The sequence below is a fragment of the Oxyura jamaicensis genome, chromosome 11 (assembly GCF_011077185.1).
Source record: "Oxyura jamaicensis isolate SHBP4307 breed ruddy duck chromosome 11, BPBGC_Ojam_1.0, whole genome shotgun sequence".
Classification (NCBI taxonomy): Eukaryota; Metazoa; Chordata; class Aves; order Anseriformes; family Anatidae; genus Oxyura; species Oxyura jamaicensis.
In genome coordinates, this window is record NC_048903.1 from 16,152,676 (window position 1) to 16,272,343 (window position 119,668).

Sequence of the window (119,668 nt, forward strand, 5' to 3'; positions counted from 1 at the left end):
CAGCTTTTTTTTTTTTTTTTTTTTTTTTTTTTCAAAATAAAAGTTCCACTGTGTTAAATTTTGAGGATCAATTATGCCCAATTTTGCATATTGCCTGCTAGCTGCTACTTGCCCTGATAGCTGTCAGCACAGAGCCCTGCCGGAAAAGCATCCCCAGACTGATAAAAATAGCTGCAAAAGACTCAAGTGGGGCAGGTATGAGAAAAAGAGTGATGAGGGCTAATGGAGGAGAGATGTTTCATTGAACTGAAAGGGGCCAGGTACTAGCTGAAATTTCAGCAATATAAATAGGACATTATGTAGCTGAACTAAAAATAGGAGTTTTATTTTTACTTAATGTTCTTCACTGCTGGCTGCTGACCTAGGGAAAGAGGACTCAGAATGGAGAATTAAACAATTTCCCACAACCATGCAAATTAAAACTACTAGCCAGGCTCCACTGTCTATTTGTAAGCCAAAAAGAACAAAACCGCCTTTTTTAAAACAATTTCAAAAGTTATCTAATGGAAAGAACTCTCAAATGGTGCTGTGAAAATAATGTAATAGAATACAACATTTTCTGCAGAAAATCTGCTGCAATTTCAAATTCCATCTACATACTTGCTTATAACAGAAAATCTCTAGTGTGTCTAATCTGATTCCTTCACGCACTTTCTTTGTAACTGTTGTCCTGTGCTGTAAGCGGTCTCTGCCCAACAGGAATAATTTATTATCATTCCAGTACGAGGCTTCAAGTCAAGATCAAGGAGTGTGAGTTTTCAGGAAAATGCTACGTGAACCTGCCACCTGCCAACTGTCTCAGGGCAGCGTCTTGTGTTCTTCCCCTTCCTAAGTACCAATTTTACATTTAAATTGAGAATCCTAATTTTGGTATGGTAAAACACTAAATAGACAGCTGCTAAGGTGGCTTTCATATTTTGTTCCATTTAAAAAATATGTTATAAAAATAAGACTAGCAAATGCGTAAAACACCAAATTTGGGTTCCATTTCAAGCCCATAAATCTCATCCTCAGGAGGAGAAAGACTTGAAACCATGGTTTTGGTTCTGCTTACAGAGATAAGGGGAAGCTGTAAAATAAAAACAGATCTGAATCTGAACTTAAGTTCACAGATGTTTAAGTCCGTGTCTTTGTTTTAGACCCATCACTCACTAAAATTTAGGAGTCTTGATAGACTTGAGGTTTCCCCAGGCTATTTTTATCTGTATCTGCTAGATGCTGTCTCTCTGTAATATACCACAGGCCCCAAGGGGCTATGTAGAAGCATTTATTCATCACCACTTTGATAGGAAGCTGAAAAGAAGATGATAACAACGTGATTTAACTTTGGACAGTGAGCTATAATTACTTACAAAAGTTTATGGCAACATCGAAAGTAAGTTGCATTACTTGTCATTGCTGGTCAGGTCAAAATACTGGTATTTTTTATAATAAATTATTATTGTTTAAGGAAAAATACTGAAATGGTTAAATTTGCCGTTCCCTTTCTTTCACTGTTGTACTTATTTTTATATATTTACACATACATATATACATAAATATGCTTGCACACACAACAACTTCAGATGTAGCTTTGGACCACTACTACTAATTACAACAATCCTACACTACTGCCTTTAATTTCTCCTCTTCTCCCTTCCTAATAACTCAGATAAAACAAGAACTGCTGTGCAGTCTCTGGAACCCTCTTGTCTACAAACAGACAGCAACACAACAACCAAGGAAAGGACACAGCAGGGACCAAGGTTTATATGGCCTATGCTTGCCAGGCACGACTTACATCACTAAGCACCATTTTTGGTGTTAGGGCTTAAGGAAACTTCAGCTGAACAGCACAGCAATATGATAAAACTGCCCCCTGTTGATCCCACAAACAATACCAGCCCCACTAAGCCATAAATAAAAGTCCCTATAAAGACCCTCCCCAAGTTCTTCCCCAGATACTCAACCCACTACAACTGAGATATTTTCATAGCCGAGGCTCCCTGACTGCTGTTCTGATTAAAGTGAGAATTCTCACTTCACTTGCAGGTATGGCCTCTCTTGTTTCCCAGTATAATGTGCCATGCACAACTCCTGTGTACAGTACCTTTTAACACGTGCTAAGACCTAAAAAGCAGACGCAGCATTAGAACACCTCCAGTGAGTACTGGCCATCTAAGTGTTTCCACTTGAATGCTTTGCTCTTGGTAGAGCTAGAAGATGATTGAAGAGTTTCCATTTTGAATACCAAGAAGCTCCAGAGGAGAGTTTGAGGTTTCTATCTGTTCTTGGCCATCCTGCAAAACAGAACCCACAGCAACACAGCAGCATCACAGTAAGGGCAAAGTTAAAATATGAGAACCCTCTTATCATGAAAATGTCTTGGATCTGAAAACCCATTCTCCACAGGCGCTTTCTGCTAGCTGTGTGATAGTGAACAGCAACCAGGTTCAGGCCCGTTTGCAACAGCATACCATACACCTCTATACTCCCCTAAATGAAGACACTACGGACCCATTACAAAAAATCTGTTATTCCATTTGGAATTCCTCATTTGGGTGTTTGATTTTTGATTTGTTTTCCACTGAGGTGTTTTGGAAGCACTAATGGGGTGCAGTTTAAATTAAATTGGGACCATCAGCATCCCAAAGACAACTATTCAGTAGCATGCATTTAACACTGATCGAATATGATTGCATGGGCTGCTTGGAACCACAGCTGCCTAACACCTCTTACACCTGAAGTACTATAGATGTTCATTACTAGCAATTAGAGAATATGGAACAAACCAAAATACAGCAGAATAACCTCCACAAATATTTAGCTGTGAAAGCTGCAGAAAAATTAAAGAATTAAAAGGTCGAATTTTCAATTCACACAGACAGCTCCATTGGATTACTTCATGAATCACACTTAAAGTCTTCGGTGCTATTCGATAAAACATTGTAGTATTTATAGTACACAAAGCAAGTGACAAACTAACAGCTAACAGCTAGGCCACAATTAATCACTAAATCACTAATGTCCCATTGTCCCATTGGTTGACATGACAGATACGTATCACAGTTCCCAGCCTCTGAAATGTCACCAATGGACCAAAAGAATAAAGCATGAGAGTTCCCAAGAACCATTTTTAGGATAAAAATATTGTGATTTTAGTAATCACTTAAAAGTTTTTCATAGTAGACTTTCAACAAAGCAGACTAGCATGGCTACCATGGAGTGCCGTTAGACCAAATACTTGTTAACCCTGAGTGACACAAACACCTCCAGCAAAGATGTTTCCTCCTACTTGTATTAGGCAAAGTAGAACTCACATTAGCAAATTAAGTGCAAGTTTCTATAAAATAAGCAAAAGTTGTCATGGGACAATTAAGATTTGCCATGATATTTCACTCCGGTGAATGTTAATAACACTGAATGTGTAACGTAAATCTACAGGCCTAAAATCCATGAGTTTGTCCAAGCAGAGAATCCCTTTGCTTAAGCACAAGTGTTAATAATTAATTTTCAATTAAATTGTCAGATTCTGAAATACTTTTCATGTTGTGTACATCATTTTAGGTATTCCATGGAAACATGTTTTCATTTATATTAGATAGATTTTATATTAGATGTCATGCATTCTTTTAAAACACAGGCAGTGCCAGCACTAAGAAACCCCTGGCTGTTTAAGTCACTATTCATGTGTAAAGCTTTAGCAAAGTGCATAAATAACATTGGAAATACTCATTACAATGATTCAGAATATGCATAATTCCAGCTTTTCAGCTGCATACTTCAGTTTTATAGTTACTCATATTAATCATTCCTGTGCAGTGTGTATCAAGACTACATTTCCTACAGGATTCTGAGTACACCCTCATCTTCAGGAAGTTATGCATGGCTATAAAATTCACTACCAACCTATCACTATTTGTGACCCTAACTGCTTGAATAGCCAGTGTAATCAGCTGAGAAAAAGAACACTCGCAGGACTACAGTCCTTACCCAAACCATAAAAATGGTCAGCTCAACTCAGCTTAGGTTCTCCTGCAACATCTAGAAACTACAGATAGTCTTTATCTGCAACAAATGGCTCTGCCATAATTACCTGAGGGTGTTACCAACCAGAGTGAAACAGGGAAAAGACAAACACTAAATTCATAATATATTAACACTCAGATAATGCTGCAGCTTAACATTAAACGAGGTTCAAATCCTGTTGTATATACAGGATATTTGAATCCTGTCCTTTATACAAGAACCATGCAGATATGGCACATTTTGGCCCTTCAATTCAAACATCTGATAGTCCAAAAACTAGGCAAAAAGGATGGAGGTCATCCATGGGATGAGGTTTAAAACAGTATAAATAATCATATACATGAAAGCCAATATTACAGCTTACCAATTACTGAATTGACTACAGGAAAGCACAGATCAAAATTAGATTGGATAAACAGTGATGTACCGAATTCTTATCTCCATATCAGCATGGAGCTCATGAACACACATGCAATAGGTGCTGCTTATGCTCCGGTATTGGCTGTGGGGCAAAGCAAGCTATGGTGCACCAGGGCACTCGCTGCAGATGGTGTCCTAAGTTAATTTACAGCAAGCTGGCCGCTGAGCACTCACTGGAATATAACTCCCATTAATTTCCCCTGACAGACAACTAATGTTTTACACTATTCCCTGTAGAATTGGTCACCTTAGTGCTCTTTGCAGGCAGAGTTTAACACCAGAGCAGGAGCTAGCCCTGCTGTACGTACATTGTGCTGGTGCTGGTCACCACACTTTCCTTCTACTGAAAGAAAAGGAAAGGATATTTATCAGCATTTGATTTCCCAGCAAGACAGAGTTCACCCAGTTTGAGGAAGAGACACTCCAATGAAATAGCATACTCTAAGAACTTCTTTACCACCCTGCTGCTAGCGTCCCCTTTTATAGCTTCACACTAGCTTCTTTTCTGGAGGAGTTGGAAACAAACGATGTGAGCAATAGAGCAGCAGATTTTTACCGCTGATAGCAGTTACCAGGTGTCTCTGGTAGAGCTGAAAGGATTTTACTAGGTAGTGCTATCACTCTCTTGTTCAGTACTCCCCTCCCATCCCTGAATTCTGCAGACTTGTGTTGGCTCTTGGATCTGAAAACCTCCTTGTTCTGGCCCGGTCTGTATCACAGCTGCTGTTTACCTTTTCTGCTTTTATTTCCCCCTTCTTCATTCTCCTACATCAAGTGCCTAAGAACTTCTCACATGATGCTACAGAAAGCTCCATCAAATTTTTCCTCTTCTCTCTTAAAGTTACTCTTTCAGAAAGAACAACGTGTAGAAAACAACTCTATGGCACAACAGACATCACAACAAGTTGGCTTCAAAGTCCTTATAAATAAGGTTTATTTCACCCGACGTGTCTCCTAATCACTACTCAGTTCACTTCAGGAAGCAAATAAAAACAATCACATTTACCATGTAACCCTTACCCTCTTTCTCCAGCAGATAAATTGTAAATATTATTAAACTAGTACTTCACAGTCTCATGTTCAACTTCGCAATGTAACCCTGCTCCAAGAAAAAGGCAGAAAACCACAGGAGTGTGGGCTTGTCTCAAATCACACTATTTGTACAGAATTAGCAAAGAAAACCAGAAAGATGAATGTGATCACTTTCATTAGACAAAGCTTATCTGTAAAATGTATTTATTGTTAAGTGTAGTTTAAAGTATTGATATAAATTGAGCAAGAAACTTGGGCTTCCATTTGCTAAGCACACTGATCTTTGGCAATATGATTGTGACTAATGAGCTATGTTACGTGGTTTAGATTATTTTATTGCTATTTAGTGAAAGATCTGGACTCACAGAATCCGATGAAAGAATAAAGAAGAAAGCTTCAGTGCTTTTGCACTCAGATACCAGCTTCTCAACCTAATCTTTAGGACAATTCTCTAATTATAGATTACAGGCAACACCAGATCCTATTTAAGAGCTTGCCTGAAGCAGATTTTTGTCATCACAAATGGAAGAAGGATCAAAGATTCAGTGTTCCCAGTTTGGGAGCTTCACAATAAAGTCTTCAGGAGTATTCTTAGAAAACCAACAGAAAGACTACACCACTTCCAACCACTCAGGTATTTAATTCACATAATGCATCGTTTACTTGTTCTAAGAACACAGAGAGCACATCAAAACATGCAGCAAGAGTTATTTCAGTTTTTCTTGGAACTCTCTCTTACTTTCCACAAGGATACAGTTGTGGTCAAGTTTTCACCAATTTAACCAGATCGATCTAGGCATTGAAAGATAAGTAAAATTCTTCTAATTAATTTTTCAAAATAGAAGAAAATACAGCTTTGTTCAAAAAAAACAGATGCATGAATAACTGTGTATCAACAATGATTCTGATAACAAACTGTGGAATTGATTGGAGAATAGGCACTCTTTCTTCAAAAGGGTTCAAGACACTTATATTTAGCTCAATAAATCCAACTTTTTAATAGTTTTTTTTTCTTGGCTAGGCCAAACAGAAGTCATTTAAAAATAAGCAGATACACAGAAAAGCAGCTCCACAACTGCAATGGCTGAGGTTGGAAGAGACCTCTGAAGATCATCTAATCCAACGCTCCTGCCAAGCAGTATCACCTAGAACATGCTGCACATTACTTGACTTCCCCTTTAGTACCAGCTTATGTGGAAGAACAATGTAGCTTGTATTTTTGGCAGTGTTCCTCTTCAGAATTACTCAGCATACACTGATTACACTCAGTATAAAATCAAGGCAATGCTCTGTAAACCCCTGAAAAATGTTCATTCAGAGTTTCTAAAGACATTTTAGTGTTCTCAACAGAAGATGGTCACTTCATGATTTGGGTTCCAATAAAAATACCAGAACTCCACTTATTGCTTGATAGGCCACTGCCAATTTCAAGCCATGTTGCTTTAAAAATCTACTTTTAATAATTCATTTAAGCAGTGTTATCACAACATTACAAGGAGTGAATGAAAAGTCATTCAATGTTTTGCAGGAAAAAAAGGAAAAACTGCTAAACATGAAGGAATAAATGCAACTCAACACAAGGTTGGGAATACATGCAGCTCTGAATACATAATACTCTACACACACTGATTCATCATTACTTCACAGTCGTAACAAAACCATGCCAGAACGAAGAATTGCCACAATATTTTCCTTTTCGAGGTCAAAAATTAACTTACGGGTGATCATTTATTATTTCCATTTTTTTTTCCACATTCAGTTTGACTTTGTAGAAATAAGTATGGTTTAAGTACATTTATTTTTCCATCATGTCACAAACAATAGGTTCAACAGTGGTGATCTGAAAGAAATATTCTGTCGACTTTCACATGAGTGTCACTATCAAGATGCAGCTGTCCAGCTACAGTGCAGCTCACTTCTCAGCATTTTTATGAGCATTAATTATTCTCCGTCGTGTCTCCTGGTTCTTGACCCTGTTTGCTTCATACTGGAAGAAAGATAAGGTAAATAATAGATCAGCTATTATCATTAAATAGCTAAGTCAAATTTAGAAGTGTAGACTTATTACTCAGGAACAGAAAGAGTATATTTGATATATTAGAAATGCAATTCATGTTAATATCTGTATATTCGTTCATTTTTACTTAGAAATTAACATTTATTTGATTAAGATGCTTGTTTCTAAGTTAGAGTTTATTAAGCTAAATAGTATTAGAACATTCAAATAAAGAAGATTCAGTTAATCTTATGAGTTAATCTTATGGAGGAAGTTAATTACATATCCATCTTAAGTATGACAGCTACACTTCCCATATGAAGTAGGCAAAAAGTTGCATTGGTGCTATTCTAAAGCACTGGTCAGGCTCTTTTGCTTTTAAAAGATATGAACTAATGCAAGTTTCTGCCTTCTGAAAAATGAATTTGTTCTCAGACTATTTTTTTAGTCTATTTTTTCACTAGCCCTTTTTTTTTTTAAACTAGAATGAGAACAATGAATCTTCAGAAATTTCATTTGTACCTATTCTATGCTTGTGAACAACCTTTCAGGTTCTTTATAGTAATACCACACTGATGTGTATTTTAAGAAGGCAGACAAACATAGCCTTCAAGAAGTCTTTTTAATATAACTGCTTCAATGGAAGAAAAAAAACAGTCACAATGAAAGAAACTTTGCTTTCCAAATCCATGCTACAGTTTTTACACGGTGAAAAATGGTATTTGACACAAGTATAGATGAAATTAATTCCCACAGACCGATCGAGGGAGGAGCAGTTAGAGAGGGACCCAAACTGTTCTGGCTAGAAGGAACCTGTGAAGTGTCAGTTTCTATTTGTAGTATTTGCTTGGTTAAAATTGCGTATTTGGTTATTTTTGTATCTCCAAAAATAGTCCATGCCATTTGTTAAAGCCAGATACCCACCCAAACTGCACAACATATAATGATGCATCTGAGACCCACCCAAACTGCACTACGTGTTAATGATGTATCTGAGACTTCCACCCAGTTTCATGAAATAAAAAGTGATTATTGCACAAAGTTTTGTGCAAGAAGCAATCATTCTCAACTATACTCTGCAATTATTCCAAGATTTTTAATCTGACAAGAAAAACACTGAAATAGTAAAACCTGTAAGAAAATCACATTGGCACACAGATTTACATCTTCATAGGAAAATACGGACTGTAACAGCATCCTCTGTGATCCCAATTGTTACTTCCACTGTCAAATCTTGCCAAAAGGAGCAAGCAAAGGCAGAGTTGCATGTTCCTAACTTGCATTGATCTCAACACCATTTTGTCATGCATTTTTTAGATAAATTTGTCAAGTAGAAGTATAATTGAGGTTTCAAGAGCTCACTCCAGGATGTGCCTATATTGAGGCCTATTTATTGCTTTGTGCTACTTAGTAAAACACAAATTTCTATTGCTTGGACTTTACATTTTCTTGTATTAAATATTTAACTTTTATTAACTTATTTCTTACCTCTTTCTTTAGGCACTTCCGCATCTCACGGTCAATATCATTGCAATATCCAAAAAATTTCAAAATGTTGTGCTAGTAAGTTAGGGAGAAGGAAAAAAAAAAATACAGTTCAAATGTTTCTTCCTCTGAAGCTCTAAACTTCTTAAAATTCACTTGGATTTTGCAACATATCCTGGCTGTCTTTTCCACTTCTCTTTTCCTGAAAGACGATGCTTTGTAACTTTTTTTACTGAGTAGCTAGACGTTAGTTACTTCTACACATCATTTGAAGCATCTCTATCTTGCTGAAAGTTTAAGGTATTCACCATGTTGTATCATCAGACTGAAATATGATACCTACACTGAAGCCATTAAGTCTAAATGTAGAACATACATTTTATTGATCTAGGAATCAGTCTTACAATTAGCACTTGCTTCATTAACATACAAAAACTTTGCGTTCTGAACTCATTTGTGATTTAGAAAGACATAGGAAGATCTCCAGGCATCCTGGAGGCAAAGAACTCAGTGTTTCATTATCCCTACTATGTGAAGAACGTGTTGTGGGTCCAAAAGATGCAGCCACTAGACTTAAGTGACTGAAACATTAAAAGTCATATAAAAACAGGATGGTTAAAGTTTCTCCAAATATCAAATTGAAGAGTATGCATTTATCATCTTTATGACACAGCTCAACTGTAGGCTTTGAGCATAATTAAGCATTACCTAGTTTTCATTAGGGAAACTGATGCACGTTTCTGTAGCTGATGAGAGGCTAGATGGATTTATAGAAACACGCTGAACACTATTAAGAGTTCAAATAGTGGGCAAAGATAGATGTCAGCCCATAGAACATGACTGAATTTAGGAGTGGGTTAATAAAGTTTATGACAGACACTTAACTATGGCAGTGCTATAATTAGCTTGTTTATACCTCGCTGCTTTATAAAGGGCATCAGATGACACTGAAGCAGTTGCATGTGATAAATGGTCACTTTAATTCAAGCTGATCTTGCTTTTAAAACATTTATATTTTAGCCAATGCAGATTTTATATTTTATTATATTCTCACACTAGTATGTTCAATTTCAAGGTGAGTACTCCACACTTGAAGCTAACTCCACTCTTACTAGTACATACAGCGAGTTGAATCTCCATTTATTTAGGCAGACTCCTAAACTGTCAACTCGTTTTGGCTCAGATTATGAGGGGGGGAAATTGTTTTTCCAAAAATAGTTATTACTCCCATTACAGTGATATGAGTGCAAGACAATATGCATTTCTTTCAGCTGCCATCTATAAAAATAAGTCTTTTTAAGGCATGCACTTGGCATAAGAGCAGAGTTGTTAAAAAAATAATCAAAATAATGACAAAGAGGAATGCCATTAACCTCCCCCCACTAGATCTAAGACTTGATATAATGGGCAGGTCCTCGATTAGGAATAAAATAAATCAAACTGACTTTTGTGAAAATGCAAATACAGGACATACAATTCAAGATAAGGCTTTTCACCCCTCAGGAACATTAATTTAAATTATATATGAAGGATCTTCATATATAATGAATGCCAAAGGCCATTTCAGCATTTTGACAAAACAGCAGGTAGTCACTGATAACTATAATTAAGATCACAGACTCTTCAGATTTCAGTGACTTCAATTTCAAAACACTATTTCAGTACATTTCCTTTCAATTTTGAAGAAAAACTTATTGCTTCCTTTTAAATGGATGTGAAAGAAGCCATCTTCACTCTTTCTGTTCTGAGAGCACTAGCACAAGTATGTTCTCATAGGCAAGAACAAGACTGACAAAAGCAATTCCTCTTCACGTAAAAAGACGAGCTTCAAACCAAAACAAGAGAATATAATCGTGTGCATGACTGTATTATTGCTGTTCCTAATACCTTCCAAAGTCAGATTGGCCACAGAATCCTTTGAATCACTTGCTGCCATTGAATTAAGTACAACTTTCAGTTCCAGCTCTGTTAAACTCAAGGTAGTCTAATAAGCTACATTACTAAAATACATGTATATTAACATTCATTTAAAAAAATAGTCAGCCATTACTTTCAAATAGCAAATGATTATTTGCAAATTCAGGTCAATGCATAGAAAGCCCAGCTATGTATGTACCAAAAAGCAAGACAAATCTGAGTGTAGTTTCTTTCCTGATTGGCTGTGCTTTCACAATGACGAAAATTCAAGACAACATTTTAATTATATATTGCCTATCAGTTTTATTGTCCTCTTAATTGAGAGTGGCAGTCATTCAAATTGGCAATACTTTTGATACTGTAGTTAATGTACAAAGTCTTCTAGCTTAATTCTAGCTACTAAGCACCTGTACAACATGAATGTTGTTTTAAAAAAATATCAAGTAAGAAAAGATTAATAAAAAGGAAGTCACCACAATCTTTCAAGCTGCCTAAAGCAACATTTTTAGGAAGACTAAAACTATAGAACTCAAGAAAAACAAACCTTACACTTAATACACCTTTTGATTTTAAGGTCTGGAGATGTTCTACCCAAGAACTCTGTATCTTAAGTTTAAAATAACTGCACAGAGCATAGGAACAGAAAGACAATTGTGTAAGAAATGTCATGTATGAGATGTCATTAACAGATTCAAGGTTGCTTACATTTCAAAATATTGCAGTAACAATAAAAATCAAAATAAAATTGCTGAATAAACCCAGTACAGTATGTTCACTAAAACTGAATTTTGCAATTAAAAACCTGTTCTCTGTACTGTCATCATGTAGAGATCATAAAAAGAACCAGGTATTACTAAAGTTTTTTCTACATTAGTTTAGCTACTTTAAAATCAGATCTTCAAAAATGTTGTTATCCCTCTTTTACCCAAACTTCTTCACTCATATTTCATGTATTGTCAGCCTTGTTTTTCTTTCTATAATGACTTTTGGTTAAGATAAATTTAGAATTCTGATCAAAACAGATAACCACATTATCAAAAAATCATAAATATATCTGAACATGGAGGTTGATTGTTGATCTCATTGTTGATTGAATGGAGGTTGATTGTTGATCTCATACTGTTGATTGAATGTGATCTCATAAGCCATTGTATATTGTCTTTGTATCCAACATTTAAATATACTTTTGTACACATGGAAACTAAAATGAAACTAACTTTTCATGTATGAATACATAAATATATCTGCACATAACACCTAATTAGAGTAACATGGAGAACTGGGTATTACAAATAATAATGCAACAATACTGCAGATAGCTTTCATTGCAGGGGCTGGCTGAAGTTTACTACTGATCAAGTTTTTAGAAAGGCTGCTAAATGAGGGAGAGGAAGTTTCCATCTTGAACCAGTGAAGAAGCTGCATTTGCCTCAAGACAATTTGGTATTTTACATCCCAGTAGGTGCCCACTAAGAAGTACCCATTCACGTTTAGCTCCCCAAGCATTGAACGTAAGGCATGCTGCACACCCTGATCCCTGTCAACACATCTGCTTATAAATAGACTAACGCATCTGGCCTGCAGACAGCTGGGACACAGAAATGCTGCAAGCATACAAAAAGACAGCATTTGAAGTTGCCTTTTTTGAGAGAGAAGCACCCACACACAGAGTACTAAAAGGCACAGAAGTTATTTACATTTTTTAGATAGGTCCATAGTTGTCAAGCACTAGCACAGAAAATTTAAAGTCTTATTTCCTAATGACATCACAGGCAAAGTTTTACATGCAATTGTCAGATACCTCTCCAGTTTAAGTATACTAGTTATGTTTCTTGGCTGATCTGCCTAAAGGAGGTTTTTCTCCCTATGATCATATAATACTCCCACTAATTTATCTGACACTTGTTTCCCATCCCACCCACTTCTTTCTCTGCTCAGAACTCCTTACCTCCTTGTGACATTTCTTGAGCAGACTGATAACTAGGTTACATTCTTCAGTGTGCAGATGAGGAGACAGATCTGGATGCATCTTAGGTAGCAATGATGTTAGTAGTTCAAGGCCAAGAATCTGAGAAGATTAAACAATATTAAAATATGTATATTATAAGTATAAAAAAAGTATAAATAAGAGTTCAAGTTGACTACTTAAGAAATTATCTCATTATTATGCAAAAAAAAATGCTGCTTAACATGCAAAGTTCTTATTACCCAGGTAAGGTAAGTAAAACCAGCATATGCCTTCTGTTTATCTGCAGAGCCCAAATATTAAAGTTTAACTGACAGTTTATATTCTTTGTGATCAAAAAAGGTGAACACAGTATTTCAGATGCGGCCTCAAGAACGTCAAGAAGAGGGGAATAGCAACTACCCTTGATCTGCAAGGTATACTTCTAATGCAGCCCAATATGCTGTTAGCTTTTATTGCCGCAAGGGTGCACTGCTAAATCATGTTTAACTTCGTGTCAGCCAGGGCCCCCAGGACCTCTTCTGCAGGGCTCTGTGAGGCAGGAGCAAATTTGAGATTTTTAAAAATATTATATAATTTTTTGAAATTTTAAAATTATATATATTCAATTTAAAATATATATATGTCCCCAGAAGTAATTTTCAAGATCTTTAGTTGCAAGGGATGATAATGTGATATAACACTGACTGAAATAATATGACAACTTTGTTGCAGAAGATCACTGTACCAGGGAGGGAAGTAAAAATGTCCAGTTTGCACTAGGACGAGTGGACATCTTGACAAAGTTCTCCTTGTATTAGCCATACTGCCACTGAGTTAAATAGATAGCTGCAATGCATCAGGCAAATACCACTACACCTTGTACTAAAGCAGTCACCGTTCTTTTAACATTTCAGCTAAACAATCTAAACATGAGTAGTCAGAGGTCAGATTTTACAATTGCAAACTTCCAACCTTCAGCTGCAGTGCTGGCAGCTATGATCTACTCTTCTTTTCCTAGAATACTCAAGTAATATATTTGGCTTGAGGAGCTATCTACACTAATGTACACAGTATTTCCCATCATGTGTTCTGCTTAACAAGAATTATATCCCCACAAGCAAACAAAATTTTAAAAATCCAAACAAGTTTACAAGCCTCTGGAGACCCACGAGAATACATTCAGCATCGTGTCACACAGACTTCCAGTCATTTATTTCAAGACTCTCCCCCACGCTATCGGGAAGTCTAACATTACACTACGCACACTCCTAGCGCAGAAGCTGGAAGCCACGCGAGTTGCTTAAGCATTCAATTCAATAAATTAACAATCGAGCCTTTAGAAATATGACAGCAGGAGCATGACTGTAACAGCAAAGTGATTAAGAACCCTGCTGTGTTATTGCCACCAGCTTTTGATTGCACACCACACAAAGTCAGTATGTTTTAAATTCATCAGTATATTTTTTGAGAGCACCAAAGTTAGCATTCCCTTGAGAGGGTGACCTGCTCGATGACTGCACATTATTTTAACACGCACAAATGCGGTTGATTATTAAACCTCTTTATCATTCAGCCTCTGACCGCTCTTCCTAAAACTGTCATCTGAGCGGGCTGTCTCAAAAGAAGAAAGCAAGGGTAATGCTCTAGAGAAACAGGCTGCATGCACATCACTACGTGCCAGAAAGTCAAAGGGAATGTTTGAAGGAAAGAATCATTCTTTCTAAACTAACATTAGTAATCACTGCCATGTGCATGAAATTTTCTCAGAAAAGCTATCAATGCCATGAATAGGTTATGATTACCACAACTGTATTTCATCAATTAAAAGCCTTCTGATGACACCTGACTCAAATGAATCCGCAATGGCACGTCTTGCAGGTCACACGACCAAAAAGCCACACCAGCTCACACATAGGTCAGTGCTCCTTACATTAATTTTCATATAACACTCAAGTATTAAAATCTTTCCAGTTGTTACCGAATACAGCATGCAGTTCATGTAGGCTACAAGGGATTAAAATAACAAGACATCTTACAGAGGTCATGGAAGGCTTACCTGGAGCCTTCAAGTACTTCTGAAGTTCACGACTGAACAGTGTTATCAGTGCTAAATATTATATTTATGTTTAGCAGTGTCAGGTGAGCCAGTGATCTACAAACAATCGCATAAGGCTAAAACATTTTTGCCAGAGGGGAATGCCTTCCCCTCTTCCAAGGGGAATGTTTCAAGGGTAACAAAAATACGTGTAATAAAGGAGAGTATGAGCTGCTGGTTTCCTTAGTTGCTTTTTAATGATTCTGTAACATAAAATGAAGATAGTAAGTTGCCATCTTACTAAAATTTAAGTCCACATGGACAGAATTTTATATAGGTGATAGCTCGTAAAGATGCTAAGTATGAAAAGTACTAAAAAAATAAGCAGAAAGATTAGGAAAAAGCCATATAAATCACTCTGAGGAAACTATTAACTGAAATGCTGGATAATGAAAGTCAGCATAAACATGAAATTGCTGTAGAAGAAATATTAGCAGTAAAGTAGAGGAAAAATATTAGGAAAATACAGTAATTAATTTAAGAGGAAAATGGACTGTAGAATGCTAAGCAAACAGTAATATCTGAAGCAAATATTTGGAGAGAAGTATTTAGATGAACTTTCTACACAAACACATGGGCATATTTCATTGGGTCACAAAAGTGTTCTGCCCTTCAATATGTTTTATATGAGACTCTGAATTCCGTAGTTTGTCCTTCCTTGTTAAAAATCACAGTATAAGCTACATGATTTGGTTGAAGTGCCACAAGAACTAAGAACTAACTGCAAACTCCTATAAACTATTAACTTCTGAAAGTGGAAGAGATGGATAAAGATGATTGCTTTTGTCAACTTCCTTAACCAGTTTCTAAATCTACACTATCCTTAAGGGAAAAAAATTTAAAGTGCAGTTCATCTTAAAGCGAGGAAAATAAAGAATGTTCTAGCTTTATGGTTTCCAATATAAAACAGATTTTTAAAGAGTCAAAAGCCTTAACATCTCTGACACCAATACTTAATCTCCAGTGATGACTTTTTTGCTTATAAAAATAATACTTGAAAGATAATCCACATGTAAGCAATCTTAGGCACTACTGTGTATCAAATGGCTAAAGACTTCCTAACGGGAACCAACATATAAATTATTGAAAATTGATACCCATCCCTAATCTTAAAAGATATCTACACAATTGTGCAATACATCAAATATTTGTTTTTAATACACAGAAGGAACCCACAAGCATTATGGAATTGCAGATACCTAACCCATAGTCGGGAACCAAAAGGCTGTCCCAAAAGAGGAGGCCAAGAACACTGCATGCACTTCACTCACACTCCTGTTAAGACACCAAGAACTGGGATGAAGTGCTTGTTTCTCTCCAGTCACTAGCTTCTCCTCCTGACCTCCTTACAGGAAATATCTAGAGCTGGGGAGAAGAAAGGGGCTTTGAACATTCCCTCTTCTTTCCCAAATGAAGCGTCAGACCAGCACATCAGGAATCCAGGGAAGAAAGGAATACAGCTCCTTTCTCTTTTTCCCAGAATCTCCCATAAAGAAGAACCAATCAGTTCCCTGAAGCAGAAGGAAAAGTAGATGAGGTTGCCTTTTTTAGGATCACCGATTAGCTTAATGCTTAATATTTCCATGTTTGGGAGAAAATTATTTAAGTTTCAATTTAGGTAAATTTTTTCCTCAGATTTTTTCCATATTTCATTAGAATGCGTTAAAAGGCTACGTTTTTCAAACCAAATTTTGCATTTTTTTCCATTTAAAAAGTTGCACACCAGTAATTTATTTATTTTTTTCCAAGTTTCCAAAGACAATAGTAAAGAAAAAAAAAGCAGGAATTTACAGTGATCAGAAAAAAGACTAGAGTAAAACACAAATCCTTGTTTGTCAACACTGAAGATGAAAAATTGCCGCTAACTGCATCCTCATTGTTACTCAACAAGATCCTTAACCCGAAGCACTGAGCTTTCTACAGCACCACAAAACGCTTACATTTGCCGCACACACTCAAATAGCACCCACAGTGCAGCAGCGCAACCAAGTATACACTAACAGGAGGGAAAGGCAAACAGACCTACAAACTCCTAGAAAACCGCTGTATCCCATGGGTAACATTCATTTTGCGCTTTATTTCACTGACCAAGTCGAGTAAGCCCTCACATTTTGGTCCCAAGTTCTCAGTTACACAACATTGTCCGGTTTTACTGGATCATTTGATCACAATTTCTGCATTCCTAGAATTATCAGTCATAGACATTAACTTATGAATGTTTCTGATGATAGCTCAGAGTACTCAGAAGATTCAATGAAGTGAGAAATCACAGCTGATTAACAGGAATTGAGAAACCCGGGGGACTCTGATCTAAGGACCTTGTTTTCCGCTTTCAGTAACAGTTAACATCTTCCAGATCAGGGTATTCTAGTGTCATTCTATGCTGCTATTCTTACATTGCCAGTAGGCACACTGAGAATGACCCTTAGCTTGCCCACATTTCCAATAAATTATTTGGTGAATAAACACCTTCACTTTAATAAATAACTTTTGGCTAAATCTCATGAAAAGTAGTCACAATCTCTTAAACTTCAATCTTCAAAACCATGCACTGGTTTTCCAGTATCACATATTAGAATGGAGGGGGGTTAATAATTTAGATACATGTTTTTTTGAAGACTTGTAAGCAGCAAGGAAACACAGAAAGGGGTGTGGGGGAATGATGCCACTTTAAGATTTTCTTTATAGGTTCTATTTACTTTCTCTGAACCTAAATAATAAGCAAATAGTCTGACAAATAAGACTGAAATTCATTCTAACTTTTTCATGATCACCTTCTGCCCACAATTAAACATCCTTCCCATTAGGATAAATGCTTACCTGCTACTCTTAGCAGTAAAGACCTGTTAAAGTGAGATCGTACCCAATTTCACACTTAGCAAAGCAAGTAAAGAAGGCATTAGTCCTAATGAACGAAGCAAGCTGAATGCCAATTTGAATACTAAGTAATTTCCAGTTTCATTTCTTACTAAAATAATAGATCAGCTAAAGCACAATAGGGCATTCTTATCTCTTATCCATTACCTAAAGATTTATTCATACAACAAGCATCAGTGTAGTAAAAGGACAACTAATGGCATATTTTTATTACAATATGCAGTAAGTTACACTGTACAATATATCACAAGAGATTATTGCTGTAATCTTCTATTCCTGCTGCCTTCCTACTCTGAAGGATCACATTTTATTCTTAGATACTCAAAAGCTACTGATCACGATCAGCTTGGCTGTCCTGTATACATAAACCCCCCGTTCTCCCTACCCAAATCCAAGAGTCCTTACAAAAAGAGACCAAAGGGAGAGCTACAGATCACGCTCCTTGGCAGACTAATTGCAGCACTACCTTGGTACCACAGCTCCAACTGTGCAAATGCATATTTTCTCGCAAGATGCGCATTCATCCATAGCTTTCAGGCATTTAGGTAAACTGGATTGCAAGACTGTACTACTAACAGACCTATTATATTAGAACTCAGAAGGAAAATAAGACTATTCAGTCAGGAATAACAAGACCCAGTGAGTATAAAATCAAGTATGCCAAAGATGAGGTGCTGTTGACAAATTCTTGTTTTGTGCAAGCTGCTCTTGTACTTCAGTTGCATCCACCAGACCAGACTTCACTTCATTGCTATTTAATTTCCCCATCAAGCAGGTAAGAAGAGAAAAATTTAATAACTAGCAGAATTTCCTTGCCTGCCATACAAATATTTTCTCATTTGTGAGAGAAACAGATGAAGAGGACCACGGTCCCACCAGAGCATCTCATCCCCTGAGCACCAGGAGCTGCTCAAGGAAGCTGCACAGCATTTGGCAGCAGGCAAACACTGCTAACATTAAACAGCTATAGGGAGAAAGGCGCTGCTGCCCCTAATTATCAGCACTTACGCAGAAGAGGCCCAGAGACACCCCACACTGCTTTCAGCCCGTAGCTCTCAACACTCCCAGGAGTCCTTAAAGTACTGCGCAAACACGGGAGGAAAAGCTCAGGGAGCTGAAACGGGCAGCCCCTTGTCCCTGCCAGAACTACGGGGAGCCCTCCTCCAGACAGGACTGAGGGCGCGAGGCGAGCAGGGGCACCCAGGGGCCAGCCCCAGCACAGGCCAGGACCAAGATAAGGACAGGGCTCCTTAGGCCAGGCTGCGCAAAGAGAGCTCCCCACCTGCCCCTCGTTCCTATAAAGGAGCCTCCCCTCAGAGCTCCCCTCAGGGCCACCCCCGCACTTACTCCGCTCCCCAAGGCCGAGCCCCCCAGCACCGCCCCACAGCGCCGCCCCCGCCTCAGTCCCGGCCGGAAGCCGCCTCAGTGCGCCCGGCGGGAAGGGGCCGCGCGGAGCGGAGCCTCCTGCCATTGGCCCTCCCGAGCACGGCGCGGCGGCTGATTGGGCGCTTCGAAAGGCGGGCGGCGGTTGGCGGGGCGCGAGGCGGGCGCGCTGCTGCTGCTGCTGCTGGAGGTGATGCGGGGTGCGGCACTGCGCGCCCCCCTTGCGCCCGCCGCCTGAGGGTGAGCCGTGGCGCGGGGCTCCTGCCCCCTGCCCTCTGCCCTGACAGGAGCGGGGCCGGCCGGCGCTGCTCAGAGCCCTCAGCACCCCCCCACGTCTCCCTCACGGGCGAAACATGTAATAATTCTTTAAATCTTTCAATTTTTCAGGTGTTTTTCGTCATGGATGAGGTCGTCGCTGAGTACATCCGCAGGACCGTGCTGAAAATCCCCCGCGATGAAATCCTGGGCGTGCTGCGGAAATGGGGCTTTCTGTCCGAGACCCAGCTGGGCGCTATAAACTTCCGTCAGACCAAGGAGAGCATTTCTCAGGAGGTTGTGCAGCTCTGTGAGGTAATTCTGCTCCTCGGGGCTGCCCGTCAGCGACCGGCAGGGCACGTGGTGAAATGCCAGTGAATAAAATTGATTTTGTTTGGCCATAATCTAGCATTAAGTAATAGGTTGTAGGCTGGGAAATGTAAAGGCAAGCTAGTAACAGTTTTAGTTTTGCACGGTTGGTAGGAGTGCAGGGTTGGCCCTTACTGAACGTGGAAGTACGTGTTTGGAGCCCTGAGGTGTATGAGGTAGTTAAAGCTCAGGGTGTCAGCTCATAAATAAATGAGGATGTTTCTAATCTATAAAATGAAGGCATTAATTGAGATGTCTACTCTTTATATAATGTCAGTGAAAATCTCTTTAATAGAGTTAATGACAGCACTAGCTTCTGTCTGCTGGAGCCTCCTGTATAGCATATTTAGTTCTGTAAGGGTGATCAAACATGCTCTAATCACATTCTTATTTTGCTGTGTAAGCATATTACTAATTTTTGGTTCATATAAATATAAAATTTGGAGGATTTCTGCAATTTTGTATATTCAGTGGTTCTGTTTAGAGCTCTCTGGGGCTACATATACCTGGGCTTGAGTGTTGTAAATTTCCGTGCTGCTCCTTGTGAATTAAACATAGACAGATTTGTGGGGTTTCTTGTGTTCCTTGGTTGGTTGGTTTTCTTTTGTTTTCCCTCCCATTTTAATATCGCTTGTTTTTTGGGGAGGATTTTCATAAGTTCAATTTTTTGAAAAATTTCCTTGTCTTGAACTACTTTCCTTCTGTGCGCTGCAAGCAGAAAAGTTTTCTGATCTGCTACTTCTGTTGGACTCTGGTTCTGGTGTATCAGGACGATGTATCATAACCCAGATGTGACAGATACAGTTAGTATTGATACATCTTAAATTCTGTAGCTTTTGTATAGTTCTCTTTGAATTTCATATTCAGAGATTATTTGCCACAAAAAGATTAATTACTAAGTTATTCTTAGGATCAGAATTTTAAAATTGTATGTTATTGAAATACTTGTCTATAACAAGAAGTGTTACAGTTTCTTGTATCTTTTTATGCTGTAAACATTAAATAAAGAACCAAGCATGTTAAAATTCCCAATAGTGAAATACTAGCCAACATTGCATACCATCATTAATACCCCTCATTTTTACTTGCTAACTGCTTGTACATCAGACTAGAAGGACGATGTTCTTGCTATTGCTGCAGAAGAAACACTTAACCCTGCCAAAATAGCTTTCATTACTGATATCTCAGAACCATATTGTATGTATTGGGACCATCTTTGGTGTCTTAGAGGGGAGCGTGGATCCTGTGGACCTGAGTGCAATGTGATTTAAACTACCTGTCCTAAGATTTTTCATGTCAAATAGGGCAATAGAGCATTCTGGAAATGCAGGTCGGTCACCATGCTCTGTCATTTTTCATTCCAGGAAAATTCTGCAGACATAAAGCAAGCAGCCATTCTGGACATAATTTGTAAGTAAAAGTGAATAAAAATAACTTCCTTGGGCAAAAACTGTCAGCAAATGCTCCATGTGGAAACTTCACTCCAATACTAATTGCTCTCTCGATTAAAAGAATCATCGGGTTATATAACACTCTGCGCTTCTCAGTTTTAGTTTAGACTGACACTTGGTTGAAAAGGTCAAGTGCTTCTTTAAAACATTAAATATCCTTTATTAGGAAGATCTCTTGTAATTTAGTTAAGCAACTATCTCTTTTAATTAAAAAAGTATTTGGCTTTTAGGTTTGCTATTGATGGTAGTTAAGAATGCTGAATAAATTATATTGACTTATCAGAAGTCATAAAAGGTCATAAAAGTATAAAACGATTTGTTCTTTTAATTACTTTTTGATGATAGATGATGTTATTGAGCAATTCCTGTTTTTCCTAGACAACAACAGCTATCCAAACAAAAGAGTGTGGAGTGTTTACCAGATGAAAAAAACAGGTAAAGTACCTTTCCTTGCTGTTACAGTCCTTAGCAGCATACTACTGTGCTGCCTCATACCATATCTTTTAAATACTAATATAGTCTATTATGGATTTATCTTTAATGTTTTTAAGTACTTTTAATTTTAACCTTTCTAACAATTATTGGAAAGTAATTACTAATCAAATAGTAACATATATATATATATATATATAACTATATATATCTCAGTAATGAGGCTCATTTAATATACATCTCTTCTTAAAAGGCTATGCAACGTCAGCATTTTTCTCATTAATATTGTTTCAGCAAAACTGAAAATAAGTCTTAACTAGTTTTTATGAACAGAATTCTCTGATATATCTTTTCTTTTTTTATAAACGGAATTTATTTTCTTCTTTAACAGGGGAAGAAACAGACTTGTTTGACTTTACAGATTTCAAAAAGAAGTTTAAAAGACGACTTCAGTCAGCTTTGAAAAATGTAAGAAAAAATCCATTCTAAATTTGTTGCACAGGTTGGGTGTCAGTGGATTGTTTCCATACGACTAGCAAGATACTTTTTTTTTCTTACAATCTGCATCAAAATGAATTATTCATTTGGGAATGGTAAGAATGAAAAGAAGTGTATGAGAAATAGGAAAAAATTATTGCATATTTGTTCTATTAACATTACAGTTATGCTGGAGTGAAATAAAATATGAGCTTGCCTTAAAATATGGCATTAAAAAATAGTTTCTGGTTTTATAGTGACATTTTGTGATGGTTGTGAGAACTTAGCTGTGACATTTTATATTATAATGACTGAAAGATCTCTGTCAATAGCAAGAAGCAGTTTCTAGACTACAAAACCGAGCATGCTAAGAAAAATCTTGAAAGGAGGTGCTATCATGCTGTTTTTACTGAGCAATTTGTAGAAGTCTTTCCTTTAGCTTAATCACTCTGTTAAAGCCAGGGAGCAGAAGAATGCCTCTGAATAATTAGTTATCGCTTCTTGACAAAGTATTCCCGCTGACAAACAGTAGAGGGCAACAAATACAAATCAGACTAACAAGTAATCATATTTAGTCCATAAAGCTCGAATAAGATTTGCAGTATCTTCATATAAAGAAAGGGAAAAAAGAAAGCTTACTTTACAAAAACTTTGAGAGGTGATATTGGTCCACATATTCAGTTTCCAACCTACTTGTACAAAGAACTGGACTGTGTGCCTCCGTCAAAGCAATTTTTTGTAAAGGAAGTCTTCCCACTGTTTCCCAGACTGAGTCAACATAGAAAGCAGCTGAACATAACAGTAACTGAGCTGCAGTTCTACAAGAACAGGAAAGGGAATATTCTGCAAAATTCTGACTGTGTATTCGTGAACAGTGGTAAATAATATATTCAGGTCTAAAATAGCTAAGTTGATCAAAGGTCTAGTTTCTCAAAAATCAGACATTTGAAATATTGCTACTTGTCCTCCATTTAAATAGACGCGTTTTTGTTGTGTTGCTCTTTTCCCAAAAGAGAGAATCAGGATTTTTGTAATAAGTTATTACTGTTCCCATTAATGTATGTGTTTTTCTGAAGAGGGAAGATAAAGGTTATGCTACAGTTTGAAAGGTGACTTTTTTTCTCTTTGTGAGATTATCATTTTCCTGTGGAAATTTGATTTAAATACAATCCTTACCAAACTAGTGGGATTTGTTTCTTATTCAAACAGTGGTATAGTATATTGTGTTGGGTCTTGTGATTGCAGGCTTAATGATTTAATTTTTCTGGACACCTGAATGTGCATTTTGCATTTCAAGCAAAACTTTTCTTTTTCTATTCAGGTCACCATCACTTTTCGAGAATATGAGGATAATGCAATCTGGATTAGAATTGCCTGGGGAACACCATATACAAAACCAAACCAGTATAAAACCAGCTATGTTGTATACCATTCACAGACTCCCTACGTCTTCATTTCTGTCTCTGTGCTTAAGAGCAACTTACCTCTGCTATGTCAGGTAGAGAATAAAACTGTGTAGACCCTGACTCCACCACAGTCTTGTGGATCTATAATTCTGTTAGCTTCTAAGAGGAAGGGTAAAGATTAGTCACTTAATGAAATCTTCTAATTTGCATGAGATTTTTTTCCCTTTAGGTTTTGATTAAAAAAAAAAAAAAAAAAGGTGGGGGAACAGGAACATGACTCTATCTTTGTGACCTTTAGAATGTGCATCATGAATAAACTCAGTTTATTGTGATTTTTGCTGATCTTAATTATTCTATTTTAACCAAATGTTAGGCAATATTCAGTTAAATTATCTTGCAGAAGTTGAAGTTAAATTGACATAGTTAACAGTTCTTGAAGTTAACAACGTCAAGAATTAAATGCATGAGCTCATCAGGCAATGTTATTAACTTTTTCCATGAAATCGTGATGATCAGTGTTTGTGGTCTTTATCTGTTTAGCAGATGTCCATACTAGCTATTTCATTATTTTATTAATCTGCTTTATTTGTGTATTTTTAGCTGATAAGGCTGATTATTTGGTTAATCTCCTGAACGCTTTGTAGATTAAGCTAACCTTTGTAAGCATCTATGCAACATCTTCCAGACATGAGTCCTGCTATAGTTAAAGAGCAGTTGCTCCCCTTGAAACAAAAACATCTCAATGTCTAGAAATACTTTTTCTATACTATAAACACAGTGATGATTAAAGCTGATGTTAAAACAATTTCTATTTTTTTTTAAAGGCACTGGTTGTTGCTTCCAATTACCATGACATCCGTGAAATGGAGCTTCGAAGTCATTGTTTAAACTCCCTTAAAGATATTGTGTTTAAGAGATATAGCCAGGTGAGCCACTTTACAAGTACATCCTAAGATGAGTCTTGCTTTTTGTTTCAGGCCTAGTTCTCACCCCCTAGCAGGGGAAAAATTCACCTCTTCCAAGAGATCATCAAGTTACAATAATATTGAACTACTGAGGTGGACAGCTTTTCATTAAGGTAACGTTACAGTGGTGATGTAATTACTTGGTATCCCACTTACTCTTTATTATTCCTGATGGCTAAACTCAGTCTGTGTACCTGACCAATTCAATCCTAGGACTTTTTAGCATTGTTTCATTAGGCGTCTTGGAGTAATGATTTGGAAGCTGTTAGAATGGACGCTTATTCTGCTCACCTATGTAATGCTTGTAATTAGGGAAATGTTGACAAACATTGTAGGATGGGGATTGTTTACTCAAAATAAAGCTGGGCTTTGTACTCTTGTAGTCAAAAATTGGAATACTCACTTTCAGAACAAGAAGTGAAAAGAAATCTGGAAAGTTCTTTTCAGCTAAAGCCTCTAAAGCAGAAGTGAACTAAATTATTTTTTTTTTCATTTTTCCCCAGAACTTCCAGACCCACTATCCAAAGCAAGAAAATAATGTAGCCACAGAAAATGGTATGTGTATTTAAAATTAAATAGAAGTTTGAATGTCATTACTTGTAAGGTTTGCACTTTAAAATATCTGGCTTATGAAATGAGATTCATAATAGGGAATGTGCTTGTGTTACATTGACATATTATCCATCCCTGGATAATATGGGTATCACTAGGAGCGGTAAATATTTTCCCTGTGACTGTCATTGGACACATGTTTATGAAAGCAAGAATATGCAATGACCAGTATCTCCTTTCCTATTAACTTGTTTTCTTTCTTGGTAAGAAATTAGAATACATGTTACGCAAACAACTACCTTATGAAAGTGATTAATTCTTTAAAATGATTATTTCCAGTTTTTTGTTTGAGCATTCGCCTGATCTGAAAAATAATATTTATATCAGCTGGAATGGTTGCCTTTTTTTTTTTTGGTTTGTGTTTCTGATTGTATTTTTTTCCTCTTTGCTTTCCTTCTTTTTCCCTTGCAGTGGATGTAAGGATAATTCAAGAAGACAAAAGTGAGAAAGAAAGAATACAGAGAGTGAATCGGGAAGTTTTTGGTGATGGTCCCCAACCCAAACTCGAATTTGCACAATATAAGGTAGTGAAGTCAATAAATTGTGCTTTATTTTTCTGTAATTTTAACATAGTTATAGCTACGTTAAATTGCAAATAATAAATACGGTATTTATTCAAACTTCAAGGAAGACATTTTAAAATAAATCAGTTAAAACTAGCCTTGGAAACAGATTTGCGTTGAGACTTGGTCAGAACACTAGATCATGTTTCAATCTTTCAACCTTGTTAATTATGCATTTTGACTTGGTTTTGTAGTAAAGCTAGACTTAAATGTGCTGTGTTTTGAGGTATGAGAAATTATGGTTACTCAAAGTACATTTAAAGCTCACATTACATATAACACCCTCGTTTAACTTCATGGATAATGCTGATTTTATCTGATAAACAGATACATTGGAAACGGAGAGATTCCTAATGATTTATTGTGTTATTGAACTGGCTGTCACTTCCACCAGAGAACTATTTACCACAGGGTGGCACCCTCTGATTTTATTAACAAAATATTTCTCCAACTAGAATCATGTTACCATTAAGAAATAATTTTAAAAAAAGGTGATTCTCCTACCTCATTGTTAACCTGTTCAGACTTATTTGACAATTTCAGAGAGAACAGTAGTTTCATAAGCACTTATACGCTGAAACTTACAGAACATGTCTTTGTCAGCTTGTTGGCTACTAACCACTTTTGTACTTGACCCAAAAAGTTTGAAGATAAAAATGAAATGTCTGTTGTAACTGAGTTGACATGTTACTTACAGCTGTAACTACTCACACTGATGTACAAGCTATTTCGCATACAGCTGTACAGTTTTTGACTCTGAGTGTATCATGTCATACAGACAATGCAATTTCTTTTCCAACTTAAATGATTCTGTGATTCCCCAAATATTACACTGTTTGGTAATAAACACATAAAATGCATACATTTCTTATACTGCCTGGAAATTTTGTGTTAACAGCTTGAGACAATGTTTAAAAGTGGTCCCAAAATGGATGTTTTGGAGAGAAGAGAGCCATTCAGATGTCTGGTCAAGTTTTCTAGCCCAGATCTTTTAGAATCACTGAAATCCTTGGCGCCGGCAGGTAAGTGTTCCAACTCTGTAAAATGCAGGAAAAATCCACAGAAATATTTTAATCATTTTACTTTCTTCTTGTATCTTGTGTAAGAGAGAGTCTGCATGGTTTAGAAATGCATAAAAATTTGGTACAATAGAAATGTTACCACTATAAAACCTCACATCTAAACACGTGCCTGTTTATTCTTAACAGTTTGCATGTAGATACTCAAGCTGTGTTTTCAATTATGTGACAATTATGAAAGGTAAATATTGGTTGAGTTAAGCTATAATTATCTGTTTCTCTCTACAGGTATGGCTGATGCCCCTCTTTCACCACTACTCACGTGCATACCACAAAAAGCTAGGAATTATTTTAAAATTAGAGAGAGGAAGGGTGTCATTCCAGGAAGCTTTGTAAGCCCTTAAACAGATTTTTTTTTTTCATATCGAAATACACAATTTGTTTGTTACTGATATTAATCTAAATAATAATAAACTTTAAGATTTAAAAATCTTAACTTATTCTTTGATATTCCCTTAAAAGTTTTTCATTTCTGGCTTCAGGCTAGCCCTTAAAAAATAAAAAGCCGGTATTTGTGAAGTTTAAATCATGACTATTTAAAATTTAAATGTGATGAATGCTCTTACCTGTATTTGCTATTAGAAGCTAAAGCCCAATACGGATACAGTAAGATGTGTGTAGCTGTTCAGTTTACTATCACAGGTATAGATAGCTACGGTGTAGGTGGCCTTCTTATTTCTGCTGCAGTACAGCAATGAAAAGGAACACGTGCCCCATTTTAAGTATGTGAACAATCCCATTCAAATAAGTGGAACTACCTGTCTGCTTCGGGCCAGGCATGTTTTTGTCTTAGTAAATGAAAATTATGTTTAAAGACGATTGCAGGGCATGGGCTAGAAGAGATTCTGGGAATGTAGAAGTCAGTATGAAGTTTCCATCCAGCTTTACTGCATTTTAATTCAAATTTGGTGTTTTTATTCACCAAGGCCAATAGCCAATAATAAATATTTAATTTTTAAAATTCTAGCTATTGGTATTAATCTTATGAAATACTATCTTAGAGGAATGCAGTGAAATTGGCAATTACTTTCTTTTGAGGTATTCCGTGTTTTAGAGTGTATTTTGCATTCAAGACTTGATCCTTCTGCAATCTTTGCATACTGCCACTGTTTTGAGCGAGGACGTAAGGATTGCAGAACAGAGATGGCCACATTCAGTGATGCAACCAGGGGCTTTACAGTGGAGTTCTTTAGCTCTGGTACACAGTAATTTGTCATTATATAGATCTTTTTATGCAACTTGCTGTATTATTTCTAATATAAGATACAGCTTTGGTCTGAAGATTCAGTTACAGTATGTTTGTTTCTTAATTCTGTTACCTGGAATCTTATTGTGCGGGTCCTTTGTGTACATGGATTTCCAATTCACTTCGGTATGTTGATATGAAGAGACAGTCTCTTGAAACACCTTCATGGCAGAGTGTAACTGTTTTCAGAGGTTGCAAGGAAATGTTTATTTTTCATTTCGAACTGTAAATAAATGTGTAAACTAAGTCCTCTCCTAAAAGCTTGTTTGGTGTGGTTTACTGAAACATGACTTAGCATATACCACGTTTCTGATCTGATTTTGCGATCTTTATATAGTGTGTAAGAAGTTAGGACTAGCTGCTAGTGACAGATTTTTTAGCACTTCCACCTGGGATTTCAATGTCAGCTTGACCAAATACTTAGCACAGCATTAGGTGTCTGAAGCAAGGCCAGGTTTTGTGTGACACAGAAGCCTCGATCCATTACGCCTTGGCTCTTAGTGTCTCACGCTTACCTCCTCACGCTGCATTCCAGGAGTCGGACCCATTAAGTTTCTGCTGTGCATTTCAGGCTGTGCAGTGTTCCTCCTGCCATGTGCTCTCAGTTAAAGCCTGAGATAATGATTTACGGTAGGGTTTCACTGTTCTCTAAAGCACTTCAAGCACCCTGCCTGCGGTCTGCTTCTGGAAAAGCCAGCCTGCGCTGCCTTTTTGGACAATGTGAGAGCTGTGAGAGACACGTTCTGCCCCAACTTTCCTGTGACCTGGCCTGTCACACCGAACTTCCAGGCAAGTAGATAATTATTTATTAGAAGAACTTTCTGTGCAACAACGAGGCTGGGAGAGCGGACAAACAGCGTTCCTTGGGGACTGCAAGGCCGTAGCCCCAGCACAGGAACATACGGGTAACGTTTTCCCTTTCAGCCACACGCGCCTGTCAACGACGGGGCCTTTGCGACTCCCCCTGGGGGGCGTGATGTAACGGCAGCAGGCGTGACGTAACGACACCGGGCGTGACGTCACGGCGGGGGCAGTGACGGCGGGGCGGGGCGGTGCCGCGCGGCGGAAGCGCCGGCCGAGCACCTGACACCAAGATGGCGGCGGCGCGGCGGGGCGCGGGGCCGGGGCAGCCGCTGCCGGCCGGCGGCGGGGAGGCGGCTCCCGCCCTGGAGCTGGTGCGGCCGTCGGTGACGGAGCTGTGCCAGGTGCGCACCAACATCCTGTGCACCGTGCCCGGCTGCGGCAAGGTGCTGCCCAACAGCCCGGCGCTCAGCATGCACCTCAGCAAGGCGCACCGCCTGCAGGTACCGCGGGACGGAGGGAGCGGGGCCGCGGGGGGCTCGGCGCGGCCCGGCCCGGGGCCCTGCGCTGACGGGAGGGGAGAAGGGGAAGGGGAAGGGAGGCCCCGGCTCCCGCCGCCTCCCCCTCCTTTAAATCCTCCCTTGTGGAAACAGCGTGTGCAGGGCTCTGGGTGCGTGTGAGCGGTCGTGTGGAGAATGCCGCTAAACAGCCGCTGTTGTGGGGGTGTTGGGCACGGCTGTGGAAATGTGGAGTTCTTGGGCGCCCAGTGCTTGTGTTTCACTTTTTTATCGCCTGTTTTTCTGCAGTAAGGCAGGGTCCCAGCAGTGAACTGCCATGTACCACATCGCCCACCCTTAGCAGTCAGCATCACCGTCCAAACACCGAGCGTTGCAGTTAAGCTCATCTTATTTGTATTGTTTTAATACCTCAATAACAGCAACATCACAATCCAAATAACGAGTGTTAGACTTGCGCTGGCTTTATTTTTACTTATTTTTTAATGCCTTAAAAATGGCAACAACACAATCCAAATGCTGAGTGTTAGAGTGGGGCTGACAGTATTGGTGTCGCCATCCCTGGGGGTGTTCAAGGACAGGTTGGTCGCGGTGCTTAGGGACACAGTTTTGGGGGTGACACTGACAGTAGGGTGATGGCTGGACCAGATGATCTTGGAGGGCTTTTCCAACCTTAATGTTTCTATGACTTATTTTTTTGGTGCCCGGATAACAGCAAGATCGTAATCCAAACTAGTGTTATCGTTGGGCTGATCTTTATTTTTTTTAATGCCCGAATTACAGCAACAAAGCCCCGTTGGTGCCATCTGGGAGGAGCGCCCTCGTTGCTGTTGTACTGCTGAGAAATCGTAGTATGTCTGAGGGGAGGAGGGCGGGGGGAGCCCCAGCTGATCCAGCGTGTTTCTGAGTGTGGGCATTTCATAACAATGCCCTTATTTTTCTCCAAATGTCACCGTGGGATGTCTGAGGGTGAATGCTGTTCCCAGACAACTTCAAGAGTAGCATTCCCCGGCTGCTTTCTGAAAATGCAGCTACAGCCTGTAAACAACAAACGTTTGTTTGGTACAATGGCGAGTTAGAGTCCACAACGTGTTTCGGCTCATGATGAACAAAAGGAAATAGTCTCAAGGATTCTTGCAGTCTCCTCTCACCAGTCGCTGTTTCCATCTTTACATTAGATTTCCTCGTTAATGTTTGCTGTCAATTTTACTAGTTCAGTTTCCGCTTGAAATTAGTGGGGAAAAAAAAAAACAAACTGAGTAGAAATGTGATATTCACTAACAACTTTTGTCTTATTTATTCATTGTATCTTGCATGTATGTACAAGCAGAGGCACAAAGGAAGCCTAAAGCAGTCGGTTAGGTTCAGCAGACATCCGTTAGGTGTAGGACTCGTACTCTGAGCATATGCAGCGGACACCAAGAACAGTTTGGGAAAGACCAGATTGCCGAGACTAAAAGAACTTAGTAGTAGTTTGTATTTGTCAGCAATACACAAGGTATTAGTGAAAATAGGGTTTGGCAAATGAGCTTGTAAGGAAGTGCTGGGGAAGAAGAGGATGTCGTAGTGCTGAAGAGAAGGGAGGTTGACGTGGTTAATAGAATTAGTACCAGTAAGATCTTATAATACCAGAAGTGATGAGGTATTGTCACTGCAGAAGACTGCATTTACATAAGAAAGTGAGATGATCCTGTAAAAACAGGGCCTTGTGGTGGTACGAGGTCGTAGTCCTGTGAACTAATAACAGAATTGACCAGTCCTGGTTTGTAACAGAAGTAACAGATGGGAAACGCTCACACAAATTACCTGGTCACAGGCATAGGAACCTTCAGGGTAATGCTGCTGTGAGACGGACGAGCCTGAAATATTTCAGAATGCTATCTTCCATCTGTGATGGAATCCGATTCAAATAAGCTAAAACAAACTCCAAGGAGGTGTAGAAAAGGGCAGCTAAGGATGATGAATGGCAAGGGTGTCTGACAAAGGGAAATTAGAAGAATTTGGTTTGTTTGGCCTAACAAAGAAGATCTGATGAAGTGTTGATTTCTAACTGCTTGTTTTCTGGCTCCTTAGCTTAACTAAGCCAATGAACAAATGAGGACAATGGCTAGAAGCTGGCCTTTAATATATTAGGCTTGAAAAGTTTTTGAATACTTCTGTCTTTTGTCTATATTATCGTGGGGAGAGAAGGGGAAGACTTCTCTGTGTTTTAAAAATGCAGCTAGAGGAATTGATGTAAAGGAGAGGATTCTGTGGATTGCAGCGATAACAAGGAGGCTCTAGCCAGTGGTGGACAGGAAAGGGCAGCTCGCGCTTTGGGTCGGTTACCAAATGCAAATATTACACTACCACGCTAGGTTTTTATAGTAAGGCTAAATGTCCTTCTGTTCACTGAAAAAATGCATCACTTGTGTATACGTAGCTTTTAAACACTTGGCTCTATTCTCTGTGGTAGTACTTGGGTAGTTTTTAAAAATCTGATACTGGTTTACCTGCTCAGTGCCTGAACATATTGCCGTGTTATTTATCGGACTGTAATGTTAAATATAACACACTTCTAAGCAACTCAAATTGCTGCTTACAAGGCTTGGTGATTTCATCTGCAGCGGGAGAGACCAAATGTAGTTTTGAATTAAAGGTAAACCATTTATTCCTCCTGTATACTTCGGCTTGCATCTGGTAAAATTGTTTTCTGGGTAAATTTGGGGTCAACGAGTGTAATTGCAGGCAGTGGGGCTGGAACAACTAAATTCACAGAGTTGTTCTGCAGAGATAAGAACCTGCCTGTTTCTGAATGGCTTGTCCATGGGAAATGCTGCTGCACGCACAGAAAGGTGCTTAAAATGTTAAAACACCACATGGATGCAGTTTTTACAGAGTTAGTCTGGTGGTGGGTTGTTGTGTGTATGTGAAATGGCAGCTGATCAGTTTTGATCAAGAGGCTCTAAACTTTCCTTTTTGAGTACAAGAAGTCATCAATCCAAATGAACGTGAGGCGGTGTCAGCAAGTAGCGGTGTTGAGCATGTGGAATGTAAGTGATATTTCAGGTATATTTTATATGGAATAATTTAGATTGAGAAGAGACAGGTTGGAGTTAAACCAGCATCTTTGTCGTGTCCCACTAATCTGCTTTGTGGTGTTCCTGCAGTGCAGGTGAGGTAAATGAGGTTTACTTCAAAAAAATGAGGTTCTGGTAGCTCAGCACCCAGAGCTGTTGGGTTATGGCTGTAGCTGAGCAAGGAGAGCAGGTTAAGCAGTGAGCCCTCTGTGCTCTGGCAGCTGTTGTGAGTACTCCATGTTTACTTCACCTGTTCCTGCTGCTGCACGGTGTGGATTCCTTGTGCATGGTCTAACCTGTGCAAACAGAACAGCTGGAGATCTGCCCAAAGAAAGTAGTTGGGGAGTCGGTGGTACAAAACCATCATTTCAACACTTCCTGTGCGTACTCTGATTGTTATCGCACTGAGGAAAAGCAGATGCAGAGCCCAATTAGGGCATGCTCCAATAACTTACACCTGAATAATCATCTTGGAGATGCATCGTGGCCTGCTGGCCTGCTTTAACTGGCTCTGGGGACTTGGTCGGCCTCTACTCAGTCTCACGATGAAAGGAGACTCAGCTACTCTGAGCATCATTTTTTTTGCTAATAGTTTGCTATCATTTTTTTGCTAGGCCACTTGTGTGATGTTTCCACTGAGACTCTTTCAGTTAGGTTATGTCTAGAGGGATGTGTCTTGTCTGGTTTCTATGCCCGTGTCCTCAATAGGAATGGTTCTTTGTTGTTGAGCAGTCTGGATGATCCCATCAGTGTGTCCTTTTTATATATATTTCTGAGGTCCTTTTTGAGCCAGTTATGTTATTCTGTTGTATGCATACGATAAAGTCAGTGAGGAAAGTTATATATAATATTGGAATGCACAAGTGTATCAGTCGCTTCATATTTGGAAGTTCAGAGTTAGCATTCCAGTTGTTAGTTTCATAGAATTAGTGAATTTTGATTTATGATCTGAATTAAGTTGCATTGTATGCTTGAGTTCTTCGTTTTATTACAGGTCAACTCTAAACAGTGCCAGCGAAATTCTAGTGTCAGAAGATTGTGTTACACAATAGATGACTTATTTTAACAGAGCTTCAAGTAGACGGTGCTACTAACAAATAAAACCACATTGAATTGGCAGTGTACTGTAGTGTGTGTAGGGAAAGATTTTTGGCTCAAATAACACAAAAAATGGGTATAACTTGCAACCTCAAGCAAATACCTTGGTAGACGTAGAATAGTACAGTACTGGTGCGCTGTAGAGCTTGTGATTTCACTTAGTAATTCTGATGTATTTCTGATAACTTTGCAAGGTAGCATCCACATAGGGGGAAAATTCTATTATATCTTTCCACTGCATAAATACCTAATTGAGCCAAAGTTGATGTATATTCCGAACGGTGCCTTTCATGTGCAGACCTGTGGAATTGTTGTCAATTTCTGAATTTATTCTCTTTCAGGATGGAAAATTTAATGTACCAATAAGGAAGGGGTTGAAAACTCCACAGAAATTCTACTGCTGTCCTATCGAAGGCTGCCCTAGAGGACCAAACAGACCATTTTCCCAGTTTTCTCTTGTGAAACAGGTAATCCTTTTTCCTGAAGTATTATTCTTATATTGATGCAATACTGACCATCTCATTTCCGGAGAGCGTACACTTCTGCATTTGGATATGAGCAAAGCCACCCAGCATATTTAAGTATTTGCAGAAGCTCTACATGGATAGAGTTCTATGTGACTTGTTTCATTGTGAGTGATTAAAAACCCACTCTTCTCTGGTCACCCGTGGTAGCCTGGATCATAGGAGATGGATATCTAGCACTTGGTGCCATAAATGAAAGGTTCTGATGTTTGCTCTGAAGTTGACTTGTTTGACTGGAAACTATTTGCTCAGTTGTAGATCCTCAGGAGCATCTCCGTGTTGCAACATGTACTTGCTACACTATTTGGCAAGATTCATCTTTAGTTCATTAATGTCAATAAGAAAATTCCTATGGCATTAGGCACATATGTTTTTATCCGCATTTTGAAGTGGTGGAAGCTACTGATAAAGAGCTAATATGATCAGGCACCTCCCAGGAGATCATTCTCACAGCTTAGAGAGCTGAAAATAGTATGAATTTTGTGTATACACAAAATTCATGTGTAAAAAATTCATGTGTATACACAAAATTCACGTGTAAATAAAAACTTGTTAATTGTTACATTCCACTACTCGCCTGTACTCCAGCTTGGGCAATGAAACTTTTCTGTTCAGTCCCAAGTTTTCTTAACTTGAAGGTAGTATATCTTGTAAGATGCACATAGTACAAGCAGATTTGCAAACTTTAATGGTTTCCGTTGAATTCTTTAAGTTTGTAACTCTTCCTAATGAGACTTGAAAAGATTCTAATTCTACTCTTCAGTACTATTTAACAAATAAAGAAAAAATGTAAATATTAATGTTTCCTCTAAATTGTCTTTAATTTAGCTGAAGGCTAATGTTTACTTCTCATTGTGTATTGCAGCACTTTATGAAGATGCATGCTGAAAAGAAGCACAAATGTGATAAATGTAGTAACTCCTATGGTACAGAATGGTATTTGAAACGGCACATAGAGGACTGTGGCAAGACTTTCCGGTGCACTTGTGGGTGTCCGTATGCCAGCAGACCAGCGTTACTGTCTCACATTTACCGAACTGGACACGAAATTCCTGCGGAGCACAGGTAAAAATGAATCGATTGAAGTAATGCTGTTTGTATTCATCACTGAGTCCTCAGTGTCCCACGTACTGGCTTTTAGTCTCCTTTCTGTTGGTGACTTGAGATGGGCTCACATTGTTTTAACTATCCAGCAGTTTGTTTTGTTGCTAGTAGCAGTTTGTTTTTTTTTCAGGCAGTGATGACTGTCTAATCAATACGATCAATTTTCAGTTTCCCTTGTATATAAAACAGTGAGTTACTGCTAACGCTTGTTGGAAGTGCTTTTACAGTTCAGTGAAAGTAGAGATGATTTGGAAATGTTTACAGCTGGTAACTGGTGTGCAATGCAGTTAAGTTTTTCCTATATAGTCAGTCTAGTCACCCTTGCAGGTTTTAGTGGGTTCTTCTCTTAAAAAATAAAAGCCTATATATACATGTTTTGATTTATAGCTGTCTTAAGGTGTGTATATATCTTTCATAAAGGATAATCTGTTTCCTGAGGCCTAGCCTGTCTTCCTTGGAGATTGAACCGCTGCAAAATTTTGTGTGAAGGAGTGCTAATTGTATCCTGTTTCCATGAGCGACCTTTACCGGTGTGCTAATTTTATAAACTCTGTTTCATCAATACTCAGTCTGAGTTCACATCGAAACAAGAGTAAACATCTTCAAATCAGAGTGCTTAACATACAAAGGGGAAAAAAGGCTTCTAGACCTCAACCTCCTTTTAGAACATGTGTCTTCATAAAAAAATGTAATTTCCTTTTTTTTATAAATGGGAGAGTAAGGAATGAAATTTTACAAAACTAAGGTGCATGGAGGTTTTTTGGTATGTTAATCAGGATTGGTTGTTCTGTCATCTCCAGCCTCCTCTGGGACTTGAGTTTGTTTTCAATGCAGTGACTCAAAACATGGAAGGCAGATGTTTTATGCTTGAAGAGAATATAAATTATTGATCTCGTATTCACAGGGATCCTCCTAGTAAGAAAAGGAAAATGGAAACCTCCGTACATAATCAGCAGTTGGCGGAGAAAGCAAATAAAGCATTCATCGATACACATAATAGTAATCCTGGCACTCAGGAACTGGAGTCATCTGAAGTGAAACTAGTAGCCTCTTTTGAAGGTTCCTGCAATTCTAACTTCACGAAGCAAGTACAGCCAAAATGTACACCGAAGATGCTTTTGCCAAAGCCCAAAGTGGCTTTGGTTAAACTTCCAGTGATGCAGCTCGCTCACTTGCCTGTGTATGTGTCTGCAACAGATTCTTCTGTCAAACCTGTTGTAGTGGCTGTTGATAATCAAGGTTCAGTTTTAAGTACCGTTCATTTATTGCCTCAGTCTGTAGGAATTCTGATTCCAGCATTGGAGGCAGAAACGCTTGTATTTAAAGACACTATGCCTGTCTCAAAAGTAACAAATTCTGGTGATAATGAACCAGTAAGTACTGGTGTGCAAGTTGACTTGGACAAGGTTGCACCAAATAGCCCAGGTCAAGAACCGGGGAATGTTTGTCATAAGAGTAACATTTCTTCAATAAATGTACAGACTGACTTATCTTATATTTCACAGAACTTTGTGCCGGCTGCAGCCTGGACTCCCGATTCTTCTGTGTCTTCTTGCTCTCAGACAGATCTGTCATTTAGTTCACAGGTTTCACTGCCCATCAGTGTACAAACACAGACGCTGCTGCCTGCTTCCAAACTGACTTCATCCATAGCTGCTCAGACTGACGATTTCAGTCAGGCTTGTTTCCCTACATGTGGCATTTCTAGAGAGACCCAAACCAATAGAACACAGGACTCCATTGATGGAAGAGTGCAGATGGACCAGGCTGTAATGTGCAGTGACATCTTTGACAATGTTCATTCATCATATAATGTTTCTACTCAGATTGAGCTTCCAGAAAACAACTTAATGACTGCAAATATAGATCAAGCCTTGCTGCAGAGGAGTAATTGCAAGAGCCTCAATCAAGATACAGTGAAGTCTGAATCCCTTATCGGCTTTAATACCCAGACTAATATACTTCCACCTCAAAATACGATGGATAATCAAACGCAGACAATGGACTTGCTAAGTGATCTGGAAAATATCTTTTCAGGAAACATGTCTGGCCAGACCCTGGATAATCGTGGCCTTTTGTCCGAGACTAGCTCTAATGCTGACACACATCTGCCATCTGGTCCATCACAGAGCACAGGAATAGACTTCGACATTGAAGAGTTCTTTTCAGCATCCAATATCCAAACTCAGACTGAAGAGAGTGAGCTTGGTACCCTAAACTCTGAGCCAGTTTTGGAGTCGCTGGACATTGAAACTCAGACTGATTTCTTATTTTCAGATAGTGCCACTCAATCATATAGCTGCAGAGGAAATTCTAACTTCTTAGGTTTGGAGATGTTTGATACGCAGACACAGACAGACTTGAATTTCTTCTTGGACAGTAATACCCACCTGCCTTTAGGAAGCATTCTGAAGCAGTCTAGTTTCTCCATGAGTACTGACTCATCGGATACAGAAACCCAGACAGAAGTATATCCTGCCACTAAAAACATACCTAACCAGAGCATAGAAAGCAAAGTCCAGCTCAATAGTGCTGAAACACAGACTATGGACAGCTGCTTTGAGAATCTGGGGAATTTATTCCTTACCAGCAACGAGACACAGACAGCAATGGATGACTTTCTTCTGGCTGACTTAGCCTGGAATACAATGGAGTCCCAGTTCAGTTCGGTAGAAACGCAGACCTGTGAAGAGCTGTGCTCCTTGTTTCAGAGCTCTGACAAGCCCAGCCATTGAGTACTGTGTCACAAAACTGTTTTGTGTGGTTTGAAGTTAAATTATTGGGGTGAGAGAGAGAGAGATTGACCAAGTCACCCATTTTGCATTGTTGAATGTAGTTACTGCGTGCAGTTGGCCTAAGAGACTTCTCACGCTGAAGGTACTTCATTGAGTGTGTAACTTCAACATACACTATGTGTGCATAAAGAGGGGTGGGGGAGGGCATAACATTAATGTATGTTTGAACCTTAAACAAAAGTTTGTGGTGCCTATGTTTTTTGCTCAGACTTCTTTACAAAGCTGATACTGCTTCACTTAAACGGAAGAACTTTCCAAGGTGTCCCATATATATCTATTTCTGGCTTATATATAGGGTTCCGTTGTGCTGGACCAAAACCTGACCTGTCCAATTCAGATGCTTCCCTGAACTTATGGGGGAGGATTCTCTTAGTGTAAGCTACTTCTGTTTACTTTTTTTAGTAGCTTGTATTTTAAATCTGGCATGGACATAATAAGCTGTATTGTCGTCTTTTACTTTATGCCTTCACAGTTCTTTCTCCTGTGTAAGTCAGTATTTTCCAAACACCTGTCCAACAGGCTTAGATACACATAGACTCCTGAATTATTGAACATGTAGGTATTTTTTAAAAGAAAAATGTAGAAAACAGTAGTTTTTTTTTCCCCAGGTGGCACTGATGCCCTTTGAATGGTAGGAAAATAACTTAGAATACATAATTACAGAGAAAAATGTGTTGTCCCTTTAAGCTAGTGTAATAAATGGGACTTAAAATATTTTTAGAGTCTTAAGGAGAGGTCTGCTTAAGTTATTTCTGAGTGTTAGATGCAAATGTTATAATGCTTGTGCCTCAAAAACTGGAATAATTTGTTTTTGCGGAAGTTCCCCTAGCCTCTACTGAGATACAAGCTGGGAATGTTATAAGGGTTTATATTTCCACTATCTTAACAAAAAACATTAAAGTTCAGAAATTAAATTTGCTAAGATACTTCTGCACAAACTCTCCTGGTTTTGGACTTCTGCTTCCAGAAACAAAGCAGACTGAGCTCTGTACAACCGAGCTGCGAGATCAGCTCACCAAAACCCTTTTGGAAGAGGTGTGTTTTGCTTTTGCACATGGATCTGCAGCCGGTGGTGCCTGCTGCTTTTGGAGAGCTTGCTGAGTGTAATCAAAAACTCAGACTAATTTGTCAAAGAGAACCGTGTTACCCCTTGATTTCATATTTATCTTACCCCTGGTACCATACTTGCAGTAGATGCATTTACATGAAAAATGTAAGCCAGTTGTGAATGTATGCTGGAATTCAGCCTTAACTGATTTTTGTCTCCTTACAATACCTGCAAAATGTAGGCCTCTGGTTTTGTCCTGGGCAGGTTTTAGTTTCTGTTACCTTAAATGAAAAGCAAAACATCTTTGTGTCAAATTCCTGGGCCTGTAATAGATTTTACTCCTCTATTATGAGAGGAGTTACTGGCTGTGTATTTACTAGGCAGCCCACCAGTAGTTGCTCATCCAAGCCTTAGTTTTTGAAGGCTCACTACACTTTGTGTGCAGCTCCATATCCTCAACTCAAGGATGTGGGAGTTCGGTTACTCATCCAATGCAGCTAGCTTGTTTTGTTGAAAATGAGCAATACCTTTCCATTTTATTCTCTCTTCCCACTACTCTTTAAATTGCTATAGTTAAATCAACACACTAGTAAGTATCTCGATGCTGGAGATCATCTCTTCAACCTTGAAACTTTCATTTTCCTCCTGGGGAGAGGAAAAAAAAAAAAAAAGGCCTGAAATCACAAATGCATTGCCTTTTTAGTTTTTCAGCACTTTTAGGTGGGTGTTCAGACACTTCCAGGCGCTAGCTGAAGAAACTGCATAAATAAATACCGTACTCCCAAGGGAGAGTACAAGAATTTTGCTTTGGGGAAAGTCCCACCAGTTTTCGTGAGGTCTAGAGTTTTAATCTTGGGGGTGGGATGTACTGGAAAAGGAAGACATAGCTTGTAATTCTCTATTTTGTAAGGTATCACTGATTTGTGTTTACCTACCTACTTTGAAGTTGAGAAATAAGGTAAATGACAAAACTGAGTTAATTTATTGTATTGCAGTGTTTTTCTAGTCGTGTTACATCTTTGGGCTTTGGAGGTGTTTTTCCTTCTCCTTTCTTCCCCCTGGCTGGAACAGCGGAGAACGCTTCTGCATGCAGAGGCTTCGCCATTTTCACTGTGCGAGTTGTCTAGACTGACACGAGCTGCTCTAAATCTGATTCCTAGATTACTGAGAGAAAGGGAATTGAGAGCTGGGGAAAACTATTTTCCCCAGCTGTAGAAGGCAGAAGTGAGAAACTGTTACCTCTGCATATAGCAAGCTGGTCTTTTTCTGCAAGAGAGGGACTTTTAAGTGATGAGGAACAGAATTACGGAAGGCTTTGAGTTTCAACCTTCTGAGAGACTGGCTGGCATTTCAAGGACTTTGAAGGTAATTTACGAATCCAAATGAGAATCACCATGTTGTTAAGGTGTAAGCCAAACCTTTTAACATCAGTGATTCTCAGAAAAAAAAAAAGGGGGGGGGGAGTTTGTGTGGACAGTCTTACAATATGACTGTTACTTATTGTTTTGTAATTAAAAGTATTTATAAGTTTGTGTTCTGTTAGAACATGCAAATACCATTTCCTTTCCTCATCGGTTTAAAAGTTTGAACTTTCATTAGATGAGCACAATACTACAAGATGAAGTTACTTATTGAAAGCATTAAAAAAAAACATTAAATGTACCCACGTTGTCTTTCGTCAGTGACCTACGTCCCTAAATAAATGTATTTTTTTCAGAAGTTTGGTTCCTCATAAAAGAAACAAGTTTGGATCCTACGTTGGTGGCATATGTCCCTTATTTTGGATACGTTAAGTATTTGTGTGCAAATGCAAAGGCTACAACAGACTGTTCATAGTTCCTGAATCCCACAGTAAAGCTATGGAAACCGATCTGAAAAATTGTTGATCAATACTACTCTTAAAAATTAAACGGTTTCTTTTAAATGGTTAATCTTCTATTTTGGCCATTGTTTTAAAATAAATTTAAATCAGAACTATTTCTTGGTAGTACTGAAATGATACTTATCTCCCTTTTTCTGCAGTTTGTCTCTGATTTGATTTTCGAGGCACTGTCTCTGTTGTAAGTATTGATCAGTAGCGACTTACTATTTTGCTAATTCTCTTTTGTATCCTCTACTGCCACTTGAACCGCTACACAAAAAGTAACATCAGATTCTCCACAGCCTCTTAGCACAAATTTTTATCTGGAAGTGATACTAATATTACTTGTGCTTACTCTGTGCATTTCCTGCTTAATTACGTTATGCTGCAATTACTGGATCTCGATCTGGATGTCTGTGTAATACTACTCTAAAACTGAATTAGTCAGTAGTTCGGTAGTTTGGCTTGAGCTTTTTAGTGTTTAAGGAGAAAACCTGAGATTTACCTTTGTGTATCAACTGCTGCTTCTGCAAGTTCAGTCTTTTGTCTCTGGGAAGGATAGTTGGTGCTTCAGACAAGTGAAAATGCCCGGCAGAGCCCGACAAATTCCTATTGGTAAGACTATTTCCAAAGACTTCACGGGACTTCTGGATCATCAGATTGTCAAAAAGAACTCTCATCTTGCATTCTGTTTACCGTAATTTCAGCCTCACTGAGACTACAGCGTTCTGTTAGGAATCGGTCAGAACAGGTGTATTTACTAACTGTGCTGTCTAATGGATCCAACTTGTTCCAAGCACTTTCAAACTAAACGTATCAGTGTCTTATGTTTTGTCAGATAGCTGATGATAGTCATAAGTCACAGATACATTTTAGCAGCATTTAGTTTTGTGCTGTTTAAGAGTAATGCAGCTGTGTACGCGTGTAGGCAAAATTCAGCGGTTCTGTTTGAAATTTTTGGCTTCTGAGAGAACATTGGCTTACAAAAGTTAAATACATTCCACTTTAAGGTATATGAACAATCAGACAGAAATGAAACCCAAGCAAATTTGGGACATGCATTCTATGAGAAGCACAAAGCAGCCAAAAAATAAGTCCTGTTTTGTTGCCTTCCATGTTTGTCACTTGATGTTAAAAGCTTGTATGAGAGTAGATAAGGTTCTTCTACTTTAGGAGTTAGGGTAATGTCTATTTGCACTTGTAAATACTTGCTTCTGCTTTGAGTAGGGAGCAAATCATCCCCCTAGCTCTTCGTGTCAGCTTAAGAGACATTGCTAGTTTAAAGGCAGAGTTTATTAATGACACATGTTCTTAGCTATGCAAAGCTGTTTGTGTCTAGAAACTTCTCACTTCCAAATGACGTGGAATCTTTAAAAAAAAAAAAAAAAAAAAGATAATACATTCAGCTGTTTAACTTAAAAAGCTGTAAAGACAGCCTGCTGAGACCTTGACCATTTTGGCACCTGTAACTTGTGTATGTAATTAACACTCCTTTCAAAATTGTATTCCAAGGCGCACACTGTCATGTTTTCTGTTGAAAACAAAAGGATAAATTTCCCTGTTAGCCATATGTACCTTGAGAGCGTAGAGGCAACAGAACAAAGAAAGGTGACTGCCTTCCACTGTTTTAAATCTTTATCCTGGTAACACGCTCACATGGTTAGTCAGATGTAAATTGATCTCTGTGAGGCTTGGAAAAGAAATGTAAGCGTTGCCAGGATTGTTATCTTAAAGATCTTGAGGGTTTTTTGTTTGTTTTAAAATACGTTTTCAAATATGGGATAAGTAAGACTAATAAAATACACAGTGAATCAACATAAGGTGCTCAACTTGCAAAATAGTATCTGTTCCTGAAATGACAATTCATAGGTGAACCAAACTTACTTGCATTTATTGTGAAAGTTGTATAGCTTCCTTTAAGCTATTTTTGAAATGTTTTGTGTTTTTTTTTTTCTTTTCTTTAAACATGACCTTAATGTACAACTTACTCTTCCAAATACATTCACACCAAAATGTTTTTAATGCTGTGGGCCTTGTAAACATTTTCATTCATGTTTGTTTTAAGGTGCTGCTATATTTGAGTTCCTGATAGAATAGATCTACTGTAAACAGACCTCCATTCATGATTTCCTATGGACACTATGAGGATAGGGTTGCTCAGTGGTAGCAAGCTGCTTCAATGCATGGTGCAAACCTGCATCTTCTGTTCCTTTTGTTACCATCTTTTTTGTTTGTTTTCACGGTTGATGTGAATCAAAATGAGTGCTAGAAGGATTTGCTGCTTAGAGCATGATTGTATTTTCTTGTTTAAATTGCCATTGCTATGCAATGAACAGCATCAAGGAACTACATCGTTCAACTCTGCATTGCTTTGCAGTCAGGTTGATGTTATGTTTGTCTCGTGTGCGACTCTTCCGCTTCATCGAAAATGTAATCGGACAGCCTGAAACTGGAAATTCCCAAAGGAGCTGCTGATCTCTAGTTGAACAACGGAAGTCCTTTACTTCTGATTCTTTTTCATATATTGGCTTTTCAGGAGTATCTTCAACATAACTAGCAATGGAATACAATAGATGGCTTGTGATGATGTAAACCGTGCAGCATCCATTTTACAACGAGTAACGCTTTACATGCATGCTTCAAGCACTCGGATGCAGAGCTAGACTGATCATATTCTATTTTACAGATATCTGCAAGTGCATCTATGATAAAATAAAGCTAGATATGAAAGATAGCCTTTATTTCCAGCTTACAGAACTCAAGATCTGATTATGATCTAATTTAAACTTGTAACTATTGGAATGGATGAGTAATAAATCTCACAGGTGAGCCTTTCCCAAAGCATGTGTGAGTTAATACGTCTGGAAAATGACCTTAAAATGTGTTTTCTCATCACTGGTGGGGTTTTGATCTAGTGGACAAATTTAGTTTTCAAAGGATGTTCATGTATGATTCTTGCTATAAGCCAATAAACTTGCAGTGAGTGGAGAAAAGCAAGTTTTCATTTCTTATACCTGTTTTACAAGTGACAATCCCAAAGAAGGAATGTTGTCCTAACAATTGTGAAGCATTTAAGTATATTAATGCATGCAGAGAAAATCCTGTGCCAAAATACTGTTTCATATTTCCCGATGTTGGAAACTGAAGTGTTACACAAAGCTACTAGTAAGTTATTCACAAGTACTGAAACATTTTGTTCACAAATGAAGCACTTATTTAGTCCTGTAAATTATACATATTTTGGAATAAAGTTAACTTCAACCAATTTTTGCCTTCTGTTTTAATGGCTGTGTTCTCCTCTAGAGGCCTGGGCAGGGCCTACAGTGCCTGTTGGGAAGTACCACTCATTCCTCCTTAACATCTTACCTTTTGAAAGCTGGGTACCTTTTGGTTTGGTAGAGGTTTTGTAACTTAGAGCAATCTTACAGCGTCAGTCCTTGATCTCCAGAGGCTGCAAAAAAGTTGAGTTTTGTTATGTAGTCATACTTCCCAATGAATCCTAGGAAGTTTAAACTTAAAACACAAGTGTAATCAGAATAACAAGGTGCTACATTGTATGAACCTGCAACACCCATGAGAGAGGTTCTGTTCTTTAACTGAGCCTGTACATAGACTTTGGTGCTGACTTGGATGTCTGTAGCTGGGGCTGGGTTCTTTTGACCAGCAGCATCCAGGTTGGCAGCAGTAGTGGTGCTCCACCTCAAACTTCGTAGCAATGAGTGCAAAACTTAAATGGAATACCTTCATAGTTTCAGCTCACTGCTGTGCCTTTCTTCTACAACAGACTGTCAGGACAGAAGGATTACTTCGAGTTCTTCCTCTGCACTCTCATCTACTCCTGTAATTTTGAAAATCTCTGGAGTATGAAGCAGAAATTAACTGCTTTGTGATTAATAGCTTTCAAAGTACCCCACTAGAAAATCACATTCTTCTCTAATAGCTCATATTATTTTGCAATATATTGTATGTAATTGAGAAAATAATTTTAATACTATTTTTAATACTATTTTAATACTATTATACTAGATTGAGTTGGAGCATGGATGATACTTGTCCCCTTCTGTATAGTCCCCATGATTAATAATAATGATCCCACTATTCTGCTGGAGAATATAAAATGCTTTTATTATTACTTTTGTAAACTTCCATATTAATTCAGGGTAGGTGAACAAGCAGATGCTCTGTGACTATTACAGCGGCTATAGTCACGACTGAAGCACTCTGTGGTGTGTACCAGGCTGCTGTTTTCGGTGCCATCAGATACTGAGGTAAGTGCGTGAGGCAGCATCCAGCCACAGTGGTAGCAAAATATAGAAGGTATTTCCAGGGGGCAGTATGTGGTAAGTATCTAGAAAGTAAATTCACATTCAGAGCATTTAAAGTTAATCTTTGAAAGAGTCAATGTATTAGGAGCTGACTACCCTTGCAGGAATAGCAGCTGTAGGAATGATACTCTGCTTAGTTTGGGTTGAGTTATTCCAGGCTTGTTATTCAGATAGAGCAGATTTTGCCTGTGGATAAAAGTTAGCTACTTTGAACAGACTGTCCTCGTGAAACTTGCAAAGAGGGCTAGGCAGCCTAAAAGGCAGGACAAATTCCAGCTCTTGATTAAGGACAGATCGTGAAGAAGCTGATAGCTGTTCAGAGATCAGCCCCACGTGTTTTTGAACTACTTTCTTGTTTGGTGTTGCTGAGAATTTACTGTTATTTCTGTTGGCAGTGAGAGCATCTCTGATCAGTTTGTGTTTAGATTCTGAATTTCCTTCACTTAAAGAAATTGCTTGTTGGCAAGCTGATTGATTGCATTCTGTCAAAACAATTGAATTTAAGAGAGGCAGACTTTCTTTCTGGCTCTAGGATTTGACAAAGTGTTCTCTGGAATCAGTCCCTTGGAAGTCTAGACCTAAAACAAAAAGACAGAAGCATTGATTTTAGCTTTCAGGTGTTCTCTCATTGTATTTTTACACTGTTGTTACCAATTCCCTTTCACTTGTTTTGTTTTGGCACCTTGAATGCAGGAAACACTCCCAGCTGATCTAGCACTTAAGTTTATTTCCTTTCCCTGAGCGGGAATGGTTTTATTCTTGAGAGAGTCTGCATGTAAACAAGAAGCTGCTGTTTCCTGGGGCAGGAGAACCCAGTGTCTTCAAGGTCACATAACTTCATCACGTTTATCATGACTTAAGTGTTGTGAATTTGTGTCTTTCTGTTCCAATCCTTCACTTAGCAGCTTTGCTGGGTGACTTTTGTTACACCCTTCTTGGCAATTCCTTTTGTTTGTCCTGAGAAGTGTGAGTAGAATAAATTTGGCCAGTATCCCTTTCTTTTTTAAAGCCATTTGTTAAGGGAGCACAATGGAAAGGTTTGCTATGGTAGGCTAGAAATGTTCCCCTCCTGGAAATACCATTTCTTGCAGGAGATTTGCTGGAGATTAAATTGCAATTAGTTTTTAATTGAATCTCCTGTAAACTTGGTTGACTGGGCCAAGTCTCCATGAGCTACTGCAACCACGCTCATAAAGTAATGATTTAGCTTACTGGTATTTGGTGGAGTGGGGACTTGTTTTGTACCTGATGGCAATGAAAGGAGCATCTCTGCCCGAGCCTTTTACCCGTGAAACAACGTACAGAAGTTCTGTATTAGTTACTAGTGGAAATATAATTTTTAGGTTCAACTTCGAACTCTTTTTTTCTATAAAGAATGAGTTAGCTGTCTGCAGTGGCTGCAACTTGTAAGCACTATAATGAACACTTGGCTTTGCTTACTGTTAATTGATAATGCAGTTCATTTTTCAGTTGGCTTGCTGAAGCAGCAATATTTTCTGTTCTCTGTGTGGGAGAAACTCTTTCCTTCCTCACTGTTATTAATGTTATTAATTTCACAGATGCGTATACATTTGAATTTTCTATGTAATGAAAAACAGAGGACTTGAAACAAATATAAATGGACTGAGTTACTTATCTTGGGACTATTTGTGAAGGATCCTTCCACTGGAGAGCTTGTATTTTATATTTAAATATGAAGCACAGGACTGGAAAAGACACTGCCAAAAGAGAAGTGAGAGGAAAGGGGACAAAGAAGTGAAGAATATCGTTTGTTAGAGGATGCCTCTGTTCTGTCAGAATGAGTAATCGTAGCACTATGATTGAATAGCAGGTAAGACAAAAGTTACTACTACTACAAAAGAATAAAAAAAATAAAATGTTTATTGGAAATTAACAACTTAGAGCTTGACTGCAAAAAATCATTGGTGGAGATTTTCAGATACCCAGAGTTTTGGAAGAGATGAAAGATGCAGATAGATCTTAGTAGCAGCTATAATGATCTATTTCTTCTGCATCAAAATATGAATGGAAATTAACATTCCCACTTAACCTATTTCCCTGTTTTAAAATCACTGTCTGTGCCGTTTCTTTAATATCACAAAAGCATCACATAGAAACAAAACCTTATCCATACAGTCTACCCTAAGGTATGTATAAATTGACTGCAACAAAAGCAGCATGAAATAGTGCAGGATATAGGCACTTCATGAAATCTAACTTATTAAGTAGAGGTAATAAAACACATTGATACTTACTGTCCTGTATGAATGTATGTAGATTGCATTTCTGATGTCTCATTCTCTATATCTTAAGTTGATGTATCATTGTGCGTGCTTATCAAAGACCTATTACATGACTGCTGTAAATGTAACTATGCTAAAGCTTTTGAGGGAAATACTGTACTGTGGAGATAGTAAATTTTTGTAGCTATTTGTTGGGCAAAAAACAGTTGGAATATGTCATTGACAAGAACACTGAGAAACTGTGTACTGCTGCATTGTCAAGATTTGAACAGAGTGGTGTCTTGTTCCCTTTTTGAACAATTATCACATTATATGTTTGTCCAAAGCAACACCTTTAGAATTTTTAGAATGCTTAGCTTTTCTTCTTCAAGAGCGAAGAAATGCAGAAGACTAAGCTTGAAAGCAACTGTGTGCTATTTCTGGCAGAAGTACTTAGTTCGTTAGCCATTCAGTAGGTGGCACTCCCCTCTCCAATACAGAGGTGCTGTAGCTTGAAAAATCAAGTTTACTGCCCCCCAAATGGTGGCCCTGTTCTGACCTCCAGTGCAAGGGCTCTGCACCTCGAGCTGATACGCCGCTGTACATGCTTAAAGAATTACACACCTGCAGTACAAATTACTGTTCTAAAAGGTTTCTAGATTACCCTAAGCAATTCCCAGAAGAATAATATTAGGAGACAAAGCAAACAGCGTGGAACTGTTACTTAACACTAGCGCTCAACTCCTCTGTTCTTCTCTGGGGGTCATGTCACTTCAGGACTGTGGAAGGAGAGAAAACCACATCATCCTTCCCTTTTTTAAAGGAATAAACACAGAACAGTTTATTTAGATACACAGAATATGTATCATCTTTTTTTCTTTTCTTCCTCTGAAACTACACGTCTGGAAGGTGATTATTCTCTAGCTGTGATGTTCAGATACCTGAGCACAATTAACAAGTTGAGGACAGAAAACTGCTAAAAGCTTTACTTTTATGCACATGCTTAATTAGTAAAGATATAAATCTAAAAAGGTACAGAATTCCTCAATCTAAAGCTCTGTTTTAAACTATATCCTATTGGGGGGGTCTTGCACTGACGTTATCTTTCCCTACTCTGACTCTTTATCAAAGCATCAGGAGAGGGGAAGTGTAAGTTGCAGTGGATCTGTCCTGAATGCAAAGGAACATGCTCTTTGTGGGGAAGAAGCTGCTACAATGGAATTGCAGTTATTGATGTCTCTATGGAAAGGCTGCTGGTTTTTAATTTGCTTTTTGTTTAACACAAAAACAAAACAGAACTTGATCTGGAAGGCCTATCTAGTATGATGAGATGAAACAAGAATACAAGAATACACATCTATTAAACAGAAACAAGCAAAGAAAACAGTAACAGGATTAAAAAACAAATCTACTTTAAACAAGAACAAGCAGTTGTAAATGACTGTCAGTCTCATCACTGTCTGCTTTTCAGATCATTTCTGTTTCTTCCTGGTGCCAAATTAGCAAGGAATGTATGCAAATGTTTGTCTGTGAAGCTCAGTAGGATTTAGCACTGTTTTAAGGGTATTATTAAGGGCCTTGCAGAGTAGAATGTTCTTAAAGTTAGACATTGTTTCAGTGATCAGTGGTATCAAAGGCCTAATTATCATAGCAGGCTACAGTAGTCATTCAGAGTGAATCTAAATGAAGAGGCTGCACTGCATCCCCAGCATAAGCTGTTAAGACTAATGAATCTATCTTGTGGTCAGGAAGAAACTAAACCTATGTGAAAGTAATTGGCATTCATCAGCTTATGCTATTAATAGCATTTTAAAAAACTACAAATATCCCAGTAGCTCACGAGGAAATTTTATTTTTTCCCCGTAAATTAACAAGGAAAAAAAATGCATGAGACTACAATATAGAAGTGTTAGTTCAGTCTAGGTGGCAGTTCAGCTCTTGCAGTGTGACTGGCCTTTAGGGAAGGTAATAGTCCAGAAAGCAGGGGAACCACCTGCATTTTTGATTTGTTTCCTTCCTTGACCTCAGCATACCTGTTCCTGGCATTGTAGGTTAAAGAGCCTCGGATGTCATGTTTTGTGTATTGTATTCCTTTTGTGTGTGGAACCTGCATACAGGCGTGATGAATGTTCTTTTTGGAAGCAATAGGATTAGGAATGGTTGCAATACTTCTGTCAGATGTAAGCGCACAGTCCCAGGATAATGGTTCAGGATCTTCCTGCAGCAGTGAGACCTCTGAAAGACTTGAGAAAAACGCTGATGGTTCACGAATTTCTCCTTTTTCCTTCATTTTATCATTCATAGAGTCATCTCCTTTTTTACCCTTTTGCTCTGTTTCTTTAGCGTCGTGACTGCAGGAAGCAATCTCAACTGAAGTACCATTGAGTGTGTTCTGAAGGATAATGGCTTGCTTGTTCTTCCAGGAAGGGTCTGAAGTATCCTTGGGAGTGGCACGTTTCACTGGTGGAAGTACTTGTGAAGACTTTGAAGTCAAAGATTCACAGCCATTTGGATCAAGCACATCAAGTGCCTGGGGTTTTATCACTTTATGCTTTACAGCGTCTGGATTTTTCACATCTTCTAGGTTCCACATTGAGTATTCTTTTATTGGCAGGTTCTTCTTTTTACCCTGGCATGTTCTGAAAGAGTTTACCTTTTTGTTATGTATTTCTGGTTTAGTGCTGTATGTTGTAGAACAATTAGACTTAATAGAATGGATTGAAATCTCTTCTGAAGCAGTGTCAGCCTCTGTGTTTAACCTGCTTTCTGATTTTGATTGATTTCTTGTAGTCTTGACTTCTTGGCCTGAACATTTGTCAGTAGCTTGCAACATGTCTAAGCAAAGCAGGCAGTTGTTGGAAGTTTCACTTGCCTTTGATTTCTTGATTTGTTTTTGCAGCTGAAAGCAAGCAAGTGGATCAGTGGTACCCCAGCCTTGCACCTGGTAATGGAGAAGCATGTTAAATCTAAGACAGGGTAGAAAATAATAAGGAAAATATAGAAGGAATAGTCTTGGCTGATGTAAATGAAGACAGCAACGTTATTCCTGTGTACAAAAGGAATTTAATTCCTAAGCAGGCCTAGTCTGTTGTGTTGCGTACTCCTGAACTGAAAGAAGGAACTGAGAGTTATCATAATTCCTCCGCCCAGGCTTTCAGTTTTACCATCAGAGAGAAGAGACTAGTGTAACCTCTGACGCATCTATGTGTCACAGGTCAGCACTGGTCACTCCTTCAGCATATCAGAGAAGCATCTGCCTTTTTTTCTTCACTCTGCGTGTAAAAACGAGTATAAACTCCCTATAACATAATGTCAAAGGTTCCCTCTGCCGTAGAACTCACGGCTTCCTCCCAGCCGCAGCCCGGGGCCCGGCTCTCCGGGGAGGCGCCGCGGTCGCTGAGGCGCAGCAGGGCCCGTACCGCCCGCCGCCCCCCGCCGCCACAGCCGCCCGCCGCGCCCCTCATCCCGCCCGGCCTCGGCCCCGCCACCGCCGCCTGAGGGAACGTCGCCACGGCAACGCCCCGGGCGGGAAAATGGCGCCGGGTTCCTGAGGGGAGGTCCCCGGGGGGGATCTGTCTGTGAGGAAACGAGGCGGGGACGGCGGCTGCCCCTCAGCTCCTGGCCTCCCTTCCGAGCTAGGCTTCTCCCGTGGGTTTTGGGGGGGGGGGGGTGCGGATGGGACATACACACCTGTAGGTGGATGTGGATGTTCGTACCCGAAGCTGAGGTGGCTGGAGATGCCAAGTGGGAATGGGCTCTGAAGCCCTTCAGAGGGCTTGGACGGGCAGCCAAGAACCGCAGATTGGAGAAACCACAAAACCAGGCAGCTTGAAAGGGGGAAAAACCAAAGCAAAGTGCTGAATGCACACTGAGGAAGGAGGGAGTCTATATAAAGTCTGAAAAACGTGAATAGGGAAGAGTTGTGTGTAGGAGGAAAATGGATGTGAAATGGCCAAATAAAGGAAATGAAAGAAAAAGTGATGAAGAAACAAATACAAAATGAGGAGACAAACTGATCTTACAATACAATGAATCTAAATAATCTATTACAATTAATCACTTGCAATGAATAACTGCCTGACCAACAGACCTTTAAATTTGAAAAAATGTAAAAATTAAAATCAAGAATGTGAGGTGCGTGTTTTAATTCCTAAAATCATTAGCAAGCACTACTGAGACCATTTGCAGTTGCTAGAAACGGTGTGTTTATTTTATAGCACGGCATTAAGACAGTTGCCCACACTCTTAGCAGAAAATGGGATCTGGGGACATCCTGAAGTGCCTTTATTCAGATATTTTCATTAAAATCTACATTTAAAGTTTTAGGACCAAAAGAGCCCAAGCACTGCTGTTACTTATCCTTGTTGAAAACAAGCAATCTGTTTAAAAAGAGCAGAACTATTTGTATGAGAAAAAATAGCTTAAATGGAATGCTCTTTATCATCTTTGAAAAATGACAGATCCTTTTTTTTTTTTTTTTTTCTTTGCTTTTCCACTGCAGTCTTAATTTGGGGCTTGGTATAGTTTACGTGCTTTCCTGAAGTCTTAAGCCAATCACTTAAGTCAACAGAGGTGGTTAATGCTTAACTAATAAAATTGTGTGTGAGCTTCAAGATGTACAGAAGGCAGATTCACAAGGTCATGAACTGAGGTAAACTCTTAGTATTCGATTTTCTTGTTATTACTATAGGTTTCTTTGGATCTCGATATTTAAAGTAGAAAGCAAAAAAAAAAAAAAAAAAAAAAAAAGCAACCCACAAACCAGCCACAAAGTCACCCTTCAAAGTGTCACAGCTCTGTTGGTCAGAACATGCAGTCCTTTGGAAACATTCACTTGATCTCTGAGCCCAAACATCGTGGATAGAACTCCATGAATCACACAGCTCGCATCCTCATAGTTAAAGACTGCACATCCTGGTTAGGAGAAGGTAATATTTGCTATTAAAGATCAATATCATTGTTCTTTAACAGGATACTTACATTTTTTGTGCCTCACTCAGGTATATTATCCAGTTCTGATCTGGCATTTCTCTGAGATTTGACTAAGATATTTTCTCAGGGAAAATTAGAGGTCTGAGTTATTCACTAACATGAAATGGTGTAGGGGAGTCTTTTTTTAAAATATGTGCATGCAAAACAAATGGATCATTCAAGGCTTACAAACTGTCATTGTAAATATCAGTGCCAGATTCATGTAGTCACATAAAATTATTAAACTCTTGGGTGATATTCGAGTGTAACACCTACATAGTTCATCAGCATCAGAAGAGCTGCACAGATGTAAATGAGAGTAGAAGCTGACCTTTTGAATTCACGTTCTGAGTCACAACTTCATCTCAAAAGCTGACGTAACCATAATGCACTTCGCCTTTACATCCATTTTATCTCCCTACAATTCTCATTACTAAAAATAAACCTGTTCTGGAAAGTTGGAGCAGACATGTGACAGTGGCCACTTTGGATAAGCCCCAGCACTCAGACACTCCTCCCCTATTAATGGTTCCATCGTAGTTCTGCTTAATGCTCCCCAGCACCAGCATCTGCTTTCTCCTAGATTACCTGGAGTCAAGACAATAAATAAATGCAACAGAAGAAAGCTCCCAGTTCATTGCCTTCAGTGATTTGAATCAGTTTTGCTCTCCACATCATTTAAATTGTAATAAAAGAGAGGACCAGGTTTTGTTTGGTTAGCTGGAAATTCTCAGGCATCAGACTGATTTTAAATGCAGTTTGGCACTGCGGAAATGTCAGGGTCACTCAGTGCTACACATGCAGAACAAGAGGCTGTCTTTAACATTTCTGATGCCAGCTGGAAGATGCAGTGATTGGTCTACAAAAAGTTAGTAGGACAATGTTATTACTACAAAACTTTATTCTACAGTTGTGCTATTTAAATCTGCAAAGGGAGAGGAGGGTGTAGGAATAAAAACACCACCTGATTGCCATTTTCTAAGTCAATGGAGACTAATTTTAATGTAAGACCTTTTGCTTTTCTTACGCTATAATAGAGCAACACTGCAAAGCTCAACGATTTACGTGACAACTGATCTGTTCCTGCTGGAACCTTCAAAACTGTCTTGTCAAAAAATACTATTTTCCAGTGAAAATATAGCGGGTATTGCTTTAGAGGGGCTAGCTATGTCAGAACTCATTATTTCATTATCAAATTGCTGCTGACATTAATATTTAGAAAAGAGCCTTGGATAATGCCCTTAGCGTAGCTAGCAATGTAAAACAGATTAGACTTTTTAAACTTACATGTTCGTAATTCTGTGAACTAAACTGAGATAGAGAGGGGGTGGTGTACGGGTGCCTACCACTGCATATATTAAGCCATAGTTTTTGCGTATGTGGTAGTGCTTGCTCACTTCTAAGAATGTTAGCATTTGTTGTGTACAATTATTTACAGTAGGCAAAGCTGAAAGAATTTCCTGTTAGAAGTGAAGGTGTCTGACGCTTCCCTTTACAAACTCTTGCCACACTTTCCACATCACAGCACAAGGCTACGGGCTATTTGAGGGAATTTCTGTGGATGTTTGTTAAATTTCAGTGCCTTAAACTGTTTAATTTACCACATCTTTCTTAAATTCACAGGAAGAGCAAGACCAGCCTAGTAATAAAGACCCCTTCAGAAGTGAAAGATGTAGTACGTGTTCCCACAGCTTCACTGTTTGGAAATGAGCAAAAGTGTAGATAAAGCAGCAGCTTTATATTCCTGGTGAGTTGACATGGTTACAGTGCTCAAGAGAGACAAGGCTGAGGAGCCTGTGTGCCAGAGCTTGAGGTCACTGGGGGAAACCACAAGTGAAAATTTGAGCACCTCCAGGATTAACTGGTAAATTGATGCTTTGATGATTTAGTTACCATTTAATTCCCATTCCCTGTAAAAGGCTTTCTTTAACTCTACTCCATAAGGATATTCTCTGAAATTATTTACAGTGGGCATTCATTTATATGAAATCTCTTTCTACTCTTGCTGCATCTCATGGTGCTTTGACCTGGCTAGTCCAAAGCTCACCATGTTATATTTTTGTTTTCTTATCACAGGATTTTCTCACTTTTTATGCCAGTCTTCCATTTACTAACTTTGGGGAATCTACATTTTTAACTCAGTTACATGAGCTACACAGCTTACAATTATTAGTGAAGAAAGCAGTTGGTTGTTGTGTTTTTGTTTTTGTTTTCCACAAAATATTACGAAGATTGTGGGCTGCAACAAGAAGCTTGAAAAAGCCAAAAAACAGGAGTATTACATAAATTTATGATAAGAAGAAGTTAGGCAACTGAGGTTACCAGAAGAGGGGAAGCTGCTAAGGCATCCCTATTGTGTAAAATACAGCAGAAACTAACTTACCCCAGTCTTGTTGCCAGTATATACAGGTTTAAGCCACTTTAGCTCCGATAGTTTCACAATAGCTTAAAAACACAAAGACTTTACACATTAATGTAACAATTTTCTCACTGTCCAGTGGTTTAAAAGTGAAGTTAACATTAGCAAAAAAAAAAAAAATCAAGTGTTTTTATTGTGACAGATAAATTACTAAAAACATTTTAAAGGATGCAGCCTTAAAGCCTGTTTCAACAACTATTTGGGTCAGTTCTTTTCTCCCCTAAATTAATACAAGCAGATGAAAACCAAGCATGAGTTCACGTTTTCTTGAAATGCTCATTTTTGTGAGGGAAGCATGGAAAAGTGGCCTGATGAATCCTTCCTATAGTACGAGTTAAAGGACACGTAAGATAGTTTTATGATCCTGAGCTAGTGAATTCAGAGGTAATTCTTTGTTACTACTATTTGACTTTTCAAAAATTGTGATCATCTTGTAAATTTAAGAGAATGCCACCACAAATCATTGGGAATTATAACGGTGTCAAATTTAACACTGCTGGGCATATTTTTTCATTCCCTACTTATGAACTATGTGCCATTTAAAAGATTTGGGACTCAGTGGAAATAACATAGGAATTATTTTCTTACTTACTAAGAAAGGAATTAAAGCCTATAGCTTTAATATGAGACAACAGGAAGCTTTTCCCTGTGTCCTGGTGGCTTTTTTTAAACTCTTGGTCCTTATCGGGCTCACTTGTCCCATTGGTAATCCCATCAGCCGTATTTCCACTGCCTAGACTTGCAAAGGAACAGCAAGTGCTGCAGATAAAATGACGAGGATGTAAAAGCTCCTGCTCAGAAGTTAAATGAGAATCAGATGTCAACACAGTTCAGGCTCAGCCTTTGGCAGGATCATTGCTCTTAATGCAATTTACTAATTAAAAATGAGCACCAGATTATGGAAAGACTGGAATGAAGCGGCTTGCTAAACTAGCCTTTTAGCTCTTCGAACTGCCCGCACCAGGTCTGGTTTTCATTACGTCTAATTAATTTGAATATTGCCTGGCAATTATTAAATAACCTTCTGAAAAGAACAAACGCTGTTTGTGTTTTCATCATCAGCGCTCCGCGTCTAGACCGGAGCTGTTCTTCCTACAGATGGCAATCTGCAGCCGGGCTCTGGCAGGTGTATTTTATTCGGCAGATGCACCCTGATCACATTATAGCGGATTAGTTGGATTTCTTCCTTTAAATGTACACTGCGGGCTCCAGCTCGAGAGCCAGCCGTTTCTTATCGCCCCCTTCTAATCTGCCAGAGCCTTTTGCCTCTTCCTTTCAGCAGCTATTTCTGTAACGGGCCGGACGGGGAAGAGTGCCGCAATGAACCGTAAGCGGGGAATCCTGCCCGCCTCCTCCTGCTGGGTGAGATCCTCCGGGAAAGACCCAGAACGCAGCGCGGAGGCGGAGGCGGAGGAGGAGGAAGAAGAAGAGGAGGAGGAAGAAGAAGAGGAGGAGGAGGAAGAAGAGGAGGAGAGCGAGGGCAGCCGCAGAGCGGTGGCAGCAGCCGGGGCTGCGCTCCGAGGCCGGGGAGGCGATGGGGGCAGGAGGATGACGAGCGGCGGCGCATCCCGCACCCACCGGCGGGCCCCGGCGCCGGCCGCAGCGGGGAGGCCGCCGGGCTGAGGCGGCGAGCAGGGCGCTAGCCCCCCCGGCCATCCGCCCCGATGGATAAAGCCGGCTCCCTGCACAGCGCCGTGCCCGCCCCGCCGCCCCGGCTCTACCTGCCGCGCAACTTCAGCTGCAGCGCCTGCCTCTATGGCAGCCTGGCCGAGCAGTGCAAGGGCGGCTGCAGCCCCGACGGCGATCCTCCTCCTCCTCCTCCGCCGCCGCCGCCGCCGCCCGTGGTGCGGGAAGCGGCGGGCGAGAAGCCCCCGGCGGCGCCCCGGGGCCGGGAGCCGTCGGTGCCCGCCGTGCCCCCCAGCCCCACGCAGCGCCGCCGGGCCAAGTCGCTGCCCACGCCCGGCGACCGCAGCCTGAGGCCGGCGCTGCAGCAGAGCCCGGCGCGCCGCAAGACGGTTCGTTTCGCCGACTCGCTCGGCCTGGAGCTCACCTCGGTGCGCCACTTCTGCCAGGCCGACCTGCCGCGGGTACCGCCGCCTCCTCGCCCCGCCGACCTCCTCAAGACCAGGAAGCCTCCGGCGCTGGGCGAGCTGGAGCCGGTGCTCTTCGGGCCGCCGCCGCCGCTCCTGGAGCCGCTCTTCCCTCCGCAGCCCGGCTCCAGCCCCGGCTTCGCGGAGCGGGTTCGGCAGCACAAGGTGAGGCTGGAGTGGGTGCGGGCAGAGCCGGCGGGGCTGCGCGGCGCCGTGCGCGTCCTCAACCTGGCCTACGAGAAGGCCGTGTCGGTGCGCTACACGCTCAACCGCTGGGCCAGCTGCGCCGAGGTGCCCGCCGCCTACCAGCCCTCCGGCCCCCCCGACGGCAGCACCGACCGCTTCGCCTTCCACCTGCCCCTCGGCGCCGCCGTCGCCGCCGACGCCACGCTGGAGTTCGCCGTCCGCTACCGCGTGGCCGGCGCCGAGTACTGGGACAACAACGGCGGCGCCAACTACCGCCTGCGGGGCCGGCCGCTGTCCCCGGCCGCCCTCTGCCCGCCGCAGGACCCCGACAGCACCGCCTGGATCCACTTCATCTGAGGGGGACCCTGCTCCCTCCGGCCTCGTCTCACAGGGCGGCCACGGCACCCTGACTTCACCTCACAGGACAGCCCCGGCACCCTCCGGTTTCACCCACCTCACGGGGCAGCCAGGGCACCCTCCAGCCTCGCCTCGCCTCACAGAGCCGTCCCAGCACCCTCCGGCCTCGCCTCACCTCACCTCACCCTTCCCACCATCCCAACCACAGTCCCACCCAGCCGACCTTTCCAGAAGCTTCTTCGTAAGCCGCCAGAAGATAGTTTTTTGAATTCCGTTTACAGATGAATTATTTATCTTTTCTATCTTACTAATGCCGCGTAGGGATAAGCGTTCAGTCGCCAGTCAGGACGAAGGCTGGGTGCGAGGTGTGAAGTCCCACGGCAGCAGTGTGGCCGGCACACCGCGGTGTTTTCCGCCTCAAGCTCGTGACCAAAGCTGCTGCACGGTGAGGGGTCTGCAATGAGGGGAGGGAGGCTGGCAATATTTACAGGACTTATCAGTGAAAATGAGGATCCATTGGTGCAAACAAATCTTCCTGGGTGCTGTGCCCACAGCACTGGGATCTGGTAACACAGGCAGCACTGCCCTGGGCACCCATCCTCTTTCCTCAGCCGTTGAGGTGCTGGATCCCTTCCCAGAGCCCCACAGACCCAGCGTCCACGCGGACGCGGTCACTTGTGTTAATTGCAGGGGACAGATGGTGTTGTTGACCCCCAAAACAGATACCCCCAGGTATGGCTGTATTTCTCATGCTGTAAAAATGGTATGGGTTTGTAGCAAAGACTGAAGTTTTAAAATTTTGAACCCTGTTTCATATATTCAAGCATATTTAGAAAAATGCTAAGAAAAATTGTGTTACGTATTAATGGAAATACAACCTACCAACAGGACTTATAAAGCAAGCATTTTGTGTTAAAGTCCACGTGAGACGTTGTAAAGGTCTGTCATGCTTGTTTCGGTAGGATTGTTCCCTAAAGCTGCTCGCGGTCAAGTTGGCAGGATAGTCCTGAAGTTGCACCAAAGAATTAGAGGGGGCAGGAATTGAATCCATAATTTTGGTTTGCATCCCAAGCAACATTTCCAGTTTTATTTCTGTTAACAGTCTGATTGAAGTTGTTATACTAAGGTATCAGGGCAGGAGCTTGCCTTTTGCAAAACAAAATGTTCCAGATTTTTCTGAATAATTCCAGAAAGTGGCCAATTTCACAAAGCTAACTGTATTTTGTTAGTCAGATTGAGGAAAAGTAATATCTTTGCCTGGAAGTACAGATGTATCAATAAAAAACATTGAAATTGCAGAGTGGGTTCACTTCTGCCTTCAAAGATCTATTTTGGATGTTAGCAGAGAGAACAGCATTTTCCTTTTTTAACTTGCTTTTTCGGGAGTTGGGCTGAATACAGGTTGTGCTGGTGCCAAATGTGGGTGCTAGCTTTCCAGGACTTAGGCACGTTTGTGTTTGCAAGTGAGGGACTTCTACAAAGATGACTTCTGAGAGTGGTGGAACGAATGCTGGTGTCATCTTCCTATTATGAAGGGCTGTAAGATCAGGCCTTCAACATTTTGGACCTTTTGTAGGTTGTTCAGGAATAAAGTGTAATTTAACTGTATTCTTTGTGCTCCTCGTGAGGGTTAAGTATCCCCAACAGCTTGATTAATGCCGGGTTCTCATGGAACCTTTCAACTTCGGTGGGATTTGAGGGCACTTTTGTCTCCTGAGGGCCTGGTTGAGTCAGAATAATTAAACCTGTGAATTCTGGAAAAAACGGTCTGGCAAGTTGATGGGAAAAGAGCATTTCATTTAATTTCTTTATACCACTTTTTCTGGTTTAATTGAAATCATATGAACAGTAGCCTTCCTGTAGTATTGGTCGCTTGGTTTCAGTTCCCCAACGAGTTTTCTCATCCCTGTGATCTTCATAGAAATAGAATATAAAAGAAGTACACTGTCAGCACCTGCTGAGTATTTCACATTTTAGAATATTAAAGCCCTGATCTTGTATTGAAGTAACCCTATGTATCACTAGCACACATCTAAAAAGATAGAATTGGAGAACTTGGGTCTTAAACTGTTTGTGATGAATGCATATTAAGTAGTATGATTGACAAAGATAGCCCAGGTGTCTTCTAGTTAAACCTAGTTTGTTATGAGAGCCTTAATACTGGAGAGAAGGAAGAGAACTTGTCTCCATTTGAGAGCACTTTGAAATATGGTGGAAATGCAGCCAAACATCTTCTTATTTATGTGTTAGAGCTTTCCAAAACATTTTTGCTTGGCCTTTCTTACCCACATACTAAAGCGGCAACAGTTTTTCTGAAGCATCCTTGTGTTGTCATTTGAGGGGGAAAAAAAAATAGTTTCTGTGTGCATTAGGTTAACCAATGCTATAACTCTGTTTCTGAACGTTTAACCCCTCCGTCCAATATACAGCTGAATATTAAACCTTTTGAGGCTGTGGCACACCAGAAGAATGTTTTGGAAAGCAGACTCCTGAACTTTTGAGCAATAAAGCCGATGTTTAGTTCAACACTCAGTTGAACTTTATGGGCTTGAGCTTGATCACAGCTTATCAGTGAAATATGTTCAACTCCAGTAGAAGACCTAGTCTTCTGGAAGCTCTTCTAAACACCTCCATTTAAAGCTTTAAAAGGTGAGGTTAGCCCAGCCAGCTTTGACTGGAGGAAGCTACTGATGACATCTGTGGCAGAAGTGTGAGGTGTTTTAACAGAAACCTATCAGTGATACATGCAGAAGCTGCACTGCTTTGATTACACGGTTCCACTTCTATCACATTAATTTATTCCCAAGATTTCAAAAAACATGTCTAGATGCACTGCCTGCAAATACTTTTTCCACTGGCAGCATCCATGTATGCTTTCCAGTCCTTTAGTTTTCAGTCTGATGCTACTTAGGTGGGGTTTGCTGGAAGCATTGTGATAAATGGAAGTGAAATAAAATAAAAATCCCAAATAGAACTTACAGTCTACATAAATGATAACTTTGAGGAGAAAAGCCTGTGCTGAACAGGGTCCTTCTCAAGTTGGCAGGCCATCAGTCATTTTAATGGAAGGAGCAAAGGAGCAAGGCAACTTTTTTTTTTTTTTTTTTAAACACATTTTTAAAGAACATAGTTCCACAAAACTACCTTTAGAAGGCAAAGTAAAATATTTGAATTATGTTTCAGGACACAAATTTTTCAAGCCAATCTTTTTTTTCTAGAAAAAACGACAGTTCAGCTGTTTTTATTTGCACGGATAAAGCCCGTGCCACCTTCCTTTCCAAGTGATGCTAGAAGGTGTAGGCAAGGCAATAACCCTTAGGTAGCGTACTTCACTTTTAAGTGAATTATTCATAATCACATTCATTATGTCTTTGGAGGTGTAAAAACCTGTCTGTCGTTTATTGTGCAGAGTCGTGCATTCTTATTTTCTGTGCAATAGTGATACTTCCTGCAGTAAGTCAAATCGCACAGTGTGTCTGATACGCATTCCTGTTGGCTGTTGCACACTGAAGCTGATAAGAGTTTTTGCATGTGACTCCATGCCTCTCCTGGCAATATTTGTGAAATCTACCCTAATCAATGGAAGGGATCAACTTTCAGCTAGCTAACCACATTACTATTCATTAGCGTAAAAAATAATTGAAATGTTATACTCATTTTCAATAAATGTACATTACTTCAGGTTAATTATTTTCTCCTTTTACCATTTGCAAGTAACTTTTTGTTGTGAATGTGTGTGCCTCAGTATCGTATTAAATAGCAGAGCAAGTGCTCACTTCTTGTTATTGCAGTGTATGCGAGGGGAAGACGCATCACTTGAACAAACAGCTGTCTGTTCATGCATGTGCGTGATCTCTACAGATACATGAAATGTTTTGCAGCAGCGCCAACAGGCAAACATCTGCTAATTCTAAGTTTTAAACATAAAGTAACCGACAGAAATACTCAGAATCTGCTTTGTAACATATTACTAAATATATATTGAAATCTTTATGTGCCTTTCAGCATTTCCTAGGAAGAAATCTCATTTGTTCCTTCATGTTCCCGCCAAAAGTCCAGCGATTTCTCATTAAAATGAAATTTATACTAAAAATCTAATAATCCGTTCTAATTCCAGACACTCTTTCAGCTGTGGCAGAAATCCTGCAGAATTTGATCATATTTTCCCATACTACAGTGAAAGGAGTTACTGTCAGAACCGCGTCTTCCTGGTACACCTCTGAAATTATTTAGCTAGGTAAAAAAACTGTGACTATAGTTAATATAACAGAATATATTTATTGTATATATTCACCACTTACACAGATATTCTAAATATATATTCTATCTGAAACCAGAAGTTCTAGTTTTTTATTAAATTTATTTGTGTAGACACGATCGTCTTTATAGCTTTTACTGTTCCTTACCTGATGCTGCATAATGCATATAGCTGAAACTTAGAGATGGACTCCATCTCTGGGCAGTTTGTATCATGGGATTAAAGTGTTCACTATAGAGAATATCTAAAGAAAAGGACACCTACCTTCCAATTATATACTGCATGGCCTTTTGGCGAGTCATCTGTAATTCTGTTTCCTGTATGCACTTCGTGTGTGTGTGTTCTGAATATATGGAAGGATTACCTACTGAAATTAAAAACTTTTTGAGCACCGAAATTAACGCTTTACGAGCATATATAGCTTAATGTAGGAAGTAAACGTAGCCAGTTGTGCTGTAAAGTAAAAAAAAAAGAGCCTTATGTAGAGCAGATCAGGATTTTTTAATGAAAGATGGTGACATTTTTCAAAATGGAGCGTGTTCAGGGAAACGTTTGTGTTTCACTAGGAACGGTTTCTCAGGTTTAGCTTATATGAGAGAATTGTCCAAAAACAGTTAGGTGGTAAGAGGACTTCTTTAATTGGTGTACAGACTTGAATGTAGGTCTTCCACAATCAAAGGGAATTAAACTATTGGTTATTCCTGAGGTTCGACTCTTTCTTTATCCAGCTTATGAATATTGCTTTTAAGTTATTTTACAGAGAGTTTTTTTTTAACCTAGGAGTTTCCTATCTTGTGTGGATATTCTCTTCATTCAGCTATTCTGAGTTTTGTTTGAGCTTTCTGATTTTTCGAAAGGTCTGATTGTATTGTTACACAACATTAGACAATTATTTTACATTTTACATTTCATTTTTAGGGAGAGGTAGGCAAACAGCTTTCCTTTCAGTTTTATTTTTAACATTAAACAATAGCATGCAGAATAAAACTGTGCTTGAAATAACATATGCACTAGTAATTCCAAAGAATATAGCCAAGAAAAATGTCAAATGTGAGATGTGCTTTTTAAAAACTTATGTCCGTTGATTTAGTAAGGCAGGAAAAAAGTCCTAGTCTCCAGTGCAAGTGTATTTATACCAGGGATTTCTTTCTATGCAATATTATGGTGCACCTGTTTTTTTAGGGATTGACTTGATTGCTATGGTTGTTGTATCGTTGTGTTGTGTGTAGAATATTCTGTTAAAGTGTCATTAAGGAAACTATGTCTTAAATGGTGTTATATTTTTAGGCTCTTTTTTGTGCAATCTGACTTCACTAAATCATAAGCATTCTCCGAGTAACAGTAGCAAGACAATATTTCATAAAATTATGCAAGTCTCGTGCGTTATACTTTTCTCTAGTCACCTTCCAGGAGAAAACACTGTGTTAGTGTTGTGAGTTTTAAAATTTTGTATTCCTGTATCTTAGAAATAAACCAAATTGTATTATAGTTTTAAACTCAAAAAGCTAATATATATATGTTTCTAAAGTTGTTCAGGACTGGAATCCATGTTGCAGCTCAGGAAAGCTGTGACAAAAAAATTAAGGTTCTTGAAGAGGTTTAAACAAACCTAACTCCTCCCACACGGTGGTAAATTATTTCTCTTGGTAATGGAGATGCTGTCTGTTCAAGAGTGGGCTCCTTAAGTGCAAGCTTTTATTGTTGTTTCTTTGATTTACCTTGACTTTGTTGGAAAAAAATTAAGAATTTCTTAACTGTAAACTTTACGAGTAAGTTACTTAAGTTACTTTTGGTTGCAGTTTCTTCTGCAGTGTTTGTATTTCACTAAGGAATGTTTGTTTCTAATATTTGTAACAATACTGTGATATCACTAAAAGTTCAAAAACAACTTTTTCTAATAATGCCTTGTAACTTACCTAGCCTTACAGTATTTCAGATTATTTTCCACCCAAACTGCATCTAGTCACTGGTTGTCACAATTATGAAAAATATATATTTATAAACCTGTAGCTTCTTGCTGTCATTAAAGATTAACGATACAAGTTGTGAGCATATATAAACCTCTTTTTTTAACCGACAAACAACTATGTTCTGATTCATCCATAGTGCACATAGGAATGCTCTGGGTGATGTGCCTGCACATCCAAAGACAAATATTCAACCTCCAGGCCGGGTTTTCAAGCCTGCATGTCTTCGAGCAGTCTCTGTTGAGAATATCTGTATGGAAGCTGTTGTATGCTGCGTTGAGTTGGAAGTCTGGTCTCCTGAAGTGCAATCAGCTCTCAGGAAGATAAGATGGGATTATCAGTTGGCATAAACGTAGGTAGCTATCTTTACAGTCTTGTGTCTCGGCGCAGTTTCAAAGATAGCCATGTAGCAGTCTGTAGTTCAGACAGGGATGCTTGTACTTCAGCTGCTTGTGGCTTTAATCCTTCCCAGTTTTGCATTGCTACGTTCACCAGCAACAACTGGACCAGCCTGTGCACTTCAGCATTCAGCTGCCAAAAGCCCACGCTAGTTAGTAGCTGGTGCAGAAACAGCAGTATTCCAGGTGATGAGAGTGGCTCTCATAGAGGGTAGGTATGAGATACATTAATAGAATTGTGATTTTATATATACATATATATTTAAATAATGGTTTAGATTTTCCAGTGCTGAAGGACCTTTTTCCTCCAGTGGTGATGCAGACTTGAGACTATCTAGGTATTAGCTAAGTGAATCTTAAGGACTCATCCAAGTTTGCTTTTTCTGACCTCAGAATGACTGCCTGTTCTTCCTTGCAGCTCTCCATGTGTACAGGAATAGGTAGAAAGGAGAAAAGGCTGGCTATGCTAGCTCTAAAAGCTGCCCCTTTTCAAGACTGTTAGATTCTCTATCAGAAATACTGCCTTAGGACACATAGGCACAGGATGTGCATGTTATCCTTCAGTTACCTTTTTAGACATAGGGAAACATGGGAAGTAGACAAATTCCTTCCAAGGATCTGAACATTTGAATTCTCATCTTTGTTGGCTAACATATTTACCAGGCAAACTGATGGAAGAAATGCCTCTCAGACTAATTGAAAGCTGACAAAAATGTTTCAGTTGTAGCTGAGCTGACTTTATTTACCAGCTGTGGCACAACTGGGGGAAGTCAGAACAGGCAGGAGCTGCCAACGATACTTAATTATCTGTCATTTTCTCTTGATCCAGACCCCTGCAATGAAAAAGGGAGGGGGTGATGGCTGAAGAACTGAAGGACTCATGCAGACTCATCCTCCTATCTCGTGGATTGACTTTCATGGTTAGAGAAAGGTAGAAGTACCGCACCTCCATTAAAATACATCTCTGAGCAAAACACATTCAATAGCATAAATAATTAAACAGCATAAACAAATGACAAATAAAACAGCCTAATAGCAGAGGATGTACGACACTCGTACTGCATTAAAATAGATCAGGTCTGATGTGTCTGCATTATGCTTTGTCAGGAAGAGAGGGGTATCAATATTGTAAGGGTAACTATCCAATACAGATAGCACAGACTGAATTCCTCTGCCAAGGGCTGTCCCTCTAGGACTGTGTCTCGAATGGGAAAGTGGAGAAGAATTACACTGAGGACACTCCCAGGCTGCTCTCACAGTTTGTCTCAGGCTCATGCCAACTAGAGCATATCTTGCTAGTAATTTACACTGATTGGCACTGTCTACTCAATATTCTTTCCATGTTGCCTTACATCCATCCATAAGGTCAAATTCCCCAGGAATGGCTTTCCCAGTGGTGTTCAGTTTTCCATCAGCCCCGTTTCTTTTCACCACACAAAACCCCGTCTCTTCTCTGTAGAAGGGGCATGTATTATGTATTAAGTAGGTGAATTTTGCATTCTCTCTAAGACTGATACAGCTTCATTAATGTTAAAAGCAGTTTTGCCTGTGGCATTGATGGAAGAACATTTTTATTTGGCAAAGCTACCAGTCAGACTCTGCTAGGTTATTTGAAAGGCTCCCAGTGACTTAGTGGATGGCATCATACTTAGAACTCAGTAAAATTTTAGACTGTACAGCCTTCTCCCTAGCCAAATGCCTCATCCTGACAGCCTGACAAGAGATGATGCAGGAATGAGGGACTGTGGGAGAAAAAAAGTGGTAAGATGAGGTTTACAATATAATGGGGTCCGAGTGAATTGTTGTTACATACAGTTCTGTGAGGAGTGGTTTATGAAGATTGTTGATATTCTTTGTATTTTTCTGATCACGTAATTGACCTAAGGAATTAAATGGCACTAAAGCTGCGTCAGTGCTGTATCTCTCAGACAAGCAGCTGAGCTAGAAAAACAGGCTAACCTCACTTCCATGTCCTCACCTTTCCACTGTACCATCTCTAACATTTTGAGTGCCACCGTGTGGTGAAATTGTACAATTATTTCTTTTTTATCTTGATTTAAATCTGCACCTCATCATTTGACAGCCTGGAACATTCTGCCCACTAGTGAACTTGTGTTATTAGTGAATTAGGCACTATTCTTAGTTTTTCCTTCTCCAAAATAAGCTGTGCATGTGGTGAAATTTCCATGGTCTCTTGCTGTGTGATGTCTCCCAGCACCACAACAGAAAAACTTCACACTCCCAGTTGAAGAGCTGAGTGTCATTCTGGGTTGATTTATTGGTGCAGCTCTGTTTGTTCATATGACCAACTGTGACAAGAAGATAGAAGTTATGTCAGTTAAATGTCCACTTGGCATGTTAAAATTCTGTGATGGGAGCCATTACTACAGAACACAAATTCCCAGTCAGTACGAAGAAAAAGCAAAGAGGTGCCTGTCCACTCTCTGGAGACACCTTCAAGGGGAGCATTAGAAACAGATCTGCCACACTCCTAATCTAATCATCAGAGCTGCTTAGGTAATTGTCTTACTGCTAATTTAATGACAATGAAGTTGACATTGTCCTTATGTTCATGACAGTCTCCGGAAAATTAGAATAACATTTTCATACAAACATATTTCCAATACTTTCTATGCTAGATATGATACTAACCTATTTGATGTAACATCTTTATTTCTAAAATTAGCTGATGGCTCACTAGCTGTGTACAATGGTAGTTTGATACATCTGTGTAACGTTGTCTAAAATCATGATGTACAACCTACACAGCCATAGCAGTAGTGGGATGGCACCGCTTCAAAACACCAAGTGTTATGATTAATGTGGTTTTGTTCTTTTAGCTTGATACCACTGATTCACTTTTCCCCTCTGATCAGAAAAACAATTAAATGGTTTGCATTTACATTCATGATAGGTCATGATTCACTGGGAGAGGCAGCAATTCAGTTTCAAGAAGGCAAAATTTTAGGTAAACAATCCTTTAGGACTGCTGTTGATAAAAATCTTCAAAACTAAACATGTATTGAATAAAAGCTTGTATTATTCAGTTAGATAATCTGAGAGATAAAGGGGCTGGTGTCTGTGAAACAGAAATGAAGCATTGGTAAGAGGAAAGGTGTTGATATTATTAACCTCTATGTTATAGAGACAAGATTATTGATTGTGGGAGAAGTATGGAAATTATGATTTCTCCTAAAAATAATCTCTCTATTGAGTCTATAATGTTCAGCATTCAGTAATTATTGGTGTTAAGTCCTCAAGCTCAGGATCAAGATTTAAGAGGCCACAGATAAAGTGGTTACTTTATAAAAAAATCATCTCCTTTATTCATTTTCTATAGGAACATACTGGTAAGCATGTTTATTTTTTCCCCAGTTTATACAACATTTAGAGATGTGTCATAGTTCAAAACTAGAACACATTTACTCCATTTTATTTTGAGGAAAGGCATTCATTACAGGTTGATGTAGGCAAACTTGCATTTATGGCATTGCAGTCTGACTCCAACCCAGGCACGATGGTCTGCCTGACAGTTCCTCCTGATGAATGTAGCAAGATCGTAGGATTATTTGAAAACTGGAAGCACTGCTTGAGTAGTATGCATCAAACAAGAGACAACACATCACTTTGGCACTATAATTCAGGTAGTTGAGTGGATTATAGAAAAATACAAAATTATTTGCTTAGTGGATATCCCTTAGCCTCAATAGCTGCAGAATACCGAAACACTGAGTATTAAACCACACAAGAAAAGTGCCTAGGTATCACTGCTCATCTCTTTAGAGGAGCTGGGACAAGAAACATTATCAAATTGGAAGTTTCATGCATTCCTACCTTTGTTTGCCTGTGCTCCAATTTGAAATAAGCAGAAAGCATACAGGGAGGTTGCAGCCCTAACCTGACATCAGGGAGTCTAGCACAGGCAAGGGTCAAGCTCTTAGTCCTATGGCCCTGACTGTGTGACTGCCATGAATACTGCATGATACAGTGAATAATGGATAAGTTTTTAAATCTTTTTAGATCTTAAAAGAAAGCCCTACAACTTTATGCAGTAGGAATTTTGACAAAGAGGTTTTTGTATAACGTACTGTGTGTTTCAGCTGTTTAGAAGGGCTGTGCTTTTGAAAGCAACTTCCAAAGGAATAGGAATTCTGCCTTTGTCACCTTATATGGATTAAACTTCTACCTGCTTCCTGTTGGACTGACTGAAAGGTACTTGGTTCTCTCTCCCATTTTGTGCTTAGCTTCTAATAACCATTTCAAAATTGTAGGAAAAAGGTGTAGTCCAAACCTCTGCTGTACTATTATATTTTCCTAAAATACAGATCCGTACAACTCAAACTTACCTTTAGATGTCGCATCAACTTTGAGTGCACATTTGTGGATTCATTGAGTATTAAGTCTAGTGGAATCAGCTGCTTTAGTTTACTGGTTTGCAAAAGGAAAGTTTTAGTCTCATTCCTTTTACGTCCTCATTACAGCAGCATGCCTACTTGATCCTCACAACACACATTACTACGCTGTCTATCAAACTATTACTATCACACCATTTTCAAAAAGTATTTATTCTTGTGAAATCACCACACTTGCTAGGCACAAGATGTAGAATTCCTTAATTGCTTGTGACATACATAGTGTTTACTTAGTCCAGACCAAAAAAAAAAAGACCTAAACAATCCACTCAAGAACCTTGCTAAATGGTGAGTGCATGAGTTCTGCATTGTAAGAAAGCACAGTAAATCAGAAAAACAGGACTATACCTTTGGAAAGGCAGAATTAGTTGATTACAGAATTTATTAATCCTTTGTGTTTTCCTTCTTTATTTCACTACTCAAAGTAGTAAACAAAAATCATGCAAAGAGGTAGTTGATATAGCTTCTGTTTTGGTATCATCTCTGCAGCTATAATTAGTACAAAATACTAGGAGGTTAGAGAGGCACTGTTGTTTTTTTTACATCCTGTTTACATCAGACAGTCTAGAATAAAAATCCCTTGCAGGTATTCGTATGTTAAACATGTTATCACTGCAATTATTTATGGTTTGCATATGTGAACATAAGTGATATTTTTCAGGCTACCAAAACTGGATATTCTCTACCTCATTAATTGATTGATGACAAACTACATTGAAATATTTTATATGGGTTTATTTGATTATTCCAGCTCAGTCCTCAATGGATTTTATGTATTTCTCATAGGCATCTTCATTCATGAGTTCATCAAGTTCAGCAGGGTTTTCCACAGTCATCTTGATAAGCCAACCTGTAGTTAGGAAATTTAAAAGAAGAAACAGTTGCTAATATCCTATAACCAAAGATTCATTCATGTTACTTCCTTAGAAAGATACTCCTACAAGGCATACAAGCTCTGTAACTGTTAGAATCAACAGGACTTCCTGTGCAGCAAAACAGTGTTTCAATACTTTTAAAAACAAACAGCCTGGAGTGGCCTTTTAAGTTATCTAATTTGGTACTGTCTCTGACACTGGTGTTAAAGAGAGGCTGATTAGGAAAAGAGCCTGACCGCCCAGGATCACGAGTTGTTACAGGATCAAAAAAAGAGAAATGCATTCAAGGGGCAGAGATTTAAATTAAACCAGTCTATGTCTGAAAAGAACACCTTGCAAACAAATGACCAACAAGACAAGACCACAATAGTATTTTTTATGCTATAAATTTTATTGTGCTTGAACTACATTCAATATATTCCATTTTAAGCCTCCATACCATTAAACTGGAAGAACTAGGAATCACAGACCTATTTGTGATAGCAAGCAACGCTGCCAGGATCCAGGTGGTATTCTTTATTGAAAGATAAAAACAATAACATCTTACCATCTTGATAACAAGATTTATTGACGAGCCCTGGATTATCGGCAAGGGCAGCATTAATGTCAGTCACTTCTCCTGTGAGAGGAGAGTAGAGTTCACTAGCAGCTTTCACACTTTCCAGAGCTCCAAATTCATCTGAAACACAGAACATGATTTGATACTTTTAAGAGGAATACACAATGCAATTTAGTTTCAGTCAGACATTCTAGTGATAGCCTAGCAGTAAAGGGCCTTTATGTTGAGCAAGGAAAACTATCAAAGAGTCACCAACATCATGCCAATGATCAGCAGTACTAAATTTGACACTTATGCTCCTCAGTTATTGTGGGGGACTTGTGTAATACTGGCTAACTGGTTGTTACAAAAGGAATGGAAATTTCTTACGTTTGGCTAATCCTTTGGCTAAAGCCCTACAGCATGATGTGACGCAGAGTTAGAAGGAACTACATCCAACTATTGCTGCAAGATGTCTAAATAAACCACCTATCTACAATTTAGACCTTTTTATGCATAGTTTGGTTACAAAATAGCCACAACTTCAGGAGCCTCCCTTGTTCTACAGAAACCCCATCAAATGGTACACTTGCACTCACTGGAAAACACTCATTAGTATTCAGAAGCACCACACTGGAACCACCCAGCTGCTCTTCCCTTTTTTCTGTTTCATATGGAAACAGTGCCTGGAGCAACGTTAGCCAGAGTAGCTCTAAACCATAAACAAACAAGGCTGAGGCCGGAGGAACATGGAGCTGTCCGAAAAGCAGATAGGCATCAGCACAGGGACCCAGAGAACAGCATGAGCTGGGAAAACTTGGAGTTAGAGTAACGCCAGAACAGGCAGAAAAGAGAAATAAATGGAAATGAAATTCCTTCAGATAAATCAAAACTACAAGTTCGTTAATTAAAACCCTAAACAGAAAGAACTTCTGTCAAACATTCACCATTCGATGTGATGTAACAGATTTGGCCTGAACAGCTTGATACTGACCTGTTACACAAGAAGGATGGCAAAAGAAAGGCCTGCTACTTTACTGCAGTAAATTTACACTTTTCTTCAACAGTGTCTGTAGTTAACAACAATCTTTTCATATACTAGCGAGGCAGTGCTCTTAGGCTTTTCCTTCCTACCTGTTAATGTTCGCTCTTAACACTGAAACACTCTTTAACACTGAAAACTGCAAAAACTAAATGATTAAGAATGTAACAATTTGTAAGTTGCTAATGACACAACTGATACGCATAAATTGTTGTGTATATTCACAGAAAAATTAGAGCTTGCTATCAATTAAATCAGTGTTTCACAACAAGTAACTCATGAAATGCATAACTGCAAAATCACAAATAAGCCAGCCTAAACACAAGCAAGTCCAAATCAAAGCCTGTGTTTTAAAAGCAGAGTATAGACAGAATTATCGCAAAAATATATCTAAAACAGTTGATTTTTAAGTAAAGGTCTTTAGAAGGTTTTAAAAATACTTTCTGGTATCACACATGGCATGCCAATGAGCATTTGAAAACCATTGTCTCTAGTTATAGAAATACCTGAATTTATTTTGCATCCAGAAGATGTGTAACGGTATTAATGAATATAAAGATTACTTGATAAAATTTGGCTTTGGAAAGGGAGAGTAGGATGAGTAGAATAATTATATCATTAGAAAACAAAGCTGAAACTTACCATGTTTACTCAATTTTGTCCCAATTTCTGGAAGACTACAGTAAACAACGTCTCCTAGTGCTTCCTTAAAAGAAAAGGAAATGCATTAAGGCACACACTAAGGAAACTATAGGCAGCAGAGATCTGATCAGCAACTCTGGAGCCAATGTAAACAGGTCATCTCCCTCTCTAAACATGGATATCATTTAGGTATTGTGTATTTACCACTTTGTCTTTTTAAACATTTCACTTGAAAAAATGTTAGGTGACCCAAATGCCTAATTAATTATCTGTTACATTGCTAATAACCCTCGGGCTGAGTTACAAGGCTTATATACAGATTTCATCATGCAGAACGAGAAAGAACATCTGCTTATCTTCTCAATGCCAGCTAGCACAACAACATTTTTACAGGACAAAGTTGCCAGTGATTTTAGGGAATTAGGCTTTTGGCAGAAGGCACAAAGAATTTTCTTTTAGTGTAATTTGAAAGCAAAAGCAGTGATTTCTCCCCAGGAACGGGGACAACTAGACAGCTGTAAGCAGTTTGTCCTTACCAAGTGAATAAGGAGCCTTATCACCATAAGAATCAGCTCAACCGGAACAGGCTTGTACCTCTACAGTGAGCAATGTACCCTGTCTCACAAAAGCTTAGGGACCTTGTAGAGTGTTATTTGCAGAAAACATGACCAAAAATGCTGTTTATCCTAAAAAAGCCAGTAATTCCACTTCATTGATAGCTTCTCATGCTAGGTTTTGTGAAGTTTCACATACAGTAAATCTCTGTCCTGAATTTGCCTATGACTACTCCAAATCAAGTACTTGCACCAGAGCAAAACAAAAAAATCCAAAGGGATTCCCCCCCTCCCATCCCCACTATTTTAAAATGAGAAATATATGCCACGTTATATTTCTATTCACAATTGTTCTTTAGCCAAAAGAATTGCACCGCATTCATGTTCAAGTGGAATTTGACCTAAAAAGTGCATGGTAGCCTCTTAACAGAGTCGCTTACTCCTAAGGCCTGTAAGACCTGAAATAATAAAAGAACTTTTAAATTCAGCTGAACCAGTAAGTTTCTCATCACATTCATCTCTCTATAGGCATGATCTAAAGTGATTAAGAATTTATCTTGAAACAGCATTAACTTTTCAAATAATGTGATAGCTCCAAGTCCAAAAATTTCGTTCTGTGGATATAGCATATGCAATTACAACAACAACAACAACAATAATAATAAATAACTATCCAAAGAGCAAGGGCAAGAGCAGGTATGGGTAAGTAAATATTACACACTTGGGTAGGAAAAGAAAGGGGGGTGATCGATACCTGTGCAAAATTGCTGATTCCTACTGTTCCAATGCCATTTTCAACTGATATCCATTCGTGCTTGTCTGTGAATTTGCGGGCTAAAATGAAACAAACCTCGTATTTCAGAAATAAGTGGCATACTGCTTGCTTAAACACAATACGTTAAAGGTATTAACCTTCTTGTTTTATTTTCCCCCCAAACGTTGTGTTCCCCCCCCTCCACCCTCTCCCAGAAAATATTCAAAGCAGCAACTAAAATTTACAGCAGCATTTTATTCTGCTCATGACATGCTTCGTGCCACAGTAGAAGCTCACTGGGGAGGATTATGCCTGAAAGTATTACTAGTTTCTTTGCAATCATCTAGAGAATGATGGACTACAGGAATAAAAGGAATAGTTTAGTTCAAATGTGAAATATAAATCCAAAGAATATATGTGTAGTTCACTCACGCTTTCCTATGATAACTTAGGGTCTTTTCAAGCATATTTAGTCCTTATTTCTGCCAACAACTTTATTATTCCTGAGAAGGCCAGTGTAAAAGACATGTTAGAAACAGTGTCAGCATTACAGCGTCCCATTCAATGTACTTAAATAGAGCCACCAGCTGAAATGAAGTTTAACCTTTATGTTTTAACCTTGCAAAGTTTAAGTGGCTGATTCCCTTCCATCCCCCAACATTTCCTATACAGTCTATTCCTCCTGTTTTACATAGATCTGTGGCAACATTACATTAAGCGCTATTAGTACAGGTCAAATTAATATGACCATTCAAACAGATAACTGTTACTTAAGAGAATTTGCTGTTTTCACTATTAGAACAACACGGTAGTTATTCTGAATAGCTTTAAATATGCACATTTAAGACCCTGTTAAATCTCTTCACAGCAATCTCACAATTCTGGATATATTTTAGATCTGTTAGAGCCAGGGCTGCTCATATTAACTTTTGCTCAAGCCAGTTCTTTATATAAAGACACATGGAAAATCTTCAAAAGTAGTAATTGAAAGTTATTTTTCTTCCTAATATTTCTTCTTATTCCAAGGGTGCTTTCAGCCTGCTTCATTCTTTTCCTCATGTCCAGATTTTCCCCAGATATTATTTCCTTTCTCTGTAATGTTCACTTATAGCACCTGTCCAATTGCACAGGGGATGTTCCAGAAGTTGAAGATAACTTCTTAAACAGAGCTCCTGTGAGATAAGTGCCTAAGTAGTGCAGCTGGACCTTCCCTCTGGGTCCAAAATTCTCTTCTTGGGCCTTTCTGCTAGGCTGGCCTCCTGGTAACCCCTAAAGCAATTCAGCTTCTACAAAGCCTCATTTCTTTTCTAAGCCTGTGCATGAAGGAAAGCAGTTTTCTTTAGATCTGATAAAGTCCTTAATCTAAGTCAGTTATGTTTCAAGCTGTTTCAGCTGTAGTGAGAAAATGGTTTGTCTTTTAAGATGGCTCAAGTTTGATATGCGTTTATATTTATGGGGTAGCACAATGTGCTTTTTTGTAAGTACGGCATACAAAAATCTTTGAGTAAAAAGATAAGCAAAGATAAGGATTTTTCCATGCAATGCCATTCAAAAAAAAAAAAAAAAAAAAAAGCTACAATTTCAGCTAGCATTATTTGTATCTGCATAAGTCTCTCAGGACATGTTCTAATGAATGAAAGAAACTAAATGTCTTTCAAATCAATTTAAGTAAATACATGAAACCCATGGGTAATAGGAATTTCATTGGAAATGAGCAACGAACCATGAGAACAGAGAACGACAGAACCTCAAGCCTGAGCTGAACATGAATGTTATACACGTCATGAAGAAACCAGCCAGGATCTTTTTATGTAGGACAATAATATTGTATAAGATTTGTGAACAAGGCAAGATGAAAAAAAAGCAGACACCCATGATGAATTTGAAACAAAGCAGTAAAATGTTCTCAACAGCTAGAAGAGCAAATACACTTCTCATAGGACATTAAAAAAAAAAGGTGAAAAATGAGAAATTCTAATCATGTAGCAAAACCTGTAAGTAAAGTCCAGACCAAATCAGAAAGAGTTAATAAGTAATCTCAAAAACTGAACTTTGAGCTTATGCCATCAGCACATTAAATAAATCAAAATAACGGACATGAAATGTCAAAAGCACACCAAATCTCTTCTGTGAGTATTCTTTTTCAGAAGAGGAGATAAATTTATTCTAGCTTCATTCATTTCAACATGACTTTAGTTTCAGCTTAACTAGCACGTTCTAAATTCAGACCTTCATTTAGTTTATCCTGCCTCTATTAAATATTTCATAAATATATACCTGAAGAGTGAAGGAAAACTCACACCTCCACAAACAGGCATACAAAATCTTTCCTCTCTGCCTAAAACAAAAGCATAATTTATGTTATTTCTTCAGGTTATATCTATAGAAAGCAATGGGTATATTAAACAGCTGGAATAATGAAAAAAGCTTAGCTCTTGTCTTATCTAATTTGCAAATAATGACTAATAAATGCTATTTCTTTCACTTAGAGCAGACAGTAGTTAAAAAGCTAGGTTATAAGGCTATACAGAAGAGAAATTATGGCCCGTTCTTAGTGGCAGTCATTGCTTCTACAGCATATTCTCCTGTTCTCCTACTTGTTCTGCATTTCCATTGCCTTGAATACCACAGTCTGTGTTCAGACTTCTGTGGCCAACTTCCATTCAAAGGCAGTTTTGACAGCAGCAGGTACCGTCAGGAGCAACGAGGTAAATCCACATGCAAAAGGGCAGCAGGCAGCAGGGCAGAAGCCCACTGTGATGCTCCCATAGCCACACTGCTCAGGCACCAGTGAGGCCAATCCCAACTTCTTCAGCGTGCATAGGCCCCAGGCCCTGAAATTTGGCTCAGATTTCCCGACGGCCTGCACTGGTCTAACCACAGGGCTGCTGCAGGCCTGCCCTCCCTGCCCATGCTTTCTTTGCCCCTTTTTCCTTTTGCTGCTGGTGCGGTTTGGATGCTCCAATGTGACACATCAAGGAGTGACCCGTGCCTTTGCCAGGCCTGCTGCCCGCTCTGCAAAGCCTCCAGCTGGGGCCAGGAGGGGACAAGGCCACTGAAGGACTGCAGCATGGTGAGGAGCTCGCCCGGCTCCCTGCCAGCTAAGGGCAGCGAACCGGCTCCTTGGGGGGTGAGGAACTGGAGCAGCACCAGAAACCTGTGCTGCAAGAACCAAGGCAGAGCAGCAGCTGCCCCCCAACTCTTTGTGGAGCAAGGAACTGGAGCAGCACCAGAAACCTGCGCTGCCAAAACCATGGCAGAGCAGCGGCTGCACCCTGTGCGCTCCTGCCATCTTGTGGGGCCGCACCGCCCCCCCGGCCCACCAGCAGACCCAGAAGCAGACTGCCATTTAAACCCCACGCCGTGCCCGGGGCAGACATGTCACCCCAGCCCTCATCCCCCGCTGTAAGCAGGTGCAGCGAGCGAACAGCCCCCAGCACATCCCGCCCGCACAGGGACCCGAGGGCAGCCTTTCACCGGCGCCGACCCCGCTCCGGAGCCCCGGGGAAAGGGAGAACAGGCACCGGGCCGCCTTAAAACCCCCGGAGCCGCTCACCCAGCCGGGATGCCGCCACCACCAGCCCCCTCCCGCAACTCACCGGACAGCGCCAGCGAGCTGGTGGCCAGGCTCCTCACCGCGGGCGGCCGCAGCGTGAGGCGAGGGCAGCGGGGCGCCAGGGCCGGCCCGAGCCGCCGCACCGCCAGCCACGCCATCTTTGCCGGGCGCCCTGGGCCGGGGCGGCGCCGCGCCGAGCTCCCGCCTCACGGCGGCGGGCGGGGCCGCCATTTCCTCACGGCGCGGCGGCCGTGGGTTAACGCACGGAGGAGGGTCGGTGTGGAGAATGGGGCTGCCTCGGGCTCCCAGCCGTGTATGGCTGGAGGGATGAAGGCAGGGAAGCCCTAGGACGTGCGGTAAAGCCCCGGTTGGCGCTCCTTCCCAGGGGAGGCTGGGGGTGACCTGGCCGCCATCTGCCAGGGTTGCGCGCTTGACAAAAAGCGAGCGGTTTGAGCCAGCAGTGCAACAAACACTCGGTGTTTATTAAATACAGGTGTTAGGCCTACTGTAAGTACGCATAGGATACTTTATCTTGCGTTTCATACAACTTCTTCATCTAACACTTTGTTACAACAGCAATCGACAACAGTTTGTGTTGAAGGCTACCGCGTTTCTGTCAGAAGCACAATGACCTAAGTCTAGCCACTGCAGCTGGTAGTTAAAAAGTAAAACTGCTTGCCCACAAAGAAGCTCTTCATTATGGTTATCGGTGAATTGTTGACAGATTACTTCAGTTGATCATTACTGGCAGGCTTTTCTTCCTTCTTGCATTTAATCCCAAAGAAACTGAAAAGTTTCATTACCATTAGATCCACAATCTCCTCCTCTTCTGAAGCCTGAAATAATGACAAGAAATAGTTACTTGGCTGGACAGACTAGAATCAAATACAGCCTCTGCTGAAGCTAGAGAAAACTGCAAGAGAAAAACTTGATGCCAAATAACTCATTTTTCACTTTAAACAGAGCACAAATAACTGCTGAAGCAAAACATTATGTAAACATATATATCAAAGACAAAAGTCGCAGGTAGCCTGAGGGTTTCTACATTACAGAAGAAACTTTGGCTCTGTCAAAGCTGATGGAGATCTTGCTTACTGGAGCCTGGAGTTCACTAGCTGTCTACCATGCAGCTACTGGTATGCACGTCTGGCCACCTGCTATTTCTAGATGAAGTAAATGAGAAAAACTAAATATATCTTGTTTCTGTTAACCACATTTTTTTCTTCTCCATTGAATTTATATACAATGTAAAGGAATTCTGGACAGTACTGTAGTACTCACCTGGATTTCACACCATGCTACCAAAAAATTCCAAAGATCAGGCACTCAGTGACATTGTTAATAGGCTCTGTAAAGTCCTCATCAAGTCGGTAGCTGTTTTGGTACTGATTTCAGTGGAGCTGGGGCAGAAGTCTAAAACTTCATTACTGGGTTTAGTATGTGAACAGAAGGCTACAGATCTTATACTAAATCTGAACAGAGACTCGCCTGAACAGGAATGGATGGTGTAATTCTGGAAAATCTGAAGTGTGCTTTATGAGTAAATGTTGGCTTCTTAAAAGTAGGACTGAGTTTACATGGGTATCATCAGGTGGTGGAATACCAAAATTGTGAGTAAGTGCTACACGATAAATGTTAAAAGAACAGCAGAAGAGCTTAGAAGAACACACCTGGTAGTACTTCTGCTCCTCACTGAAAGCAACCAGAATCACTGAAATGAAGAGATTCAGCACCACAAATGTCATGAAAATGATGCAGGATCCAATCAAGAAGGAGCCTAAAATTGGATTGTAGTCCAAGATCTGTAGTATTAATAAGGTAAGACATCACATTTTGGTTTTTAAAAACAGAATACATATAAGCAGTTAACACAGCTGTTTGTCTCTTTGAAAATCCTTGTGGCTAATAAATTATGCTATATATACATTATATAAACATAAATACATTTTCTCCTTTAGTCACTTTTGTACCTTGATACAATATAGTACAAAGATAATGGAATATTTTATATACATGATATGTGAATATGGGAAATCTTTTATTTTATTTTTTTTTTAAGTTTGCATTTGAATGTAATGGTATGAAAGTTCCATGTGATTTGAAACTTGGTATTTGTTTATCCAAATAACTTAACTAACAGCTGAAGCTCCATCATGACCTAGCTAGCAAAGCATAGGTAAAATATGTATGTTTCTCTGTGTGTTTTTATTTAGCAGTGTCTTTATACAGAAGCCCAGTCAGATTGTCATAGACACATATCAAATAACGGTTGTATAGAAATTCAAAAACCTCATTTTGGTGTAAGCTATAACATAGGAATACATTTTTTGTGATTAACAACTTGAGTGGGATGTAGAGCTTAAAACATTATGCCCAGTTACTGATCTTCAAAGCTACCCATAGCCTGTTAGATTCATGGTCTAAAAACATCCACCATGGACTTCACAGTCAGATGTCTGCATTTAACCCACAGAGTCATTCAGAGGATACTGTAATATTTGAAAGAACTTAATGAGAAAGTCAAGAATAATAAAAATAAATGTAACAAAGTTTGCTTGTGGTAAGCATTGCCTTTCTTGAGAAGATGATGTGTACGTGTTCAGAACAAATGCAAGGGCATTGCTGACATTTCTTTCTGTAGCTTTCTAAGAAAATTATCTCAAAAGTTTTCCTGTAGTCAATAAGTAACGTATCTAGTTAAAATGTAAGCAGCTTGCTCGATGAAATGTTCATAATGAATCTACTGACGTTCAGAATGGGACATAAGATATATTTCACTCTGTTTTTCTTAATTTAATGAGTAAATGTGGCTGCTTTAGGAGGCTGTCGCGCTTGCAAAATTAGATTCATGTCTAGCACTAACTGAAAGTCCTTCTATTTGCTGGTTCAAAGCACATTTGATAGCTGAGATGCTAATTGCACAGCGATAAACTTCTCAAAATCAGAGAGGATACCTCCTCATAGTTGAAGATTCCCAGCTGAAGACTGACCATGGTCTCTGCTGAATCAAAGAGAGTTTTGTAAGAGTAGAGCTTCCAGCCAAATATCAGGTTTGTCTGCAGAGGAAACAAGGCACATCTTACATCATAGTCAGAGTACATTCTGCAAGATCAGCTAACGAATGCTATGATGATGAGAAATCAGGCAGCATGAAGCTGTCTCATGTCCTGTTTGTCACAGGACTGTCTTTTACATTACGTTTTTCCTTTGTTCCAGATGGTTTTCACTTAAGCTTATCAGTGGTTTAGCAACTGAGGTATGCCAAATTTCCCATAGCCCTCTGCCAGAAAATTTACACAAAACATTTCAAATAAAACAGTAAATGTGCATACATAGTTGCAGTCCAATAATTCTCTGATCTCATTAGAATTAAAAGAACATTTTGTTTGCATAATAATGATTATTCCTCAAATAGAGGAAAATAGAAAAATAATTATTTCCACCTAAAAGCAGACAAACAGCAAATGGCACTTTATGTACTCTCGTGTACTCTCCCCAGTTTGAGCTGTATCCAGAAAATGATTTTTCCTGTACTTTGCTCTGTTACTCCTGTTGCACACAGAGAATCTTTTTTTTTTTTTTTTTTTTTTTTTCTGTGTTCCATTTTTGTACTAAAATTCAGTTTGCAAAGAAACAGGCAAGTAGATATTGTCACTTCTTTCACTTATACAAAGAATTAGGCTCCAGGCTTCTAACCTAAGATTTAGATAGACGGCTTTATTCAGTTTTACATTTCAAAGCCACGTCACCATCACCATTCAGAAATAATTGATTTAGCCTGGCAATAACTAGATGCAGACTGCAAACAGAACCCACAGTCATACTCACAGCGATGGAATAGGCGAGGAACATGATTGCAATAACAGTGATGAATCCAGAGATGTCCCCCCAAGCCCTCCTTAGAGTTGAAGTGATCATGTTTAGTTTAGGGTTGAGCCGCAGCAGATGCCACAGTTTCACTGTGGAGAGGAGCACTAGGAAAGCAATCAGGTAGCCAAGAACTGCATCAGCTCTTGCTGTTTCATTAAAGCTTATGCAGCTGTTACAAACAAAGAAAAAAATGTATTAGACCACGCACATGGGAGCCTTTGAATACATAATATCTGGAAAAGCCACTCACTCTGAACTAATTTTCAGTGGAGAGCTAGCGTAGTAGTTGCTAGCATTAGTACTTACTCCTCTTTGTGTTCCTGGTAGTAGCTGATATCTCGGGTCCCGAGGATTGTCCGCTTCACAAACACTGACAGGGCACTCCAGCTAATCAATATAATGGCCGTCTCCAGGAGATTCCACTTGCTGTGGAAATACCTCCATTTCAGAGTCTTCATCAGTTTTCCCTGTGGAAACAGCAGTTTGACTGTTTCGGTCTGACTCTGTATCATACGATACACCTCTAAAGATTAGGGCTATCCCCTCCACAATAAAGCAGACTAGTGCACATCAGTGAAACTACATCTTGTACTAATTTCACACTGTCTTCTCAAAAGAAGCATTCCAGCCAAATAAAATGTCACGTTCCTATTATTTAACAGAGTATCTGATTCAGTCTTCCATTGGTGCAAGCCAGCAGCAGCACTACTGAAGTCAAGTACAGTCCTAAAGTCTTTGCAAATGAAATCAACACCAGGTGATGCTGTCAAGAGAATTTTCCGTTGCATCTCACCTGTACTATCATGTAGTACACAATAAAGAGAAAATAAATTACTTCTGCTGCAACAACAAAGATGTGGAGGCTGTTGGTATATGGGTAGAGACGGACACTTTGCAGCTCTGCACTTGTGAAGAAGGCCCCTAAAAAATAACAATGCTCACCTCAGTGCTATAGCAATTACAGCTTTCTGATTTCATTCAAACAATTAAGTTCACTAATAAGACCTCCATACTCACATTCATTTCAACGTGAATCTGAATCCAACTATCAAACCGAGATTTAGACTTGACTATATGTGGTTTGGATTAGACTACAAATGCAAAACTGTAACAGGAGGGCCTGGAGATATAAATCCAAATCTTAGTCTAAAAAGAAAATGAACCCAGTTTTGTGGTTTGACTTGGGCATTTTCCAGTACTGGGAGAAACCTGAGGGAGGCTACTGCACACATCAAATGTTTTTGTGTGGTATTCAAACCAGAATCTAGTTTCACTGTTGTATCCAGATTAAGTATTATATGATTACATGGCCATATTTTATGTCTTCTACAACAGGAAAGATTCTGTTATTTGCACTTTTTGTCTTGATATTATATTGATCAACTTAAATGATTCAGAAACATATTTTCTCTTGTTCCTGTTGTGTAATTCTAGACTAAGTGCCGGTACTGTGTTTTCTTCATCAGCAGATGAACAAGCATGAGCAAACATGATGTATGCCATTATGGTCTGTATTACTGTGGTGCTCAGCAAGTGCTACACCTACATTTATTCCTAAATGGTTTGTAATTCTTTGCATTGATTTTGCTATGAGGAGATGTATTAAAATCTTCTGCTTACTTTACTGAATCAAGAACTGGCTAAACACTGTCAGTACGTAAATATGCACTCTGTAGATATATTGCTTGCTGTCTTCAGAGCTAGGTAGCTTAAAAGGTTCTTACCTAAAGCATTGGTTTCAAACATCAGGCTTATAATGCAGAACAGGTTCACGTTGGCATTGTAGACTGTAAATTCAACAAACACTGCTCTTGTGAAGGTGTCCAGCCAGACATTGTTGAAAAGGTACTGGAGAATTCTGCCGAAAAAATTTATAGACAGTGATCTAACACAGGAGAGAGAGTATCATATGGAGAACAGAAGTGTGACATTTTCATAGAGAAAGAGCAAACCAGAAATAAGATGTCTGGGAGGAAATCTGTCCCATTAGGCTTGGAGACAGGGGATGTTTACTCTAGGTGGTAAACTTTTTGGCTCCTCCAGAGAATCAGGTACCAGAAGCTGGCCAGTGCTAAACCTGAGATACCCTAGGTCCCTTACCTCACAGGAGTTCCTGTACAAACACAGGTATCTCTGATAACTTGTAAGAAATAAGAGGATTGGAACTCCACCCCTGCGGGATACAACTTCCTGCTTATTTATCTCATGTCTCTTGTCTGCCAAATTCTGCCAAGGCCCGAATTTCAAGGCCTCATTTCCTATTATTTCACTTTAAAAGGTATTCCCTGTTACTATTCATATTCACACACGTTGCACTAATTCTCCTCCCTCTAGGTAAAAACTCAATTGTCTGTAAGGATCAGGAGAGTGTAAACACCAGAGAGATGAAGAAGCTTCATAGATCTTACTGTGATAGGAAAACAAGCAGAGGCTTATAACGAGATAACAGAACATCAACATAAAAAGATTTAGGCTAAATTATTTTCTCACGATCTTTACAAATGCAGTATTTAAGAAGTTAAAGGCCAGCCTAGATGCAATGATGGATTAGCACTACACTGATGGGATTGTTTTTCTAGGTTTTCAACATTACATATTTCCGCAGCTATGTAAATCTGGAATCTATGTGTGTAAGTTAGGAAAAGCAGATTATAATTTGTGATCCTGGTTGTTACCTAACATGGAGAAATATGTCAAGAATAAAAATTACACTGAAGGCAGCACAGTCAAACCTACAATATTCAGAATAATCCACACTAGCAAACTTCAGGATGGAATCTGAGATGAATCCTAAACAGAGGATTCACCAATAATTTACCAAGTGGTACCTGGAGGCATTGTTAGGATCGGTTCCCAGGTGAATCACGTATCCCCCTCCCCTGTAGACGGCAAGTTTGCCCCAGATGGGCTGCCCTCTCAGCTCGGACTGACTCTGGTACTGCCATGCTGAGCTCAAGTCAGAGGAGTTAGCAAAGACCGAAGTGTTCCAGTGCTCCCCGTAGTCCGATGTGTCTTCTGTTTGTAGGGAGTACGGAGCATGGCATTCCCGAATCACACGCTGGAGTTTGGGAGAAACAGGGCAGGTGTCTCCTTTCACTCTTACTTGGCGAATTCGAGCACTACCCACCAGCTTGGAGTTGCCGTCTGTGATGAATCCTGAACGGGAGAGAGAAAAGAGCAGCACTGGCAATATGACAGAACCACTGATAATACTGCTTCATTTCATTTATGAGTCACTGATACAGTAATATTTTGCTACAGATTCCTTTTTAAAAAACACTGTAAGCGAAACAGTCCCGAAAATTAAGTCCTTGTGTTGATTTTAATTCAATTCTTAGATAACGTCCACGGATAATGATGTTTAGTATTATTATCAGTCTATATTTTATACAAAAGGAAAGAGAGGCCTGCAGAAGAGCAGCCTGCCTGGAGGCACACAGCAAAGTAGCTGTGTGCACTGTTCCTTGGCCACAGCTGGCCACCACCCGTCCTGTCCAGGCAGCAGCTCTGCCAATGTATTTTCACAGTTACTCTGAAATGGGAGCTGGAACATGGCTCTCATCTGTTGCTAGATAAGGCTAGATAGAAACGCAGTGATAGTGTGTAATTATCCTTCCCATTGACCTGAACCATCATGCAGACTGAGCTCTCCCGAGGAAAAGCTTTATAGTGCCATCTATCTGTCGTTCTGTTGTGTTTTTTTAATTATGGGAAGAAGCTTGAGCAAAACTGTGAGGCAGATGTCGGAAATGAGCAATGTAAAATATGAAACATGGAAAATTGCTGTGCAAAACTTGTGGATTATATTAAAGATAATGAAAATGTTAGGCCACATGGAACTTGGGGTCAGGCTGTGGGACTTCTGTTATCTACTAGTATTCAGATTATGAATCCTAGTTTTATGCACTCATTGTCTCCTCCAGTCAAGTACGCATGTAAAAGCTGGGGATATATATAAAGACAATGTTTCAGCATCTGTCAAGCTGAAGTGAAACAAGGTGGTATCAAAGCAGTCTCTGCACCTGTATATGATCCATAAAGATTTTTGAGTAAGGTGGTTTTTGCCCATGTGAAAAAATCCTGGTAACTGTAGACATCATGGAATCCATCTGTAAAGCTGCTCTCGATGTGCTTGTTTAGGTAGTAGGAGTTGGGATCTCTCTGCCCGTAGGCAACCAGTAAGAGCATCCATAAAAACCCCACATAGGCTGGAAAAAAAAAAAAACGAGACAGCAGGTGAGCTCAGGATGAACACTGCTGTTCAAAATAGCTAGCATGACTGATTAGTGCTGCCATCACTTATTAGGTTAAGGCGATGCTTTGCGAGAATCTGACTGACCAGTGCTAATGAATTTACACGAACTACGTCAAAGTGCTGTGGTTTAAGCATGTTGCATTTGGAATACGAGTAGAAATCTGAGTAGTGGTCAAGAAAATAAGGGGGAAGGCTGGATGAACACACATAGTAATGACAGCTCATAAGGGAATGAGTACTTTTAATTTCATTTCAAGTATTATTGAGGTATTATTTGCCATTGTTTTCAGAGGCAATAAAACATAGTGCTATCTCTAGACACACCTTTTAGAAAAGTGGCTGGCAAAGATGGCCCCCATTTGCTCTTTTGATTCCAGCTATATTTAACTGTTGACCTACTTCCACCCTTCCTAACTTTTGTTTAGCCTCTTGTGTCTGCAATGTGTTCCTTTAGCATAAAATCCAGCCATAGCCACACTTTCATCTCCCCTCACATTCCCACCTCTTTTCAGCTCCTGCTGCCCCTGAGCAGCCTGCCTGTACACTGCAGTGGCTGCCAGAAAGCTAAAGACACACCAAAATGTTTTCACCCAAGAGAACAATATTTTCACTGATGTAAAAGTACTACTGAATAAAAGGAGGTAATCTTCGTATGGGAAATACCCAGGATTTCTCTGATTAGGGCAAATGCTTTCTGCTCCTTCATGCAGCTGATTTTCATTTTCTCAACATCAGCTGCAGGAGGTGGCTGATAAATATTGCTTCTGCTGTCCCGTCGGGCTCCCAAGAGAGGTTTTGAATCACCTGTGGGTGAGAGCAGTAAAACCTGGAATCAGTCAACAGGTTATCTGTATCCTGCTTTTCGCTTCTGTGGACATTATAGGGAAATATTTCTATTTAAAGGGCTCAGAGCTTGAGAGTGACTAAGTGAGGGAGGAAGCTGTTGAACAGTATTCTTTGCTGTGCCCCAGCACTCCTGTCTGCTGCTCTCAGCTTTTTTTAGACAGAGTTGTGATTGCAGAAGCCACCCTTTGGTAATAGGGACACATGGTGGATGTGGAAAACAAGGTAAACTGATGACTTTCATATCATAGGACTTTTATGTTTTTGACCTTGTGGACTCTTTCATCAGGTGTTCTGCAAAATTTATCTGTCTATCGTATAGCAATCTTTGTATTTTCTGTGACTGACACAGAATCAGTTACTAGGCTTTGTCCCCACTTCTAGCTTGATCTTGGGGATGCTAATGGCTGGGCACGTAGGCACAGCACCTTTGCATTCTAGTGCTTTCTGCTAACCTTGTCAGCTGAGATTCAGGTATATAAAAATAACCTGCAAAGTCCTCACTGTGAGTCACGTATTGGTGCAGAAAGCATTCAAAAGTCTTGGAGATCACATTTTGAAATAATTTCTTACTTTACAGACTTTACCTGGTGCAGACAAAGGCCCATCAATGGCCATGTTTTCTTCATCCTCATGTTCTACCTTCTTCAGAACCAGAGCAAAAAAGGCAGCAAATCCCAGCACCTGCAAGAATTAGCTACAGACTCACTACATGCCCATTTCATATAAAAAAATCCTCAGACGTTGACCTGGACTCCTTTGGATCCAGGTACTGCAGGAGAATAACTGTGCTTTGGCTTTGTGGAAGTCTTACATCTGATGCTCATAAACATGAGAATAGTGCACAAGCCCTAGAGGCTGCCTAACTAAACTATATTTGCCATATGGCACACCTTCTTTGGTCAGAAGCCTTATCACCTATTAAATTCTGACTGAACCGCACATGAAACTAATGGAGTCAGTGCCAACAAATGACAACGGAAATCTGTGGTCTACATGTTAGCTCTAGTTTTAAAGGGAAAGACTTTAATTTTTATATGTTAAATCCTGTGGTTCTTTAAAACACATTTTCCTCTTTTCCTGGAACGAGCAGAATGAGTTCATGTTGGCCGGTGCTGCACTTCTCAGGATCTCACCTTTAAAGGCTGTGTGATGAAAAGACTTTCAAAGAAGGAGATAGCCATGGAGATCAGCCACTTGATGGAGTTCTCCTTCCCATAATGCAGCCCGTAGAGCATGGTAAAGAACCCAGACACGCCACTAGTGGCTGCCACAAGGAACCAGGCAATGAACACAAACCACCAGGGCAGCCCTTTGGAAGAACTTTTCTTTCCATCGCCAGAGAAGCTTGGAGTAAGAGACCACCTTTAGAGTCAACCAGAAGAGAAAAAAATAATTCAGCAATGGAATAGAAGCCAAAATCTTTAGGTTCTAAAAATCAAAATCTTTAGGTTTGGCAACATCTTACGATTTAAAATCCCAACCAAAATATTCTTTCTTTTTTTTTTAACTAATGCAGTTATGTAGGTATATGGATAGCAAAATGTACTGCAAGCAAAAATACAAGAAAATGTGCCACCACCAGCTGAAATCAAAATAAATATGATGGGCTTATTTGCTCCTCAGTTTATGCATTACTGAACCTCCAGTAGAAATGTTGATGAAAAAAATAAACACAAGTGCATTTTAGCTGCTGGATACATCTCTTGTGAGATCACCAGAAAGGCCAGAGAGGTAATTAGTGGTATTGTTTTCAATACTGCCAACTTAATTATCAGATTTTCCTGAAATATTTTTGTCCACTTATTCATTTTACTTCATGCATTTTTAGAGACTGATGAGACTTTGGAACTCTGTGATTTTGTTCAGCTCTGTACGATCATGTGGCACTGTGCTGTAGCATTCAGTTTTGGAGGCAAAATTGACCGAGAGTAATGATCTGTCATTATTTCTTTTATGTGCATCTCAATGCATTGAGATTTCTTTGTTGCTCCTACAGTAGTATAATAGTATGACATGTTTCTAAAGCTGTTATAACACTTATCTAGCACATACTAAGCAGTACTTATTTTTGTCTCCATCATCCTGGACAGTTTTAAATTCATGACCTGAATTTACTTATACTGCAAATGAGAAGTTACCTCTCACTGATGGATGCTGATGAGCAAATCTGGTTCTCTAGGAGGTTCTTCATGTGCTGAACTTGATGAACAGCTTGTGTATAACTCTGAGGCATCTGAAATTTGTGGGGCCCTAGTAATTCCAACTCCATCTCTACATGCTGGAGTTGCATGTACAAGCAACGGTTATAATCATTGTATTTCAGTCGTTCACACATTCCCTTCTCTGGAGTCAGGCTTCTTGCTTTTTCTACAGATAAAGAATTAAAAAAAAAAGAGAGAGAGAGAGAAAATCAGCATGGCTATCCCTAGATTAAAATACTGTTCAGTACAAAGGGTAGAAAAACTAGGGCCCAAGATTATACATGTAACAAAGCAACATTTGGAAGGACACGTAATGAAGCTTTGTTACTAAAGCCTTAGCACTCTTCTGTTGGAATGGACTAGAACTGTTGCCAGTGGAGAACTTTGTAAGACACAAGTCCTAAAACCTCAGTAGCAGTCAGATAAGATCAAGTGTTAATTGGTTCATAATTTACGTTTGCATTTTGTAGCTTCAAATACTCATTGGAAAAGCCAAATGTATGTCTTCATGAAATCAGTGGAATTGTTCACTGTTCATATTTATTATATTGTTCACATGTTATTTATGAAATTGTTTAATTGAAAATACATGAATGCCTAAGTTAAGAGTCAGACTAAAAGGAGCAACAACACAAGGCCAATAACAAAAAGAAAGGCAGGTCAAAAAGACTGTGAAACAACTGATATTTGTGAGTCTTGATGCTACTATACTGATCCAACTCCCAAGCCAGGCTGATAGCTAACATTTCATTCCACAGCAAAAGAAAGAGATTTCAGTGTCTTCACTCCGCTGGGTGGTAAATGCTGCACAGTGAAAGGACGAGACAGTGGGCACAAATGAAAACACAGGAGATTCCATCTGGACATGGAAGCTTTTTTATTGCAAAGGTGGTTGAACACTGGGACAAGTTGCTCAGAGAAATTGTGGAGTTGCCATCGTTGGAGATATTCAACATCCAGCTGGACATGGTCTTGGGCAACCTGCTCCAGCTGACCCTGCTCAGAGCAGGGTGATGAACTAGAGGACCTGCAGAGGTCCCTTCCATCAGCTATGCTGTGATTCTATAATTGCCTTTGAGTCAGAATATAAAAGCTTGGGTTCTCACATCCAGTGTCACCATCAATTTCACTACAAAGGTTTCAGTAGATGTTGTGTACCTGGTATATCCATAGCACTTAGTGTGACAGTTATGGGGTCATCCTTCTTTTTGCTCTCATCGTAAAACTCTTGGCCAGCTCTTTTCTGGTGGCAGATGATGTCCTCAACCAATGCCAGAAGTGTGTTGATGTTAGTTGATTTTCCAAGATCTGATACTGAGGTGAGCGATGGAGTCTTCAGGGCTTTAAAGAGGGAGTTGGCAATTCTTCTTATATCCTACAAAAGAGAGCAGCAACAGTGACTTAAGCTGATGGGATCAGAAGGCATCACTGGCTGGGGGCTGCATCAATTGCTAGAATCCCCAGAACGGATAAGGATAGCACATCCTACAGAGCTGGAAGTGGCCATTGGATTTCAACAAGCTCAGCAAGACAGTTTTCAGGACTCAAAAATGCAGCTTACCTGCCTGAGGACCCATGCTGAGGAAGACTGGGTCTATGATATGCTTTATCTTCACTGCCTTAATTATGTTTGCTGTTAACCCCTGAACACAGCGATTTTGAACACTCATCTTAATTGTGCTAGAGTCTGGGATGTACAGAGGCAGATCTTGCTGAAGATCAGGATTCCATATACGTGGAATACACTCTGAAGGTGGATGCCTCCTGTGCTCATCCATGGCTGTGTAGATGGGTAATCGAGTGCTTTGCACCAAAGCGTGTTTGGCTTGTTGCTTCAGACAATAGGGAAGTCATCTGACAGGGAAGATTTCTGCTAAGCTGGAGATGTTGAGTAGTGCATGGCAGCAGAGGGCAGTGCAGGACTCAGTGGGGAGCAGCCACGGGGACTTACCTTCATCACAGCCTCTGGAGTGAGTGAGATGGCCTGGGTGACCTGTGGGGTGGGAGGTAGGCTTGGAGACACCCGGCCATTCTTTCCCGGCTTCTTCTCTCTGCCCTGCATAGCTGGCCGGGATCGTACGTTCCTGAAGATCTGCACGATGAGCAGGTTGATGGGGAACATGAGGAGGGAGCTCTCAAAGCCTATCATCACCTCCTGCCATGTGAACTCAATCTTCCCTGTCAAGATCAAACAGAGGGAAAGAGCAAAAATAACCCCAGGAACCATCAGGTCTGTATCTTGTGAAAAAAAAACATTTGTTCAACTGCCCTCCTTCTAGATTTTGCTGTCTCTTTATTTTCCTGCCCAAGCAATAATAATGTTTGTTACCCAGATCCATTTTCTGCTCGGCTGGATCCTTTGGCACCCCCCAGAACATGATGCTGGTCAGCATGGTGCAGAGCAGCAGCGAGAAGCAGCACGACACACGCTGGGCTCGTGTGAAGGAGCTTCGTGGGGAGCGGCTGAAAACTGAGTACCAGATGTGCCCATCCTGGAAACCCTTGGAGGTCTTCATGAAAAACAGATTGCTGGGAAGAGGAAGGGAAAATCAAGAGTGCTTAGAAAGGAGAGGGAAGAATAAAGCTGTAATTCATGGTTCTGACCTGTTCATGCCTGTAGGCATTGTCAGAAGAAATACTAACTGTGAGAAACTATCAAATATCATGACTTGATTTACATGGCTACTTGATGGCCTTTCCTCCTGGTCACACCATGGTGGTGAAGCTAGTAATGAAGTTTCAATATACATTTCTAGGCAAATTACACTTAAGATAAGATGCTTGGGTTTCCGTATGTCTGTCAGGCTATCCTTTAACGCCAACATTTTCAGTGTGGTGTAACTGCTGGAGTAACAGTCAGACTGTGTTAACCATCCTTCCTTTTCTTGTTCAGAGCCCTTTGAGAGCAATGGAAAGCTCTCCCTGTTTTCATTTTTGTCTAGGGGGTTATCTTTGCATACTTGTTTTTCTAGACTGATTGAGAGCAAAAAGGCCATGAAGCAGAAGTTACCTGAACTGCTTCATGTCCTGTTCTGTAGCCACTGGGAACACTTTATCTAGGACGCATTCTCCGATATCAATGGCTAGCCAGGAGTTACAGAGGAAGTACCATTTCTGGTCCCATGCAAGGTCCTGGACCACTACTCGATTCACATACCTGTAGGGAAAACATGCAGGTCACATTCACGTGTAACTGAGTGCTCTGAAATTCAGGACTCAACAGGACCATGGAGGACAACCTCTGGCCTTTGACTTTTTAGGCTGTGTGTAAGGTATAAGTCACAGAGCACACAGCACTGTGCCCCAGAAAAATGTTCTTTTGAGTACTCAGATTGGTGACCTAATCCAGAGCATGTTACAGCTCCCATCTGATCATAGTGCCTCGATTTTGTTTAATAGCTTCTATGGTATTTGATGAAAGTCTTGCCCTAGCATAGAATCGGGTTGTAGTAGGGGTATATGCTGATGCAGGATAAGGGAAGCACTCCTGGTCCTACAGTTTAGATTATGAATTGATCTATTCATTCTGAAAAAAAAAGAGAAACTAACACTTCCTTTCTAGAACTGTAGAAAGGGTAATTTGTAAGTGCTAGGAAAGGAAAACTGTTGTCATTGTAAAAATATTTTTGAATCTTTATTATTTCCCTGCATACTCTTACCAGGATGGATTGTCCCCTGAATTATCATGCCACAGTCGAATACTCTGCAATTCCCCGAGAGGGAAAAGGGTACAGAGCAGGAAAACATCCACTCCTCCACGTTCAAAGACTGATGTATCAGGATCAGTTAGATGGTGTGGCTCACTCTCTCCTTCAAGTCCATAGAGGGTGAGAGTCACCTGGAGAGTAAGATGGTAAAATTAAGACTTGCACTTACCAGAATCATAACTGATTATTCCTCTGAAATACTCTCCCTGCTTTCGAAGGACTTTCTGGCTTAGAAGTTGCATTTGGGCTGTCCTGTTTCATAGCTTTAGTTGCTCCTTTATGTTTCTAGTTCTGTAAATGAGTGCACCAGCTCTCCCTGCACGGTGCCATTGATACCTTGGAGGTTGTGGCTGCCCCGCGGCGGTGTCCTGTGAAAACTGTCACAAGGTAACGGTACTGAGCAAAGGGGTCATTGTCTTCCAGTACTGTGATTTTCACCTGCAGAGTGACACAATGCCAGCAGTGTGTTAGCAGTTCGGTAAGTATGGATGCATTAAAGCTGGGGATAGGAACTGGTCATCTTGTGAGCTATGAAAAGGGAAAGGAGTAGGGTTGGTTGAAGACTTCTGTTAAAATAGACTGGGCAAAGAGGGAATTGGCCTAAATACTTTCAGACGTTAGTAGCTGAAGACTTACTTTGGCATCATCCTGGATGTCTTTTCTTCGAGCCCAAACAACTACAAGCACATATATCAGAAAGATACATCCTACAGTGGTCACCACCACAGGATTGTCCACAAATGTACCAAATAGCTGTGCGGTTTTGCTAACATCAATGGCATTGGGTATGACAAAGAAGGAGCTCCCAAAGAAGGTCAGATGGTTGCAGAGGCACTGCGTACTTGTAGGACTTGTTTTTGGTCCTACCTGGAAACCAGAAAAAATTCTGGATAAAACGTTTGGCTTCAAAGTATAAGAAAACTTACCAAGCAAATAAAAAGACAGTGCTGAGATGGGTACATTAGTCTGGAGAACTGCAATACAGGAATTAATTGTTCCAGTTCCGATCAAGAATACCAATTCCAATGTCTAGCCAGAAATAGGCACTCACAATATGATACAGACTTGTCAGAATAGTTCGGTTTCTCCTTATATATAAGCACATCCCAAGAAGTTTAATGGAAATGTCATTTGAAATTGAGCCATCACTTCTTTAGCCTTCACTAACCTTCACTTCTTGATTTTATTAAAACATCTCCTCAAAATGATGTTATTTTATGGTGTGAGTTCAATGCCATCATTTTGCTACAAGATGAGGGTTACAAGGGCTCGCTTTGAAGTAATAAGCATTGCTTTGTTTCTCTCTACTTACTTGACATCCATAGCTGTTCCAGTTCCCCTGGTGCTCATCCCAAAATACACAGCGGGATGCGAAGCAAGTGACAGCTATAGTTTGCCTGTCATGGGCTGTGGAATCCACTCCCATATCTTGTAAAACCGTGAAGTAGTAAGTTCCCTCTCCAAAAATGAGTTCTGGGCTAAGAACCCAGGTGTTTGTCTCACCTTGAATATAAATATTTTAGTTTCAGTGTTAATTCAGAATACAGCTGTGTTGCATATAATAAACAGAACAAAATGAAAGAAGCAGGTATCAAATAATCCCTAGCAGCTCAAAGTTCAAAGCATCCCACCCTTTGCTCCTGTAACATGACAGAATGAAACTCCTTTGAGATGTTTCTTTTGAGTTAGATGTCTGAACTTATGATCGGGGCTCATTTATGATCGGGGCTCATTCTGCAAGTGTATAGATGTGCTGACCCTGTAAAGCTGTGGATGAGCCCTCCATGTTGTCCATGTTGGGTGCCCTCAACTTGCCGTGGGTAGCGAGCATGCACAGAGCTCTGTCTTCTGGTTACACGAGCCCACAATGCCCAAGCTATGTGCCACTAGCAAGTTGTCTTACCTCCAGTAGTTTTCTTACAGAACAGATGATTTTTCAGGTCATAGTCAGTTTCATTAGGGCAATAGCTGTACCCTAAGTAGAGTATTAGGGGAACATCTTGTTCACATTCCAGGTAAATCACAATAGATGTGTTTTCTGAGGTGACGTTGACTTGGAAAGTGCTAAAATTGCCTAGATTCAACAGAATCCTATCTTCCTGTGTTGCAGAATGCCTTGGTAACATTATCTGGTTTTAAACAGAAAGACATAGCTTCAAATACAGCAAAGCATGTTGCTTCTATTATTATCTATAAGCACAAGACAGCCACACACTAGAAAATCTTTTTTAGTAACATGAGGAAAGTATGGCCAACAGAAATACTGTCTTCAAAGTGATTTTCTTGATACTGTCAGCTAACCTCTGAAAAGTCCCTTTCAAATCCACATCGGTTCGTCACAAGGTCTGTGATCCTTGGTGCATTTTGTAAGTAAGAGCTGAGGTTATAACTGAAATACTGGCTACATGAAGTGCTTATATGAACTATTTAAATGTCAGTTTATACATGGGCTAGGAAGCCCAAACAGGAGTAATATGTGTGTACTGCCTTGTTGGATGATGAACTCAGCCATGACAATGTGTTTTGGATGACTGTCACCTGGAGTAATTTTTCCTGGCCATTACCATTCTCACAACCATTTAAATGAAGAACAGGACACTTCTCTTTTAAGAAAAGACAGAAATATTTGTTATTTTTTCTTCAAATCACACAAATCTCTCCATCACAACTGCAGGCACCCATGATTCCATGATATGTTGTAGTGAACACAGTTCCACAATTTGTTGTCACCTTACAAAGGATGGTAGCACAAGTGACTGTAAACAGAAAAAGGGAAAAGAGGGGTAGGGATAGGACATAGTGGGTTTACCTCAATGTTTTCTTTGAGACTGCTGACTGGTATGATCAAGCCATCCAGACCAGTAAGACTTAAACCTCCCACTGTTCCACTGATGTCAAAACTGGTGTCGCTGGAGAAAAAGGGATTCATGGCAAAGCTCACCATCTATCAGCAAGACATTAAGAATCAGCTTTGAGCTATTGTTAATATTTCCTTATATTCGAAGTCTAAATTGCTGAAAAGATGCGTCTTAAACTCAGACCCAAACAGTACTGAAAAGAAGCCTGCATCCAGATTTAAATACCTGCCTTAGCTCTGTGATAGGCCAAACACAAACCTTGAAGGGGATTTGGATTCTGAAATGTGATGTGTACAACCCTGTTTATGGGTTTCCATTCATTGTAACCATTTTGTCTTTTAGATACCAGATATCAAAATGCAATTGTGTAAGCCTCTTTAAAAGTAACTCTGTCAAAGCTGCGGCACTCCTCTTGGTGTTAGGAACAAGAAATCTATTTCTCCTGTGACAGCAACGCACAAAAGTGTGTGTCAGAGTCATCATTTCAATGAGAGGATTCAGGAGCCTCTCCTAATGCTCAGGTAAGACGCTTTCAGTATTCCATTGATATAAGGGGGTTCTGGACATGTTTAAACAGAGCTGGAAAAGACAGAATGAGAAAAGTGTATGTCTTACAGGTATTGTAGGAGTGTCCTCAGAGTGTCAAATTAACCTGGGAGGCCTTTAGAAAATCTATTAGAAAAACATCACAGTAGTATGCAATCTCTTGTTCTGAGGGAAAAAAAAAAAAAAAAAAAAAAAGTCTCCTAATTCAGATCAGGGATGTGCTATCATCAGGACATGCACAGACCTCGTGTCTCCTGCAGGGTCTCAGACTTGTTTGTTTCTACATGGGATGAAAGAGGACAGCTGCCTGTTGGTTTTAATGGTGATACTGACTCTGAGCTGTTGCATCCTCCTCAGAGCACTGGTTGTAAACAAAGAAAGCAAATAAGTATGTAGCATTGATTCTATCACCTTCTCTAAGCATCCACGTAGGAATCAGGAGTGTATGTGAGGGGATAATGGGATGGGGAGTTTAAGCTTTCACTCCTCCTCAGCTTGCTCAACCAACTTCATGCAATTAAGATAAGAGAAGGCTTCTTTGACAAGAAAAATATTTCAAATAATTTTCTTGTTATGACTGGAGGGATGATTTGTGTGCTTGTATGCTCCCTGTAAAAGGATTCTAAAACCACTAGACCAAGAAAGTATCTGTAGATCAGATTGAGTCAGATAAAAGCTGTTTACTTGCCCTTATATCCACTGTTTCATCATCAATTCCTGAAACACTGAGAGAGGAAGCTGTTGGAAGAACAAAGCTGGCAGAGCTGGAGTTGGAGATATTAATGGCTGTACCATCCAGGCTTTCTGTCTGTAATCTGTCCAGTCCAGTTAAGGTTGAACACAAGCAGAACAGAATGAAGAAAAAAAAAATCATGTATGGATTTCATATCTATGAAAAAGTTTTCTCACTTCATTAGTATAACGTACCTGGGAAACTATTTCTAACTCTGCCAGTAACTACTTAGTGCATTGCCCTGATGGTAGTACTCCACGTAACACTACCATACATCACCCAAAAAAGGGGTGGAATTGCCATATCTGGAAGTGGAGGAGTACTTAGGTGTACTTATGCAAAAGATACACCTGGTCTTTGTGTGAACATACTCTTGATTTTTACACGGAGTTAAATGTGGATGAAAAACAGGCTCTCAAAGGGGATAATTATAGGCAATGGAGAATGCTTATCAGGCTCCTCATGACTGTATTTCTTCCTGCCAGGCTGGTTACAGTTGTGTATAACATGTCATTATTGGCAACATGGAAAAGAACAAAATAACTTAACTGACTGAGATTTCCACAGACTTCCAAAGGTAAGCAGCTACTGCCTGATCCAGGAAGTAGCAATAAATTTTCCCTTGGTCAAAGAAGGCACAGCATGAGAATTTCTAAGATGGCTTTACTGAAGTTAATTGGGGTCCAGGCTGTTCTTCCTATTAGTCAGTAATGGCAGCCTCATCACACTGTTGAAGCTGTCATTATGCTACAATATTTTGCTGTGTGGTTTCGTTGAAGGATAATGTAATGGGTATTTGGGGAAAATTTGGGTAACTATCAGGATTTAGGGGGCGTTGTTACAGTTACCTGTTTATATACATGGTGGCAGAATGAGTGGTAAGGACCATGGGTTCATCGTCTGGTTCCTTCCCAAACAAAAGGGCACTCTGTAGATTTTCAACTGTGTTCAGGAGCTGGTGTGACACTGAACTCTGGAAAAGGATTAGATGAAGGGACTTGTAACACAGCTGCTCAGAATCAGCAACTTGGACGTTATTTGCCCTTACTTCTTTTTATGAGGAAATACCGGTTTTACTGTGTCTTATAAAGCTGGCAAACTTGGTGATGAGCTTCTTAATCTCAGAGAAAATTATTCTTGTCAGCAATTCAACTTCTGTAATTCTCATGAAAACACTGCATACAGCAAACAAATATCTTACAGTAAATGGAATTCTAATATTTAGAATTTCTACAAATTGAAGTTTGAAGGACTACAAAAATTACATCAATTTCATGCAAGATGTTTGTGCACTTGTGTATATTAATGCTCTTTCACTGCACATTTTAGTGTTTAGTCACTTGAAAAACAAGCCCTAATTACCTATTAGTTATGTGTTACTAGTGTGTTATGCTGGGGGAGTTTGAAGAGTTCATAACCTTTTCGCTCAGGTTAGATTTATATCATGCCCTACTCTCTTGCAGTGATGAAAGCTAAAGTATATTCAGCCCGGGAAGCACACAAAGGCAACCATGGTAGTTTACATATAAATAGGAAGGGCTAGGACAAAATAAACACGATGCATAATTCTGAATAGAAAATCAGAGTGGGCTTTCTGAAGAAGTGTAAGCAGCAACCAGAGCCAATTCCAGCTTTGAAGTAGTGGAACCAATCACAAATATCGAATAGCTGTGGCTTCCTTGAATTGTGGGGCAAAAAGAGGGATAAGAATGAAATTTAGAAAAAAATATCTTACTGCAGCCAGTCTGCTTGTCCTCCGTTACAGGTCTTACACTGACTGTGTTCTCCAGTGCTCTGTCCTGATCAGCTTTACATGTAACAAATCTTAAGAGGCTCCTATCATTCCCATTAGCAGACTGTTCTAACAGGCCCAACTGGGGAGAAGTTTACTCTGATATTCAAGCCCACCATGTCATCATAATAAACCCTACCCAATGCCAATTTAAAAATATGAAGCAGCAAAACTCTTAAAAACCTTCTAAAGAAGGTTAAATATTCTGCCACAGTAGCCTACAAACTGGACCAAACCAAAATTACCTGTTCTGCCTCTGGCACTGAAGTGTTCACAGCTCTGGTTTGTACAGAAGCTTGCAGGACATTGCTCACTGCATTAAATAGGTAGGTGGCTGCATCCTTTAGCTTCTGATCATCTCTGCTGTCCTCTGTGTTTACAGTGAGCAAGGAAGCACTTACATCTTTTAGTGTGTTGCTAGCTTCTACCTGCAGGGGAAGTAAAGGGAGAAGTTTCAGTGTTTTGGTACTCCAAGTGACAGAAGTGACATGTCATTGAGGCTTTTACTGAGTACTGCGATGTAAGTAATCCCATGGGACTGTTTGTGGCTATACCTGTTTTACTGTAACAATCTGAGCTGGGGTGATACCTGAAACACCAATACTGATGATGTACTAGACAGCATACTAACACGTAATACAGCTAATGTGAAAAATGCAGCAGGCTTCCACAGATTCCATCTGTAGAAAAGACGGATAACATCTGAAGAAAATATGTCTGTCAAACACAAGGACAGGGAAGAGTTTAGATGCACAATAGCGCAGTAAATCAGGTTGTACTTTCACGTGGTAAGTCCAAAGATAAAACTCTATTGTCAAATGCACGTACATTTCAATCTTAGTTTCCATAAAACCTATTGGATTACCAGCAAGTGACACCTTTGGCCTTGTGCTGTGCTAAATGCCAAAGAATGAGTCTTAAGGTATTTATTTTGTGCCAAAACACAGCTCCTGACTGATGATTGGTTGTGAAAGCACTGGCCAGCACTTAGCCCAGGGTGAGGGAGCCAAAACCAGTCATTGCAAGCTTGGACTTGTCCATTCCCACAGTCTGCAAGTGCTTAGCAGCCTCGCGTGGAGTGAGTGCTGAAACTGAGCTATGCTCTTGTCTCACCAAAGTTAACCACATACTGCTGACATGATCCCAAGCCATTGTCTGGCTGCAACTGTACAATACATCAGAAATCAGGACAGCTCTTCTTATTGCTGGTGTATTTGTGAAACTTCCCCAGTGACAGTTTGTTCTGTCCTCCCATGTGCTCACTCCTTACACATAAATTGCATTGTCAACTAACGGTGTCATATTGCCAGATAAGATTCAATAAATACTTCTGCAAGGGCAATCTGAACATTTGTGCCCGATTCCTTTAGGTACTGTCTTGTTCCCGCCTCACTGGGATCTTGTTTATGTGCATTTTGTGACTGTGCATGGATCAGGGACCAATGGATCTGGGCAATTCTAGGAAAAAAAAACACAAACCAAAACAACAACAAAAACTCCTGGGTTCTTTTTCTTCAGGTTTCTAAGAGTGCTTTACAAAACAAAATATACATCCTAGCATTCCCTTCTGGTTGAGGCATACATGCTGGTACAGTCAAAAAAAAAAAAAGAGCAAAGAACAGGTACCTGTAAGGCACTGAAAGTCTTCCAAGGTTAGTGGGGTGCAACAGTGTCTATACTGTTGGTGTAAGGAGACAGAAGGTGAGTTGCTTCTTACCTGCGCAGAGGCAGACAGCTCCTCGCTCCTGTGAGTGATTTCTTGCAACACTTCTGACATCTGAAGAGCAGTCTGCACGGATGTTACGTTAACAGCAGAGAGAGTTGTCAGCATCAGCCCTCGGAGCTTGGGATGGAAAGGGGTAATTAGGCAAAGGAATAAGATGCTAATGAAGACTAAGCAAGTAGTGCTTTATTTTGACAGCCAGGCTTGCTGGAAACTCTGTAGTAGAATAAGGCTCCACAACAAGGATCATTTGAGCTGATATTAGGTCTCCTGACAAGATGCCACTTGCCTTAATAAATGTGTAATCACACGAGTTTTGTTACCTCCCAACACAGAGAATTTATACACTTAACATCCATTAATAGCAAGGGGAGTTACTTCGTAGACTTTGTACTAATGTCTGTGAATTATTATGCAAATGCCACTTCCAGAGAAAGCAGAGCCATGTATAATTGATGTTAGTCAAACAATGAATCACAATTGAAGGATTATATGGCATTTCTCTAGATCTTTACATCTGAAGCATGCAAAGCACTGTACAAATATGAGCTGAAAACTGAAACAAGCTTGTAGCTGAAAGAAACAAAGTAAAATTACCTGCCATCTACTACTTTTAGGGAAATTTTGATAGGATATTTCTCCTGCAGGAGAGGCAATTTTATTAACATTTAAATTTTGTGCAAAATAGGGTTAGCTCTAAGCTTAAAAAGACCACCCAAATTAGTTCAAATGATTGCATTAACAATTGAGAATGAATTATTTTACTGATGGATGATAATTTTCATTTATTTATTTATTGCTTGGGCATGTAGTAAAAAGTAGCTGAAACCTCTGCCAAACACAGAGGCGGATACCAGAAACTTGAAATCTCCATTGATTTGAGGAGGTGATATACGAGCTTTTTATTACTTCAGAGCTGCCAAAGAATACAAAGAGTCAATTATATCGCATTGTACTGCAAGAAAACAAGTGTCTGGCTGACCTCTTTTCGTGTGTCCGTCTGTAAAGATATGTTAAAGTTTTCCTCTTGGGTCTCGTGATTAAGGACTGAGGTTACTGACTTAAACAGCTGGAAAAGACTCATGCTGTTGTTCCCATCTTTTAGGATGCTGTTTGCCTTCTCAGATACAATGGCCTGTAGGGTCAGGTTCCCATCGATCATATCTGTGTGTCCAACCTGATAAAGAAATCAGAAATGCTCTTAACATTGCTAACACTGTTATAGTTATGTTTGAACAGTTCCCACAGACATCTCATTGGCAGCCTGGCTAGAGTGGACAGAAAACTCTGCTACCATTTTTTCATGTTTTATTTTAAATTAAATTCTCCAGGCAGTTCTGCCATCCTCTTGGGTCTCCTGACTAAGTACAGAAGTCCTTGACTTGTACAGTTGGAACAGACTTGTGCTGCTGTTACCACCCTTTAGATGGTGTTTGCTTTCTAAGATCCTTTGGGCCATCTTTAGAAATGCCCAAATATAAGAAAAGAGCCCAATTCCATCTCCATCTATGAAAAACTACTGTCTTTTTAAGATGTCTGATTCCACCCACTTGGTTGAGAAATTTGTGCAGAAGAAGAAACAGACTCTAATTTAACCCAAAGTTTTCCAAGCCTCACCCTGTGTATTGCACAAAAAAAGCACATTGACAAGCAGCTCTGCTGAGTGTGAGGCATGGAGAAATGCATGGAGTTTTAGTGGCCTGATAAGGATCTCTACTGGCACAAAAGCAGGAGTTTTCAGGGCCCTACAGAGAGTAACTCCAGACTCACTATCCAATGTCCAAATAGGTCATCTTTTAAAATTCTGTCCTAGAACAAAATCAGAAGTGCCTTCTGGCTGTCTTGAGTCCACAGAGATTAGTCTCTGTTAGATACAGAAATGATTATTGCACAGTCACAGGCATGTAATAAGTACAAAATGGGAAGAAGTTCCAAAAATGAATCACAGATTAAATATCAACTTGAGAGAACTTGAATAAAGCATTTGTATTGCATACCTTCACTGAAGAATTAGTTTGAACTGTATCACCAAAGTTGTTGCTAACGGTAATTGTCACGTGTAAAATGAAATTATTTTCCTCTTCTCCAAGGGGAAGATAAACTGGGAAGAGCTCAGGATCTGGGCCACAGTGCAAGAGAGAATCTGAAATAGGAAAGATGGGATTACCTACCAGACATCACACAGACACGTCCGGTTCTCTGAGAACAGAGGGCTGTAGGCTTGCTCTCTGCAGGCCTGATTGACTCATGTTTAGACTCTCTGAGGAGCAGAAGCAGGCTGTGCCTTTGCTCTTGGTAGTATCAGTAAAAGTGCTTGCCAGAAACATGGGGAAGCAGCCAAACCATCCATCTCGTGACTTACTTGAGTTCAGGTAGAAGCAGTATGTGAGCTGCCTGGATTGGCATGAATCCACTGAGCATGGAGGGCTGCAGGAGACTGTGAAAGTGGTGAGCACGGATCCCTGCCTGGGAGACACAGTGCAGCTGGGGATCTGGGGCGGAGGCACTGTGCTCACGAGGTAGGTGTCCTCCCCGTAGCCACGCTGAGTCACTGCTGGGAGTGGAGGGAGCAGAACGTCAGTGATCATGCCATCGCAGCAGTGAGCTGCAGACATTACTCTTACCTATTCTAGCAATGATGTGGTTTGTTCAGGCACCAGAAGCATCACTGTGTACCTAATCAGAAGGGAAATCCCACTACTGAATAAGCCGTAAGAGGAAAAGAAGTATTAAAAACATGGTAGTGTTTGCATTGTAAAGCAAAGCTGGGTTATTTAATCAAGTATTTAATATAACCTCATTTCCAAATGAGCCTTAACAAAGCCATTAACAGCTTGGAGTAAGATAACTGAATTTGTCCTGTTGTGCAACAGCCCAGAACAAAGATAGTTCTTAATTATTTCAAAGAACACATATGTAAAGTAACAACTCTGAACTTGTGGAATAATTTAACTTCTTGCTTGTCAGCGAGGCTCTGTGCGTGTAACGTCAGTATGATGTCAGGAAGGCAGAGGCTATCTCAAAGGAGTCTAAAAAACCCTGCTTGCCCCTACCTGTTACTTTAATCTGAAAAGCCTCTCCATGTGTCTGCAAGAAGGAGCTGTTCATTATCAACATGGATGCGTTGCTTTGAAGCAAATTCAAAGAGTTCTGCCGGAAACCAGTCAGGCTACAGGCTGGAGGGAGGGGCGCAGACTGAAAATCAGACAGAAAAGAAAACATGACAGTAGACGCTCTTTGCTGTGATTTCTGTTGCAATTTATCAGGAGCAGGGTGGCAATTTGGTGCCCTACATTATAACGACTCTCAAACATAGCTCCCCCATACCTCAATCCTCAAACGGTTTCCAAAGCCCCCCTGTGACAAAGTACCCCTCTGAGACCACATGGCTTTCCCTCACGATAGATGCCTATTTTTTGTGTGTGCAGTATCTCTGACAAATCTGATGCTCTCACCTTGTTTTGGAATGTGTTATCTAAATACCAGTTATAATATATGGCCTGGGAGTCCTTCTGTCCAGAGACACTCAAAACAACTTCCTCACTAGCATTCACTGGCTTGCAGTTTGCCTCACACCTGTAAGGACGTAAGACAGTGGTTACAGGCAGTAACTGTATGAGATGTCATAGTCCTTGATGTTGTTTTAATCTTGTTTAATGAAAATCTGCAAAAATTCTGTGATATATGTCCAGGTGACGTGACTCACAAATAGTGAAATACTTCATTTTAAAGCAAGAGGTTTAGGAACCTTCATCTCCATTTTCAACAATGACTAAGGCACAGAATCCAGATACTATTTATGTTCAAAAACCCATTCAGGCTCTCAAATGAAGCCTTGCTAATCTCCTAAAATTATTATATTAACAGACCATCAAAATGCCAGTGATGTTCTAGCTTCCTGAAGACCAGATTTTTAAAGCTGTAATGTGTATCTGGGTGTCTAGTAGGAATTTCAGACATATCTTACAACTTTTACTCCCATCATTTTAATGAGGTTTGCATATGGAAATCTCCAGCAGTGAAAGGAGGTAGTGGGAGTCAAAATGCCTAAATAGTTTGGGAAGAATATTACGCAATTTATAAAAGGATTATGTTCAGAAATGTGAACTGGAAAATGCAGCAAGACCCATTGCCTTTAATTCCTTTGATGTAATAAATAAATGGATTTACAACAATTAGTAAACTATTACTACTATTATTATTAATGATAATTGTAGCCTTGCCCTAGATTTGTGTAGTAGTAATATTAAATAGTGAATACTAAGGTTTGAAAACAGACCTGATTTCTAGCTGTAGTTCTTGTTTTGCAGTCACATAGAGACATTGCTCATCCTGTTTCTCTTCATTCCCACGGTTTTGGACTGCAACCTTCACAGTCACTGCTGACTTTGGAGGAGGAAGGCAGGAAGGTGGGATTTGCACCTCTCGTTGGTTGGTTAAGATTACCTGGTGCTGCACGCATTCATTCCACTCAGGCCAGCAAGCTCCTGCGTGAACATTTATTTCTTTTATAATTAGAGTAGTTGTAACATCCCATGTCCCTCATAAAGGACTTGCCTGAAGTGACTTTATGACTTTATGACAGCAGCTCCAAAGAGCTTTATAAAGTAAATGAGTTTCCTTAACCCAATTTACGGAGTGGGTAACCAGAGTTCAAACTGATTTCTTCAAAATAATATATGAGGTCAGAGCTAAATACGAGGACAGAACACAGACGTTCTGAATCTCAGTCCTGTTTTCAGACATAAATGTTTTTGCATTATGTTTGATGCTAATTACTGCAGTTTTATTGAGACATACCTTTCAAATACCTATGTAAGTCACTTGCAATTAGGTCTTCACTAGGGGGGTGAAGGCTTAGGATAGACAGATCTTGAAAAACTGAAACCTAGGAGCTGCCTTTGGGAAAAGACAGAACTGTGTACTACGCGTTATTATATACCATGATTAGGTGGGTGTTAAAACCAGAATAAGGCAGAGGGACGTTCAGTGAGTGGCAAACTTTTATAAAGCTAGGCAGAGACTTTCACAGATTTTCACAGCTTGGTCTGACATGACAATGAGTTTGATGCTCATGAAATAGAAGTTGGTGGAAAAGCTTCAGGAAACGCACATACCACAGGACCAGAGGAAACTAGAATTAGTGCTGTTATCTGGCCAGCCAAGAGTAACGGTTGTGAAAGGATCCACATGGCGACTGGGTTTAATATATATTTTGTTTTTTCTTTTGTGATCCTAAATAGTAAGGAAATGTACCAGTTAGGAGAGTAGCATGTATAAACACATACGTATCTTGTTTCATGTAGAAATGAAAAAGGTGTGTACAGTTGGACCCCAGATGCAGATCTGTAATTTAAATGATCTTTCTCTAACGAGTGTTTGTATGGGAGTAGAAGCTATGGGAATAGAAACAGATCGCACAGAGAAATGGCAAGATATTCCCAAACTCACACCTATTTAGGAGCCCAGGTCCTACTTTTAAAATTAATCCAGGTACTTAGGAAACTAATTCCTATTTTCCTCTTTTGGACCAAGACTTTTCAGTCTTGGACAATCATTTGTCTTCTAGTACATTTTCTAGTACATCTCTTTTCTATCAGAATTGGATACATTACAGCTGTAGATAAAGAGAAGAAGAAAGTAGCTGAATTTGTCTTTCTGTGCAACAAACTGTGATAAACTTACTTTTGAATTAGTTTAATATTCCTCTGATTCAATATATTCTTACAGCCAATCTGTAAAGCATGATGCCTTCTTGTGAAGCAGCGTGTCTCCCATCGCAGACATCTGTCTGCTAGAGTTATAGTTAAAAACTAGACCTTTGAGATGATAACAAAATATCATATCTAGCAATTCTCGATTTAACTTTGTGCAGCTGCTAGCAATTAGTGTATCATTAGTTTCTCAGCTTGCCATGAGCTGGCAATTTCTTTTTCACAAACTAACTTAAACATTCCAATACAGAAGCAGAAAACACTTGGAAATAATATAAAAAGATATTAAACTCTGCTTGCAAGATAGCCCCTCAAAGAAAAGTTTGCATCAGTCACATAGATATTTTAAAAATTCGTCTAATCACATTTCAGCTTCTAAAACTGGATCACGGTGAAACGTTCATTTTCTCTAATATTGTAATTGTTATTTGCAGGCTTTTACAAACTGTAGGTTGAATGCCTGTGAACACATTTGTCTTGGAGATGTTTGGTGTAGATTCTATGTTAAACTATTTGGGGCACAGAAAATCTAGTCCATAATCTAATATGTTGCTAATACCTCTTTTTAATATCTTCTGCAGCACTTTTACTAGCGAGAGGAACTTCTAAGCATTTCAATTTTAAAGAAAGATCTTTAAATAGTACTTACTTTTGTCTTTTGGGTATTTGTTTTGGAGCTGCCTTTTTCCTTAGCAGAATCTGTTCAATACAGAACAAAACATAACAAAAACAAACAAGAACAACAAAACACAGAATATTTTATTGCTACCTATAAAGCTTTCAGACAGTCCTCAGTGAATTTAACTTAAACATATGACTACAGGCACTCTGAAATATAGGGCTGATAAGACTCAGACTCCTGAATTGTGATAAACAGTGTAGTTTCAGGAGGTAAGACTGTAACAAACTGTCACTATAAATACCAGAAATAAGATCACTGTAATTTATCAATCATAATGGTGTAAATCAAAATCAGTTCACAGAAGTTAAGAAATTCAGTTGATGCACAGAGAAAAAACAAGGGGAAGTACTGGAAAGGTCTAAATACTGAAGTCAGTCTATTCCTGGTAAAATCTGCTTTTGTAAATGTAAGCATGTGCCATCTGACAGCATTTAATATAATTGCTGTGATGCAGATATTTCCTGGTTTTAGAGCTGCATCCCAGGACATAAACTTCACTACTTAATTTTAAGGACAAATAGCAAATGTGGAATATGTAATATAGAGAGAGTGATGCTAATTTATGACCACTTCAAAGCCAGAGAATCTGCCTCCGTCGGGAAGAAGCCTTCACAAAAGTTTTCAGCACTATTGCTGGAAAGAAAGCAATTACTAGATGCAAACCATAAACACGCCATAAAAAGCTCTGATTGCAAAAAGACACTTATATGCTAAAAACTAGCACTGTCAGATAAATGCAATTACCTTCCTTATGAGAAGTGTTTGCCAGCACATTGATGAGCCCAATATCCAGAGTCATGTTTGAGAAGGCATTCGTGGCCACCACTTTCACTAGGAAAGTACCTAGAGAAGGCAAAAGACCAATTTAGAATAGCAGCAGACCAGTCCATGTTTGTGACATAAAATCCAATACGTTAAGAAAATCCTATTCTTTTCTCTTGGTTGTTTTTTTTTGTTGTTGTTGTTGTTTGTTTGTTTTTTATGAGTTTGCCACTGCTGGAAAGCTCTTCAGGGAATGGTCTTCCTCTTTATCTCAGGTTTTAGCAACTCAGCTGCCCTTGTCCTAGCACTTGCAATGCTGTTCCTTGTCAGCTGGCTTTGATAATACAACGAAGAAATCTAGAGATGTGCAAGTATTGGTGTCCAAATGAGTTTAGACATCTTGAGAGAGCAGCTGTCTTGTTTTGCTTGAAGGGAAGGGATGTTCAAATGGGTATAAGGAGGCCCATTAAAACTTCTAATATTGAATATTCTTAAAACATAAAATGAATTCATAATTAGCTTCTGATGTTCCAGCTTTGGCATGAGATTTGAATAGTTCATTAGAGGAGAAAACTTTTTTATCTTCTGCCACTGAATTAACTCTTAAGGACAATCTCCCTAATCCCATATTTTAAAGGCTTTGAATTCTTAATAATGACAAGAAAAAAAAAAATGCTAAAAAGCTTATTCATAAGTCCAACAAAAACTATGTGTTGGAGACTGATGTGCAGATGAGGATGGAGCTCCCTTTTTTCTTTGTCATCCATACTGAGAACTTCTCAGGTTTTTTATTACCATAGTGTGAAAGGGAGTATAAACTTGAAAAAGTTATACATATAGACAAACTGGAGGAAAATGCTTTGTGAGTCAGGAAAATGTCTTCATTTATACTTGAATCAGGTACAGTCATGAAAAAATGACTGGTTCACTACGTATTTTTAATTGCAAAATTCATGTGAAACCTTGCTGTCCGTCTCCTTATGGACACCCATTTGCCAGTTCTGTTTTTTTAGCTCACTGAAAGGCCTGTTCATACAGTGCTGTTCATACACTTCTGCAGGCCAAGTTTAAATAGTCAGAAAAGTTATCAAATTCAGCTGTAAGTTATTGTCCCCTAGCCCAGGGTGCTGTGCCTGTTTATGTGAACCCCCCCACTCAGTTGTGAGTGTCTTAGACACAGAGATGCCGTACCTTCAGAGTGCGTGGGAATGAAGTATGTTCGAGGTTCCCCTGCAGGGCTGTCATCCTCGTGAGAGTGAGTTTCATTAGATCCAACCACCTCAAACTTCAGCTTATCTGGGGCACCATGAGGAACAGAGACATTTATCTCCAGATTCTCCCCCAGCTGCAGCGTGTGAGAAGCTAATACAGCCTGAAGACCAGAGACTGGCTCAATTAAGTGAACAGCAATGCTCCCAGAGATCACTGATGTGGTGGTGTTGCTGGATGCTCGGATTTCCAGCCGATGCATCCCAGGGCCCAGCAGCTCTTGAGCAGCATTGTCAAGTGTCAGATTGTGAGGGACAATTCCTTCCTTTGCACTGGATTCAGCGAGCGTCACGTTACCTGCTAGTACAATGTAGGTCACTCCGTTACCTGCAAAAGGACAGATCAAAATTTCTCACAGCCTACGTAATAGGCAATCCACTTCTGGCTGCTTTGTGCAGCATTCAGGTGTTTATAAAGGAGCCATAAGAGTACTGCAGCAATGCAGTGAGCTTGAATAGTCACTTTTGGTGCCTTTGTGCCCATTTGGCTCCCTATGGAAATCTGACTCTTTTCTGGTGGGAGTGCTAAGGCAGTCAAGAGAATTTAAACACATGCTACTGAATTTCACTCTTTAAGCGTGTGGATCCCAGGAGCTTGAAGTGAGCACAAAATACCCAGTAGCAATTCTGCCCTACTCAGTGGGGAATCCTTTTACCCTCTTCTAGAGAGACATTTCTGTGCATTCTTAACTTCAAATATAGAAATACTACTACTGGCCTCATGTGGATTCACATAACTGAAGTTGTGGTCATGCTTTGTCAGATGTGTGAAGAGGGAAAAAAGGTTTATTCTCATGTTCAAAATACCTCTGAGAAAGAACCCCTCCAATGGAGCCGAGAACATTCAGTTGCAGAAATGCAATGATTAGATGGAAATCATCCACTAAGAAGGATTGCTTTGTGTAGTGAAAATCCTGCTTCTGTCCCATGGGTAGGATCATACTTAGCCTACAATTTAAAGCATGCAGAGTAATGAAGCTCACCTCCATTGAGTTCAACTTGGATCCATAACACCTCCCCGTAGAGTGTTCGGCAGTGAGAGCCGTTCCCAGATTCATACTGGCTGTAGCACCCAGTAAGGCTTAGTTTGTCCATCTTGTCTTGAACAGTCACCCGCCTCTGTGCTGTCACGTGCCACTCGCTGGTGGTGCACTCCACAAAAACTGTGAACTCCCCAGGAGATGAATATCTGTATGTGACACTACTGACCAGTCTAGAACAGAAGGAGAACAGCTGCCTGTGGAAAACTGTCCTGGGAAGTCTTGAGTCTTACATGCTAACAGTGGTCACAGTTCCCAAATTTCTGACCTGGCTCAGGAGACTGGAAATGAATATGACTATTCACACTAGAGCATGTAGCAATGCCTTTGATTTCTCTCTTCTTTATTTCACTCCTGATGTACCTACTTTAGCATACATCAACAGAAGCTGAGGCTGCTCACTGTTTTGTCAGATCTCAAACCTTGCTCTTTTATTTTGCTCTATGTGCGACTGCCATGCTGGAAAAATGTCTCTTCACTTCCTGGGTCTGGTAGTGGTAGTAACAGCTCCAGTAGTGGTAGTAACAGGAGATGAATGGATACGAAGAAGTCTGCTGTAGCTGCTGTTACTGCTAACAAGCACAGGGAGATGGTAAAAAGAACCTAAGGATATCTTTCTTGAATGACATACACCATGGAAGGCAAAGAGGTATTACTCCTGACACTATTCTCTCTGAACTATTTATATTCTTATCATGGTGACACCTAGTAAATGCAGAAAAAAATAAAAGAAAAAAAAAAAGATCCAGACATGTCATCCTTGACAGTGCATGTTTTTCATTCTCTGTTATAATGAAGTAAAATGTTTCTTTCTAACTGGATTTCAGAAACATGGCATTGACTAGACAGGAACAGAAAAAGCAGTCCCTGCAAGAGTGGGTATCAAACTGAATGCAGAAAACAGATAAGCATGACTGCTGGCCATAGGTGAAGTAAAACGGCCTCCCATAAAACCAGCAAGCCTCTGCTTACAGCTAGCAAGTATATTTCACTTAAAGGCTCCCTGTTAAAGATTTTGTTCATATTCTTTACAGCTACAAGCTTGTGTCTGTAGCTCGGAAGGAATGTTTTCTCTTTCTAGTATATATTACTAGTATATTTGGTTTTCATTCTTTCTACTCTAAGTTTTCTAGTTGGGATTCCATTAGTAGAGAAATTTCTAGATTAAAATTATGTCATTCCTAGCACTAGGACAATACCAAATTTGACTTTTAAATCCAGCAGTAAAGTGTTTGAGCTTTCAAAGACACAATTTTTATGCAATTAAAATAAAAAATCCAGAATTCCACTGTATTCTTTTTAAATGTTATCAAAAATACTCTTTAAAAATACTCTTAAAAAATAACACTTGCCTATTTATTTGGCAATTACTGACATTTTTTTCAGTAATTTTGTGTGCTAGGGATCTGTATTCAATTCCATTAGTAAGAAATGGAAATCACTTGTCATAATAAGCAGAAGAAAGATTGTGGTTGGCACCTTGACATAACATTTTGTGTTTATTTCGAAACAAGTTTCTGCAGAATCCAAGTATCTTGTATGTATGGTCTGTTATCAGTCTGATTAATTTTTGACATCTCATCTTGAAGCATTCAATGAAATGCAAGCAGTGAAATTTGCTCTTTCTCTGATAATGCGTAAAGGACTCATCTTACGTTAGAGGGTAGTAAGGATCAACCGTGTGGCCATCTCCAGTGCTGATGATACAGGAAAGGTTGCCGGAGTATGGGGAGAGCAGCCAGTTCAAAGTGACTGTGATGTTTTCAAAGATAAAGCATGTATCTGTTACAACCAGCTGCAGACCTGTAAAACATAATGACAGCATTCAGTGCCATTGTTTGTCTGCAGTTCTTACATAACTCAATTGTTTTCCATGTATTGTTGAGACCAGGCCTTCTCCAAAGCAGAGTTGATACTGCTGCCAATTTGAGTGCATTAGTGCCATGACTGGGAGCTGATTCTTCTCTGTATCTACTGGTCAAGATTCATGTTGGAACATAATTTTATTTGCTTGTTTTATGTGTCTGAATTTCCTGGCTTTGTGTCCTATCAAAACCCCTCTGGAGCTGTCAGTTAAGAGAGGAAAGCTACATTTTTGTGCCTTCAATACGTTGAGTGGTCACCACTCTTCCAGATTCTTCTTTGAGGATGGAACAGGGATTTTCAAGATAAATCTTATGCTCACAATGTTGCAGCAAAGGGCGGGACAGGCTTTTGGTGTTGACAGCACTCTCCCACTTACCTTCCTTGCAGTGGTATTGAACAGACAAATAGCTTCCTGAACCTGGGCACGGGTCTCCAAAGAAAGCGCCATCTGCTGCCACCTGGCAGGCCTGAAGACCATGACACTGACCTGGAAAGAAGTTTTACATGAATTAGTGTTTTTTGTCTTTGACTATCGTAACAGCTCAAGTGAGAGATGATTACTGACACAAGAACACCAGTGCGGTGAGCAATATTTTGTCACTGATTTCTAGACAAACTCCTACAGCACTTTGACTTTAGTGTGTTTCTTATTGCCTGGTACTTCTTAGCACTGTTCCCTCCTTCCCATTAAGCCTCCTGTGGGACCCTCCTGCATCTCAGGAGTTCTTTGTGATCCTTTCCATTTTAGGAACAATATACTTTTCCATTCACTAAAGCTACTAAATACAAGCTGAAATAGTTCAGGGACCAGGAACTGTATATGACTGACAAACAATGCCATAAGATGGTACCTGCTACTTCGTCTTTGACACTGATCCAGCTACAGTCTTCATCTGTATCATACTGGAGAGGGGTTTCCAATACACAGTAGTGAGGGGTCTTCCGTCCATAGAAGGTCTCTCCAATTTGGATAACTTCTCCTGATCCACACTGTATAGTGGCATTGTAATTATCACAAGCAATGCTCTGGCCAGATTCTATCAGGGGAGAAAAAATCAGAATTAACTTTTTGAATTTCTGAAAAGTCCTGCTACAGTTCTCCATATCCTTCTTTTTTATTATTATTATTTTTTGTTTTATTTTTTCTTCCTTTTAAGCTAAACAATACTAAACATGGAAAAATGAACAAAGCATCAAATATTTTTCCTTTTTTGAATCCGAAAAAAATAGATTTATGCTCTTTACCACTTTAGGCAAAAGTATGAGAACATTTTTAATAACAGAAAACATTTTAAATAAAAAAAAAAAAACATACTTTTGTAGGAAACACTTAGCATTTATTTGACCTGTAGTGCTGGAAGGTTTCAGTTACTTCTTACTTCAGAAACCCTTGTGGCAGTGTGTGATTTGCATGATACTCAGATAATTGCACTGGAGAACATCTTGCATATTAAGTACAGGACCTGATCCCATTTCTGCTAGAGAGGCACCTTTGTTCCTGTGCAATATTTGACTGACTTCATTTAGCAGGACTGTTAAAAGGAGTAAGGTCATATCTCTAAAAGCATACACCTTATTCCTTGGTTAATCTGGGACAGTGAATTATCTTTCAGAATTATTGCTATCCTGTAGGTAGCAATCAGGATACGTAATACCCCGAAGAAGTGTATGCAAAAGGCTGTTCTCATATGGGAGTGTTGGAAAAGAATGTTTCTGTTTCAGCTGTCTCAGCTTTAAATACATTGTCCTCCAGTTGCTGTTTTGATCATTCCCCTTAAGCACGTTGATTAACAGAGCCAATGTGTGCACACTGCAGTAATTGTGTGTGATTGTTATTTAAAGCTAAATCTAAGCCTGGCTGTAGCTATAGCAACGTGATCAGTTTATAGGTTAGAGCTCTCTAAATAAGCTTGAAAAATAACTTGCTGTTATATTCTAATACGGACTATTATGTCATGCATTTATTTGTTCTTTACATAAAGAGTTCCTGTAGTATTTGCTGTCTCAGCAACTTTTACATGTAAAGCTGCCCAGAACTGGGTTTGTGTTCTTACGGACAGTCCCTGTTCAATCTGTATATTTTTGCTGTGTCAAATTCCTAACTTACAGAGCACGAAATGCTAGGATAGAAGTAGTAAGAACAGTGAACTGAACTAAGGAAAGTTTTCACTTGAGTTGAGAAACAGTTCTAGGACAGAGAGACAAAGAACGGATGAAGGCAGAATGCTGTCTGCTTAGCTGTTTTTGCACACATAAACATCTCAGGTGATCAGGTAAATGAGGTTATCAGGAATCACAGAGGTTCACTTCACCTAGTGATCCCATTTGGAGCTACCTGTACATTTCATGTGAGGTTTCGAACTCGATGTTACCGTGAACCAAGCCTCACAGTAACTGAGTGTGAGGGAGTCAAACACCACTGTGCCCATCTTACAGAAACACACCAAAGCACTGTCAGGCTGCGCGAACCTCCAACTGTTCAGCACCCAGAGGAATTAATGAAAAGAATCTCCCTGTTTCTTTCACATATTAGATCAAATTCCTTGAATGCAAAGCTAGTAAAGAGGAGTCTATTATTGAAATATGCATGTGGATGAATGGATATGGGCTGTAGATAAGGAAACCAAGGCTGTAATTGCTTTAATCTGTTCGCAGTTTCCCGGGAGTAAACTGGGAGAGCTGAGGAGGAGGATAAGGAGGGCATGTGGAACAGGAGATCGGGACAGGAATCAAGTCATTATTAGTTTGGCTGATTGTGGAATAATTTGTTAATTATGTCAGAGGTAGTACAGGACTGGATCAAGGCAGTAGCACTGCTATGGCTTGTGGTAACCTGGATTTGCATACTGGATTTGAAGACTATTTATATTAGTGAGTCTACAGCCACACCCGCCTTCAGGTGCTTGTCACCTTAGTTCCAGTTTTACATGCCTGGTTTACGTGCAAAGTGCGAGGAACACAAATTGCCCTCATATCTATGTGTCGAATGGGATCATACTGCCAGCATTCCTTTCCAGGACTGTTCCAAGCTGCAGTTCCAGGGACACAGTGTCTGTACTTTTTTCTATCTGAACACTAGAATGCCACCAGGAGGGACAAGCTCCTGTCTGCTTCCTTGTCCTGGGGAGGCTCTCAAACTTCACCTGATAGGAGGGTCTCGACAAGAAAAACTTGTTCTCACTTTTGCTTGCTCCAGGCTGCTAGAAAAGTTATCTCTGGAAGCCCCGCTGTATTTTTGCTTCGTGACAAATTATTTTGATGGTCTTGTCTTGGCCTATATTTATGATTACAAGTTTAGATACAGGGAAGTCATACTGGTCCCACCTCGCTCAGGTACTGTGGTGTTGTGGCAGTTCATATTTGCAACCATGCTGTTACGCACTGCTCAAACCATCTTTAAACTAGTTTATGTATGCAGTAGACATGGACAACTCTGCATTTCAATTCACTCTCAGATTTGTTTCTATTTTGTTAGACCTCTGTTAGAAAGCTAGAATTCACAGGCTAGTTGCTGAGCACCTACAGCTCCCAGTGACTTCAGGGTTCTTCCTTTCTTTGAATCAGATCATCAACAAAGTGGAAAAAGAGCCTCTGATGGGGTTTAATGTTTTTTTTTTTTTTGCTTGTTCATTTTTAAGAAGCTTCAGGTTATTGCACAGCCACTTTGAAAGAAACAAGACAACTTATGCACAGTTGTGAATACAGTATGTTCACGTCTTAGATCCAGCTGTTGCATATCTTACCAAACTCACAAACGAAGTCAAATTCCTGGCTGCAATTTTCAGTCACACCCCACTGATACTTGGCATTCTTTAGGATGTACCCACATGTGGATGAGAAAGAAGATGGCTGGTCCTTGTACCAGTTACTGTAGCTTATATTTGAGGTGTCCAGCCAAATCATTGACCCTGTGAACAAAGTAATCATTTTCTGAGTGTTTATTTTCCACAGTAACACAACTAAAGAGTCAGAGCCTGCAGAGTGAGACTGTATTCCTGCTCCTACTCAAGCAAAGACAATTTTGTCTGAATAGAGATTTTAAATTTCATTTTGCATGTAATCTGATATAGCCACTAAAAAAGACACCACTGCTTACCCCGTGCTCCCAGCCTCCAAATTCCACCATCCCCTTGCATCAGATCTTGCAGCATCTCCTAGCGTGATGAATTAGCTCAGCTTGCTTGTCCACTGGAGAACCAACCCTGCACATCTTTTTAACTGGGTTAGCCAGCTGATCTAATTCACCATGTGTTTGCACGAGCACAAGATCCGATGGAAAAGGTGACAACATGCAACTGAGAAGTGAAGCACACAGCTAGAACATCTTAATAGAAAACTGAAGTTACAGTTACAAAAGACATTGTTTTTTTCTGCACGTGTATATAGAGAGATTGACTGCATTTGCCGTCATGGTAAGTAAGCATCATGGGCTGGTACAGTTTCAAAGAAGACATGATTTCAAAATCACCTACCGTCAGTAGTTTCATTCAGCAAGGAGTTTGAGATCAGTCCTATCCACCATTCCTGATCCTCGGCAATATGCTTCTGCAAGAACTCTTGAGTTTCCTTGTTTTCAATAAAGACAAGGTGCCCCCCTCCTCTCTCACACCATCTCTGGGCACTTCTGAAGGATCGCTGGAGTCTAACAAACTCATAGCATGAGTGGTTGAAAGCTAGCTGATACTTTGAGCAAGGGATTCCTTCCTCAACTGTTGTATCCTCCACAGCCAAACATATGGCAAGAAAAATTAGAACTGTGATCCCAAGCCACATTTTCAGCTCGGTGCCCCGTGTGGCACTGGTGTTGCTTATCACATCACCGCTCTTTTTGCTGCCTTCTTCAAAAGCATGAGTTGTCATCCTTGTCATGTCATCAGTATTCCTCCTTCCTCTTTACTGTTTGCAACAACAACAGCAATTGAATGTGGAATAGATTGCTTCTAATATATAATGGTGATTGCGTCTGAGGATACACACAACCGGTGTTGATACTAAGTCACTGCGATGGCCATTGTGAGGCCTATTGTATAAAGGTGTCATTCCACATGAAGTCAGGTTGAAGAGAAGCCGTTATAGGATTGCTTTCCTCATGAGCAGAGAAGATAAGGTTGATGTATGCTGTTACTGGACACATGCGAAAGTGAGATAAAGCTCCTCTGTCAAAGGCGTCATTGTGTGAGCATTAAAGCTGGATGTCTTTACAACAACAAAGAGATACAACAGTAAGAATGAGAGAAGGATGAGGGAAATAAGAAACACAAGGAATCATGAAATGGGAAAACACACGGTGTTCCTCTAGATACATTTAATTGTTTTGGATTACTTTGGTTTTAATAATTATTATTGTTTCAGTGTGATTATTTGAGGTGCTTCTTTTAGATGCTAATGCGATGCCTATAATTATTGTATCATTCATCCTGGCTGCCTGTTTACACATCCTGAGGTTAATCTCAGCTGTTCCAAGGAGGATGTATTTTGAAGTGTTGTGTCTGTTTAGAATTACACATCCCATGTGAAATGCTCCCATCTTCCCTTTAAAGCTAAACTGTTCTTTTGGGCTGCAAAACTCTACAGAGCTACTTCACTTATACCTGCTCGGAGATAGAAGACAAGGCTAGAAGTTAACACAATGATTTGGAAATGGTGTAGTACTGCATTCATCATCAGAACTTGTTGGGATCCATATGTGGACATTGCAAAGGCTGCTGATGGACTTTGTGAAGCCAGTCCAGCAGCATTTTGGAGCTGAAATCCCTAAGTACTTCTGAACTTCCTTACAAAAGATATCTGCCAGGCTTACAAGGCCACTGGATTAGCAGAAACACAGTACAAATAAGGATCTGTAGCTGTTGTGATCCTCATGTCCTCGGCATTACCTCCACTGAACTTGATGCAACTATTATAAATTTATATCACCACAACTTGACACTGAAAGAACATGCATTTGTATTTGGACGTGGCTCAGTGAGCCAGGAGCTGCATCCCAGAGATGCAGGAAGCAGTGATCCTTGCTTGAATTGCTGCACTGCAGACATGCCAACGGCATTGCACTATTGACCTGAAGGTAATGCACTTATCTCAGAGTATGCCAGCCCAGCTCTAACCATCTAAAGCTTTCTTACAGGGTAAAGTATGTGCACTCTATCCAGTAAACATTTAAGAATTGTCTTCAGTCCCACGCCTTTCGTGACCTCCACTTCATAGTCAGTCACCTTGCTCAGCTGGATAAAGCAGAATTATGATTATGTGTTCAAGAGAAAATTCACGGGTAATTATTTAATGGGTAGGACAATTACAGAGGAGTAAAGGGGAAGAAAATGCCCTGTGATGGAAGGACAGTAAATGTGCTAGATATCCCCCCTCCCACTGAACTTGATAATAGACTTATCTCAGCTATGGAACCCTTGGACCAGATCCCACAGTAATTTCTGTCTGATTAATAGAGAGGGCTGATGCAGCAGCTGAGATATGAACATTCATCCTGGGTTTGCCACCTCTGAGGATGGCCAGTCCGTACTCTGATTATCTGATGGAGCTGGCCCAGGCAGGGCCCTGGCACCCCTCCCTTTCCTGGGAGAGACCCTGTAACTATGATTATCAGCTGGTTCTGCTGAAACAGTTGATAACCTGTTGTGGATTTTGCCCACAGATTAACAATCGCTTTCGGGCTGCATACAAAATCTCATAGGTGTCAGTTTGGGACCTCCCGCAGTATTGCAAAAGTCAGAGCTGAGGACAGCTGCTGGTCAGAGTTTACCACTGCGTATTTTCATGATGTTCCCTTCAGATTGCTTGCTTCTTCTTGGGCCATGCTGACTTGCCTGGCTTTGGAGAAGCTGGCAGAAAGCCCTTCCGTTTTGGCTTCTTATGTATGAGAAAAACAGCCTGTTTCTGAAAACATAGGTATGAGGGAGACTGTACTAAAGGTATGTGACTCAGTGATACTGAGTATTTCCAGTAAGTGCCATTGACTCACGATGGATTGATTCTGTAGCATTGTCCAGTTCTTTCTCTGCAACTGGGAATCTGAATACATGAACATACTGCTAAAAATGCCAGAGCTGGAGGTGCCACAGGCTATCCTCTGTGGATCTGCTCCAAAGCCATTGAAGTTAATGGAAGTCTTGTCTCTGGCTTTGATGGATTTTGAAACAGGCCCCCAGAAGGACAACTAATGTTTGGAAATGTCTACAAATGAAGCCAAGCTGTCCAAGTGAGCCTACAGTTAGCAATTTCTACAGCACTGTGATTTCTTTTTCCTAATCTACAGTTGCTCCATGTAACTCTTCAGCTGCCTGCAGCAGATGGGGAATGAAAGAAATATAGTTTTCCTCTTTCAGTTTGTTGACTTCATACGTTTTAGTGTCACTAAAGCAGGCTGTCAGTTTATTCTGTTTACCACAACAAATAGAAATGCATTTACAGAAAAGAAAATACTGCTTTAAAAGCAGCAACCAGGGTCCTCAGGAAGAGAGAAAATTCCTGAAAGCCCATTTCACTCATAACTGAAAAATGGCTCAATTTCAAATAGTTCTTCTTGAATTTACCATTTTGTAGGAAACTTTTTTTTTTTTTTTCATTCTTCTTCAACAGAAGCACATTTTTAATTAGTTTTCTTATGCCAGAAGTCCACATGCGAGCTTCATCAGATAATGGTTTATTTATTTATTTATTGCTGTTTGCCTTTGTGTAACTGGCTATTAAATTTCAGAATTTTAAGAGTTCAAATAGTTTAAGAAGTTACTTAAAGTGTTGTTTTTAAGGAACTTTGAGCCTCTCACATATATCCAAGACTAGTTCATTTCTGTTCAGCTATAGCTGTCTGCCTGAATGGCTGATGTAGCAACCACCCTTAAAGCACGTGTTATGTACCAGTGACTTAAGCTAAAACATATTCACCAGCAGACACAGGGCTTGCAAGGCAATTGTGCTTTGCAAAGCAATTGTGCTTTGCAAGCTTTGACTAGAAATTAGTGACAAAGGTTTCTCAATATTTTCACACCCTCACTCCAAGCTGTGATAAAGCTATGAATAAGTCCTTTGTTTGTGAACTCTGTTGTGCCTGTTGGAATAAGTCTTTCGTTTTTCCCAGAAATGTTACAGGGGGCCCTGCAGATTTCTCAGAGTCCTAACTTGCCCTTATGAGTTACACCAGATGGTGGCCATAAAGAGAAAGTTTCTTTGGCAGAGCTGTGTGCTATATAAAACATCACAAAAGGTAATGATGAATGATTTATTCCTAGTTTTCAAAGGACGCTTCAAGGTTTATTAATTTGTTGTTGTTGCTGTTGGAAGTAGAAGCCATTGAGGTGAAAGAAAACTGAAGCATATCTTATTAATGATGCACAAAAAAATAATAGATGTTAATAAAAAGAAAAAAAAAAAAAAGTGCCTTGCATTGAGATTCTGTAAGGAAATCTTCTAGGTGGTCTTCACTGCCCTCTGAAAACTGTCTCAGATTTGGTAGCCAAATCTCAAAGTACTCATAATCACTTTTTCTTTTTCTTTTTTTTTTTGTTTTTAATCTAAGCTTATGTATTTCAATGATATGCCATTTGGAATGTTTAGCTTTATATGCTTAAATTCTTATAGATCAGGATGATGAGCACACACAATGCTATCTAACGTACGTATATGTGGTAGGCTTGCCTTGATACCTTTGCAGATCAGCTTGTCATACCCCAAACTAGGCACCTATCACTGAGTGGCATATCTAAGGGGGAAAATTTTAAAAAATATCTTATTCAACATAAACAAGTTCTATCGCTCAGTACACCCTGAACCCAACTGCAAATTTCTCCATGACCAGCTGCTGTTATTAGGAGAATGTGGCTCTTTCATAAGACTTCTCTGTTTCTGAACTTTGGTCTCCCACACCGGAGGAAAATCAGCTCCAGAGTTTTACTGGGCTATGGGAAAGCTTGGTGTGCAGACAAGGAGGAGAGGCGTGGTGCCCCCACTGACTTCATGGTGGCCCCCATGGGTACCCTAGTGCAGCCTCTCAGCATGGTGAGCTTCAAAAGGCCACGACAGCACAGCAGAATAGCTTGATAATCCTCTTCCACAGGCCAGAAAGTATTAGACTTAAAGAGTTAAAGAATTGAAGGGTTGCCAATAGGAAGGAATAAATCACACCCCTGTTCATTTTGGCTCTTGTTCATTTGCCTTGAGGAAGAGCAAGTCAACTTATTCTCTATAGGGTATTTCTGTCTTCACATTCCTGAATATTACTGAATGTAATGTATAGATTATATCAGGAACTATAGAACTACATCTCTGTTCTGTGAAGAGCACAATCATATACATGGAAATTTTACATTGCTCTAGCTTTGAGGTAGAAGAAAGATGATTTTCAGGTATCACTAACTTGAGCCAACACTGGGAGTTCCCTTTTCGATGTGTCCCATGCATACCCACT

The 119,668-nt window shown here is 39.9% G+C and overlaps 8 protein-coding genes across 27 annotated transcripts; 3 read left to right on the plus strand and 5 right to left on the minus strand.

Moving 5' to 3' along the window:
• Positions 1-6,080: 6,080 nt before the first annotated feature.
• Positions 6,081-19,259, minus strand: CMC2 (C-X9-C motif containing 2). 4 transcript variants are annotated; one of them, XM_035336895.1, is made up of 5 exons: positions 19,126-19,141; positions 14,332-14,417; positions 12,807-12,926; positions 8,945-9,016; positions 6,081-7,447 (listed from the first exon to the last, which is right to left on the minus strand). In XM_035336895.1, exons 3-5 carry the CDS (start codon positions 12,885-12,887, stop codon positions 7,373-7,375), a joined length of 228 nt encoding a protein of 75 aa, XP_035192786.1. In that variant the 5' UTR covers positions 12,888-12,926; positions 14,332-14,417; positions 19,126-19,141; the 3' UTR covers positions 6,081-7,372. The 4 variants fall into 4 exon arrangements, with proteins under 4 accessions (XP_035192786.1, XP_035192784.1, XP_035192785.1 ...); XM_035336893.1 differs by lacking the exon at positions 14,332-14,417 and having other exon boundaries at positions 19,126-19,259; XM_035336894.1 differs by lacking the exons at positions 14,332-14,417; positions 19,126-19,141 and adding an exon at positions 14,863-14,971.
• A 27-nt stretch (positions 19,260-19,286) lies between these two features.
• On the plus strand, positions 19,287-28,276 carry CENPN (centromere protein N). Its single transcript, XM_035336891.1, has 11 exons — positions 19,287-19,425; positions 19,547-19,731; positions 21,150-21,195; positions 21,615-21,671; positions 22,060-22,136; positions 23,467-23,643; positions 24,376-24,477; positions 25,020-25,071; positions 25,540-25,652; positions 26,590-26,713; positions 26,999-28,276. The coding sequence occupies exons 2-11, from the start codon at positions 19,561-19,563 to the stop codon at positions 27,112-27,114; spliced, it is 1,035 nt and encodes a 344-aa protein (XP_035192782.1). The 5' UTR covers positions 19,287-19,425; positions 19,547-19,560; the 3' UTR covers positions 27,115-28,276.
• An 852-nt stretch (positions 28,277-29,128) lies between these two features.
• Positions 29,129-44,086, plus strand: ATMIN (ATM interactor). 13 transcript variants are annotated; one of them, XR_004753929.1, is made up of 7 exons: positions 29,129-29,320; positions 33,831-33,956; positions 34,879-35,078; positions 36,022-37,994; positions 38,208-38,286; positions 40,983-41,020; positions 42,887-44,086. XR_004753929.1 is itself a non-coding variant. In XM_035337145.1 (4 exons), exons 1-4 carry the CDS (start codon positions 29,291-29,293, stop codon positions 37,850-37,852), a joined length of 2,187 nt encoding a protein of 728 aa, XP_035193036.1. In that variant the 5' UTR covers positions 29,129-29,290; the 3' UTR covers positions 37,853-44,086. The 13 variants fall into 13 exon arrangements, 1 of the variants encoding a protein (XP_035193036.1); XR_004753932.1 differs by having other exon boundaries at positions 43,158-44,086; XR_004753928.1 differs by having other exon boundaries at positions 36,022-38,286.
• Positions 44,087-45,007: 921 nt separating this feature from the next.
• C11H16orf46 (chromosome 11 C16orf46 homolog) lies at positions 45,008-52,202 on the minus strand. Of its 5 annotated transcripts, XM_035337150.1 has the most exons (4): positions 50,710-51,014; positions 49,402-50,309; positions 46,392-46,432; positions 45,008-45,724 (listed from the first exon to the last, which is right to left on the minus strand). In XM_035337150.1, the coding sequence occupies exons 1-3, from the start codon at positions 50,830-50,832 to the stop codon at positions 46,429-46,431; spliced, it is 1,035 nt and encodes a 344-aa protein (XP_035193041.1). In that variant the 5' UTR covers positions 50,833-51,014; the 3' UTR covers positions 45,008-45,724; positions 46,392-46,428. The 5 variants fall into 5 exon arrangements, with proteins under 5 accessions (XP_035193041.1, XP_035193042.1, XP_035193043.1 ...); XM_035337151.1 differs by lacking the exons at positions 45,008-45,724; positions 46,392-46,432; positions 50,710-51,014 and adding an exon at positions 52,146-52,202 and having other exon boundaries at positions 47,010-50,309; XM_035337152.1 differs by lacking the exons at positions 45,008-45,724; positions 46,392-46,432; positions 50,710-51,014 and adding an exon at positions 51,085-51,815 and having other exon boundaries at positions 47,010-50,309.
• Positions 52,203-56,383: 4,181 nt separating this feature from the next.
• On the plus strand, positions 56,384-63,658 carry LOC118172954 (protein phosphatase 1 regulatory subunit 3E-like). Its single transcript, XM_035337154.1, has one exon. It carries the CDS (start codon positions 56,423-56,425, stop codon positions 57,389-57,391), a length of 969 nt encoding a protein of 322 aa, XP_035193045.1. The 5' UTR covers positions 56,384-56,422; the 3' UTR covers positions 57,392-63,658.
• A 5,117-nt stretch (positions 63,659-68,775) lies between these two features.
• GCSH (glycine cleavage system protein H) lies at positions 68,776-76,595 on the minus strand. The gene is made up of 5 exons (XM_035337155.1): positions 76,431-76,595; positions 72,832-72,911; positions 71,524-71,587; positions 69,849-69,980; positions 68,776-69,276 (listed from the first exon to the last, which is right to left on the minus strand). Exons 1-5 carry the CDS (start codon positions 76,543-76,545, stop codon positions 69,179-69,181), a joined length of 489 nt encoding a protein of 162 aa, XP_035193046.1. The 5' UTR covers positions 76,546-76,595; the 3' UTR covers positions 68,776-69,178.
• Positions 76,596-76,848: 253 nt separating this feature from the next.
• Positions 76,849-102,194, minus strand: PKD1L2 (polycystin 1 like 2). The gene is made up of 31 exons (XM_035337144.1): positions 101,972-102,194; positions 101,281-101,472; positions 100,916-101,061; positions 99,901-100,095; positions 98,913-99,038; positions 97,441-97,623; positions 96,252-96,376; positions 95,359-95,485; positions 94,076-94,210; positions 93,170-93,395; positions 92,579-92,769; positions 91,903-92,133; positions 91,603-91,704; positions 91,219-91,397; positions 90,570-90,716; positions 89,889-90,088; positions 89,511-89,737; positions 88,718-88,934; positions 87,497-87,725; positions 86,492-86,720; positions 85,943-86,039; positions 85,176-85,316; positions 84,280-84,465; positions 83,086-83,413; positions 81,982-82,115; positions 81,051-81,178; positions 80,564-80,724; positions 80,216-80,426; positions 79,342-79,443; positions 78,058-78,189; positions 76,849-77,223 (listed from the first exon to the last, which is right to left on the minus strand). Exons 1-31 carry the CDS (start codon positions 102,138-102,140, stop codon positions 77,113-77,115), a joined length of 5,307 nt encoding a protein of 1,768 aa, XP_035193035.1. The 5' UTR covers positions 102,141-102,194; the 3' UTR covers positions 76,849-77,112.
• A 3,042-nt stretch (positions 102,195-105,236) lies between these two features.
• LOC118172875 (polycystic kidney disease protein 1-like 2) lies at positions 105,237-114,367 on the minus strand. Its single transcript, XM_035337061.1, has 8 exons — positions 113,994-114,367; positions 111,102-111,287; positions 110,627-110,737; positions 110,040-110,187; positions 108,328-108,557; positions 107,268-107,672; positions 106,059-106,157; positions 105,237-105,331 (listed from the first exon to the last, which is right to left on the minus strand). The coding sequence occupies exons 1-8, from the start codon at positions 114,175-114,177 to the stop codon at positions 105,267-105,269; spliced, it is 1,428 nt and encodes a 475-aa protein (XP_035192952.1). The 5' UTR covers positions 114,178-114,367; the 3' UTR covers positions 105,237-105,266.
• Between the last annotated feature and the right edge of the window lie 5,301 nt (positions 114,368-119,668).

Coding starts and splice junctions, on each gene's coding strand:
- CMC2 (XM_035336893.1), bottom strand. CDS start 12,887: ATGCATCCAGATCTGTCTCCTCATCTGCACACTGAAGAATGTAACCTA. Junction 9,017..12,806: donor TCAAGAAATGTCACAAGGAG/GTAAGGAGTTCT, acceptor CTAACTTACTAG/CACAACATTTTGAAATTTTT. Junction 7,448..8,944: donor GGAAGTGCCTAAAGAAAGAG/GTAAGAAATAAG, acceptor TCTTTCTTCCAG/TATGAAGCAAACAGGGTCAA.
- CENPN (XM_035336891.1), top strand. CDS start 19,561: ATGGATGAGGTCGTCGCTGAGTACATCCGCAGGACCGTGCTGAAAATC. Junction 21,196..21,614: donor AGCCATTCTGGACATAATTT/GTAAGTAAAAGT, acceptor TGTTTTTCCTAG/ACAACAACAGCTATCCAAAC. Junction 21,672..22,059: donor TTACCAGATGAAAAAAACAG/GTAAAGTACCTT, acceptor CTTCTTTAACAG/GGGAAGAAACAGACTTGTTT.
- ATMIN (XM_035337145.1), top strand. CDS start 29,291: ATGCACCTCAGCAAGGCGCACCGCCTGCAG. Junction 29,321..33,830: donor GCAAGGCGCACCGCCTGCAG/GTACCGCGGGAC, acceptor ATTCTCTTTCAG/GATGGAAAATTTAATGTACC. Junction 33,957..34,878: donor AGTTTTCTCTTGTGAAACAG/GTAATCCTTTTT, acceptor TGTGTATTGCAG/CACTTTATGAAGATGCATGC.
- C11H16orf46 (XM_035337149.1), bottom strand. CDS start 50,832: ATGAGGGGCGCGGCGGGCGGCTGTGGCGGCGGGGGGCGGCGGGCGGTA. Junction 50,310..50,709: donor GCTGCGGCTGGGAGGAAGCC/GTGAGTTCTACG, acceptor CTCCATTACCAG/GTGCAAGGCTGGGGTACCAC.
- LOC118172954 (XM_035337154.1), top strand. CDS start 56,423: ATGGATAAAGCCGGCTCCCTGCACAGCGCCGTGCCCGCCCCGCCGCCC.
- GCSH (XM_035337155.1), bottom strand. CDS start 76,545: ATGGCGTGGCTGGCGGTGCGGCGGCTCGGGCCGGCCCTGGCGCCCCGC. Junction 71,588..72,831: donor GAATCAGCAATTTTGCACAG/GTATCGATCACC, acceptor TTTTCTTTTAAG/GAAGCACTAGGAGACGTTGT. Junction 69,277..69,848: donor TAAATCTTGTTATCAAGATG/GTAAGATGTTAT, acceptor TCCTAACTACAG/GTTGGCTTATCAAGATGACT.
- PKD1L2 (XM_035337144.1), bottom strand. CDS start 102,140: ATGTTTTCTTTTCTGTCTGATTTTCAGTCTGCGCCCCTCCCTCCAGCC. Junction 91,705..91,902: donor ACATCCAGGATGATGCCAAA/GTAAGTCTTCAG, acceptor GTCACTCTGCAG/GTGAAAATCACAGTACTGGA. Junction 89,738..89,888: donor CGAGCAGAAAATGGATCTGG/GTAACAAACATT, acceptor TGATCTTGACAG/GGAAGATTGAGTTCACATGG.
- LOC118172875 (XM_035337061.1), bottom strand. CDS start 114,177: ATGATTACTTTGTTCACAGGGTCAATGATTTGGCTGGACACCTCAAAT. Junction 110,188..110,626: donor TCAATACCACTGCAAGGAAG/GTAAGTGGGAGA, acceptor TATGTTTTACAG/GTCTGCAGCTGGTTGTAACA. Junction 108,558..110,039: donor GATCCTTACTACCCTCTAAC/GTAAGATGAGTC, acceptor CTTCTGTTCTAG/ACTGGTCAGTAGTGTCACAT.